Genomic DNA, 144,179 nt, shown 5'->3' with positions numbered 1-144,179 from the left:
TGTCTAGGGGCACCTGTGTGGCTTAGTTGGTTATGCATCTGACCCTTGATCTCAGCTCAGGTATTGATCTCAGGGTGAGTTCAAGCCCTGTGTTCAGTGTGGAGCCTAAATTAAAAGAGAGAGAGAGAGAGAGAGAGAGAGAGGTCTCAGTCCTTCCAATGGAGAGTTTAGAGCCTGGATGGTCCTTCAGAGGTTTTCCATAAGTGACCAAACTTCAAGGAGTAATAATGTGTGTTTTATTTTGGAGGGTATGTCTGGCTGTGGACTCCTGAAATCTTAATGATGTGATGAATCCCTGCAATTTGGGGGGGCTCCTTCCTACCTTATAGAGCATGTTTAAACCCCTCCAACATACATGACACTTCTTGAAATTGATTTTTAAAAAATTAATTTGTAGGACACTAGCTGTCTTTTTAAAAACGTTCCTAAAAGAATTCACTTGGCACTTCTACCTCCTTCTTGTGAACTAAGACTTAATTTTATCGCCATATCCAGAAGTCTGGGGAATGCACTTTTCATCCTGGGCAACCAAGTGTGTGGATCAAAATCGAGGTTTCTCTTACTGACCGCAAAAACATGGAGGGTGGTATAGAGGGACCACTGGCCGCGTCTGTCATAAATATTTTCTTTTTTTTTTTTTAAGATTTTATTTATTCTTTTGACAGAGAGAGAGAAATCACAAGCAGACAGAGAGGCAGGCAGAGACAGGGAAGCAGGCTCCCCACTGAGCAGAGAGCCCAATGTGGGGCTCGATCCCAGGACCCTGAGATTATGACCTGAGCTGAAGGCAGAGGCTTAACCCACTGAGCCACCCAGGCATCCCAATATTTTCTGTTTAAACATAGAATCAAGGTTAACCAAATGTGAGAGTTACTGCTACAGAACCAAATACAAATGCCATACGTTTTGACAGTCTAGTAGGGGGGGGGTAAGATAGGTCTGGGAGACCCACCAAGCAGCAATCCTCTGTAAGACAGAAATGATGGATGTGGAATCAGGTGTGAGTAGGGCCATAGGACTCTGTGTGGATGAGTAACCAGAGATGGAGTTATAGGTCAGACTTGTGACTGTCTCTATTACAGTTCAATGATGTCTCAAACACTTTGGCTCTCAAGGCAAAGGGGGTCATGATAACATACACTGGTGATGGCCTGTGATTTTTAACTCTCTAAGAGTCAGAATTAGTTTTCAAGACACATTAAATCACAGCCTTAGGCAGCTCTCTCCTTCCCTGACCCCCAGGAATCCTATTCCTCCAAGCACAGTGCTTATAAATACCCAGGCAACCAGTCTGTTCAAATTGCTTACAGCTAACAAACACAAAAGTCATGGACACAGGAAAGAATGAAAATTACCCTTGTGTATGTTACCTAGTATTTGCAGTCGGCAATTTGTCAAAGATTGAAAGACATGATCTGTTTAGGTGTAGCAAAAAGATGGTTCATTTGAGAGTATAGAATAATGAAATTCACCTTAAAATTATGTATTTATGTATTGAGAAGAAATACTGTGTATGGTGAAGTAATTTTACAATGCAATTGTTTTTTTTTTTAGGCAAACTGATAAAGCCACCATTTTTATAAATTCCACTTTTCCCAGCTCTTTTATTGAATGTTAACTTAGCTTAAAGGTATTTCATCTCCAGGATCAGTTACAAAGCATGCTTTTTCTCTCCCGAGAGCCACATTTGGTCAACTAAGACAACCAGTAGTTGAATAAATGTAGACATTAAATGTAGTAACTTAGTAACACTTTTCTGTTCTGCCACAAGATGGCAGCACATGCAAGGACGCTTACTTAGAGTAGTAGTGTGTTACTGTTTAATGTATTCTTTGGTTTGTGGGCCTGTAAAGGGTGTTTCAAAGGCTAACTTCCACCTTCCAGAATATAACCAATATACATTTTTGCTTATTTTATTGTTGCTCATGTTTTTGAGAGCATTTTTTTAACCCTATAATATCAGATCTAAATTTGTTGTTTTATAAATTAAGCTACCTGGTGAATATCCATTTACTTTTAGACCACTGGGAGAAAACATCCTCACTCACAAATCTTATTTTGCTTCTCTTGTGATTTACTGACTTGGGCGGAAGGAGGGAGGGAGCAATCATCTCAAATTACTCCTCCCCATGGAAAGTTGTTACCCAGATTCAACATGGCTGTCTCTCATTTCCATGGGGCTCTGCTCATTCCCTTCACTGAACCCTTCTGTGCACACCCTGTAAAAAATAGTGACACAATAACACCTCTGTTACCCCTGGTATTCTCTTCCCCCTTTATCTGGATTTATTGTTAAAATCTATATTTTATCATCAAGCAGTCTGCCACACATCTACTTGTTTATGTGTTCCTTCCTAAGAAGATGGAGGCTCCTCAACAGACAGGGTTTTGTCAGGTTTTTGGTTTTTTTCCTTTTTTGTATTCCCAGCCCCAGAAACAGTTCCTGTGCTTGCTGGGTGTTCAACAAACACATGCTCCATGTATTCCCATGGGGGCTGCGGTAACTAATTACAGCAGGATGATAGAATTATTTAAACAGACCAAGTACTGTAAATGAAAGAGTCCTAATCCAAGAATAGAGACCCATGTTCTCATTCCTGTTCTGTCCCACTGATGAGGGACTTTGTGCTGATAATCCACCTGTGTGGGTCTTGGGTTTCTGTAGAGTCAATATGGATAGTAACACCATTTTTACTCATATCTCAACATAGGTATGAAACTTCAAACCATGTGATGACTTCCAAATTTTTATATCAATCTAAGACTTCCTCCCTGTTGGCAGTTCTGTCCTCCTGACAATCCAAACGCTGTGGGTTTGTCTTTGCCTCCTTCCTTGTCTTTGTCTCCTCCCCTGACTTACACTTCATCAGCATTCACTGCCAGCTCTATGACCTAATGTCTCTGAGCACTTTTGTCTGTCCTCACTACTGTTAGGAGCGTCAAAGATGCTGTCATTCCTGGAGCAGATGAAAGCCATAACTTCCTGTCTGATCTCCTGGTTCTGCCCTTGTGCCATTAGTCTGGTTTAAATCCAACATCCACAATGACCTTGGTAAAATGTAAGTGTGATCATAGCATTCTTCTGCTCCCAAATATCACTGGCTTCCATCTCTACTCAAGAAAAGTTAAAACCCCAGGGGTGCCTGGCTGGCTCATTTGGAAGAGCATGCAACTCTTGATCTCAGGGTCGTGAGTCCCACATTGGGTGTAGAGCTCACTTAAATAATTAATTAATTTGAAAAGAAAAGAAAAGTTAAAGCCCTAAAATGGCCTCAATGCCCTGTAACTTACGCAGCTCTTACTTCTCTGATCTCATCTTATATTATCTCTGACACCACCCTGTGGTCCCCCACTATTTGCTTATCCTTTCCACACCAGCTCCTCTTCTCTCCCATCCGGCGATCCTTGCTGTTCCTGAAGCATACCAGTCAGACTTCTCTATGTAGCTCTCTGCACCTGCCTGAAGCACACTTTCACCAGATAGCTGCTTTGCCTTCAAAGCGGTGCTCAATTTTTACTTTTCACAGAGCCTTCTCTGATCACCTCCATTCAAATTTTGACCACCCTGAACCACTATCTCCATTGTCTGTTTCTGTTTTCTATAATTCGTGTTACTACAACATGGTATTTGGGTGTTGTTGTTTTTTTATTTTTATTTATTTATTTTGACAGAGATCACAAGTAGGCAGAGAGGCAGGCAGAGACAGAAGGGGAAGCAGGCTCCCCGCTGAGCAGAGAGTCGGACATGGGGTCCGATCCCAGGACCCTGAGACCATGACCTGAGCTGAAGACAGAGACTTTAACCCACTGAGCCATCCAGGTGCCCCTGGGTGTTATTTTTGCTTGTGGTCTTCCTTTCTCTACTAGAAGCTCCGTAAAAAGAAATATTCACTTCAAGCTCCATAAAAAGAAATCGTCACTTCTGCTTTCTTAAGAAAAAAGAAAAAGGGTTAACATTCTTCTCTTTCCCTCACCTGCCCAGAAAAATTGCAGGTCACACTCTAGATATTCCCATGGACATTTACACATAACATTTGATTATAATCATGCACGTGTATGTCTTCCTCACTGGAGGAAGCTGTTTTGAGGTATTCTACTTTGTTTCATTTCTGTTTCTATCCCCAGAAACATGCCTAGAAGATGAAAGCTATTCAATAACCATTTGAACTGAAAGGGAGATGTGAAAACACACACATTCATTTGGTCTATGGCTAGAATATAACAATGATATGGATAAATATGCCAGAATTTACACATATAAGATAGATTCTTTTTTTTTTTTTTAAATCTTCAAAGAAGTATCCTTTGGAAGCTGGAAATATTCTCACCATTTGACTCCCCGCCCTCGCCCCCCGAATTCTTCCTTTGTAATTGCCTTCAGTATCTGAGCCAGTTTCCTAAAGATACTATTCATAATGTCAAATCATCCTTTGAAGGTTTATTTGTTATAGGGGTGGTTCAGTTTGAAACTAAATTTAGTGAATAAAGTCGGTATTTTTTGGAGTACAAAATGAGTCAGGGTGATAATGTAAGATTTGTTTTGTCTCCCGTAACTAGTAAAGTGGATCTGATTGTAAATTTTAAAAAGATATGTCAATGATGATGACCATGTAATCACAGTTATTCAAAGAAGATAAGCAACAACAACAAAATCTATTTAGAAGTATAAAATCTATTATTACTTTTTTAAAAGTTAGGAGCAGTATTTCAGGAGCATCTTGAAACAATCTTATTTTCCAAAAGAGAAAGCAAGATGATAGCAGGCCCTGTCAGATATTCTGCAGGATCAAGGAAAGACAAACTGAAAACAATCCAGCCTTGAGAAACCAATCTTGTCAAAATCTTCATTGAAGACTAAAGTTGTGCCTTGATAGCATATCTAAGTCACTTCCTGCTGGTATATGTTGCCTGATGTTGTCACAGATGAGAAATTAGTTGCTCTCCTATAGTTTATATTTTTGAACTTATGTGACCAAGAGACCTGACATTACTTTGGATTTTGCTAGATCACTGTACTTGAAGAACTTCCTCTCTCAATGGATGAAAAGATTCTGTTAAGAGCAAAACCCTTTGCTAAGTGGAGAACAGTAAAATCTTACACACAGTGGTAATTATTATTTAAATACCTAATTATAGGAACCTGATTAAACTTTGAAATAATAATTAACAGGATGTGGAAGTGTATAATTAGACACCAAAATGAGCAGATGAGGAAATAAGCCCTGCAAGAATTTGGAGATGGGATTATGTGAGTGCTGAAGATACTGAGATTTTTAAGAAGATGGGCTTGAGTGATGTAACTGACAGTTTGAGAAGGGGCAAGTGACATGAAAAGCACAAGGTAAGGCTTGAAGTTAGAAGTGGGCAGTTTGGGGCAGAGAGTGGTTGGTGTAGGGATTCCTGGGAGGTATGGCTGAGTGAATGAGAGGGAGATGTTCAGATTTGCCAGCAGGATGGGGCCAGGAGGGGACACATGAATGCTATGTTGCCAGATAATGAAGGATGGCTGAGCATTTTTGAGGAAGAGAATCATCTAGAGTTAGATGTTTTAAAGACATTAATTGAGTGCAGGATGAGACACGGATTGGAGCAGAGAGCAGTTATTTTAAAAAAGTTCCAAAGAAGAGACTGTTGCTGAAATCATCAAATTACTTTGACCCAGCCCACAGAGCCTCTACAACTTACGACCCTGAATGCTTAGTCTTCCATCATTAGTCAGTCACACACAGAAGCTTCTTGGACCTCCACAGACAGTTTTAAAATATGTGTGGATTCTGACCATCCTGTGACTCTTGGATCTTTACTATAACTGATTCTGTCTATTGCTTACCTTGACTATTTAAAAAGGACTCATCTCTGCTTATTAATTTGTGAAAAAAGTCCATGGTGATATAGATCCAATGAAATTAATATGCTTATTTTTAATAAGGATATTTTCCAAGTCCTTAAACTTCCCATTCATTGACTTCCTGGTACAAAATGTATTCATTAAACCTAATTACTTGCATAACTTGAGATCCATGATTGAATTAATAATGATACTTTTTGGCAAGAAATAGAAACAAAAAGGATATGAGATATAGCAATGCTGATCAGAAAAACTGCTAGATAACCATTGAAATCATAGTGATTTTTCAGAGCCTCAGAATTATTCCCATGTGGTTTGAAAAAATCATGATAGCAGTCATAACCAGACCTAGCCAGATACAGTATTCTTTTAGTTTCTTCGTTAAAGGCAATTTAGATTTTCATATAGAATGACCCAGAGATTATTAAATCCTTTTATGGTTAGAGATCCTTTCAAATTCTTGAACATTGGTGTTATCTTCACAAGATCCTAAAAATCCCAGATAGTGAAAATTTTAAATTATGCAGTAGCTCTTTCAATATTGCTTCTCTACTCTTGCAAAGATTTTTGTTTGGTTGGTTGTTTGGATGGTTGGTTGGTTGGTTGGTTTTTATAATCTCCAGAATGTGAAGGAATGTGGCTAAGTTACCTAACATGGGTTGAACAGGTCTGGAGCCTGCCTGCCAAAAGGAGGATCTTGTGATGGAAAATCATTCTCAGAAGATAGTTAGGACTAAATTATTAGACAGTCTTTAGAAAACAAGGGATAATTATGATGTTAAAGCATCCTGACTTCCGTGTTTGCCTTATAAAACTCCTGGCTTGGGGCGCCTGGGTGGCTCAGTGGGTTAAGCCGCTGCCTTCGGCTCAGGTCATGATCTCAGGGTCCTGGGATCGAGTCCCATATCGGGCTCTCTGCTCAGCAGGAAGCCTGCTTCCCTCCCTCTCTCTCTTTGCCTGCCTCTCTGCTTACTTGTGATCTCTCTCTGTCAAATAAATAAAATAAATCTTTAAAAAAAAAAAAAAAAAAAAAAAAAAAAAAAACTCCTGGCTTGCCCTGTTTGGTTGTGGAATCAAACATACTCAAGGACAACCATACTGGGTTACATGACAAGTAAGATAACTTTACAGACCTTCGTTGTACATGAGGAAGGATTGACAGCCATGCTTCTGTGGATTGATGGATATGAAAATATGGGGAACAGGAGAAGATTGAAAGTACTATCATTAATAATTTGTATTGACAACTCTGATTTACCTCGTCTTTTGGACAATTAAACCTATTGAAACCTATTTTTCCAAAGTGCACAAAGCAATTTCCATGGTCAGACCAACAGGGTAGCTAAAATATACCACTTATATTATATGTTGCCATGTCAGGGTTAATTAAAGTGTCTACAGTTTCTTTTCCAAGCACTTAGTGGTCCAAAAGTAGACTCTTCTTTACACAAGGTTTTTTTTTTAATTTATTCTTTATTTTTTAAAAAATATTTATTTATGTGACAGAGATCACAAGTAGGCAGAGAGGCAGGCAGAGAGGGAGGTAGAAGCAGGTTCCCTGCTGAGCAGAGAGCCCGATATGGGGCTCGATCCTAGGACCCTGAGATCATGACCTGAGCTGAAGGCAGAGGCTTAACCCACTGAGCTACCCAGGTGCCCTTTAATTTTTTTTTATTAACATATAATGTATTATTAGCCCCAGGGCTACAGGTCTGTGAATCATCAGGCTTACACACTTCACAGCACTTACCATAGCACATACTATCCCCAGTGTCCATAACCCAACCACCCTTTCCCTACCCCACTACCCCGGGCAACCCTCAGTTTGTTTTCTGAGATTAAGAGTCTCTTATGGTTTGTCTCCCTCCCTGTCCCATCTTGTTTCATTTTTTCCTTCCCTACCCCCCAAACCCCCACTTTGCCTCTCAAATTCCTCATATCAGAGAGATCATATGGTAATTGTCTTTCTCTGACTGACTGACTTCACTCAGCATTATACTCTCTAGTTCCATCCACGACACAAGGTTTTATATTTTGGTCAAAAGAAACACTAACTGGAGGGAGTCAAGATGGCGGAGAAGTAGCAGGCTGAGACGATATCGGGTAGCAGGAGATCAGCTAGATAGCTTACCTAACCATTGTGAACACCTACAAATCCAACAGGAAATCGAAGAGAAGAAGAGTAACAATTCCAGAAACAGAAAATCGATCACTTTCTGAAAGGTAGGACCTGCGGAGAAGTGAATCCAAAGCGACAGGAAGACAGACTGCGGGGGGAGGGGCCGGCTCCCAGCAAGCGGCGGAGCAATGGAGCACAACATCAGGACTTGTAAAAGTCTGCTCCACGGAGGGACATCACTCCAGAGACTAAACCAGGGGGAAGCCCAGGCAGGGTCAGTGTAACCCCAGGTCCCGCGGGGTCACAGAAGGAGCGGGGATGTCTGAGTGCCACAGAGCTCACAGGTATTAGAGTGGGGAAGCCGGCTACAGCGACAAAGCTGAGGAGTGAGCTCTCAGCCCGGGGTTACCTTGTGCCGGTCGCAGGATGGGTGGGCTCGGAGCACGGCCGGAGGCCACGGAGACAGAAGCAACTGGGCGCTTTTCTCCAAATGCCAGCAATTGACTGCTTTCCTCCAGGGGCGACTGGAGGCCAGGGAGGCGGGGTGGTTGGGCGCTTTTCTCTGAGGGCACACTGAAGAGCGGGACCCCAAGTTCTCGGCTCCTCCGGGCTGGAGATTGGGAGGCCGCCATCTTCATTCTCGTCCTCCGGAACTGTACAGAAAGCACTCAGGGAACAAAAGCTCTCGAAAACGAACCCGAGTGGATTACTTAGCCCGGCCCCTGGCAAGGATGGTGCAATTCCGCCTGGGGCAAAGACACTTGGGAATCACTACAACAGGCCCCTCCCCCAGAAGATCAACAAGAAACCCAGCCAAGACCAACTTCACTCACCAAGAACAGTGGAATTCTAGAGGAGGAGAAAGCAAATCTTATCTGGACAAAATGACAAGGCGGAAAAACTCACCACAGAAAAAAGAACAAGAGGCAGTACTGAAGGCTGGGGACATAATCAATACGGGCATTGGTAATATGACAGATCTAGAATTCAGAATGATGATTCTCAAGGTTCTAGCCGGGCTCAAAAAAGGCATAGAAGATATTAGAGAAACCCTCTCCGGAGAGATAAAAGCCCTTTCTGGAGAAATAGAAGAACTAAAATCTAACCAAGTTGAAATTTAAAAAGCTATTAATGAGGTGCAATCAAAAATGAAAGCTCTTACTGCTAGGATAAATGAGGCAGAAGAAAGAATTAGTGACATAGAAGACCAAATGACAGAGAATAATGAAGCTGAGCAAAAGAAAGACAAATACTGGACCACGAGGAGAGAATTCGAGAGATAAGCGACACCATAAGATGACACAACATTAGAATAATTGGGATTGAGAGAATTCGAGAGATAAGCGACACCATAAGACGACACAACATTAGAATAATTGGGATTCCAGAAGAAGAAGAAAGAGAGAGGGTATATTGGAGAAGGTATAAGGGAGAGAATTATTGGAGAGAATTACCCTAATATGGCAAAGAGAACAAACACCAAAATCCAGGAGATGCTAAGAATCAATAAAAATAGGTCCACACCTCGTCACCTGATAGTAAAATTTACAAGTCTTAGCGACAAAGAGAAAATCCTGAAAGCAGCCCGGGAAAAGAAGTCTGTAACATACAAGGGTAAAAGCATTAGATTGGCAACGGACCTATCCACAGAGACCTGGCAGGCCAGAAAGAACTGGCATTATATATTCAGAGTACTAAACGAGAAAAACATGCAGCCAAGAATACTATATCCAGCTAGGCTATCATTGAAAATAGAAGGAGAGATAAAAAGCTTCCAGGACAAACAAAAGCTGAAAGAATTTGCAAACACCAAACCAGCTCTACAGGAAATATTGAAAGGGGTCCTCTAAGCAAAGAGAGACCCTAAAAGTAGTAGATCAGAAAGAAACAGAGACAATATACAGTAACAGTCACCTTACAGGCAATACAATGGCACTAAATTCCTATCTCTCAATAGTTACCCTGAATGTTAATGGGCTAAATGCCCCAACCAAAAGACACAGGGTATCAGAATGGATAAAAAAACAAAACCCATCAATATGCTGCCTACAAGAAACTCATTTTAGACCCGAAGACACCTCCAGATTTAAAGTGAGGGGGTGGAAAACAATGTACCATGCTAATGGACATCAGAAGAAAGCTGGGGTGGCAATCCTTCTATCAGATCAATTAGATTTTAAGCCAAAGACTATAATAAGAGATGAGGAAGGACACTATATCATACTCAAAGGGTCTGTCCAACAAGAAGACCTAACAGTCTTAAATATCTATGCCCCTAACATGGGAGAGCCAACTATATAAACCAATTAATAACAAAATCAAAGAAATACATCGACAGTAATACAATAATAGCAGGGGACTTTAACACTCCCCTCACTGAAATGGACAGATCATCTAAGCAAAAGATCAACAAGGAAATAAAGGCCTTAAATGACACACTGGACCAGATGGACATCACAGATATCTTCAGAACATTCCATCACAAAGCAACAGAATATACATTCTTCTCTAGTGCACATGGAACATTCTCCAGCATAGACCACATCCTGGGTCATAAATCAGGTCTCAACCGGTATCAAAAGATTGGGATCATTCCCTGCATACTTTCAGACCACAATGCTCTGAAGCTCGAACTCAATCACAAGAGGAAATTTGGAAAGAACGCAAATACATGGAGACTAAACAGCATCCTTCTAAAAAATGAATGGGTCAACCAGGAAATTAAAGAAGAATTGAAAAAATTCATGGAAACAAATGATAATGAAAACACAACGGTTCAAAATCTGTGGGACACAACAAAGGCAGTCCTGAGAGGAAAATATATAGCGGTACAAACCTTTCTCAAGAAACAAGAAAGGTTTCAAATACACAACCTAACCCTACACCTAAAGGAGCTGGAGAAAGAACAACAAAGAAAGCCTAAACCCATCAGGAGAAGAGAAATCGTAAAGATCAGAGCAGAAATCAATGAAATAGAAACTAAAAAAACAATAGAACAAATCAACGAAACTAGGAGCTGGTTCTTTGAAAGAATTAATAAGATTGACAAACCCCTGGCCAGACTTATCAAAAAGAAAAGAGAAAGGACGCAAATAAAATCATGAATGAAAGAGGAGAGATCACAACCAACACCAAAGAAATACAAACAATTATAAGAACATACTACGAGCAACTCTATGCCAACAAATTTGACAACCTGGAAGAAATGGATACATTTCTAGAGACATGTAAACTACCACAACTGAACCAGGAAGAAATAGAAAACCTGAACAGACCTATAACCAGTAAGGAGATTGAAACAGTCATCAAAAATCTCCAAACAAACAAAAGTCCAAGACCAGACGGCTTCCCAGGGGAATTCTACCAAACATTTAAAGAAGAATTAATACCTATTCTCCTGAAACTGTTCCAAAAAATAGAAGTGGGGAAAACTTCCAAACTCATTCTATGAGGCCAGCATCAGCTTGATCCCATAAACAGACAAGGATCCCACCAAAAAAGAGAGTTACAGACCCATATCCTTGATGAACACAGATTCGAAAATTCTCACCAACATACTGGCCAATAGGATCCAACAATACATTAAAAGGATTATTCACCACGACCAAGTGGGATTTATTCCAGGGCTGCAAGGTTGGTTCAACATCCGCAAATCCATCAATGTGATACAATACATTAGTAAAAGAAAGAGTAAGAACCATATGATACTCTCAATAGATGCCGAAAAAGCATTTGACAAAGTGCAGCATCCCTTCCTGATTAAAACTCTTCAAAGTGTAGGGATAGAAGGCACATACCTCAATATTATCAAAGCCATCTATGAAAAACCCACTGCAAATATCATTCTCAATGGAGAAAAACTGAAAGCTTTTCCGCTAAGGTCTGGAACACGGCAAGGATGTCCGTTATCACCACTGCTGTTCAATATAGTACTAGAAGTCCTAGCCTCAGCAATCAGACAACAAAAAGAAATTAAAGGCATCCAAATTGGCAAAGAAGAAGTCAAACTATCACTCTTTGCAGATGATATGATACTATATGTGGAAAACCCAAAAGGCTCCACTCCAAAACTGCTAGAACTTGTACAAGAATTCAGTAAAGTGTCAGGATATAAAATCAATGCACAGAAATCAGTCGCATTTCTTTACACTAACAACAAGACAGAAGAACGAGAAATTAAGGAGTCAGTCCCATTTACAGTTGCACCCAAAACCATAAGATACCTAGGAATAAACCTAACCAAAGAGGCAAAGAATCTATACTCAGAAAACTATAAAGCACTCATAAAAGAAATTGAGGAAGACACAACGAAATGGAAAAATATTCCATGCTCATGGATTGGAAGAACAAATATTGTGAAAATGTCTATTCTACCTAAAGCAATCTACACATTTAATGCAATCCCTATCAAAATCACATCCAGTTTTTTTAAAGAAATAGAACAAATAATCCTAAAATTTATATGGAACCAGAAAAGACCTCGAATAACCAAAGGAATATTGAAAAAGAAAGCCAAAGTTGGTGGCATCACAATTCCAGACTTCAAGCTCTATCACAAAGCTGTCATCATCAAGACAGTATGGTACTGGCACAAAAACAGACACATAGATCAATGGAACAGAATAGAGAGCCCAGAAATAGACCCTCAACTCTATGGTCAACTAATCTTTGACAAAGCAGGAAGGAATGTCCAATGGAAAAAAGACAGCCTCTTCAACAAATGGTGCTGGGAAAATTGGACAGCCACATGCAGAAAAATGAAAGTGGACCATTTCCTTACACCACACACGAAAATAGACTCAAAATGGATGAAGGACCTCAATGTGAGAAAGGAATCCATCAAAATCCTTGAGGAGAACGCAGGCAGCAACCTCTTTGACCTCAACCGCAGCAACTTCTTCCTAGGAACATCGCCAAAGGCAACAGAAGCAAGGGCAAAAATGAACTATTGGGATTTCATCAAGATCAAAAGCTTTTGCACAGCAAAGGAAACAGTGAACAAAACCAAAAGACAACTGACAGAATGGGAGAAGATTTTCGCAAACGACATATCAGATAAAGGGCTAGTATCCAAAATCTATAAAGAGCTTATCAAACTCAGCACCCAAAGAACAAATAATCCAATCAAGAAATGAGCAGAGGACATGACAGACATTTCTGCAAAGAAGACATCCAGATGGCCAACAGACACATGAAAAAATGCTCCACATCACTCGGCATCAGGGAAATACAAATCAAAACCACAATGAGATACCACCTCACACCAGTCAGAATGGCTAAAATTAACAAGTCAAGAAATGACAGATGCTGGCGAGGACGCGGAGAGAGGGGAACCCTCCTACACTGCTGGTGGGAATGCAAGCTGGTGCAACCACTGTGGAAAACAGTGTGGAGGTTCCTCAAAAAACTGAAAATAGAGCTACCCTATGACCCAGCAATTGCACTACTTGGTATATATCCTAAAGATACAAACGTGGTGCTCCGAAGGGGCACGTGCACCCGAATGTTTATAGCAGCAATGTCCACAATAGCCAAACTGTGGAAAGAACCTAGATGTCCATCAACAGATGAATGGATAAAGAAGAAGTGGTATATATATACAGTGGAATACAATGCAGCCATCAAAAGAAATGAAATCTTGCCATTTGCGATGACGTGGATGGAACTAGAGGGTATCATGCTTAGCGAAATAAGTCAATCGGAGAAAGACAACTATCATATGATCTCTTTGATATGAGGAAGTGGAGATGCAATGGGGGGGTTGGAGGGAGGTAGGAAAAGAAAAAATGAAAAGATGGGATTGGGAGGGAGACAAACCATAAAAGACTCAATCTCAAAAAACAGACTGAGGGTTGCTGAGGGGAGGGGGGACGGGAGAGGGTGGTAGGGATATGGACATTGGGGAGGGTATGTGCTATGATGAGTGCTGTGAAATGTGTAAATCTGGCGATTCACAGACCTGTACTCCTGGGGATAAAAATACATTATATGTTTATTAAAATAAAAAAAAAAGAAAAGAAAAGAAACACTAATTGCTATGTAATACCCCACAGGACGCATCTGCTACACTCCCTGAACTCACATGAGGCTGTACTGAATATCTCTGTGCACGTCTCTTCATAGACATCTGAGAGAATCTGGGGGGCCCATGGCATGCTCTCTCCCACCAATCCCAACAGCCTGACAGTTGCTGAGCATTTCTTTTTTTTTTTTTTTCTTTTTAAGATTTTATGTATTTATTCGACAGACAAAGATCACAAGTAGACAGAGAGACAGGCAGAGAGAGGAGGAAGCAGGCTCCCTGCAGAGCAGAGAGCCCGATGCAGGGCTCGATCCCAGGACCCTGGGATCATGACCTGAGCTGAAAGCAGAGGCTTTAACCCACTGAGCCACCCAGGTGCCCCTGCTGAGCATTTCTTGAGTCACAGGGTAAGCAGTAGCTTTTCTTAGGCAATGTGGTGAAAAGTAAGAGTGGAATTTATAGCTTTTTTCCAAATTATCTCTTCACTTCAGCCTCCAGCCATTGCTGCCGCCATGCCAGCCCTGCTTCATGTATTCCTCACACCAATTCTTGACAGTCCTGTCTTCCCAGGTGAACTCCATTCAGAGGAAGGGAATCAGAAACTGTTCAATAGAAACTGTTCTTTGAAAGTGGTGACTCTTTCCTTACCATAACTCAGGAGGCAACTCACAGCATCCTCATAGATTCCTTTCCCTTGTAGCTCTTGAGATGGATAAGAACCACTCTCACCATTCCTACCTGTTCTTTAGAGGCTAAGATCAACAGATAGTCATTTTTATTGTTGCTTAACGATTAACATGGTTTAAAATTTTTTTTTAAATTATCAATTGAGTGGAGTTCTTCCTTAAATTTCATGCAATTGAAATTTCATAATTTATTACTTAACAACCAGGTCAACTGAAAAACAAAATCACATACACACAATCAAGATACTTAGTGTTAAGGATATTTGTACTTAAACAGCATTATGTTCAATCTCCTATAGAGTTAGCCAAACAAAGACTCAGTGACTCTCACTGAGCCAGTGCGCTGAAACTTTGAGAGAAACATGCTCACACCTTTCAAAACATGCATACGTATACACCTGACCATGTGTGCATATATGTATACATGCTTATGTGTATATATACACACATATTTCTGTGTGTGTGTGTGTGTGTGTGTGTGTGTGTGTGTAGTTTGGAAAGTGTATTAATTGGCTAGGGCTGATGTAACATTACCATAAACTCGGTGGCTTAAAATCATAGCAGTTTATTCAGTCATAGTTCTGGTGGCTAGAGCCCCAAATCAAGGTGTTGGCAGGCCTCACTCTGTAGATGTTCTAGGGGAGAATCTGTTCCATGCCTTTTCCAGTTTCTGGGTAATGGTCACTGTTATGCCCATTTAATGGGTCCGTGATTAAAGGAGCGAGACTGATACAAAGCGAAGGTCAAGCAAAGCTTTATTTCGAGCCAAGCATCAAGAATCTAACAGAACGTTCAGGGCCGCACCTCTTGCAAGAGAGGGCGACCCTTCTCTGTTTCACAGTCTAGCTTTTAAGGGCAAAGGCCATGCGGTCGGGCCTGGCCATGCACAGGTGACTAATGAGATTGTAACACACAGGAAACTCCACAGTGATGCTAGGTGACCAATTGAATTATAATTTACCCTAGTAGACATTTGAATCAGCCTATTACACCTTGATTAGGATTGGCGCCAAAAGGGTTCCCAAAGGGCGGGGGCCCATACTCCTTGGTAGCTAGGGAGACAGTGTGCTACCCACTACTGATCAGATGTCTCCACCTGGCCTGACCCACCTTTGTATCTGGGCTTTGTTACCTGGAGCTGGTTTCCGGGACTTGTTTTTAAGTGAATCCTCTGGGGAAGGGGAGCAGGGTTAAACAATAAGGTTTTTGTTTAACCTCAATGAAAGCCTCTTGCTAAAATATAAAAATATAAAATAGGTCCTTACAGTCACATCACTCCAGTCTCTGACACCCATCATCACACTGACTTGTCCTCTGTATGTCTGACTTCTCTTCTCTATGTCTCTAATAAAGACACTCGTTATTGAATTTAGGGTCCACTCATATTATCCAGGATGATCTTCTCATTTCAAGGTCTTTAATTCAACTATTTTATAAAGACCTTTTCCCAAATAAGGTAATATTCTCAGGTTCCAGGGACTAGGGCATGGACATACCTTTTTTTGAAGCTACTATTCAAAATATGAAGAAGATATTTTACTTTTAGACTTGCTCTTCTTTTGCTTTTCTGCCATTAATCTTTTTCTTGTATATTTTTATCTTACGTTTATGTCACCATTGCCACAATAATACTATATTACTTCTTTCATCTCAGGCAATCAGCAATGGTGTACTAGAAAGAAAGCCATTTTAAACCCAGTTTGGCCTTGATATACCACCCCTGCCCCTTTCCACATGGTTCATTCTTTCTCCTTTTAAATACCAAGAAAGTTAAAGGAATTTCAAGTGAAATGAAGTAAAAAATATTGCGTGGTAAAATCATGGTTTTGGCACAGGCGGAAGGAAATCTGAATGAGGCTGGGCTCGGGCAAGCTGTCTACACAAAGGCAGCTAATATTTACCTCAGAGAAGACACTGTGATGTCCCGCTGCCCCTGTGGCATTTGTGTACATGAAGATAAATGTATTTCAGCCTGTGGATTTATAAACATCAGGCATTTTAATTGGACCAAATCATTCAAGAAATTCCTTCCAAGCCTTAGGCCTTATTCCATTTCCCAGTGCCAGCATATTTGATCTTTCTTTTCTTCTGAACATGTTATATATAACATTTTCATATGGGATAAAATGAAAGAATGTTAGCAAGAGGGGAAAGAGAGAGAGAGAGAGGAAAGCAACACTACGGAAGCCAAAATACTGAAACACAGTTTGTGTTGAGGACTTTATAAAAACTGTAAAATATGCTTCCGTCTCAACCATTACATTATAAATGGCACTCAGTATGGTGCTCTCTTTATTGGCTAACAGGGCCTAAAAATATATGATTCTGTTGCAGAAAATGGAAGCCTTTCTTTCTCCAGATGAATTTTTACTTAACCTCCGAATGGCAGAGTAACCTTTGTGAGCCGAATATTTTGCTTCTTATCATCACGTTCCTGTGGAGAACTCTGCCCCTCAGTGACAATGAGGGATAATTTGAGGATTGTCTCAGAACACTGTAACTTTGTTTGTCTCAAAAGTTACCCTTAGGGTGCCTGGGTGGCTCTGTTGCTTAAGCGCCTAACTCTTGAGTTCAGTTCAGGTTTTGATCTCAGGGTCATAAATACAAGCCCTGTGTTGGGCTCCATTGCTAGGTTGGAGCCTGCTTAAAAAAAAAAAAAAAGTTACTCTCAGACTTCGAAATGATCTTAGAGGTGAGGTGAAATGGCCTCAAGCGTAGGACGTGCCATTTTTCAACACTCCTTGGCCCCTGGCAGGTAATTAACCAAATTTACTCTTTCACAATTATCAAAGGAGGCATTTATGAAGCTGTGTGGGTGATAATAGTGATATTCAGTGCATCCATTTCGTAAAAGCTCTTAATCAGAATAATTGTGCAAACTTCTAGTGGATTGATAGAGATGGGAATACAGTACAATTCTAACTTCATGGCTTGCCATTTTAACAGCATGCTAGGTGGATAGCAGTATGACTGCCGTGTTCCTGGGCAAGGAGCCCTTTATTCTCAATAACTCAGAACATTTCCATTTCTTTCTCCAGGTTGGTTTTCACACTTAAACTCTCCTTTTAACGAATAAACCACTGGAAATCTTCTCATATTTTGCTTATCATTCTCTTGCCTTTACCTTTGCCCCTGCTTGTGATGATGAAGTTTTAGAATATAAGTGAGATTCGCTGGAATGAGGTCCGGAGCCGAAGACCAAGAAAGAATTCTTGAGACATCTTTGGTACAAAATGGTGGTTTATTAAAGCATGGGGACAGGACCCGTGGACAGAAAGAGCTGCTGCCTCGGGGTTGTGAGGGGTGGTTCATTATATACTTGCAAGATGGAAGGGGGTCAGGAATAGCAAAAGTCTCTAAGGAATTTTGGAAGCAAGGTTTCCAGGAATTTGAGGGGCTAGCTGTTGTTGGGAAAAGGTAATTTATTACTATCTAATAAAACCTTAGTCATGAGACCTTTCAGATATATATCAGTGGGCCATATGCTTGGGGATGATCGTCAACACGTATCTTGGAGGATTTAGAGATAAAGGAAGTTTGCAAAGGAATTTTTATATGTTAAAGCAGACCCACAGGATCCTGGTTGGGGTGGGGGATGCGGCAGTCAGGCTAGGATTGCCTTTTGCCCTTAGCAAAGTATTAAGGTGGAGGCAGTTGAGTTCCTAGAGGAATGTCACTCTGCCTATTTCAAAGGCTTGCCAGTGGGTAAGGAAATTTAATAACTTTTCTTCTGCCTCTGTTTCCCACATCATTGATGACTATTTGTTTCCCTATAGTTAACTAGATTTTGATTCATAGTATAAAGGAAAGTATGAGTTTTTTTTTTTTTAACAAAAATGTCAGTTTTATAGTTTTCACATATAAAAATTTCTTGTGAGAAATGGCATTGAATGGATGATACAAAATAGGCGATTTTTGTATATTTGCTAGTATTTGTAATTAGAAATGTTTGCAGTTATGTAGAAATAAGCTCTTAGCAGAAAGAAGGGCAGTTTACAGCTCAGAGAAATATCCATATCTAACCTAAATCAAAAGGCACTTAATGTCATTCATAAGATAAATTTGAAATATCTTTATTCACAGAAACAGGTTCAGATTTTTTAATTTAAAAACTATAAATGCCTAGCCAGTAATTAAATATAAATAGGAAGTTTCTCCTAAATCTTGAGCTAAATTTCTATTTGCCTTATAATAAATAGTTTGATGGAGTAAATTGAAAGGTGCCCTTGACATAGTGATAGTGCGGAGGGTTTGAAAACATAATTAAAGATAGAGATGTCCAATTGTTTTCATGACAGCTGTTTTAGTCTACATTACTCAACTCCCTAGGCTTTTTTTGATAAGTTATTTTTTCTGTTAATACTCTTAATTTTGCATGTTATTGTGGAAGAAGACAATCATTAGAAAGATGCCTTCTGAAATATCTATAGATCAGTTCAAAGTCCCAGTGACAGTCTTCCCTCTAATTTTGATGGGGTGAAGAGAAGGAATCACTTGAAATTCAGTTTAGTTGAAAATGTACAAATGGAGTGTGAAAAGAATGGTGTATTTTTTTCTTACCCTTACATGTTAAGATGAAAATTTATCTTTGGTATTTATGTGGTACCGCATAAAAATAGAGACTAGGGCTGCTTGGTTTTATTTGAGCCATGTTTCAATCATGCATATCTGAGTTCTTAATGAATTGGAATCGTATGTTCACAGTATATCTGGTCATCATACCACCTTGCATAGGAAATGTAAGAGCATGCTAAGATGATATATATAGGGTCCAAAGAGAAATTGACACAGTGTCCAAGCCCTAGCATGCTGCCTGGAATTCAACTGATAATGATCTTTACCAGTAAGAAGCTGAACATTTGAATAGAGCCATCTCTTTTCGTCAGCATCCAAGTGTCTCAACTGGGGCCTTATTGATATTTTGGGCCAGATGATTCTTTGTTGTCAGGGATTGTCCCGCACCTTATGGAGTGCTCAGCAACATGCCTGACCTTTACCATTAGACGCTAGTAGCACATCTACCCCTCAGCTGGTCCCCACGTCAGGGCAAAGTCTCCCTGCTTGAGAACCACTTTCTGTGAAGAGCAGAGTCCCAGTGCCCGGTACCCTGTCCCCAGCTCTGGGGTCCTGTCCTTCAAGTTCAGCCTTGGTTTGTTACACCATTAATGACAGAACTCCCCCAATATGTCAGGACATGGTCACTGTGTTTTTGGTAGTCATCCCAGAACTTACTGGAAGAAATTTTTTAATCACACATGTTGTTCCTAAATTGGAATGAAGTATCTGAAACAGAGGAATGCTACAAGATATAGTATTTAATTATACAGTGCTCAGTAAATTCCATGTGAATTTGAAAAAAATGACCACTTCTGCCAAACAGTTCATACTTAACAATTACCCATGTTTAACGCAGAGGGTCTCAAGATATCTGTTCAATTTCTACAAATTGAGGATTAGCAAAATGAAGTGAAATATGTACTTGAGGTAGAAAAATATTCTCCTTTTGCATTAATAATCCTGTTTCTTTAATTGATCTTTAATATACACTATATACATTTTAATATACACTATGTGAAAAGATTAAAAACACCTGTTGTTCTGTAACATACTTGCTTTCACAGACAAGTGATTATTTTTGTTTTATTAGCTTTGTTTTTGAAGTAATAAAACTTTTAAAAATTGCTATGACCAAATAGCTAACAGATTTAAGCAATAAAAACTATTAACTTATTGCTCTGAACCATAAAATGAAAACAAGTTTTTAAAACATGCCCATTAGTAGTTCAGTATATGTTGAATGCATGTGTTGGAGCAGATTATGTTTACAATCATTCTGTCTTCCTGCACATGCTAAAGCAACTTAAATGTGGGGAGGGAAATAGAATTGTGATGTGATGGAAACCACTTAAAAGCATGAAGTTGAACAAAAGTCAAAAAGGCTGCTTTAATGCTTCAGTGAGGCTTAGTTTTAATCAAAGTCGCCTTTTCACTCCCTTCCGCAAACCTCCCCTCTTCTTTTCCCTTCTTAGCTTTTGGTTTCAAGAACTCAGTAGACCCAGAAAACATGAGGAAGGAGCCTAGCAGCATAAATATAATTCCTGTAGAAACTAGCTATATCCTCTATTTCCCTGGAAAACCCACAAGCCCCTTCCTGTGGGCAGACTGGCAGTTTGGAAGGCCTTTGCTTTACTATAGCCTCCTTTGCCCAGCAAAACTCTGTCTTCGCATTACATAGTACATATTTGGTCAGGTACATATTTGGTCATAGTACATATTTGACAAGGTGATCACAAGGACAGTCAAAATATTCTCAGCTCTTTGTAAACAACTTGTAAACTAGGCCAGTGCAGTACCTGGATTCATTATTTGTGCTCAAACTTGACTCCAATTAAATTAAGTTATCATACATAAAACACAGCAAGTACTCAAATGCTCAAAGTAAACAGAAAGAGAAAAACAAAATCCTAAGGACATAAAATTAAGTCTGTAAAAGCCTAGTTCAAAAAAGGCAGTTATAAAATTAACTTGATTGTGGTAATCATTTCATATGTATACCTAATTCAAATCATCACATTGTACACTTCAGATATATACAGTTTTATCAATTATACCCCAATAAAACTGGAAAAATAAATCTTAAAAACCGAAATAAATTTTTCATATATACAAAAACAAAGGGCAAGAGATCCAAATAGACATTTCTTCAGAGAAGAGACACATATACTCAACATCATTACTCATCATGGAAATGCAGATCAAAACTCCAGTGAGACCCCAACTCACCCCTACTAGGATGGATATAATCGAAGAAATGAGTAACAGTTGTTAGTGAGAATGTGGAGGAATTGGAACCCTCATACACCGATGGGAATGCAAATTTGGAAAATATTTTGGAAAAAGTCTGGCATTTCCTTAGAATATTAAACACAGAGTTAAAGTGGGATCCTGCAGTTCTGAGAAGTTTGGTGAAGGAGGTGAGTATGAGGATTCATTTGCTCTTTTTTGCAGAAATAACTGCGCCAGGCCTCCACAAAGTTTTTGTTTTTACTTAACTGCCCACAGTCTAACTAACTAAAAATCTTCCCCGATTCCTAAAAATATTTTCGATAGCTCTATAAGATCTATTCAATATTTCTATTACAGTTTTATTTTTTCTGTCTTTGAGACTAAGAAACAAAAGGCACTTAATACAAAGTAGTAAATCTTTACAGATTTTCTTAAAAGGTACGTTATATAAAAAAACCACTGTTTGGCTCCCATTGTTATTGGAAGTAAATTGCTAAGTGCAGAGAAAAAAGTTTAGGCTAAGTAAGGGACTGTTAATGTACTCTTTACTTTATATCTTAAGACACAAAACTGTGAGCATGTTTACAGAGCTAAGAGATTAAGAATAACTGCTTCCGAATTCAAGCCAAGAGAGAAAAATAAAAAAGAAATTCTATGATTTAGCATCTATTTAAGAGCTGAACCAAATTCTCTTGCTGAGCTTGGGACTTGCAACATTTTTGGCATTTTATGTTAATTTTTCCTTTACGACATAGTCTCTATATAAATCAGTCTATTGAGGTTTGTTTTCATTATTAAAGATGACCTCTGTTTCCTTCTATTAAGGTAAGCTCTGCCAGTTTTGAAGAGGGATACCTGAGTGCTCTGACGAAATGACATACTGATGTCCTTCATGTATGTGTAGGATATTCCTAGATATGCAGGCCCAATATAAACCATTATATTGGTTTATATTGAAGGACTCCCTTCTTTAGCAAAGTAATTGACAAGCTGTATATACATCTTTTATCAGTTCCGTCTCCCTTCCTATCCAATTGGAATAAATATTAGCATAAAGACAGACCCGTAGGGAGACCTGGCTGGCTTAGTTGGAAAAGCATGTGACTCTGGATCTCAGGATTGTGAGTTTGAGCTCCACATTGGGTATAGAGATTGCTTAAATAAATAAATAAACTTAAAAAAAACAACACAAAAACAGACACATAAATCAATGGAAGAGAAAAGACAGTCCAGAAATAACCCCATACATATATAGGCCTTATCTTAAGTGAAATAAGTCAGACAGAGAAAGAGAAATATTGTAATCTCACTTAAATGTGGAATCAAAAATAAAAACAAAAATTGAACTCACAGATGGAGAGAACCTACTAATGGTTGCCAAAGGTGGGGTGTAGGTGGTAGGTAAAATGGGTGAATTGGGATTAAAGGTATAAACTTCCAGTTACAAAATAAATATGTCCTGGTCATGTAATGACTATAGGTAATAATACTGTATTGTGCATAAAAAGTTGCTGAGAAGATAAATCTTAAAAGTTCTCCTCACAAGAAAAAAACTTTATAACTAGATGTGATGGTGAATGTTAACTAGACTTACTCTGGTGATCACTTTGATACATATACACGCACTGAATCATTATGTAGTACAGCTGAAAGTAATGTAATGTTTTACCAGGATTATATCTCAAAAAAATTATTTCGGCGGCACCTAGGTGGTTAAGTCTTTGGCTCAGGTCATGATCCCAGGGTCCTGGGATTGAGCCCCGCATCAGGCTCTCTGCTCAGCAGGGAGCCTACTTCCCCCTCTCTCTACCTGCCTCTCTGCCTACTTGTGACCTCTGTCTATCAAATAAATAAATAAAATCTTTTAAAAAATTATTTTTTAAAAAAGAGAAATCCTGGGGTGCCGGGGTGGCTCAGTCAGTTGGGTGACCCAACTCTTGATCTGGGCTCACATCTTCATCTTAGGGTCATGGGATAGAGCCCCACATGGCCTCCAATTCTCTCAGCAGGGAGTTTACTTGTCCCTCTCCCACCTCTTCTGCTCCTCCCCCCCCAACTTGTAGTGGGCACTCTCCCATTCTAAATAAATAATTTTTTTTTAAAAAAGAGAAATCCCCTATTTTCAGCTTTTTAAAAATCACTTCCTGAGGAAAGCTTCCCCTTCATTTTTATGGTATTTTCTCTCTTTTAATTAACATAGAATGTATTATTTGCTTCAGGGGTACAGGTCTGTGAATCATCAGTCTCACACAATTCACAGCACTCACCATAGCACATACCCTCCCTGATGTCCATCATGCAGCCACCCTATCCCAACCCTACCCCCCAGCACCCCTCAGTTTGTTTCCTGAGATTAAGAATCTCTTAGAACCTTTTTAAAGCATTGTTTTTCTATTTCGGACAATACTGGGGATTTGCTCACATGGCATTGATATGCTAGTTAACCTCTTCATTTCTGTAGAATCTCCCTGAAAGTAATGTTGATGAGATGATAATATGAAGGAATAATGACATTAGCATCATGCATGACCATTCTTTTGCTTCCCTGCAACACAAAGAAAACTCCATTTGCACTTGTACTGAACACCCACTCAATGCAAGACTATATTGTTGGTGCTGCCATGGAATGCATGAAGGGCCAAGGCAGTGTCTGACTTCAAGAATCTGATTATCAAATTGTAAGGATAAAGCAAGAGCACTGTATAGATAAGATTATAAAACTATAATTAGAAGCACTTACGATATGCTATGGAATTTGAAGTAAGGACTGATCACATCAGAACAGAAGTTAAAGGAAAGATTTCTTGGAATAGATGACCTGTCAGCGAGGGACTGTAGCAGAAACTATTAGTTGTCTACCTAGATATCCACGGTCCCCCTTCCTTCTTAGTTCACAATCCTGACTTTAGTTGAGCCCATTGATGCATGAAAAGAAAGACCACATTTCCCAGCTTCTCTTAAAGCTGTTATGTGACCATACACTGGCCAGTGAGATGTCAGCAGAAATGTTATGTGTGATTTCTGTGAATGTTGCTTAAAGGTAGTTAACTTGTAGGAGGTGTTTCTTTTTTTCTTTTTTTTCTAATTCAATTAATTAACATATAGTGTATTAATAGCTTCAGAGGTAGAGTTTAGTGATTCATCAGTTGTATATAACACCCAGTGCTCATTATATCATGTACCCTCCTTAATGTCCATCACCCAGTTATCCCATTCCCCCCACACACCACCCTTCCAGCAACCTTCAGTTTGTTTCCTATAGTTAAGAGTCTCTTAACGGTTTGTCTCCTTTCTGATTTTGTCTTTATTTCTCCCTCCCTTCTCCTCTGATCCTCTGTTTTGTTTCTTATTCCACATATGAGTGAGATCATATGATAATTGTTTTTCTCTGACTGATTTATTTCACGTAGTGTAATACCCTCTAGTTCCATCCACATCATTGCAAATGGCAAGATTTCATTTTTTGATGGCTGAGTAATATTCCATTGTATATGTACACCACATCTTCTTTATCCATTCCTCTGTCAATGGATATCTGGGTTCTTCAGGAAGGAGTTTCTTTTTATCCTTCTTCCTTTTGTCTTCTGGCCCACAGCTCAGATATAATGGCTGAAGTTCCACAGACTTTTTTGGGTCACAAGGTATCCTGAGGGTAGCAACCTTGTGCTAACCTAGTAGGAAAGAACAATAGGAGTTGAGGTTTCTGATGAAAACAGAAGTTGGACTTCTTACCTCCAGATTTATTTCACATGAGAATAAAATAAGCTTCATGTAACCCCTACTATTAAAGTATATTCTGGTCCATACATATCCTAGTACTCAGGCTGTAAAGAGTTTCACTAAAGGGAAGCAGAGAGGAAACTTGTTTTAGCAAAGAAAATAGCACTCTATTGGGGGTTTGAATAATTTTACCTTTATTCTCATTTTGATAATTTCTTAAAGTCTGTGGTCTTATTTCTTGTGGTCCTCTTCCCTCCCAACAATACTTAGACATCAAGAGAGGCAGTTTTGCTCATTGATTAAGGTTGTGGATTCTTGAGTCAAACTGCATGGTTAAGATCCCAGCTTGGCCTCCCACGAGCTGTGTGACTTGGAGCAATTATTTAACCTTTGCCAGTGTTCTCATTTGTATAATATGAAAGGGAATAAAACCTAGTTTGTAGTGTTTTTGTAAAGATTAATTAATAAAGCGTGTATTAGGAAATGTCTGAGTGAAATGTGGCCATCACATTCCAGAATGACACATTGAGTGTTAGTTGGATTTCAAGCTCTAGACCCAACCTGGGAACACAGAGTTAATAAATCACATTCCTTACTCTGTGGAAGTTTACAGTCTAGTCATCTGTGAGAGAAAATGTGTTTGCATCTTAGTGATGCTTCTCTTTGTAGTTCTGTATCCTCTGAACTCTACCATACCACACAATTCTGAGTTACAGAACAGTGTTTATTCAGCAGATAAACTATGAAGTTCATTGCATGCTCCACCACCAACTAGAGATGTTCTGGCCTGATACATGTGAAGATCAACATGATAATTGATTATGTCATCTCCCTACAAAAAGGAGGGATAGACCATCTGTCAGTGTGTTCTGGTTAATGGTAACTCCATTTGGGGGAGACCTAAATGTGAGTAATGGCAGAGTATGACAATATTACAGACATCTAATATTACTAAAATTCCTACAAATGCAAAACTACAAAGCCATATTTACATGGCTTTTGCTGCCTGTCCATATGTTTATAGTGAGAGACACTTCCTCTTTCATGCACATGACTTTTCATCAACCCCTGCTTCTACTTGGAAATATTAGAGGAAGTTACCAAAGTACTATGAAGTGTGTCAGTTCTTTAGAAATGAAACATATTTGCTATAGAAATAATAATGTACATGTAGCCTAACAGAATTCATGATGTTCCTCACAAGAGCAACAATAGCCCTATAGACAGTAGCGTTGTATTCTAAGCTCTGCCAGGGGAAACTCATAACTCATTCTAACTTGGGATGACAGGAACCATGTCCCACTGCCATCACCTTTCCAACACTGTCTTTTCAATCACTGGGAATGATTACTGAGACCTGGATGAAAAATTCCAGCCATTTGGGGCTGGGTCAAGGACAATTGGAAGAGAGCAAGGAGAGCTCAGGTTCTTTGTTCTGCATCAGCTCCCAATTACATTATGTACAGGCCCTGACAGTGGCCCATGTGTTTCCAGTTCTACTGCCCTGACCTGTCCCTTCTTCCCACAGTTTATCTCCTCTCCCGGGTCACTGTCATGAAAAATTGATGTTATTCCCTAGTCTCTAGTCCTTTGCAGGAGTGCTTTTCAAACTTCTATTTACTGTGACCCACTGTCATAAAAGCATTTTACATCATAATTAAGTAAATGCATGTGTGTGTGTGTGTGTGTGTGTGTGTGTATACATACATACATACACATAACTGAAACTGGAGTCTCAGGGAAAAAACTCATCATACCATGTGATATGCACATTAATAATTTGTATTCCTTTCTAGTGTGTTGAAAAAAAATTAGCTCACTAAATTGATTTAATGACTCATTTAGAAGTCACATATCACTGTTTGGAGAAGCTTATTTGAAGGTTTTAAAAACATTTCAATAATAAAACTAAAAAAAAATTAGCTTAAAAGTAACATATGGGGAAATTCAAATCATGTAAAAAATGTCAATCTACTGGGCCCTTTGGTTTACTTTAGCTGTGTAGGTGTTGAAGCTCTTCTCTCTGCTTGGAAAATCCTCTTCTGTATTCTTCTCTATTTGAGAAATTCTCTCCCTCATGACCCTTGGGGAGGCAGGGCCTATCTCCTAGTATAAAATCTCTACCATCCAAACACCTTTCTCCAGTCCCCAGAAGTGGGGGATGAGTACAATCTTATAGGCCCTTAGTGGAGGGCAAGAATTCATCTCACAGCATGGCTTAGTTTTGGCTGCAGTCTCCGTGGTGCCACTGTATACATACTATCTGGTGCCAGATGGAACTGTGTGCCAGATGCTACACATCATGTGCAACTGGAAAGATAGCAGTGTCTGCCTCCACATGGCGTCTGGAGGTATGGTTTCAGCTGCCGCTGTGTCTAGCCTCCTCTGGTTCTTGCCCAGGCTTTGTCCAATTCTCCAGCCTTTCTGGCAATGTCTTTTCTGTTTAAATTTGCTTAGGGTTAGTTAGTTTCTCCTGTTTGCAATCAGTTGCAATCAATTTCTCTAAGATTTAATTAAACATCAGGGAATTTAGCTCTGCTTTATGCAAAAGATGATTATCTTGGCAGTTTCTTGCAAAATCTGCATTAAAAGTCCAGTGAAGAGAAGGAGGGGGAGCTCTGAGAGGTGAAAACTTGATTGGGAGAATAACAGTGTGGCTTGCTGGTGAGACAAGAAGTAAGGGGAGAACCCACCTTGGATATTTTCCACCTTCCTTTCTCAACTAGCCTTGTTATTTCACATCTTAACCATCAAAAACTCAGGGGAGGAGGTAAGTGGGGCTACCACCAGAAAACCCAGATTCTGTGTAAAGAAAAGGGAAGGCGGTCACAGGCAGTGAAATGGAAGGGAAGCTCCATCATTGGGGAATAAAAGCAAACTATCAAACTATTATGGTCCTTTCCTGGGATAGCTTTTCACATGGCAGAGGCCATTCCTGGGTGTACATGAGTATACTTCCCTGCTATCTAGGAAACTAAAATAGATACATCTACCACCCATGAGCAGTCCTCGCAATTTAAATATCTGAAACTTGCTTGCTTGTTTTCTTTTTCTCTTTCTCTCTTTCTTTCTCTCTATCCTTACCTCCCTCCCTCCCCCTTTCCTTCCTTCCCTTCCTTCCGTCAGTCCTTCCTTTCTTCCTTCCTGTCACTCTGTTACCAAACTGTGAAATCCAACTTAATTCTTCCCAGTCATGAAAGTCACTGGCTATACTGGCTAGATGGCCAGTATAAATTCTCTAGTTTGATTCACCAAGATGTATCTCAACCTCTCTACAGTGTTTAGTCAGTAGGATCCGAATGAGGAGTACCAAGTACAGAGATACCTGTTTGTTGGGGGCAAACACTCACTAAATTCCATTGCTGCTTTCCTTTTTAGAACATTATGTTTTGACATTTCAGCTGTCTTCGTTGCACAGGAGATTTCAGACAAAATATTTTGTGTATAAATCCAGTCAGTGCAGATATGTTGAAAATTTTAATTTACAACCCAAATGTCACCAGCCTACGAAGTCTGTACTGGACTAACTCAGTTTATAAATGTGATGATTGCTTGTGCCTGCTTCTAAGCCAAGTGAACAAAAATGTGTTCTTTTAGCAAATAAGCACTTGTGAAATAGCTAATGAAACAAACATGAAATACCAGTAAATTAACAGAAAGTAACAAACAAAAAAGAAAGATGGACCAAATAATTTCATTTAAACTTTGACTAATTTAGTTTAGGCAGTGAATATGTAGGTAAAATTAATATAAATGTTTTAGTATCAAAATATCAATTTTAATGGTCAAAACATTTGGAAAGGTGATATTTACCTCATGAGTTCTCATTACAAAATAGAAATAGTTCTTAGAAATTTTTTTCTTAGAACTCTTCTTCATCTGCATTGTGATAATGGGATATAGATTTAGGGCACAGATATTGTTCAAATGGATTATTGTGCAATAGGAATGTTGAATAGTATGACAAGATTTAAAAAGTATCACCTGCGGTTTCAGGCTTGAGTGTGAGTAAGGCTGAGTTGCCTGTACTTGCTGTAGTTCTAATGTGTGAAGGGAGGGGATCTTTAGGGCCATCATCTAGTTTGTTCAATAAAGTATTTATGTGTTGGAAAGAATAATTCTTCCTCAGAAACTAAATGCTAATGTTAGCTTCTAAAATCTGACAGATAAACCATCTTCACAAATATTTTCATAGTCAAGAATGTGGAAGAAAATACTTAAAGTGTTTAAATAGCAAATACTTTCAATTTTTGATCCAATTGATAAAAAAAATTTTGAAGGTTTTGACAATGTGAGGATTTTAAAATCTCATCCATTTTATCATAAATTTCTGAATGCTACTTTATTTAGGAATGATAAGCTCAGAATCAAAGTATATTTCGAGTAAAAAAAAAAAAAAAAAAAAAGAAGCAAGTTCTACTTGACAGAAGAGCCATAGGTTAATTTTACAAATTATGTCAGAAGAGTAATGACCTGTGTGGCTTTGGCCAACCAGCATCTCTGGATCTATTTTTCCTTATCTGTGAAACCCCAACGAGAATCTGTCAACCTAATGCTAGATAAGACTACACATTTGTAATGGAAAGAAAACAGGAATGAATCATATTTACTAGAAACTTACTGCACAATGTTCTTCTTTATCTAAATTATCTCATCTTGTGTCTGCAGTAGTCCTTGGTGAGACCAAGTAACTTCACATATCACAGGAAGCCCAAGTGAAATCCAAATAGTCTGATTCCTGAGCCTGGCCTGGGGCATCTCTATTCTTTGATATGAGAAATTTCAGAAAAGTGCATTTCAAATATTAACTTCTTTTGGAAGGAGGTATATGATTCTCCCAAGTTACCTGAGGATTTTATCATTTTATCCCCTCAATACACTGTTCATCTATCCATTTTATAAACCATCCTACTGGTTGCCACCATGCCCACCTCTCTTTTCTGAGAGAGGAGACTGTGATATTTCATGTTGTCCCCAGCATCTATCAATATCTGCTATTTGATACTGAATATATATCCATTACATAGATGAATGGCTTAATACTTCACATGTTTCTGTAGAAATAGAAGCCAGTAGGTTGAACATCAATATAAATAAAATGTGCTTACCATCACTCAGTACCAATAACATGGCTCTGTTTTGGTGAGGACAGTGCAGGCAGGAATTGGGTTGAGCATTGGTGTAAGCAGTATTGCTATCTGGTCCAACTTGACCACCCCAAACCATACAGGAATGAAATCTGGCATATTGCTTAGTAGTGGAGCAATATGTCTCTCTTCTTAAGAGCTGCCTGATCTATCAAGACATGGTTAACCTGATTATTCCTGTGTCCTCATCCTGATAGCTATGGACGTCTTTCTGACACAGATAAAAGATTTATTTCAAAATGTCTCCACTTGCTGAACAAAATGGCACATGAATGTCAAGTGTGCCTTATTAATTATTTGGAATTTATCCTGTCTTTGGAAGTGTGTCTTATTCCCTCAATAATAGTTAAGTGCGTATGAGTGAAGCATACAGTTTTTCTGCTCCAGCTGAAGTTGCTGGTGCTCCCAGAATTACCATTAGGGTGGGTAAAATAATAATGTTTAACTAAATTTTTTTTTGAGGAAACTAAATTATTTTGTAGTAACAATATATCCACAAATATAAATAATAAGAACAATCATATTCAGGTGAGAAGTTAAACAATACATAATAAACAATTATTTAATAGCGTGGTAATTGGGGCACCTGGGTGGCTCAGTGGATTAAGCCTCTGCCTTCTGCTCAGGTCATGATCTCAGGGTCCTGGGATTGAGCCCCGTGTCAGGCTCTCTGCTTGGCGGGGAGCCTGCTTCCCCCTTTCTCTCTGCCTGCCTCTCTGCCTACTTGTGATCTCTCTCTCTCTGTAAAATAAATAAATAAAATCTTTAAAAAAAATAGCATGGTAATTCATGTTGCTTAATAATATATTTGAAACTATATAAGAAAGTAAAAGAAAAAGGCAACATAATGACAAACCAAAGGCTTTCATTGATTTAAGACTCTCATATTTAAAAAATACATTTAAACAACACGAAAAAGCTAATGAATTTTTAAGTTCATTAAGAATATTTCTTTTTACTTTTTGAAGCCTTAGTTATATTGGGTTTTTTTAAAAGGGGTTCAATTTTTAAAAATTGACATACAAAATTATATTAGTTTCAGGTGTATAACATAATGATTCATTATTTGTATACATCATGGAGTAAATCTAGTTAACATTGTCACTGTACATAATTACAGAATTGTTTTCTTTTGTGATGAGACCTTTTAAGATCTAGTCTCCTAAATGGGAAGAAGACATGAATGGACATGTCTCCAAAGGAGACAGACAAATGGACAACAGACAGATGAAAAAATTCTCCACATCACTTGGCATCAGGGAAATACAAATCAAAACCACAACTACCTCACATCAGTGAGAATGGCTAAAATTAACAAGATAGTAAACAACAAATATTGGCAAGGATATGGAGAAAGGGGAACCCTCTTGCACTATTGGTGGGAATGCAAGCTGGTGCAGACACTCTGGAAAACAGTATGGAGATTCCTCAAGAAGTTAAAACTAGAGCTACCCTACAATCCAGCAACTGCACTACTAAGTCTTTACCCTAAAGATATGGATGCAGTGAAAAGAAGGGTTACCTGCACCCCAATACTCATAGCAGCACTGTCCATAATAGCTACACTGTGGAAAAAGCCAAGATGTCCACAGACAGATGAATGGATAAAGAAGATGTGGCGTACACACACTCACACACACACACAATGGAATATTACTCAGACATCAGAAAGGATGAATATTTACCATTTACAGTGATGTGGATGGAACTGGAGGGTATGACGCTGAGAGAAACAAGTCAATCAGAGAAAAACAATTATCATATGGGTTTCACTCATATGTGGAATATAAGAAACCGAAGATCACAGGGGAAGGGAGGGAAAACTGAATAGGAAGTCATCAGAGAGGGAGAAAAACTGAGAGATTCTTAACTATTGGAGACAAACTGAGGGCTGCTGGAAAGGAGGTGGGTGGGTGGGGGATGGGGTAACTGGGTGATGGGCATTAAGGAGGGCACATGATGTGATGAGCACTGGGTGTTATATGCAACTGATAAATTATTGAACACTATATCTGAAAATAATGATATACCATATGTTGGCTAATTGAATTTAAGTAAAAAAAAAATTCAAGGATAAAAAAAGATCTAACCTCTTAGCAACTTTCAAATATGCAATACAGTATATTAACTATGGTCACCATGCTGTACATTACATCCCCATGATTATCTTATAACTGATATTTTGTACCCTTTGACCCCTTTCACCCATTTTCCCCCACCTCCCACTCCCTGCCTCTGGCAACCACCAATCTCTTCTCTAAATCTATGAGCTTGTTTTCATTTTTGTTTTTTTTTTAGATTCTACATATTTTTTAGATTCTACATATACGTGAAATAATATGGTACTTGTCTTTGCCTGAATTATTTCATTTAGTGAAATGCCCTCAAGGTCTACCCATGTTGTTGCAAGTGGTAGGATTTCATTCTTTTCTAGGGGCTTAATAATATGTGTGTGTGTGTGTGTGTGTGTGTGTGTGTGTATTACGACTACTTCTTTAACTACTCATCTGCCAGTGGACACTTCAGTTGTCTCCATATCTCGGCTATTGCAATAATGCTGTCATAAACATTTTTGTTTTCATTTTCTTTGAATAAATAACCGGAAGTAGAATTGCTGGATATGATATTTCTATTTTTAATTATTTGAGGAGCCTCCATACTGGTTTCCATAATGGCTGCACTAATTCACATTCCCACCCACAGTGTACAAGTGTTCTCTTTTTTCTACGTCCTCCCCAGCATTTGTTATCTTCTTATCTTTTTGTTAATAGCTGTTTTAACAGGGGTGAGGTGATATTTTACTGTGTTTTTGATTTGTATTTCTGTAATGGCTACTGATGTTGAACATCTTTCATGTACCTACTGGTTAGCTATATATGTCTCATTTGGAAAAATGTCTAGTCAGATGCTCTGCACCACTGGTATGATTCTTTTGCATGGAATTCTAGAAAATGCAAACTAATCTATAGAAGGCACCATCAGTATTCACTAGGAGATGGGGGGGGCAGATGTGGTGGGGAGTGACTAGAAGAAGGGATTTCAAAGTAAGGATGCTTTGGATACTGATGGATGTATGTTCATTATCTTGATTGTGGTGGTAATTTCATGCATATATATATATGTGTGTGTGTGTGTATATATATATACACATATACACATCAAGACTAAGTTATACACTTTAAATATGTACCGTTTTAAAATTATTCTACACATTATACCTTACTAAGGTATTATTTAAAAAAAAAAGACATTCTCAAGAAACTCAATTGTTACCCAAAGAATACTTACATTTGATTAATGATAATATTTCTTCTTATTAGATACTACACAGAAAAGAATATATACATATGCATACATACGTATATGCATAAACTAATTCTGAGTTATTTGCTTTGCCATGAAATTAAAACAGAAGAACCCATATAATGCTGTGAATGCCTCCATAGTAGATGCTTCTGTGTATGTGTGCTGATGAGTCTCTATTTTTAGTCCAGTGAACAAGCATGCCTTTTTTTTCCCCCCAAAAAAGGCTGCACGGAAGCCAAACAGGTCCTCAGAGCACATCAGAAAACAATGTACAGACCTTATTAAAGGCAGAAGAGGAGCTGCTGAAATAAGTGGGAGAGTAAATGGTTGGGTTAGCTTTAGCCTGGTGCTTTGAGTACATCGTAATTCCTAAGCCATAGAATATAAGGAAGTAATCTGTATGTTCGAATCCTTTTATTCTGTCTTTTAAAACTTGCTGAACTCACCTTAGCACCCTCAAATATATTTTCAAATGAATTAATTAAGAGGCTTTAAGAAAAAAATCCTCATTAAGATGTTTCAACCTCTTCCTCATTCTAACTCCAGATTGAATCTTCAGGAGTCTGTAGGTTTATTCCACCCTTCTAATCCAGTAGGAAGAACTATACCAAGCATTGTAGTTGGAAAGAGAAACATCACACTATTCACAAAGCTTCAGTTTTGCTGAATGAGGTGGCTGCCTCCCCCTGCACCTTCTCCTGCTCCACCATCTACACTTGACCTTCCGGTGACCCTCCTGTTTTATATTCAAAGAACAGTTTGACACTTAAACTCTCTGTTTGCAGCTTCGTTGTCACCCTGCTCTTGTAGTTGGGTCTGCCTCCTCCCTGCCTCTGGTGGCAGCAAGGCTGGACTAACTGCCTTACACACATTCCAGCATTGGTCTGACAACCTCTGCAAGGTACAAGGTCTAGACTAAGGCTTTGGTAGCAATAGACACTGATGGTAAAGCAAGCAAACAAAAAAGCTAATACTAAAACATTAAAGAAGTGGTCAGGAGTTTAGCAGATTATCTTCTAGTGAATTAAATTTTGGTGAATTAGCCACTCATTGTATTGATTTGGGGCACATGGCTAATATAAGGATCAACCATTCATAAGAGTCAGTGGGGAATGGCCAGCTGCCTAAGTTGAAAGACCAACTGGCCAACCTGCCAATGTTAGAGGCTGCAGCACATCTAGTGGAGAAGCCCAAGGCTGGGTCCCAGAAGGGATATTTCTCTTGCATGGGGTCTGCATGTCCTTCAGGTTTCAGGCAACAATATTTACCAGTTTCTAGTAGGTATTTTCTGCCAAAGGGAGGCAAGCTGATGGGCTAGTGCTACTCTTGGGAGAAGGGGATGTTCAAATCTTGGGAGAAGGGAAAAGAAGCATCAGGCAGAAACTTCTGGGCTATTGGCTTGGTGCTTGAGCATCAGCCAAGTACCCTCTTCTTTATTTAATGTTTATGGAGAGTTGAGAACTACAGGCCTCACCTATCTGGGCTCCCTATTACATACAGACCTGGAGAACGTAGGCTTTGTTGGCTATGGTTTTTTATCTCTTTTATTTGTCATGCAGCTTCTCTAAATTCTGGCCTGCTATTGGAATAGCCACAATGACAGTGAGAGGGATAGAATCTGCTATAATGAAGAATATGTGATGATTAAATGCCTGGAGAGAATTAGAGTATGTCCATTTTGCCCCACAGAGATGAGAGACACAGTATGTGGTACTGCACTCAAGACGCCCGCCAGCTTACAGTTATCTCTGCATTTGTTATTGGCATGGGAGTGGGTACTACACAGAACTCTATAAAAGAGGAATACAAATTAGAATTCTTTAGTCTTATATCATGTGACCTTGGAAGCCAGGGGATAAAAAGACTTGAGTAGAGAACTCTGATGATGACTCACACCAGGGGGTTGAATTGGGCAACCTTAGCTAATATGGGTGTGAAGACCAATATGCAGGTCCACTGACCAGACCCAGGGTTCTTGGGCGTCAAGGGCAGGTACAGAAAACACTTCAGTCCATCTGGTCTACCAGATTAATATAGTATGTCCAGTGCAGGTCATCATTTCACCTGAGCATCACCACATGACCCTGAAGCCCAGATACTGCATAGTTAACATTGCTGGTGATCCACCAAGATTATGCTGGGGCTCGGGCAGAGTGCCAGAGAAATAAGCCTCCCCAGTGAGATGCCGGCTTAATTAATTAACATTTCCTCTAGAGCTTTGTCAAAGATGGTCCTGAGTTGCATGTGGGCACTCCTGCCCTGAGTTTTGATAAATTCTGTGGCCACATGACAGCAGTCAGGTCTAACTATGCTTTCCACCCTCCTGGGTAAATCATTGAGCACCAGGTAAATCATTTATCTGTAGGTTCTATCAGCATGTTACTGCTGGAAGTTGTATCCCTTGTACTCTGATCTTTAAAGAAGGGCATCAGTTAACCATGTTTGTACTAGTTCTCAGGTTGTTGGAACACGGTCACAGAATCTGATGTTGACTTTGTTGAAAACCCTTCTCTGAGAGAGAGTACCAGGCTCTCTCCCTTTGTTTTCACGTATCTTTCCCTGGCAAAAGAGTGCATTATCAAACTTGCAGTTTTATTCTTGAAATTTCCACATAGAGAAAAATCCATACGAGGGTTTTTGGAACCTTCTCTGGGTTCAAAAGCCAATTTTAAAGAGTGGGCAAGTTTTCCTGTTTGCATGCATCAGAAATTTCTTGTCTGTAACCTTTAGGTTTTCATCTGGTATTATGTTAGGCTGCCCACAGATATCATTAATTAAATGAGCCAAAATTTACATGTGCCTTCTGTAACAAATCAGAACACATATTGTTGTAATAATTTGCAGAAGCCTATCTCTTTGAAGTGTGCGGTCCAGATGTTGAGGCCATGTTGCTGTCTTATTTCTCACCTTTGAAAAGATCTGTTACTTTAGTTTAGCTTTTGTTTTAAATATGTTTTTGTAATTTACTGTCTAAAAAGACTGGAAATTTAGTGTTGCCCAAATCATACCACAGATTTGGATTCTGAATTATATAGTTCCATGTAAAATAAAAGAAAAAAATTATATCAATACAAGTGAACCACTTCAGGGTTGCCTGCGTGGCTCAGTTGATTAAGCGTCTGCTTTCAGCTCAGGTTATAACCCTGGGGTCCTGGGATCGAGCCCTGTGTCTGGCTCCCTGCTTAGCAGGGAGCCTACTTCTCCCTCTCCCTCTGCTGCTCCCTCTGCTTGTGCTCTGTCTCTCTGTCAAATAAATAAATAAAATCTTAAAGAAAACAAATGAAACACTTGAATAACTGTCAGAATACAGAACCAAATGCTTTACAATACTGAACATGAATTACCTTGTACATACTTGTGGGAACATTGTATGTAGTCCCTGGTATTGCCAGTTTAGTCAAAGTAGCCATTAGAGACTTCATTGCTCTTCCCAAATATTCTCATATAGTGAAGGTGGGCATTTGATATGGAGGGGAAAATGACAATAATCAGAAAAATTACACATATGTTTTCTCTATGACTCAGAAATCCTATTTCTAGAAAACTATCCCAAAGTTACACTGAAAATAAATATACAGCATGTGCATAGTCTCTTAATTGTAACACTATTTGTAATGGCAAAAGATTGAAAACAGCCCACCAGTGGAGAGCAAGTTGAGTAAGTTATGTTATTTACCGCATGATGGAGTATATATACAACCATGAAAGAAAAGGAGGAGGATCACTGCATAATGATAGAGTGTGGTTACCAGAGTGCATTAGGGGCACAAAACAAGATAGGTATCAGTGTATACAGTAAGGTACATTTCTTCATCAACAGTGATGATTCACAACAACTAGATAGCAGGTTTATCTTGATATAATACAACGTAAAATATATAGATTCTCCTGTGAAGTATTCTTGCCCAAAACTGTTTAACCTGAATCTCACCAAGTCTTTAGGTCTAATTACCAGTTTGCCTGAAATGTGGGTGGACAGAGGAACATTTTAAAGGAGGCATGGGGAAGCAATCAGATCAAAGCAGAAGGTGGGACACTCTGTAGTCTTAGGCCTATTTTCTTTAACCAGGAAATGTTTGGGGAAAAGATAAAGAGGTTGTGAGAAGGACTCTTCTAGATTAAAAGAGAACTTAGACTTTAGAGCTTGAATTGATTCTGGTTTTAGGTCAGCCAATTCCCCAACACATTTTGGAAGCAATTAAATGTGGACTAAGTATTAGATGGCATTAAAGAATTAGCACTGATCTTATCACATGTGACTGTGGTATAGTGATTAGGGAGTGAAATCTTTTTTCAGAAAAGCACTAGAGATATTCAGGGTGGTAATGATATGTTGTCTGAAATTAAAGTACTTCAGAAAAAAAGAGTTGAAACAAATTGGGCAGAAGGTTAACAATCATGAACTCCAGGTGATGACAGTACGGTAGGGGGATCATTATTGTATTATTTCTGTCTTTATGTGTGTTTGTAAATTTTATTTAATAAAAAGCTGAAAAATAAAACTGAAGCAATGCAACATGGGTTAAGGTGACTCCTTCAGTCTCCCTGCCCCTCCCCCTTTTGAAGACTGGGAACTGGCAAGAGCTGGAGTAGCTGCCTTGACCCCCTAAGTGGAAAGCACCAAGTGGAAGTTGGCAGAGTGATGTCAGCTCTGAACCACCTCTCCACCCAGGGAGAAATGATGATTATAATTAAACCCTGGAAAAAAAATTAATTTTAAACGTTGTAAATTTGCTTGATATGTCAAGAAGTAATATTTATACTTTGAACCTCAGAAGTTTTGCTCTCTCCTCCCATACCTTTGAGACTGAATCTTAGACCCTATGAGACTTGCAGAACTGGGGGCCCATTGAACAGCTCACTGTGATATTTGGAACACTGTTAATTCCTAATAAAATTTGCCAAAGAGTTTCTTTGATTTTATCTCACTAATGATCATATGACCTGCTTCCATGTAGGTGGCTTATAAAATAGAAATGAAGCTACCCTGAGGACTCAGAATCAGCATGTAAAACTTCATTTAAGTATCCTTCCCAAATAGTACACCAACACTGAGGAAGAGGAAGTTATCATAGATAGAAGTACCTGGATATAACAAAGCTGTTTCTAAAATTCATGGATGGGGGTACCTGGGTGGCTCAGTGGATTAAGGCCTCTGTCTTTGGCTCAGGTCATGACCCCAGGGTCCTGGGATTGAGCCCTGCTTCGGGCTCTCTGCGCAGCAGGGAACCTGTTTCCTCCTCTCTCTGCCTGCCTCTCTGCCTACTTGTGATCTCTGCCTGTCAAATAAATAAATAAAATCTTAAAAAAATAATAAAAAAATAAAATTCATGGATAAAATATGTATCTTCTTGGCGGGATCCTGATGGGCAAAAGTTTCTAGGCATGTTTTCTGGTCTGTGGCAAAAATAATATTTAAAGATTTAATTTGTTTGATAATGGTTTCCCAGACTATTATTACAGGATCACTTACACGGTGCTATAAAATTTTTTTATTCCAAGCAGTGTTTGATGTGTCTAAGACATGTAGTAATATTACTACTGTGCAACCCTCTAACCCACTTCTCATCTTTAATGTTGAGTTTGCTTCATGAGTTCTTGTGGGGAATAATCTTATAGGCAATGATGGCTCATTAATACAAACAAACCAGCTGCAGAAAGACTTAGGCTTCCCATCAAAAACCAAGTTATGATCAGAGACTAAAACAGTGATTAAAGCCTGAGCCAGACCCCATTCCTGGACAGAAGTGTTAAGTGGACAAGTCTCAACATTCACCCCTTCCCAGCCTCATCTCACCATCCATATCTCTCACACGGTCCACTCCATGCCCACCCCCATCCCAAGCACTGCTATAGTCTAGGGACTCAGTCCTGGCCCATGGCATACACCTGTTGTGGTATTTTGGTACCAACATAGCATCATTTGGGACTCTCTAAACCTCTGCCTTCTCCCCTAAAACTTCCTATAATCCAAAATATGACATCTGTAGAATTTCCTCAGAATACTCAGAATACAAATGGACACAAGTAATTTGTCTACAGAAATACACAAAGTCAAAATTCTTAAGTTACAGTGGTAAAATCCTATGGGCATAACATGACTCAGGGTCTACCATATGATACTTTTTGTTCAGTTTTAGTTCTGTCTACTCACTAAACAATTCATCTTCAATAGAACTTGGGGTGTAGAGGGGATTGGAAGCAGGTTAGAGGGGAAAGTCAAGTCAGAAATGGAGAAGGGGAGAGGAGAGCATATTCACCTTGAAAAAAAGGATGGTTTTTGTTTTGTTTTGCATTCATTTGCATTTAACCAAAATATTTATTGTCAAATAACATCAAAGAAAATAATTAAATTTCTATATTTCATAAAAGGAAACCTGAGAAATATTACATTGTCCCTGATCAAAAGTAATGTTAACAGAAATGTCTAGACTATTTGCATTTGTTTGTTTCTATTTTTTTTTTTTAAGATTTTACTTATTTATTTGAGAGAGAGAGAGAGTGAGAGTGACAGAGAGAGAGCATGAGAAGGGGAAGGGTCAGAGGGAGAAGGAGACTCCCTGCAAAGCAGGGATCCTGATATGGGACTCGATCCCAGGACTCCAGGATCCTGACCTGAGCTGAAGGCAGTCGCTTAACCAACTGAGCCACCCAGGTGCCCCTGTTTGTTTCTATTTTAAATGATAAATTTACTCACTTGCAATTATTCTTACTGTCTGACACCCATTTTATAATAATTAACAACTAAATAAATAATTATTTCTTTTTTACTTAGCTGTCTTTGGTTCTTTCAAAAGTGAATATCAAATTTATAGACCAAAAAAACCAGGAACAGACATATGAGCTGATGTAATAGTACCGATAATACTGCTAGCTGTCCCAAGATTTTTCTTGATTCCTTCTTTTGTGGTGAGATTTCAGGCAAGGAATTGGTCTTGGCTAATACAGATTTTGTAAATATAGGCTTGTAGCTCTCCTAATAAATCAAAGTATCTCACATTCATCGTGCCAAATATTTTCTTAACTCACATCTGTAGTTGCTAGAAATTTAGCTCCATGCCTTGGGATGATGTTAGCAGACCCATGGTAAGAAAAATAAGTGTAACACAATGAATTTTTCATGAAGCTAATTTTATTTTAAAAGACTGTGTTTTATTATGATAGTATTCCTTTCCTTGTTTTTAATGTTGAAATAAATCCTTCCCTTTATAAAACAATGGTGACAGTAGATGGTTATTGTTTTAATGTGTGCTACTGTTTTTAATTAAATAAAGTAAAAGATGGCAACCTGTGTTTCTTTAGTCATGTTTTTCCACTGGAGGAGGACAGAGTTTACTTGTGCTGGAAATCCAAAAGCCTAAGACCCACTGTTCCATAATCTATTATCTGCTAAAAATGCTATTTTCAGGAGGTAACTGAAACAGACTACAGCTAGGAGAGAAAAGGATCAAATTTCAAGTCAAAGATGCTTTTCAAGTTGAAAACTACTTGATGCTAACACTTTTTTAAAAAAACTGAGATGTTTTTGGATTGAAAAAAACAGAGCTGAGTAAAACATTTTCTTCATCTGCATAAATAGGATTAAAGAGCCTGTCTTTCTTCTGGGCTCTTCACTGTAATTTCAGAATAATCATTTTCAGATTAATAAACCAGAGTCTGCCTTGGAGTTATCAGGTTTTCTTTATTTATTTAAAATTTCCCTCCTGGGAAATGTGAGGCAATGCTAATCATTTCATTATGTGCAATTAACCATGTACTCACACTTCTTAAAAGCAGAGGCCTGGAATGATGGTTTCTGCAAGAAAAAAAGTGTGTAATTAAATGCTCCTCAGGTTCTTACCTTCAGTAAAATTTCATCATTGCATAAAATTTTATGGTTATTCTTCATGATTACTTGTTTCCACTCCATTTCCCCTCCCACCTTGGGAATCATTAGTTTGAAGTCTTGGTAATGGTTTAAACGACCAAATGGAAAAAAAAAAAAAGAAGTTATTTTTAAGGACAGAAAATAGTATCCTCCCCCCACTTTTTTTTGAGAGTGCGAGAGCAAGGAATGGGGTGGGCGGAAGGAGGGCTAGAGAGAATCCCAAGCGGACTCCATGCCCAGCATCAGTCCCACATTGGGCTCATCCCAAGAACCTGAGATCCTGACTTGAGCCAAAATCAAGAGTAGGATCCTTAACTGACTGAGTCACCCAGGCGCCCAATAGTATCTGAGTCACCCAGGCGCCCAATAGTATCTTATATTAAAAAAAAAAAGAAAAAAAAAAAGTGTGTGTGTGTGTGTGTGTGTGTGTGTGTGTGTGTGTGTGTGTGGTTATGGACTTAAGCTTCTACATCAATCAGTATTTCTGTAAGATTTTGTAAAAAGTGCTTCTAGGCATTTTAAGGATAACATTTCAATATAAATGTCAATTCCAACCTGTAAGTTTTTTAAAAGTACTTTTTGTAGAACAACAACACGGTTTTGTTTTATGATCGAAGAGTTCAAATATCCCTTGACCCGACCAATTCATAGACAGCTTTTCTGTTGTTTTCTCTCTCTCTTTCCGTCGGGATAGATATATATATATTTAATTCTTCCAATCGCCTCTCCAACCTCTAGTTAAGTTTAGTTGCCTTTATTGCTTAGTGAATGAACTCCCTCGCCCTAATTCCAGCAGCCTGGTTGCCCTCCACTCTTGCCACGACTTCTGGGCTCCCGACTTTCCCTCCAGGGACGGTCCTTTCTCCCGCAGAGGCCCCAGTCACTGCACACTTGACGGGGTGGCGGGACGCGCGCCCAGGGAGTAGGCGGCGAAGGCGCCGGAGCCGTTCCAGCGGCGGCGCTCGGAGCGGGGCTCGGCTGGAAGCCCGGAGGCGGGCGGTAAGCGGACAACACCTCCGCGGTGGCCCGGGAGAGAGATACACCAGCCGGAGAACAGTCGGAGGGGATCTGCGACCGGGGCAGGAGGCAGCCACCCCTGCCGGCGCGGCGATAGCCGGGAAGCAGCTCGCCGGAGACCGGTGCGTCGGTCGGGAGTCCCTGGGAGCCCGGCTGTGGGGCGCGGGGCGGAGCGGGGGCGGGACTCGGACCGGGATCTCTCTAGACCTGGGTCATCCCCGACCGAGGCGTGGCCCAGACACCTCCGCGCGGTTTCTGGCGGGTTAAGAGGGGAAGCCGCTGCATTTCTCAGCCGTCGCCACCCAGCCTTCTCCAGGCTCGAGTTCAGCCTTCAAGTTGCAGCCGCCGGAAAGTCTACCCTCAGAAGAAGAGCATTTGCCCTCTGGACAAAGTTCTGTGGGTGGTGGGACTTGTTGAGGGCCGCAGAGGCTCCGGGTACTGACCAAGCCTGCGGGGAGAGGGCTGGAGAGGGCCATAGGACCTCGCAGGGCGCGGGCCGCCGTCGGGGCTTTTGCCAGGCAGGGGCGCTGATCTGGGCTCCTAGATTCCGTGGACCCTCCAAGTGCCCACGTTGATTTCGCTCGCTCTCCCCTCATCCTCCAGGTGACCCAAGCCTTATCCCCGGCATCTGTTGGGGCGACCTCTACTGTGCACACTTCTGATTCTGTTTCTCAAGATTACCCTCTCCCTCCCGGAAAGGCTGGTGCGAACTGCAGGTGCCAGGCTGTAGCCCCCACGACCTGTGGTCTCTGCGGAGAGCTGCATTTGGAGAGAAGGGCTGGTATCCGAGCTGCCTTCTGTCCCGGTGGCCTCCATGCTCCTGTCATGTTTAACAGGACTAGCGGCTGGAATAGTCTTCCTGCATTTCTTGCAGAAACTCCTGTTCCCTTACTTCTGGGACGATTTCTGGTTCCTACTGAAGGTGGTACGCTGTGGAATTCGGATGGAGAAGTACGTCCTGAAAGGGGAGCTGTTCACAGTCCTGGATAAATTCCTGAGTCTTGCCAAGAAGCAGCCCCAGAAACCTTTCATCATCTATGAGGGGGACATCCACACCTATCAGGATGTAGACAAAAGGAGTAGCAGAGTGGCCCACGTCTTCCTGAACCATTCCACGCTGAAAAGGGGGGACACCGTGGCTCTTCTGATGAGCAATGAGCCTGACTTCGTCCATGTGTGGTTCGGCTTGGCCAAGCTGGGCTGCGTGGTGGCCTTCCTCAATTCCAACATTCGCTCCAACTGCCTACTGCACTGTATCCGCAGCTGTGAGCCCCAGGCCCTCGTGGTAGGCGCAGGTAAAGTAAGGGGTGAGGGCTCCCCCCTCCCCGCCCTTCTTTGATAGAACAGTTCACAAATAATGCTTTGCATGTGTGATGAAGTGTGGTAGTAAGGATACAAAACCGTTTTTACAGTTCTGTGACTGGCAGTTTAATTTCCCCTCTTCCGTTTCCATCACTCACTCTGTTGTAGATTAGTTAATACCAAGACAAGTTCAAAAACTTTTCTGAATTCTCTGCTTCTTACTGCTTTGGGAGAGGGGGCGGTGTTACTGTTATTGATGCCTTCAGTGAATGCTAGAACTTGATAATTTTTTAATTTTGTCCTATCTGACCAGATTATGTGACGAGTAGGATATTTATCTTGATTTCATGGTGGAATACCTACCTGCCTCTAAGAGTAGCACTCTCAAGGTTGACTACAGTTGAAGAACAAATATGTTTAACCTAAATTGCGTGAATTCTTATCTTCATATCTGCTCTTATTTTGCACAGCTTGCAAGCTAGGATTTGCCTAGCAAGGTTAGGTTCCCAACTCCCAGCCAGTGGGCGGGCTCTTGGCTGACTCTCTCTCTCACCCCAGCTGTGCCTGAGCACCTGTCGTCTTTTTTTTTTTTTTTCTTTCTTCAGTAAGTTCTTCTCCCTCCTCCCTTGGAGTTAGGCTTTGGATATGCATATTGACACAGAACTACAAAGTTTTGGTTGAATATCTAATTAGGAAAGAACCTAGGGAGATGGGTCCCACAACCAAGTGGACTTGAATTATGACCAGTGATACTTATTTGGTATAATCTAATGGATTTGTGCATATTTTTCTTGCATGAGGATAGGCAGGTGGAGGATAAGGAGGCTCAACAGCAAGGGCCTTAGTGAAAGTTCTTAAGTATTTTAGACTCATAGGTACACACACTGACACCTCAGAAAGAGTTTTTAGATTTATAGAGCATTAAGGAAAAATTATCTACATTTATACATTAGCAGTCTCTAAAGTGTAGACCTTTACGGGTAACCTTTATTATATAACTCTTGCATATCACACAATAATGGGTTAGGTGATATATAGTACAAAGGTTAGTTTTTCAAGATTTTTCATTTCTGCTCATTCGCCTTGTCCTTCCAGCTCAACTTGTTACCCGAGAAAGTAGCAAAATGTTTGCTCTCAAGCACTGATTTTATCTGGTTTAATCTAAAGGAGTGGAGAAGCTGAATAGTCTCTCTTGTCTATTTTTTGACCCCCCCCCATTCAATAGTCATATCCTCCAAGACTGAAATCCAATCCCTCATCTTGGAAAGAGGTTAACTAGTGTGATGAACTTCCTCTGAACTGTAACAATAAGTAGGATAAATGAGTCAAACAGGATTTTGACATCATGGGGAACAGGAGCAAGTGATAAATGTGAGCGCAGCAGAAAATAATATTGTTCATTTCTGGATATATTCTAACATTTTATTGCTCAATCTAATTTAGATAGCAATTTCTAGAGCAAATTCAAATTAGGTTGTGCTAAAAGTTGATGAAGCCACAAATTCCTTTTACAAGAGCAAACTAAGAGGACCAGGGTATCCCTAAAAAGATTTGGGTGGCCATGTTATTGAAGCCAACCTGAAAAACATATAGCCAGTCTCCTGAGGGATTCTGCTCAGAGTGAATAGGGCTGGTTACCTCTCAGCAAAGAACAAACTTTGCTCTTGACTGAGTGGTTGCCTAATTAGGACCAATTAATTTTGCAGTTCTACTTGTGTGAAAGTTTTGCTTGCCAACAACTAAATTGCATTGTCTCCTTGTTTATAACTTTCACACCAACGGTGAGTTTTTATGTGTAAAAATCAATTTGAGATGCTGGAGTTTGAAGCCAAAACCATTTAGTCAACCTGCTTAGTAATAGATAGGTAGAGAAATCAACCTTCAATCTTATTAGTAGATTTTTAGCATACTTTAGGATACTTTAGAATATATAAATTACATATGTTTTTCAAAGATGGGACAATTGTGTTTTATGTACTTCCTAGGTTGTTGTGTGTTTTGGGTTTTGGGGGTTTTTTGTTGTTGTTTTGTTTTGTTTTTTTGGTAAGATGTGGCTTATCAAGGGGACTTTTCTGTATTCGAAGCTCTTAGCCCAATATAGCGTATTCTTGGCATCTTGAGTCAAATTAGTGAAAAATATATACATACAGTTTTTAGAGCTTTAAATTTTAGATGTCTTAGGTTCTCATGGAATGTTTCTAATAGAGATGTGTCATTAAACCATTATATCCCCAGGGAAAATGTATTGAGAAAGAAATGAATCAGAGGGTTTAGATGGAGATAAGCCAGACAGATTTGGATTTCATATATGGTCTACCACTTCTTAGCTGTGTCATTGAGGAAAAGGTCATCAGGTGCCCTGGGTCTCATTTTACTTTGTTGTAAAATGGTGACAATACCAATCTACTTCACAATGTAATTTTGAGATTAAATGATGTAGCTCTTGTAAAATGACTAGCTGAGTGGCTTGTATGTACTAACTGGAGCTGTAGTGAATTGAAATAATTGCTGTTATTATTATTATAAAGTCATCTTGGGCTTTTAATAAGGAAACTTACTTGGATTTTGCTGATACAATCTAATTAGATAGCTATAAAAAAGGCTAGTAAGTAGTTTGGCGAAGGACCTCGAACACCTTACTTTGGTATGTTTTAACAACATTTTACTTTCCAGAAGTTGTATAGAACTTGCTTCAAACAGGTTTTATAGGCACGCCAGATAATTTTAAAAAATATATATATATTGTATTTACTTATTTATTTATTTAGAGAGAGGGACAGAGTGAGCAGAGGGAGGGGCAAAAGGAGACAATCTCAAGCAGACTCCCTGCTGAGTGTGGAGCCCAAAATCAGGCTCCATCTCAGGACCCTGAGATCATGAGCTGAGCTGAAATCAAGGGGATTTCAAGCTGAGCCACCCAGGAGCCCCCAAATAATGTCTTATAATTCTGTCTTCAGGAATAAGTCAAAGCAGGGGCGCCTGGGTGGCTCAGTCGGTTAAGCAGCTGCCTTCAACTCAGGTCATGGTCCCGGGGTCCTGGGATCGAGCCCCATCGGGCTCCCGCTCAGTGGGGAGCCTGCTCCTCCCTCTTTCTCTGACTGCCTCTCTGCCTACTTGTGTTCTTTCTGTCAAACAAATAAATAAAATCTTTTTTTAAAAAAAGGAATAAGTCAAAGCAAAATATATCAACTCATCTACCAAATTTTTACTGTCATTAACAAAAATATTAACAGTTGCCCTTTACTCAAGGCTGATTAGGTAAAGATACTCTCATTGATTCTGAGAGGCAGGTACAGAGCTGTATATTGGCAGCAGAGGGAGAGAAGTTCACTGAGGATGTCTAGTTTAACACAACTTAGTTTGCAGAGCAAAGATTCAAAAACTGATCTCTGATATAAGACTGTACTGTACTATATAATATAGCCCAATTGTTTCTGAGGCTGTCAGCCCCCTTTTCATATAACTATGAAAAAATATACATTCCAGTTATATAGAAATAGTAAAATAGAAGTTGGCAATATACAGACAAAGGTTTTTCACATACAGGTAACTAGAAAAAATTAAATGTTTTTACAGCTCTTATTCCTTTCTCTCACAGTCTGAAGGTTCAAAAGTACTTGCCAGGTTTCCTATCTGTATAACATGGTTTTGAAGATGTATCAAATGGCATTTCAGATTTCCCTGGAAAATTTCAGTGCTTACTCAAAATTAAATAGTGTTAGGTTAAACCTAATCCTTTCCTCCCAATATTTCAACTGTTATTATTACTATTAGTGGCTGTGGCCAAGATCATCATCTACCTCTATATGCTTTTCTCTTTATTTAGAATAAACAGGAAAATGTTTATCATGCTTGTGTATCACTTTAAAAAGTCTAAGCAATTATATTCTTTGATCTATTTAGCAATTATAATGTTAACAATAAATAATAATAATCTCTTCTATTTCTAAAGTACTTTATGAGTTACAAATTGTTTTTATATATATTGTCTTATGTGAGCCTCATCACAGCCATAACCTCGTTTTAAAGGGAGCAGAAGCATGGCTTAAAGCAGGCAAGCCATCTCCTAGAGCTCACACATGTAGAAGAAGCAATGTACAGATTGGAACTAGCATTTCTGATGTGAAAGCCTGCTGGGTACACCTTTGTCTTTGTCCTCCTGCTCGTGTTCTTTCCCCCATCGCCATTGTTTCCTTTCCTTTCCTTATCCCTTCCTTCCCCACCGCCTTTCCTACCCTGTCTCTAACCTTCCATCTATCCACCTACTTGCTTTCAGTATCTTTTCCACTAACCCGTCTTACCTCAGGTGTAGTATGGTTCTTCACAGTGACCCACTGATATGGTAAAGTTCTAGTGTGGACTCTGAGGAGGAGGCCTGGAACCGGGATGTAAGCTCTTTGAGTGGAAGAAGTTTGTCTTGTTCGCTACTAAATTCTCAAAGCTTAGCACAAAGGAGATGCTCAACAAATATATATTGCCAGGATGAATGAATGACCTCATGGTACATATGGACACTCAGTAACTTACTTACTTGCATACTTTTGCTAATACATTGTCCCACCGCTATCAATTTGGTAATTGATTTTGGTAGTAGATGTGTCAGTGGAATTTCTTTGTTGTGTTATTTTATATAAATGTTGCTAGTTGTTAGACTCATGACTCCCCGAAAGTAGGAAGTGCTTTAGATACACTAAGCATCCCCAAAGTTTCAGATTTAGTTGCATGTATGTATTTTGTACTCTTTGCTATCTTAATATACACAAATTATTCTAAGTGGATAACTAAAAAATATATATTAATATTACCCTGAAATCTTTTACTTTGTATTCAGTAGTATCAACATGTTTGCAAAGGTTTTGTGTTCCTGCTCACAAAAAAAGGCTCTAATAACTTACAGTAATGCAGGCAGATTTACCCTGTTAGTTTTCCTGAACCATTGCGTTCAGACTGTGAAGGGCAGATGTTCCAGTTAAGAATCAAGCCACTGTAATTCTCCAAATGACTTTCAGCCATAAAGACATCTGCTTTTTAAAAACCAAGAGGAAGGGTTAGAGGAAAAATAAAAACCCTTTAAGTTTTATAGAAAAGTATATGTATTCAGATAGATAAGAAACATGGCTCCTGTAAACTTTTATTATTTAATCTAGATATTGTGATAACCTCACATCTATCTATATTCATTTTTAGGACATTTTTATATTTTTACCTACATTTAGTAGAATGAATGGCTGTTTTGCATTTTTATTTTCCATTTTAGACTCAGCTCAGTCAAAGATGACCTCCATTCCAAAAGAAAAAGCTCATTTCAATAGGAAGGTTCCCTCACTGGAAAAGACAGTGTTCTAAGCACTGATACACTTGTGGTTTTTTTCTTGTCTGATCATGGGTTCACTGACTGGGGTTCTTATTTACAGTATCTGCTGAATATGTGTTCACTATAAGGGAAAGATGTTTGAATGCTGGCAGGAGCAAAAACTATTTAAAAGGAGATTGTGCCTGCTCAGAGAAGTGGCTGTGTGAAGTGGGAGAAATACACATCTTGGAGTCAGGCAAACATGGGCTTGAACCCTAACTCTGCCATTAACTGACATAGCAGATAATCAGTGGGTATCAGTGGGTCTTGTGTGAATTAAACGTAAAGAACAGAACAAAGTCCCTGGACCATAGTATATATTTAATAATTGGTCGCCATAATTATTTTAATTACGAGGCAGCAGAGACATATATGCAGAGTAAGAATGTCTACCTTTGCTTTTGGCAGAAGGCCTTTGGGAGGCAGATCCAGGCACATGGCATGTGACCCAGGCGGACTCGTTTTAAGCAGCTGTTCGGTCCTCCCCAGTAGCATTGCGGACATATCTTCTTCCCAACCCTCAGCAGCTAGGGCTGGAATGGTGTCAGACAAGTTAGGAGCCAGATGGTTAGCTCTTCTCTGGCCAAGAAAAGGAGGATTCTTCCATTTATAACCAAAAAGGAATGTGGAAAATAACTCTGATGGTGTATGAATCTTGTAGACATACTACCTTGGAATTGCCTTTTCCCAATTTATAGTTTACTTGCTGATTAGTCTGTGTCTGGAGAGCATTTCTGTGCATTTACTGGTTTTTACTACTTTGCCATTGAAAAAATGTATATGAATATGAAATGTATACGAAATACATCATGGCGGTGTGGTCCCATTTGGGTAATAATTATTCACTGGCAGTGGGAGATGTGCTAGAAATAAAATCAAATGAAGTGTTCTGCTTTTTACTTTCTTGCACAGTTTTACCAATAATAAATATGCTCTTTGTCCCTCAAAACAGCTGAGAGTGAAAACACACAAGCCCACTTGCAAACTTATGTGCATATATTCAGGGCAGCTAATAAAATCATTTCAGGGAAGAATATGTTATCACAATTGAAAGACTTGTGCTTCTGTGGACTTCCTAGGGTTATAATGATTATTAATAAAGTAATATTTGTCAGAATAGCTGGCACATTTTTCATGGTGAGGTGTGTTTCTAACCTGTTATGAATTGCCTTAGGACGTTGCTTACTTAAGCATCAGTTTTGTTAGAAACCAGAGCTTGCCCATGCTTTCTATGTCAAACTTGCTGAGCTTCTCTAAGTGGTAGGATGATATTTATCTAAGTGGTAGGATGATATTTATAAGCATGAAATGAGATCTACAGTTTCATTTTGGATTCTGTGTGATTATTGCTTTGGAATGTGGAAAGTTCAAGGTAACCATTTGTCCCTGAATTCCATGTAAGTTGTCTTCACGCCTAAAAGTTTCAGTGTTTGCCAATGTATTAAGAGCTACAAGCAATTCCTTTGAAAGCATTGTAAAATAAGATAACTTTAAAAGTTTTTAATGTAGGATGAAAAACATGATTCATACTAAATGGCATAGTAGAGAGATATGTTAGATTTTACTCATTGCGTTTTCAGTAATATGAATAAGAGATATGATGTAGAAACAAATTAATTGGTACAAAAAGTGCTGGAGGATCATAAGTAGAGTTCATAACTTACCTTTTTTTTTTTTTAAGAATTTATTTATTTATTTGAGAGAGAGAAAGTGGGGTATGGGCAGAGGGAGTGGGAGAGGGAGAAGCAGACACCCAGCACGGTGGGGAGCCAATCTGGGACTCCATCCCGGGCCCCCGAGATGATGACCTGAGCTAAAATCAGATGCTTACCTAATTGAGCCACTAAGGAAGCCCTCTAATTTACCTGTTTTGATGCTAATGCTTGCAGTGCTACCTATTGAAGTGCCTTGTGTATATGAGAAATAAAAAAGTGTTTCCTAAAAGGACCCTATTGTGATGAAAGCCTTCTACATTACAGCCTCGTCCTTTGCGGTAGACTTTGTTCAGGATCATAGAATATTCAGGTGTCTCATTTTCTTACAACAGTTTTCTGTCACGACCTGCTTCTCCAGGGGATCTCTTGGGCAGAGCTCAATTCCATAACCAGATCTCTATCCCGCACCCACTGCCTGTGGGCACCAGGTGCCCTGAGCAGAGGTGTGGATTAGAACACACAACATTCATCTGGGGTGCTCACAGTTTGACAAGTTTTGATGGTAGTACCCTTCCTTCACTGAAGAGTAAATCTTCCTGAAACCACAGCCAAGTGCCCTCTAGGTATTGAAAAATGTGCTATTTTGTGTCAGGACTTACTATTCAGAATTTACTTTCAAAATGACACTGAACCTTTTCGTTTTATTAAGGAAGATTGACAGTGATAAATAAATCTTCATTTTTTTTATCCTCTACAAGACTTTCCAAGTTTTTATTTCAGTTTTCAGTATCCTCGACCACATTACCTATGACTACTGAAGAAATAATTTAATGAAATTCTATAGAATTCTGAATGTCTCAGCTGAGTCAAGTCAATTAAATTTTAACCTATGAAGGAACTAAATTGTATTTCCTCTAATTCTTAGGAATCTGCTCACTTCCTTTTTCTTCTAAAACTCATCACTCATTGTAAAAATTGAGTGTTTCTTTATAGACTCTACAATTCCAAAAAAAGATTTGGAGCCACAATTAATCACATTATAACTTTCTCTGCACTTTTTTTTTTTTTGACTACTTAGACTTACATATCATTACAAACATTTTAAGTTTTTGCTATTAATTTACAGTTCCAGACAAGAAATTTGAAATGAAGATAATGAAATGAGTCAGTTCAGAGACTTGTACTTATACATTCAAATTGCCAGAAAGAGTCATTAAAACAAGATTAGGGGTGCCTGGTTGGCTCAATGGGTTAAGCATCGGACTCTAGATTTAGGCTCATGTCCTTGATCTTAGAGTTGTGAGGTTGGGCCCTGGTTTGGGCTCTGAGCTGGGTGCGGAGCCTGCTTAAGATTCTCTCTCTGCTTCTGCCTCTGCCCCCACCCCCAGCCACCCTGTCAAAAACAACAATAACACAAAAGAAAGCAGAAAGTCTTGATAATTTGTTTGTCCTGTTTTTTCATTTGTGGCTTATTCTTCCCCCACCATTCCCTGTGATTTTTCACTTCTTACCAAAGCAATCTATAGCTAGCAGCACGCTGTACATACTTAGTGGAACTCTGGACTCTTACAGTTTATTTTATGTGGATTTGTGACAGAAATAAAAATTAATTCAAAGAAATTCAAGTCCCAGTCTGCCTCCCTACCCCCTGCATATGAACTCCTTATCATTATCTGTGTTTCCTTGGTGGTTTTATTTGTGAAATACTTGGTCTAATTTGACGTGTTTCTCTTGTTGTTTCTTTGTGATCAGTCTGGATTATAGATTTTGAGGAACTAAGTCACGAGTCCTTCTCAAATGTGTTATATTATAGTAGAACTAAATAGTGGCTGACAAATGGCTTTTTGAGGTTGCCAGATACTGATTTCCATTTCCAGAAAAATGTTTAATGCAGGACACCAAGTTCAGCTTCAAAGCAGAATATATCTTGTAAGTATTCTTGAAGTTTGGATAAAAATTTAGAAAAAAATATAATTGCTTGGATGGAAAGGTTCATATTTACATGTACTTGGGCTTTTAACCAGGGTATATTTTACATTTAATAACATTATTTTTCATAATTGATTTCTTTTATGAGGTAATGTATAGATTTTAGGGATAATTAGCCACAGGTTATAATAACAGTTCTGTCCACCAACTTGTGACTTGATGTATTAATTTTCCAGGGCTGCTATAATAAACTCCTGCAAACTGGGTTGCATAAAACAGAAGAAATTTATACCCTCGCCATTCTGGGGGCTAGAAGTCCAAAATAAAAGTGTCTTTTGGGCCACACTCCCTCTAAAGGATTTAGGAAAAAGTTTTCCTTTGCCTCTTCCTAACTTTTGGCAGTTGCTGGTAATCTCTGGCATTCATTCCTTGCATTAACTCCAAAATCCAGGGGGGTATTACCACTTAGTATTTCTAAGGATGTTAAGGTGGATTTTAAGATAAGTAATGTAGTGCTCAGAAATCCCTTATAACTTAGACAAATAGGACATTTTATAGGAATACCACACTGAAACTGGAGCACCTTTGTAGAATACAAAAGTCAAACTTCCGTGTTAGAGATCCATATTAAAGTAGGGAAGTGTTAAATTTTAAAGGTATTTTGAGACTGTGAATAACTATGTATCTACTCTAGCAAAAACTATGAGGCCTCACTGGCTTACACAAAAGACTCTGGGAATGATGAGGCTCTGCTTCTTTTATATCCTGCAGAGTGCTGGATACCTTAATAAATATTTCCTCCTCAGGGACTCACGCCCACCTTCCGCTTCTCTTCTTCTCTACCAGCTCCTCCTGAGCAAATAAGGTTTTCTTCTACATTAATGGCCAAATGAAAAAGTTTGGGTTCAGTCTCCCAAATTAATGCAACATAGCCTCTCCTCTCCCGGTACTCTTTTGTTTTCTGTACAGTAGAGACTTCCTGGGAGATGTATCCTTTTTTCCCTTTCTGAAATCTGAATTGCAGCCCAGACCTTTAGTCTTGTGAGGTGAGATTCTCAAGTTCTTCAGGCCTGAAGACACCCGCATTTCAGGCTTTTCTACTTCTAGCTTTCTTTTTGCTTGCTGTTGTCTGTAGGCGACCCTTGGATCCCACACTGCTGCGGATGGAGGTTGTGCTGTCTTCAGTCTGCTCCCACCTTGCCAGGCCCTGGGGACCTTGTTGCCTGTTATAGAAGGCATTCATTTCATCATTTTGATTTCAAAGTCTTTCACCTTTGGATAACCTGATCTAGAGAAAAGGGCATCTCTAAATTTCCTCACTTAACTTTTGGCTCAGAAACAGTGTGTAAACCATAATGATCTAAGGACTCCAAAGGGGTCAGGAGAGTTTCCTGAATGTATTGTGTTATAGTAGAGTTAATCAGTGATACACTGATAGATGGCTTTGGGGAATAATGAGCTACCGAGATCTATTTCAATGAAAATGTTTACTGTGGTATCCTGAGTGTAGATTTAAAGCAGAATATAAAAATAGAGTTTCATTTAAAAATTAGAAAAAAAATCATAATCTGAACAATGGTGTCTCCAGAATTTTATCTGAATCAGCCTATTTGCATTTATTACATCAGGTGGTAACCAGATTTCCCTTTCAGTTGGTCCTGTTGAATCAGAATCATAAAATGGCTATGATATTAATTATCCCATTGAAGATGAAGTCAGCATGATAGTGACATTTATCCATGTTCCAGCAGAGAAAAGAAAACACAAGTTAATGATTTGAGATTTATGTTTTATTTCTCTCTTCCTTAACCTCTGGTTTTTAGATCTGCTTGAAACTGTAGAAGAAATCCTTCCAAGCCTCCCAGAAGGTATCACTGTTTGGGGGATGAGCGATTCTGTTCCACAGGGCATAACTTCACTCAAAGAAAAACTAAGCATGGCATCTGACAGGCCAGTACCCCGCAGCTACCATGTGGCTTCAAGTCTCAAGTCTCCTCATCTTTATATTTTTACATCCGGAACTACAGGTAGGATCCATTTCTTCTCGAGAATTAAAAAGAATACAACATATTTGCAAAGCAACAGGAGTTGCCGTCGTGGGTACTCACCAAAACTCTGAGAAAGCATGCATTCAAGAGGTCCCAAGGTTCTTAGATCTTAGAACTCTCAAACTTAGATGAATTTGCTCTCACCATGACTTAGCAAGTTACCATGTTCACTTGGCCATTGTCTCATTTAGAAAGATTTTCTGCAGGTGTCATCGAAGACCTTGAAATGAGTGAAGACCTTGATCTAGCCCAGTTGCTCTGAGTGTGAAATTTGGCCAGCTTATTGGCAAGATACCTGCTAGCTTTTCTATTCCTTAAGATTCCTGATACGTAAAATGAGGAGATTCATTTATGTAGTTTCGAATTATCTTCCTGGATCAAAAAATCCATCGGTCTACTTTAAAATAGCCTTCTGGGGGCACCTGGGTGGCTCAGTGGGTTAAAGCCTCTGCCTTCAGCTCGGGTCATGATCCCAGGGTCCTGGAATTGAGCCCGACAACAGGCTTTCTGCTCAGTGGGGAGCTTGCCCCCCCACCCCGCCTGCATCTCTGCTTACTTGTGATCTCAGTCTATCCAAAAAAAAAAAAAGTTAAAATAGCCTTCTGTGTTCTTATGTGCCATCTTAAATCCTAAACACAGTCCAGCTATAGCTGTAGTTTAAGCATGGGGAGCAGGCTCTCCTACTTTTCCTTAGGGAGATTGGAATGTGTGACAAACAGAAAGTCTTCAAAGCAGTGGGGAGTTAGGAAAAGATACAAAATAGAATCAAGTAACTAAACATCTCCCCCTCCCTTTTTGTAGGTAAAAAAATCATAACACCCAAAAATAAAAAGAATAATTAAACCGCCTTAGAATTCAAAAGAAATGTTAAACCTAATTGACTCTTAGGAAAAGGTGAATAGGCCAAATATTATGATAGCCAAATATTATGATAGGCCAAATAAGCTTTTGTCGTTAGTGTGAAGATGATCAGGTGTTTGAATTAGAGCAAGGAAAAATATTCTGTTAACTTATTTCCTAAGCACTGGTGGTATTGTAAGCAAACTACTATTGCATAAGTAAAGTTTTCTTTTCTCTTTTTCTTTTCTCTTTCTATGTGTGTGTGTCTGTCTCTTTTATTTACTCTTTAGAGGCTAACAATGATCTTTTAGACTGGAGAGTAGACTATAGTTTTGATGTCTAGAACAGCTTTGATAAATGAACTGGAAAGTGCTCATGTGTCTCAGGTTGTCAGCATACATTCAGTCTGACTTTGGACTTTGAAAGAGACAGTGAAATTTCAGAAATGCTTTGAAAACTTTCAACTGAAGGTACTTAACCAATTTATCTGTATGGCTGTTTTCTTGTAAAAAATAGAAAGTGATTGGTCTTCCAAACATTCTTTACCACTTCCCCATCCCAAGGCCCAAAGAGAATAGGGTGGGGTGGAGGGTGGTGGTGTCTGGGGACTCAGTTAGTTGACATTGAGCACTTGATTCTGTCTCAGGCCATGATCACAACGTCATGAGTTTGAGCCCCTCATCAGGCTCTGCACTGAGCATGGAGCCTGCTTAAGATTCTCTCTCCCTCGGGGCACCTGGGTGGCTCAGTGGGTTAAGGCCTCTGCTTTCGGCTCAGGTCATGATCCCAGGGTCCTGGGATCAAGCCCCCCATCGGGCTCTCTGCTCAGCAGGGAGCCTGTTTCCCCCTCTCTCTCTGCCTGCCTCTCTGCCTACTTGTGATCTCTGTCTGTCAAATAAATAAATAAAATCTTAAAAAAAAAAAAAAGATTCTCTCTCCCTCTACCCCTCCCCCCTTCTGCTAGCTTGCATATACTCTATCAAAAAAAAAAAAAAAAAAAAGACAATAAGCCAGAGCCACTAATAACAGCTTTCACTTTCCAAGATTGAAACCAGATTGTTCTATGCATTTATATAACAGGCCGAAAGCAAAAGCACTACTGATTTTTATTTTATTTTATATTTATGTTAAAGTTCTATAGCTCAGAGATAAATTCTAATACTTTTAGAAATTTTAGAGAAAAGTACACTTATAACTTCCTTCCCCATTTCTCCTTCTCCAAACCAACTACAGTCAACATTTTTAGATCTTTATTTTTAGAATCACTTCCATTTCTTTGCATAAAAGGCGTATCTTACTGGATACTTAGTAGATGCTTACTGAAGAGTATCTACTGATTTTCCATGATGAAAATGATGATTTGTCTTCTCTCACCAACCACTCTCTCTCTCCATTCATTTCTTTCTCTCTGGTGGAGACACATTCTTTCCCCAATGTCACACTAATAATGTGTTTTTGTGAATTTTGACTGGATTGGTATCAGTTATCATAACTTAGTAAACACTGTTATGCCTTCCATGTAAAATTCCCCCCAACCTGGGATTGACCATTATTTTTATTTGTTTCCTTGCTTCCTTAATTTTCTATACACTTCTTGCTGGTTCCTACTTTCCCCTTTGTCAAAAAGATAACTCACCTTTGATATTGGTAAGATAGTCTGTATGTTGTCAAGCCTTTGTTCTTGGCCACCTTTTGCCTGGAGCTTCTCTGTGATTTCATTCTCAAGCCCTCACTCTCTGGCTGTCCTGTCTTTTTTCACCATTGTCCTGGGAATTCCCTTCAGTTCTTTTCTTTTTCTTAATCCCCTAATTTCTAGATTCTAAATTAGTTTCCTCAGTTTACTTTTCATTTTTTTAAAAAGATTTTTATTGATTTATTTGACAGAGATCACAAGTAGGCAGAGAGGCAGGCAGAGAGAGGGGGAAGCAGGCTCCCCGCTGAGCAGAGAGCCCAATGTGGGGCTCAATCCCAGGACCCTGAGATCATGACCTGAGCAGAAGGCAGAGGCTTAACCCACTGAGCCACCCAGGTGCCCCAGTTTACTTCTTATTTTATCACTGCACTGATTTCAGTAGCTGCCTCCTAAAGAGTATTTAAGAGGGGAGCTCTTGGGTGGCTCAGTAGGTTGAGCATCGGATTGTTGGTTTTGGCTCAGGTCATGATCTCAGGGTCAGGAGATCAAACCCCATGGCAGGCTCCATGCTTAGAGGGGGTCTGCTGGAGATTCTCCCACTCTCCTTCTGCCCCTCCCCATGCTTGCATGCAGGCAGTCTCTCATGCTTGCTCTTTCTCTCTCTGTTTCTTTAAAATAAATAAATCTTTTTTAAAAAGAAGAGTATTTAGGAGGTAAAATCTGTAAATCCTCACATCTGGAAATACCTTTATCCTTGTTTGTGTAGCATTCTAAGTTAAACACAATTTTTATCCCTGGCTGTAAGGACATCCCACTGTCTTCTGACTTCCACACAGTGAGACATTGTTTTCTTTCTGATTTCTCACCCTTTACATGCTAGCTGGTTATTTTTCTCTTTCTTTGGGGGGAATTTTTTAACCTTCTGAGAGTCTTTAGTAGTCTCTAATCTGGTGATGACTTGTACTGGGATTAGTCTTATTTATCCATTTTATTGGGAAATTTGTAAGCCTTTTCAGTCTAGAAACTCATATCTTGCAATTCTAGATACTTGGAAATTGAAAAAAAGTTCTACATCCCCTTCTTTTTCCTTCTTTATTGTTGTTCTTTCTATACAGTCCCTCCTATTGTATTTGTTTGTTCATTCTTTTGTCTTTGAAACTCAAACTTTTTAAAGATTGGCCCTCCTGGACTGAGTTATTAATTTTCTAATCTTTTCTATCCCATTTTCCTTCCTTATTTTTCATCTACTTTCTGAGAGATTTATCTTTTAAACCTCTGTTTTCTGAAAATGCTTCATTGTGTAGCAGGCTATTTTTGTATTATTGATTACTTGTTATGTTGTATCTCTCAGAATATTAGTGATAATTTTTTTGAAAATATCTCTTCACCTTGTCTCCTTTTTTACCAACAACCTCTTATCTTTTGGTTTATTTTGGTCTCTATCCTTTATCTTAGAGGATTTCCTTAAATAACTGGTGACCTTTGGCTGTCAGTTCATATTTAAAGTGCAGACACTGAAACACACACAAAAACCCCCAAAACAGATCCTGGCTAGGAGCTGTGTGTGCATGAGTAGGATTTGTGGACTGATTGATTTCGTCATCCCGGACATTTTCTTGGAGGATTCATGACTGCCAGCGTCTTTCGGATTTGACTTGCGAATGGTTCAGATTCCTCAGACAAGAAGCTGAAAGGGTAAAACGAGTCAAATGTAGAAGGGAGCTGGAGGAATAAGCAGACTTTCTCTCATTCCCCTTGTTTGCTCAATATTTCTTCTTCCTCATGTTTCCTGAGGCTCATCTTTTCCAGAGAATAAATCTCATAACTTCCACCAGTATGGCAGAAGCAATCTGGGCTATAATTTGTTCTGTTTTCTGCATTTTAGAACAAATACCAAAAGCATTTATTGACATTCTTCCAAAATTATTTTGTGAATGAGCTTACACAGGGAAAGTGAACATAATAATATAAAGAGGAAAAAAAGTACAGGCCATCCAAAAAAAAAGGAGAGTGATACAAATGTCATCTTCTTATAGCTTAAAGTCCTAAGCAACCTGGGGTCCTCTTATGGAGAGCAAAACAGAGCCATGTACAGAATTGGTCATACAGTGGATGCCTTGATTTTTTAAAATAATGCTATCGAAGAGTGTAACAAAACCATGATGCAGCCTCATTAAAGATTTAATTGACTTTTTTTATGTAAAGAATCTCTAATACAGACTGGTGTGTTTTGCAACTTAAAACCTGGACCTGAATTGATTGTAATAGTAGTAAATATGATCATTTATATTAGTATGCCATTTAATGTCAGAAAAGTCATATGATTCTCATACAGCAAAGTCTTCTGATGTTGATAATGAATAAGGTGTTGGTGTATGTTAGGAAGTGATGTAGAAAGTGAGGCTTTGAAAAAGTGAGCAATAGAGGGAGAGAGTTCTCTCATGAGGCCTTTCAGCAGGCTCTAAGGAAGCCCTTGGGCTGATAGTGAACATTTCCTAGCCATTCTTACTAATGCTAAGCCCTGTTTACTCAAGATCACCAAAATATTACGTTCCCACATCTGAACAAACGTAGAGTGTGTCTGAGTAAGAAAAAGGTTGACATCAGTTTTGATGGCATTCCTGTCTCTTTGACCTAGAAGGTTTTCTTGATGAACAAGGGGTGAGCATTATATAGATACCCTTTTCTATAACCTTGACCTCATTGTTTCTTAAATAAAACTTCCATAAAGCTCCTCGTTTGTAGTTCCATATTTATCTTCCATTCTATAGGGTACCTGTTCATCAAATTTCTAAGCCTTTCTAGGGCTCTGTGCGGGGGAAATCAGCTTTCTTCAAGGCTCCTCTCAGGTGTCAGCTTCTTGGGTCTGTGTCAGTCATCACGGCTGTCCATCTGCTCTTCTGAAATTTTATTGATTTCATCTATAAATCCATTCTTTTTGCATTGAGGGTCTGTGTGTGTGTACTTTCTGCCAAATTCTATTTCTATTATTATTCACTGGTCTTAGTTAGGTACCCTCAAGAATATCTAGGAAAACTGTTTAAGCCTGGACAGAGCAGCCATGGGTTCAACTGTTCCTAGAAGGAGAGGGAGGAGGAAAACTAGGTCACTGCCTGCTGAGCTTTTCCTGGAAGCCAGGTGCTACCACCATCTCAATCTTTCTTTCCTTCATCTCTCCTTTTCCTTAACCTTACAGAATTTTTCATTTTTCCAAAACTATCCCAGAATTCCCCAAATTATTTATTCCTGCCTCTGGATTAGATTTCTCTTGACATCATCTCTTCCTCCTTCGCCCTCCTAATCCCCAACTCACTGGACACACCTCCCTCCTACCTTTATGCCTGGACCTCCTCCTGGACCTATGAGGAATTCCAATGCCAAGGATTCGTAGAAGGTTAGAAGAGCAGAGGACTTCAGAGCATTTCTCAAAGTGTGTTCTATGATAGGTCCCTTCACATGTTTAGAGAAGTGAAATGAACATTAAAAAGGGGTGGGATGCCTGGGTCGCTTAGTCAGTGGAGCATCTGACTTGATACCACAGCTTGAACTCAGCGTTGTGAGTTAAAGCCCTCACTGGGTGTAGAGTATACCTAAAAAAAAAGAAAATAAAAATGAAATAAAATAAAATAATATGTATGTATGTATATGTGTGTATATATATGTATATATATATAAAATTATGTATATATATATATATACACACACACACACACATATATATATATGGCTTTATGACCACATAAGTTTGAGAGACACCATTAACAAAAATACCAAAGTTTTTGTATTGCTGGACTCTGCAAGGCCTTTAAAATGTTAATGTGCTTTCTAACTCTTCAAAGGGGGATGCTAAAATGCACTTTTAACAAACTTTATTCTCCTTTTTCTTCTTTCAATTTAATCTCCATCAACCTTTGATCACTTTAATTTCTTGGACAATCTCATATCTGTTGTCTCTTTTATCAAAAAAATCTAGGGGATGGGGTACCTGAGTGGTTCAGTCAGTCAAGCAACCAACTCTTGATTTCAGCTCGGGCAGATCATGATCTCTGGGTCATGAGCTTGAGCTCTGTGTCTGGCGCCATGCTGGTGTGAAGCTTATTTAAGATTCTCTTTCTCCTTGTCCCTCTGCACCCCGCCCCCAAATCTAACTGAGTACTTTGGATGGTTTATAATAAATTAATGAGTTCATTATCACTTAAAGCTAACCAAATTAGGAAAGGAAACATCGTTAATTAGTTTACTAAAGTGATTTGAAGGAGTGACATAAACATACAGATGGAAAACAACTAGATAAAGTATCCTCTTTTTTTTTGGTCACACCCTAATTGAAAAATTATTTTAATGTTGGGTTTCCATGAGATCAGAAACAGCATGGGAAGTAGGGAATATAGTGACTGAAGAACCATGGGTGGGAACTTCTTAGAAGCAGAAAACACGGAAAAACTTGATTCTCTGGATAAAGAAGAGAAAGACATTAAATTATCAAGACCAAGGATGGAGAGAGGCTCACCCAAAATCTTTATACATGACTATGATGAGAAAATTTGGACAGATTCCCTGTGCATGTGGATGACTAGAAACTTCCATGTTGTGAGATGCCAACCTGTCAGGAAGAGCCAGAGAGACTTAAAAAAATTAATAAATTTTAGCTAGAATAAAGGCAAAATAATGCCAGCCTTTGCATATGAGATCAATTGTCTTCCAGTTTAGTAGAAATGTAACACAAAGCTGATCAGAAAACGTCAGGGCAAGTACAACAACAAGGTGGATTTGAGGTTCACCTGGATTAGTGTCTAGGAGACACTAAAACATGTGGTTCATAGTTCTAGGTACCACTGTGACCAAAAACCCTATGAGGGGCACCTGGGTGGCTCAGTGGGTTAAAGCCTCTGCCTTCGGCTCAGGTTGTGGTCCCAGGGTCCTGGAATTGAGTCCCACATCGGGTTCTCTGCTCGGCAGGGAGCCTGCTTCCTCCTCTCTCTGCCTGCCTCTCTGCCTACCTGTGATCTCTGTCTGTCAACTAGATAAATAAAATCTTAAAAAAAAAAAAAAAGAACTTCTTTAAAAAAAAAACCCTATGAAAATTTTGGCTGTTATCAGTGAATATGTTAAATCAGAGATAATGATATCCTACTACTAGTAAGATGGTGCCCCCCATTGACTAAGCCACGTGTAAGTGATTTTGATTACTACAAACTGCTGAATAGAGGATGAAACCGGAGAAGACCTACCAGAACAAAATTGGAGTTTAGTTTGTATGAACCAGGTAGAGCTCATTGTCTGAGTGAGATATATGTTGGGACATAGAAAGTCCAGTGTGAGTCAAATCTCAGTTGGAAGATCAAGCATCATTTCAAGCATCGTTCACAGTCCATTCATGCTGTCACAAATGGGAAGATATCTAAAAAAGAAAAAAAAAAACAAATGGAGGGTATCTTCCTTTTGAATGGCTGGAAAATATTCCACTGTGTATATGTATGCATCTTTTTTATCCATTGATGGACTTGTTCCCATATCTTGGCTATTGTGAATAATGCTGTGATAAACATGGGGGTGCAGATGTCTTGTTGAAATCTCATTTTCATTTCCTTTGGGTATATATACAGAAGTAGAATTGGATCATATGGTAAATTTATTTTTAATTTTTTGAAAACCTCCATATTGTTTTCTATAGTGGTTAGATCAATTTACATTCCTACCAGCAATGTATAAATATTCTGTTTTTATTGCATCCTTGCCAGCACCTGTTGTCGCTTGTCTTCTTGATGGTAGCCATTTTAATAAGTGTGAGGTGTTATCTGATTGTGGTTTCAATTTGCATTTCCCTGGTGATTAGTGATATTGAACATCATTTCATGTGTCTTGGCCATTTTGATGTGCAGTTCAGAGAAATGTCTATTTAATTCTCCTGCCCTGTTTTTTATTGGATTTTTTTCTGTTACTGTGTTGACTTACTTCTTTATAGGTTTTGAATGCTAACCTCTTATCTGATATATAGTTCGAAGAAATTTTCTCCCATTCTATAGGTTGTCTTTTTATTTGGCTGTTTCTTTTGCTTTGCAGAAGCTTTTGAGTTTGATGTAATCCCATTTGTTAAATTTTCTTTTATCACGTATTATTTTCATATTGTATTCAAAAATATTGCCAAGACCAGTATCAGTGACCTTCTTCCATATGTTTTCTTTTATGAGTTTAATTGTATTAGGTCTTATGTCTAGGTCTTTGATCCATGTCAAGTTAATTTTTTTGTGGTGTGAAATATAGGTCCAATTTCATGGTTCTATATATATTTCTTTAGCATTCCCAGTACCATTTGTTGAGGATATTTCCTGCAGTAGGTATTCTTGGCCCCTTTGTCAAATATTAGTTGACCATATATGACAGGGTTTAATTATGGGCTCTCCATTATGTTTTATTAGTAGATGTGTCTATTTTTGTGTGAGTATCATACTGTTTTTATTACTATGGCTTTGTAGTATAGTTTGAAATTCAGAAGCCTGATACCTCTGCCTTTGTTCTTTTTTTCTCAGGATTACTTTGACTCTTTGGGGTGTTTTGTGGTTCCACCAAATTTTGGGGATTGTTTCCTATATTTCAGTGAAGAATTTCTTTGGTATTTTGATGGTGATTGCATTGAATCTGTAGATAGCTTTGGGAGGTATGGTCATTCTAATAATACTGATTCTTCCAGTACATGAATGTGGAATGTCTTTCTGTTTATGTTTTCTTCATTTCTTTTAGCAAAGTTTTGTAGTTTTCATTGCATATATCTTTCATTTCCTTGAGTAAATTTATTCCTAAGGATTTTATTATTTTTGATACTATTGTGAATGGGATGATTTTCTTTCTTTTTTTTCTAATTGATCCATCATTAGTATAAAGGAATACAATTGATTTCTCTATATTGATTTTGTGTCTCAACACTTCACTGCAATTGTTAACTCCCATAGTCCTTTTTTATTTTTATTTTTATTTTATTTTTTTAAGTTTTTATTTATTTATTTGACAGAGAGAGATATATATATCAGGTAGGCAGAGCAGCAAGCAGAGAGAGAGAGGGAAGCAGGCTCCCCGCCAAGCATAGAGCCCGACGTGGGGCTCGATCCCAGGACCCTGAGATCATGACCTGAGCCAAAGGCAGTGGCTTAACCCACTGAACCACCCAGGCGCCCCTCCCATAGTCTTTTGATTAATTATTTGGGATTTTCTTTTAAATCATATTACCAGCAAATAAGGCCAATTTTACTTCTTTCTTTCCTATCTGAGATAGATTTTATTTCTTTGTCTTGCCTAATTGCTCTAGCTAGGACTTCCAAGTAATATGTTGAATAGGAGTGGTGAGAGTGGACGTCCTGGCCTTGTTCCTCATCTTAGAAGAAATGTTTCAGTTTCTCTCCATTGAATATAATGTTAACTGTGGGTCTGTTGTATATGATCTTTATTATGTTGAGGTATCAATACACAGTTTGTTAAAAATTTTTATCATAAGATGATATTGTATAGTCAGATGCTTTTTTTCTATGTCTGTTGAAATGATCATCCTGATTTATCTCTTTCCTTTATTGATGTGTGATGTATTACATTTATTGATTCACATATGTTGAACCATCCTTGCATCCCAGGGATAATCCCCCTTGGTCATGGTGTATTATGCTTTTAATATGTTCTAGAACTTGGTTTGCTAATGTGTCATTGAGAATTTTTGCATCTGTTTTCATTAGGGATATTGATTTATATATTTGTTCCTGTATTTTTATCTGGTTTTAGTATCAAAGTAATGCTGACTTTGTAGAATGAGTTTGAAAGTGTTTCTTCCTCATCAATATTTTGGAAGAGCTTGAGGAAGATTGGTGTCAATTCTTCAGTTGTTTGGTAGACTTCTCCAGTGAAGTATCTTATCTGGTCCCAGAGATTTCAGTTTTGGGAGTTGGTATTTTTTTGTTTTTTTTTTTTAATTCAGTCTTTTTACTCATTATTGGATTTTCTATTTCTTCCTGATTGAGTCTTGGTACATTGTGTGCTTCTAGCAACATATCCATTTCTTCTAGGTTATATAATTTGTTGCCATATAATTCTTCACTTTAGTTCTCATGATCGTTTTTTATTTTTTAGCATCAGTTATAATGTCTTCTCTTTCATTTCTGATTTTATTTATTCGAGCCTTCTCTCTTCAGTTAGTTTAGCTAAAAGTTTGCCAATTTTGTTTATCTTTTTAGAGAACCAGCTTTTAGTTTTGTTGATCCTTTCTCTTGTTTTTCTGGTCTGTATTTCATAATTTCTGCTCTGATCCTTATTATTTCCTTCTCCTGCTAACTTTGAGCTTAACTTTTTCTTCTTTTTCTATTTCCTTAAGGTGCAAAGTTGGGTTGTTTGAGATCTTTCTAACTTCTTAATGTAGGCATTTGTAGCTATAAACTTTCCTCTCAGAACTGCTGTTGCTGTATTACACAATATTTGGGATGTTGTGTTTTCAGTTTCTTTTGTTTTGACATAATTTTTAATTTCCCTTTTGATTTCTTCTTTGACCAAATGGCTGCTTAGAAGTATGTTATTTAGCTTCCACAATTTGTAGATCTTACTTTCCTCTTGTTGCTGATTTCTAGTATTATACCATTGTGTTCAGAGAAGACAGTTGATACGATTTCAGTCTTCCTAAATTTGCTAAGATCTGTTTTGTGACTTATGGCATGATCTACCCTGGAGATTTTTCCATGTGCATTTGAGAAGAATGTGTAATCTGCTGCTGTTGGATGGACTGTCCTGTACATGTGTATTAGGTCCATTTTTTCTAAAATGTTCAATTCCAGTGTTTTCCTTATTTATTTTCTTACTGAATGATCTACCCATTGTTGTTGGTGGGGTACTGAGGTTCCCTACAATAGCTTATCAGCTTTTTTACTAAGGTCAAGTGCGAAGTACCCTACAATTATTGTACTGTCATGTATTTCTTCCTTAAGATCTGTTATTAATTGCTTAATACATTTAACACCTGTTAAATACATTGTTAAATCACTTAATACATTTAACATCTGTGCTCAGGTGTTAAGAACATTATCTATTTATGATCACTGTATTTTCTTGAGGTACTGACCCCTTATCATTTTATAATGACCTTCTTTCTCTTACTTCTTTCTCTTCTTTCTCTTACTACCCATTTGGCTTGAAGTCTATTTTGGAGATAAATGGCTATGCCTGCCTTCTTTTCATTTCTATTTGCTTGGAATATCAAGTTCTATCCTTTCATTAGGAACTTATTAGTGTCTTCAGAGCTGAAATGATTCTCCTGTAGGCAGCATATAATTGGGCCTTTTTTATTTTAAATCCATGCAGCCACTCTGTGTTTTTTGACTGGTGAGTACAAACAATTTATGTTTAGGGTGATTATTGATAATGCAAGGATTTACTGGTGTCATTTATCTTTTACCTTTTGGTTATTTTGTGTCTCTATTGTTTCTTTTTCTTTCCTTTTATGTTTATGTCTACTTTTGTAAGTTGGTGGTTTTGCATGTTGATTTGCTCAGTCTTGCTCTTTTTTATGTATAACATCCCTGCTCTAGATTTTTGCTTTGTGGTTACCAAGCATTACATAAAACATGTCCTAGATAAAATAATTCTTTTTTTCTGCTGAAGCAATTAATCTTCATTCATCTGTAAATGTCCCATCTTTATACTCTTTTATATTTTTCATGTCACAGATTATCTCTATATATGCTGTGATTTTATTACCAAGTTATAGTAGATAGTAATTTTTAAAACAATTTTCCTTTATCCTCTATGTTATAGTTAAGAGTTTATTATACTGTTCTATAAAAGAGTTACAGTATTCCAATTCTGACTGCTTATCAACTTAATTAGAATTCTGTTTACTTTTGCCTTTTTGTTTCAGCTCAAAGAGCTCTTTTCAACATTTTATGTAAGTCAGGTCTCACGGTGGTGAACTCCCTCAACTTTTATTTGTTTGGGAAAGCCTTTATTTCTGCTTCATATCTGAAGTATAATTTTTCCAGGTGGATTATTCATGACTGTCAGTTTTTATCTTCCAATATTCTGAATATGTTATTCCATTCTCTCCTTCTCTGTAGAGTTTCTGCTGAGAAATTTGCTGGTAGTGTAATGGGGGTGCCATTGCAGGCTACTGTCTTATTTCACTTGGCTTCCTTTAAAAGCCTTTCATTATCATCGATTTTTGACAGTTTTAATATAATGTGTCTTAGGAAAAGTCTTTGTGCATTGAAATAGTAAGGTGTGCTATTAGCTTCATGGACTTGTATATCCACTTCCTTCCCCAGGTAAAGGATGTTCTTAGCTATTATTTCTTTAAATAGTCCCTCTGCCTTCTTCTCCCTCTCATCTCTTTCTGGGCTACCCATTATTCTTGTATGGGCTTTTCTCATAGAATCAGATAATTCTCATTGGTTTTTCTTCACTTGTTAAAAATCTTAGTTTTCTCTCATATACTTGAATCACTTCTGTATTTCTCTGTTCCATCTTACTCATTCTGTCTTTCATATAATCTGGTCTATTTCCACTGCTTGCCTAATACATTTTTTCATACCATTTCTTGAGTTCTTCAGTTTGAGAATTTGTTTGGTTCTTTTTCACAATTTCAGTCTCTTTGGTAAAGTACTCCTGCTCATTAATTGTAGCTCTGAGATCATCATATTATCTTTCTGAGTTTTCTTGTAGTTCATTGAATATCTTCATAATAACTATTTTAAATTCTGTTATCAGTTAGATTACAGTATTCCATGCCTTTGGTTTGTTTGGTTCATGGAAATATTGTCATTTTCTGTTATACTCTGTTACCATGATTTTTCATGATGTTTGATGAAAAGTGCCTCTGCCACCATATTTGAAGCAGGAAATACCTTTCTTATTTAGGCAAGGTTTTTTGTTTTTGTTTTTAAGATTTTATTTATTTATTTATTTATCAGAAAGAGAGGGAGAGAGAAAGAAAGTAAGAGTACAAGCAAGGGGAGCGGCAGGCAGAGGGAGAAGCAGGCTCCTCCCCAAGGATGGAGCCTGATGAGAGACTAGATCCCAGATCTGTGATCATGACCAAGGCCAAGATAGATGCTTAACCAACTGAACCAACCAGGCATCCCGATTTTGGGGGGTTATTTTTTAAAAGATTTTATTTTTAAGTAGTCTCTACACCCAGCCTGGGGCTCTTAGTCACAACCTGGAGATTCAGAGTCTCAGGCTCCACTAGCTAAGCCAGCCAGGTGCCCCCCAGGCAAGGTTTTGTTTATTTTGATATCAACAGTTCAACACGTTGGTAGTTAGGAGCCCTCCTTTTGTTTTCCAGAAGGTGGCGCTATAGCACCAATTCTTGATTTCTCTACTGATGCTCAAAACACACAAAAAAAGGCCAAGTGGTGGTTGAGGTGGGAGGGGTAAGTATGTACTTAGCACGTGTGGCTTTGGGCATGCCTCTGCCTTGGTAGGGGGAATCATCAAGTGCAAGTGGAGGGGGAGGTCCCAGAGGTCTATGGTTGGTTCTCTTGAGTCCTGGGGTAGATAGTAGGAGTCACTTTCCTTCACCTCTCTTTGTCTTCACTTCCCCTTCCCCTTCCCTCCCCTTAGTCACTGTGGTCTCTTCTCAGAGAGAGCAACTGGTCCTAGAAGCAGCTGCCCACAGGGCCAGGCAAATTCACCACTCACCAACTCACTGCCTTCACCCTTGACCTTTTCTGCCAGAAAGGTCATGGCTCTATCACCACCTCCCCTAATCTGCCACCTCCTCTGGGGTCCAGTTCACCCACATTCATATCCACGGGTGGATGGATCTCTGGGGTGTCCTTGTATGTTGTACAAAGGCACTTTTGGAAAGGAGGTAGTTATACAGGTCCCATTAGTTGTATATCAGAAGGGAGAGAAAAAAAGGAATGACTCATACAGCCTTGCAGCCAACATCACTGTGGGAGTATATTTTGCTGTAGGACTCTAAGACAAGCCGAAAATAACAAGGAAGTACTTCAATTTAGGAAATACATTGTGAAATTTGGGTCTCATTTTCTAGAATTGGGAAATAGAGTCCAGTCAGGTGCAGCAGTAAGTGTGCAGAGCCACTGACATTAGTAACCCACCCTTGGCAAATGGTAAGTGGGACTGTTCCAGTATGGGGGTAGAGAGAAAGGCCGCACTTAGGGCTGCTGGTCCTCACTTTTGATCCTGCCATTTGCTTATTCCTGTGCCTTCTCTGACATTGGTCTCTGCTTGCCTGTCTGGAACAATGGATGATACTCCTTGTCACCATTGCATGTTGTGAAGCAAAGTAACTTCATCAGTAAGGTAGATTTGGGATGGGGTCCTCTGCCTGAGGGCATCCCACAGATACTAGAACTCTTTGAACTGACAAAGAGAATGGAACTAAAATACCATGTAATCTAACAAATGAATTCAAGAGAAGATACTTACCATTATGAAAACAAGTTGTGTGTTGTGTGTACAAGGAGATATAGGTTGAAACATGAAATTGGTGATATTCAATCACAGATAAGGCACTTTCATATTATATCACATATTAACTGGATGAATTTATTGTGCTAACGTTATACTACAAAAGACTATAACAATATGGAAAATTAAAAACAATATGTAAAATGTTTTTTACACTAATTATAACAATATATTTTTATAAGACTCCCATGGTACAAAGAAGACTAGAAAGAAAAAAGCAGATGATTTATGTTTGGATCATGAATGTGTAGAACTATTTCAACATCATTTAATATGGAATTTGATATGAAACATGACAGAATTACTGATTATTGAGATAGAATCTTACTTAAAATTTTTCACTAGAAAATGTCTACTTTAAGTATAATTTAGATTAATGTCATGATTTGCCTCATTTTGGGTATACATTTTCAGATTTGGGGAATTTTTGTCATTTTTAAAGCAGATATGACTCTTCTTTGAAGCTTATGATATCTCAAACTATATAATTTTAATTTTAATCTTTTAGGTAGATCCAAGATTCTAGAAATAATTACAGCAGCAGCTCACATTTGCTTGGTCCCTACAAAGCACTTGTAATATGTAAACTTGCTTTCTATTACATATATCTCTTTTCTTTTCTTCCAGGTCTACCAAAAGCAGCTGTAATCAGTCAGCTGCAGTCTTTAAAGGGTTCTGCTGTCTTGTGGGGTTTTGGTTCTACAGCTAATGACATCATTTATATAACTCTTCCTCTGTATCATAGTTCAGGATCTCTTGTGGGAATTGGTGGATGTGTTGAGTTGGGTGAGTTTTCATTTTCTGTTTGATGAGTATTCAAAGTACTTATTAACTTGTGTTCATTAAATTTTGAAACTCTGTCAGAGAATTTAGAGTAACTGTGGGCTTATTATATAGTTACAACATAATTTTTATTAAAAGGACCCAATTTTGTGATTTACTCAGTCTGTTCCTGAAGTGAAGAGAGCAATGCCTTGGACATTTGGCTGTATGGTTGAAGCTGGCTGTTGACCAGTCTTCCTTCTCTATATGGTCACTCATCCTTTGATGATCTACTCCCCACCTCCTTAAATGGTGGAAGGAGGCTTCCAAGAGGGTGAATGTAGAAACTGTGTAGCTCTTAAGGCTTAACCTCAGAAATCACATTGATCATTTCACATGCATATTGTTGATAAGAGCAAGTAACAAACCAGTCTAGAGTCAAGATATGAGGGGTGAGGAAATAGATCCTACCCCTTGAAATAGAGAGGTGGCAAATCCACATTGCATAGCAGGAATTATTGAGGCTACCTTTGCAAACAAGGTACCCCAGGCACCCAGTAAGTCTGTTGGTAGCTCGTGACTCAGTAGATTCTATTCATAAACATGCTGAGATTATGTGTCTGGCCCCTAAATAATATATAATGGAGACCATTCACTACTACCTGTATATGTCTGAAATATAAAAAAGTAATTTTATGGAGTAGTATATGTAAAACATGACCAGTGTCCAAAATAAACAAAGGCAAGAGTCAAGAACATATTCATATGACTTACATTGTTGTGAAAATTAGGTTGTTACATTTAGGTTCTATAGTCATCGATGAGCTTGACTGGTGCTATTTTACCAATTCTTTCTTACCAACTCTCAACATCAAGAAATACTGAGGCAGCTTTAAGGTTTTGAAAATAAGTATACATATTCAAAAACAAAGTAAGTGAATAATCTTGGTCTCTGTGAAGAAGACTGACCATTATCTATAGTCATGCTCTAATACTTGCAACTCCCCTACTTATTTTGATCTTTTCTTTCATCCCCTGTATTTCAAAAAGAAAAAAAAATACATTTGCAGTCAAAATGTAGAATTATAACATGTATTTTTTTAAGTTTATTGGATTGTAAGATTAATGGTTTCAAATGAGCTTGATATAAATGGCCACTGATAGATTACAAAAGCCTTGAAACTGAATGTAAATGTTCTAGACGGGGCAACATCATTTGTGTTTTATGTCACTTCTGCCCTTGAATATTTTCCCCCTGTGCCTGTTCTTTGCCTTTTCTCATAGGAGCTACTTGTGTGTTGAAGAAGAAATTCTCAGCAAGTCAATTTTGGAATGACTGCAGAAAGTATAATGTGACTGTGTTTCTATATATTGGAGAACTTTGTCGCTATCTTTGCAAACAACCTAAGGTAAGAGGAATCATTTTCAGAAAGGAAAAATAATTTCAGAAAGAAAAAAGTATGGAGAGAAAAATAATTTGTGTGTGTGTGTACACAAAGGTGGAGACCTTCTTCCAGAACATAGTTTGACTGACTTACAGAGATGCAAGTCAGAGGAAATAAAAGGAGAGCTCTGCGTGATTATACTGAAGTGCTTTACATTATGACAGGATAGGAAAGACTTGCAATCCAGTCCATTTTATGTTGAGACTGATTAAAATTTCTGCAAATGTAGCACACATCTGATTTTGAAATTAAATGCCTACTCTGTACACAGAAAGTGGTTACTGCAAGGCTGAATTAGATCATCTTTCAAAATGCTGTTCTCTAAAAAACAAAACAAAACTAATGATATTGACTATACTTGTTTGTTATTTCTTTTCTTTTGAATAAGTGATTACATTAGTCTGTTTGGTTTTGATTTTAAGTTAAAAAGAAATTTTGCTTTCATGTGTTCTTGTCTCCCCACCTGAAACTGTCATTCCCACAAACAACTGATAAATTGGCCCTTTCTGAAAATAGACAAGCAGAGAGAGTTGCAAGAGCCTGAGGTTAGTCTTTATTCATTTGTTTGCGTTTTTGCCTTCAGAAATTCTTTTCCTGGTCTCGTTTGTGTTTTGAGATGCTTATGTTTTACCTGATTTCTTAAAACATTCTTGAGGCTACAAAGAAGTGACCTTCTGTCATCAAATCCACACCACCCCATGAATAATGGTGATTGGGTATGCCTCCCTGTGAGGGACAGGCAGCAGAAGCTGATGGCCTGTCCTTGGCCCTTGATAAACCCCCTTCGTCATTCCTCATGCATCACCTTTGCCATCATCATGCCAGCCTAAGGCATGGATGGTGGACTGGGATGTCTTCTCTGTCTAAAATATGGATATGTAATTCTTCCTTTACCCTCAGCACAGCTGAGACTAGGCTGGGAGCATTTAAATTAGACTTTGTTGAAGAGATGGGATTACACAGGGAAGGAAAACACAAGAAGAAAGTGAAACTGGATAGTTTTATTTACAAAATGCTTTTATTCACTTTAAGCTTGAATTTTACCATGTAGAGACCTCCTCTAGCTCCTGATCCACACTCCCTTTGTGCCCAGAAGCCATCCTTGTTCTTTTTTCAGTCAAGAGTGCTTCAAATAGCTATAGATTCCCTAGATCCATCGCTAAGACGGGGAGTCCCAGAGAAATGTTTTTGACTTTTTGGCCTTCATTTTCTTTAGGGAGACTTGGCCAATGTCAAAATTGTGGTCTTAAGAGTCCTAGTGGAATAATTAATTATAATGCCACAACCTGGTATGTTTTCTAGTTCTCATTGTGTTGTTTGGTGATGTGATGTCTGGATGAGGATAATTTGGGGAATTAATGTCCTCCAGGAAGATAGAAGCCTCCTTCAGTAAAGGACAAATTGGGCACCACATAATGAACTTCTTCACAGACTTTCTAGTATATGTGCTGCCGAAGCGAGCACTTTCACAGACTTTCTAAACTACACCCCTAACCATTCCTTTTTTTTCTCATCCTTCAATAGCAACATTAGCTTTTGCAGGGTTATTTGCTCAGTAAGTATGTACTGAACAGTGGAACACATGCATTTTTTTCTAATGTTTTACTCTGTTAAATGATGTTGCAATTAGTGTCTTTATGCAATGTTGCCAGTAGAAGGGCTCAGAAGTGAAGGCAGTCAAAGGACATGGGTATTTTGGTGATTTTTAGGGCATATTTCCAAATTACAGTTCAAAATGGTTAATGTGATTTAGAATCTCAGTGAGAGTATACTTATTGTGCATATGGTCTCTTTATCAGGACTGTGTGATATTAAAAATAGTGGTTTCCCAGTTATGCTTCATGGAGAACTAGAACCCCCTTCAGAGTTCCTCAAAAGTCACTGAAGGATAGTGAATAGGGAATATAGGGCAATCTTCACAGTCTTTCAAATATGTTGGATGAAACCCGGTTTGCTAGGGCTTCTTCTTTTTTTTTTTTTTCTTTTTAAAGATTTTTATTTACTTGAGAGAGTGAGAGTGAGAGAGAGAGAGAGCATGAGAAGGAAGAAGGTCAGAGGGAGAAGCAGACTCCCTGCTGGGCAGGCAACCCAGTGCAGAACTAGATACCAGGACTCCAGTATCATGACCTGAGCAGAAAGCAGATGCTTAACCAAATGAGCCACCCAAGCAGCCCTAGGGCTTCTTAATATTTTGTTTGAACAAGGAATGTCTTGGGTTTTTTTTCCCTTGTTTTTTTTTTCTTTTTTGGTAATGGGGGAACATTTAATTTTATTTATGACTTTATATATAGAAACAAATATATTTTTAAGTTCTTTGTTCGGATTACTAGCAAGGTTGAATAATTATAAAATTACCAGTAGTTCTCTTTAAAATGTCTTTTCTGAGTCTTTTATTCATTTATGCCTATAGCACATAATATTTTATCTGTTTGAGCCACCATTTCCTATAATAAAGATATTTATTAATAGTTTGTCATGTTCACTACAAATCTTTTTTCAAAGTGTTTTTGTTAGAATTTTTAAAAAAAAAAAGAACGTTTTCACCTCTCTGAATTGGGAATGAATTAATTTGGGGAAAATGCTATAGCCACAGAGAATTTGAGAGAACTGAGAATTGAAAGTAGAATACCTGATTTTTCTTTTAGTTAATGAAATATTTTCATTCTTAACTAAAGTTCTTTGAAGAAAAGATAGTGTTTTTGACATAATCTCTCAGCATTTGCCTGAAGACAAGTGGAGGAGGAGAGAGGGGAAGTAAAAAATAGCTCTGCTCGAAGGAAAAAGTGATCATTTTTTTTTTGAGCAGCAATTCGTTGTATTACTTAATCCCTTTTGTTGATTTCACACAGAACAAGAACAAGCAGTTCTTGGCATTAAAGATTAGGGAAAGAAGAAAGCCATTCTGGTAAGACATCTGACCCCTTCAAGGAGGTCTTGCTTTTTTTTCGGTCCAATATTTATTGCTTTCAGTGAACTCCTACAGGCAGGGGCCACATCTGCTCGGTGGCACATCAGGGGCTCCAGGCACAGCCGAGAGTGAGCGGGTAACCAGGTCCACACCTTCAGAGAATTAGAAGTGGATGTGTCCTACACCCTGGTTTGAGGCCCCATAGACATTTGTTTAATATAAATCCTTAACTAAAAAAAAAGCAAACCACATATTCTCTAAATACATCCAGATTTGTTCTCCATCCAAGGGTAAGTAATATATTCCAAAGGAGGTTTACCTGCAGGCAGAATTCATGGTCTGAGTGCTTAAAACAGAATTCCTGATTGCTTTTAGTTAATGACATCATATTTTAAGTCTTAACTGAGGTTCTTGGAAGAAAAGATAGCATTTGGAAACAATCTTTAAGCAATGACCTGAGGCAAATTGAGGAGGAAGGACGGAAATAAATAGAGCTTTGCCCAAAGCTGTATGTGGTTGTACATAGTTGAATAAAAACACCCTAGAGTTGGCCTTCCCTGGCTGGAAGCTTTTATCCACCCCTGACCCCCCAAACCAACCCTGTCTTTTTTCTCTTTTTCAAAAGTCCAGTTACAAAAGTTCCTTTGGCATAAACATTGGAACTGCCTCAAACTTCTGGCAGCAGCACTACCCTTTTTAAAAAAGCCATGGTACTGACTCTTCTTAGTCACGGAGGAATGGAGTAATTATTCTCTTCCCTGAAGAATAGGAAAGCAGCTCTCCCCACGTTCCAGTCTTTCAAGTCTTCTGCATTACTGAAGCAGCATCATACACTCTCTGATTGGGTCGGGTTCTTTGTTTTCTTAGCATTAGTGCTGCATTTCATATTGGTTGGTGAGGAATATGGTGGCATGCTATTCATCAGTGATCCTCTGTGGGATTCCTGCACACTTCATCTTCTTTAAATACACTCTGCCTGAAACTGCCAAGAGTTAGCAATATCTAGGGATAGAATCTTACCTGTCACTCATTTGGTCATTCGAGTAATATTGCAGGTTTTGGTATACAGGGGCACATAAGACAAGCCATCTTTTCTGATGGTACTCATGCTCTAGTTTGGGAAGGGAGAGCATACAGCAGCCAATACATGAAGGAAAGTGACAATGGCAAGTGTTTTGAAGAAACAAAGAGGGTGAGGAGGAGGAGATGGTGGGTGGTGAGGGTGTGGCATTACTAATTAGGTTGAGGGGTCAGGGAGGGCTTCTCTGAAATGGTGACCAATGAGCCAAGAAATTGGTATGGCAAGTGTGATCCAACCATGAAAAAGCGGGGAGATTACAGTCACAACAGAACAAAGTGAAAATGAAGAAGCCCACGGAGAACACAGACTGAATATTTAGAGAAGGAAAGGGTGGCTAGGCCACTCACAGACCAGATCTTATAGGGCTCAATATGTACCATGGAGGAGAAATGTGGATATCATTTCCAGTAGAGCATTTGGGAAAAGATGAAGGCAAACTGAAAAAAAGAAACTATACTGATTTGGAATCTATTTGAAGGAAGGATAACAAGACTTTCTAACTAACTAACAGGGTTAGATTTTCAAGACTAACTAACAGGGTTAGGCGGTGAAGTAATAGAATCAATGATGAGTCTCAGGTTTTTGGTTGAAATGGGTAAACTGTGAGCCCTTGTCAGGTAAGGTAAACTGAGATTTAAAGAATTAAAATTAAATTTCTTTTGGACTTGTTAAGTTTGGTATGTTCATTAGGCATTCAGGTAAAGAAATGGAATTGGTAGTTGGATGTAGGAATCTGGAGCCCAAAGCCTACAGAAGGCAGGATATAACTAACCAGGCAAAGATTTATGTATGTAATATTTGTTTTTCAAGTTAATATTATCATTTAGGCAATATAGTTTGTCTCAATGTAAAATACCCAGGTTTTGACATTCTGAAGGCATATCCTATACTTTCTAGTATATGTATTTTGATATATGTTTTTTAGTGAATATATCTTCTATAAATTACATCCTTTTTCTCTCTTCTATTTTCTTAAAAGTCAGAAAATTCACTAGGAACTAGAAAGTATCCTTAAGATTCTAGATACCTTCATGAAAGTGTGTTAAAGCTTTGACAAAATGGATTACAGTTGATTCCCATTCTGAAAAGGGAGATATTTTACAGGACCCGGATATCTGATAAATATTTATTAAATGATGGTCATTAAAAGCCATACTAATTTTTTTTACCAGCAATGTTTAGACAGTCATGCAGGGCACCCATAAGTGTTTGCTGGGCTTTCTTTAGGGTAACAAGTTGTTACCCTAAATGTTAAATGGTTAATGTTATGTTGTTAAATGACAATAATCAATTATCAGCACTGCGAGATTTTTTAAGACTTCAATTTGAAAAGCCATCTACTCTATTTTCTTCAAAGAAAGCCCATCATTTCTTCCAAACTTTTAAGAGTTTTCCTTGTCATATTTAGGGAAGTGGGGATGAGGAAGATGGAGATTTGTCAAAAAATACAATTCTAATAGAAGGGACTAAATTACACTAAATTGATGTAGAAGAATACATGCACCTTAATGGGTATATTAAAAACTTTCGTTTTTCTGTCATGTTTTCATTTTTTTAGTTTCTACCTAACTTCAAATGTTTTATCATCACATTTTCCTCATTCCACATCTTGTAAAAGATGTAGTTTATCAAAACATTGAGCTCTGGAAACTTTTCTCATCATACTTAATAACCTCTAAAGAATGACATTTTTAAATTAATATGAGCTTTAATTCTTATTAAGATGTTCTGCATTAGTTTTGCTATCATTTCTGACTCTGAAACACTCAAAACAATTGATTTTATCTCCAAGACCTAGACGTTTTGAGATATTTATAGTTTTTTTGTTATTTCTTGAAGCATTTTATTATATGATTGAGTAAATCATCTCTCTTTTAAAACTCAGTTTTCCTTAAGTAAATCAAAGATATGTTTAATATTCTCATAGTAGATATAAAAGCATTTAGAAAATTTGACAAGTTCCCAGAATCTTTTTTTCTGCTTAAAAACTACAAATATAGAGGGACGCCTGGGTGACTCAGTCATTAAGTGGTTGCATTCTGCTCAGGTCATGATCTCAGGGTCCTGGAATCGAGCCCCGACAGCAAGATCCCTGCTCAGCCGGAAGCCTGCTTCTCCCTCTCCCACTCCCCCTGCTTGTGTTCCCTCTCTCACTGTGTCTCTCTCTGTCAAATAAATAAATAAAATCTTAAAAAAAAAACCAAAAACTACAAATATGGAAACATAGTCCTTAGAAGGACTCAGAAATAGCTACGAGCTGCCTAAATGCTAGAAGAATTAGCAGGGAATTAATGAATATTTTGAAATGGTTTAGACTGTGTATATTATTAATGGTTTTTAACAAGTGCTAATTTTAATATTTAATGATCTGTATTTCATGGGTAGTAATGCCTACAAAATATACGTATCTTTTTCTATTTGCTTATACCATTCATGTTATAATTTCCATTAAGAGTACACATATCTCTTAGTTGCTGAATTACCCAACAGATAGGGGCACCTGGGTGACTCAGTCAGTTAAGCATCAGACTCTTGATTTTGGCTCAGGTCATGATCTCAGGGTCCTGGGATCAAGCCCTGCCTTGGCTCCAGAATCAGTGGGGAGTCTGCTTCAGATTCTCTCCCTCTCCCCTTCCCTCCACTCTTGCATGTGTGTGTGTGCTCTCTCTCTTCTCTCAAATAAATGAATCTTTAAAAAAAAATTCCAACAAATTTACTTTATGCAGAAAGAAAGTAATGCATTGACTATGGAATCAAAAGACACAGGTTCAGTTTCAGACTCTTGTTGTATGACTTTCTGCTGGTCACTTCTCTTTGAGCCATGGTTCCCATCGTTATATAAAATAGGTGGCAACACCCAGTTGTCCTCATTTGCCCCCTGCTTCTCATAATCCAGTTATGAGATATACATTAAAAAATCTAAACTGAGAAGCCCAATACAAATGGAAGGAACTATTTTTAAGCAGAATGTAGTAATGTTTTCTGCAAATGTCATTGTAAAATTAGAGTGATTTGTGCGAGTGTTGAAAATAATTGGTCTTTGCCTAATGAAAACCATACTTTAATTATAAAAGCCAGCTTAGGGGTGCCTGGGTGGCTCAGTCAGTAAAGTATCTGACTCTTGATTTGGGCTCAGGTCATGATCTCAGGGCCGTGAGATGGAGCCTGCCTTCAGCTCTGCACTGAGCTTGAAGCCTCCTTAGGATTCTCTTTCTCCTTTCCCTCTGTCCCACCTCACCACTTGCCCCCCACCTCATGTACAGGCTCTCTCTCTCTCTCTCTCAAATAAATAAATTTAAAAAGTAAAATAAAAGAGAAGACCATAAAATAAAGGTATCTTAAGAGTTACATAAGTGGATTTGATATTTTTAGACAAAAGCCTTACCCTAGTATTGATAATACGATTTTCTCTATCAATCCAATCATTTTTGGATGAATATTTATCCTCATTTAGTAAGCTTGTCTGGCTGTAGCACACACAGGTTGAAGTCTGTGGAATTTGGTTTATAAACACCTTCTTACTATTTTCTGGAGTGCACAACACATTTTATAAGTAATGATACTTGCTGAGACTCATCTCTGACCTGGAAAGCATCCAAGAGCTATAGTATATAAAAGATTGTTCTCTGTTCAAGCAGAATAAATCCTAAGATTAGCAGCACTACTGTCTTGTACAGAAAAAAATGATAGCAGAAAATCCAAGAACGAACTCCGTGGCAGGTTGGCCATATCCAACATGCCCATGGAAGGTGGGAACCAGTACACAGCTGCTCCTCTGTCTTGAAAGGAGCTGCTTGTATCTTGAGTGAGTTTTTTTTTTTCTGTCTGTAGAATGTTTACCTTCAACCCTGTTGATGCAGGGCCAAGGAAGTCAGCAGCTTGGAGTCTTATTTTCAATATATCCACACTCTTGCTTGCTTCCTAGTTTATTTTTTTAATTTAATTTTTATTTTATCACATAAGGAATTCTATAGTTTAAAAAAAACAGTAGTACTCTCAAAATAAAGGTAACCCCTTGCTATCAATACCTGATCTCTAGAAGTAAACACACTTCATTATTTTAACATATTTTTGGTTGTTATCTAGTCGCATATTTCTCAATAAAATACGTATGTTACTAATTTCTTGATTTTTAGTTTTAATTGTCATCTACCTGGCTTTCTACTCACATATTCTTATAGATTGTTTCTTCTCCCTCTTTGGCACCAATGTAATTATCCCGATAATCAGGTTTTTTTAAGTTATTATAAAGAAATTATAATATGTACATTTTATTCACAGCTGAGGCACATCATGTAATTAAAAGATCATTACCATTTTATTTTTTCAACTTTTCATTTCTAATAGTTGCTTCTTAGAAAATTTGGCTTTCTAAACACCCAATGAATTAGGATCTAAATGAGTTAGTATTGAAATACTCTCAAACTTTCCATCGCAGCTGAAATTTCTCATTATGATTTAACAGCACTTGGAGTATTTTTAAGTAATTCTGTTTATTTTTTTCTTTAAAAAAAATGATTTTATTTATATATTTGAGAGAGAGAGAGTGAAAGTTAGAGCATGAGAGGGGAGAAGTTCAGAGGGAGAAGCAAACTCCCCATGGAGCTGGGAGCCCTAAGCGGGACTTGGTCCCGGGACTCTGGGATCATGACCTAAGCCAAAGGCAGTTGCTTAACCAACTGAGCCACCAGGCACCCTTGTTTATTTTTTTCTTGAAGACCATCCCCCTGGATAGCTTTAAGAATCAGCCATTGTCCCACCAAATGTGAACAGTATTCTGATTTCTGTCACTACAGATTAGTTTTGCTCTGAGATCAGAGCAGAAGAGTTTAATGATCTCACCATTTAGTATTCATACTTTTCTGTAACACTACTGTCTTCAGTAGATTCCTCAACCCCAGACTGGTGACTGTCTGGATGGACTTCTCCAGAAAGTTAGTCTCTGGTATCTGTGTAACACATAGCGAGGGCAGACACCTAGATGCATTGTATATGTTGGAATATCTAAGGGCGCAGGGGCTTCTTAGACATTTTCTTTCTTTCTTTCTTTCTTTCTTTCTTTCTTTCTTTCTTTCTTTCTTTTTTCTTTTCAGCGTTACAGTATTCATTGTTTTTGCACCACACGCAGTACTTAGACATTTTCAGCCAAGCCTTCTGCCTTCCTCATTCTTTTTACTGCTTCTGTAACACCTCAGAGCATGTTTTGTGTTCCCACCTGCAGGCCTTTATGCCAGCCTTTCCCACTGAGTTAATAGATAAAAATCTTTCCTTTAAGACTGAGAAGGAACTGAGATAAAGAATGTGCTCAGTTATGTATTTTTAATTATAAGTGTCAGGGATATTGATTTTTATTGTTGTTGATGTATTATTATTTCTTGTTAATTTTATAATTATTTTTGGCAAGGATGGGAGTCGCTCAGGGGGAATCATGGATTTATCATAACTATACTTATAGTATATTCTTACTCTAATTCATACTATACTCTTACTCAATTTTTTGGTAAATATAATTGACATTTAACATTATATAAGTCTTAGGTGTATAACAGAATGAGTTGATATTTGTGAATATTGCAAAATGATCACCAAAATTAATCTCATTAATGTCCAATATCACACATAGTTAGAAATTTCTCTTTCTTGTGGAGAAACTTTTAAGATTTACTCTTAGCAACTTTCAAATATTCAGCCCAGTATTTTTGACTGTACTCACCTTGCTGTATGTAACATTCCCATGACTGACTTATTTTATATCTGGAAGTTTGTACCTTTTGATGTCCTTTATCCATTTCACCCTCACCCCACTCCTTGAGTCTGTTGTCTATATCAGTGAGCTTTAGATTGGGGATTATTTTGAGTTTTGTTTTTGCTTTTGTTTTTAGATTTCACATATACATGAAATCACATGGTCTTGGTCTTTGTCTGATTTATTTCATTAAGCATAATACCCTCAAGGTCCATCTGTGCTGTTGCAAATGGCAATATTTCCCTTCTCTTGGCTTAGTAATATCCCACTGTGTGTGTGTGTGTGTGTGTGTTTGTGTGTGTGTACTACAATTTCTTTGTCCATTCATATGTTAGTGGGCACTTGGGTTGTTTCTGTGTCCTGGGTACTAAATTATGCTGCAGTGAACATTGGCGGGGGGGTGTGTGTGCAAATATCTTTTCCACTTATGTTTCACATAAGTGCCCAGACATGGAATTGCTGGATCACATGGGAGTTTTATTTTTAATTTTTGGAGGACCCTCTCTCCTGTTTTCCATAGTAGCTCTACCAATACACATTCCCACCCACAGAGCACAAGGGTTCCCTTTCCTCTGTCCTTGCCAACACTTGTTATTTTTTGTCTTCTTTTTAAATAGCCATTCTAACAGGTATGAGTTTCTCATTTTTGATCAGTGTATAATTCATGTTAACATAGTGCCTGCTGAGTGTAGAATAAAATATAGTTCTAGTTCTCTTTCAATTCTTAAGTATCAGTCAGAAGAAAAAATGTGAGACTATTGCATATTTAAAAATAATATTTATAATTGCCAGGTCATAGGGCCTGGTGATGGGTAGTAAGGAAGGCATGTATTGCATGAAGCATTGGGTATTATACATAATGAATCTTGGAGCACTACATTAAAAACTAATGTACTGTATGGTGACTAACATAACACAATAAAAAAAAATATTTATAAGCAGTTGCCATAATATTTGCAAGTCAAATATTACAGGGATTAGATGATATCAGTGTATCATTTACCCTATGTTAGGCCCTGGGTTTACCTATATACTGCAGTATACAGATGAGAAAGGTATTCTCATTTTTACAGCTGAACAAATGGAGAATCACAATGGTATTCAACCTTTTAGTTCAAAGTTATATGGACAATAACTAGTAGAGCTAAGAGTACAAACTCAAGTATATTTTATAATTTTTTTAAAGTAATGCTTTTTTTCCTGAAATATGCTTTCTTCCTTACCTGATCTCTACCAAAATAAGGCTTTCGTAATCTGGAAGGTAAAGATCTTTTACCAGATATGGGGTAATAAAAGCTATGTTACTCTAGGCCAGTGTTAGTTTCATTAGCTATTGTACGTGGTTCAGCAACAGAGTTAAACGTGATTTTTTTTAAACTTCCTTTCCATTATTGCATATGTGCAACTTCTGGATATTTGCAGATAAAGTCATAGTAATGAAAGAAAGAATGGAGAACTGGAAATAATAAATTACAAGTAAAATCTTTTCTTCTAACAGAGAGAAGGAGAAAAAGATCATCAAGTGCGCTTGGCAGTTGGAAATGGTGTACGGAGTGATGTATGGAGGGAATTTTTAGACAGATTTGGAAATATTAAGATGTGTGAACTTTATGGAGCTACTGAAGGAAACATTAGTTTCATGAATTACACTGGGAAAATAGGATCGGTTGGGAGAACAAATTTCTTTCACAAAGTAAGTACAGTATTTTCCTTACATAAATATATTGAGGTCAGTTTACCTCTCTTCTAGATGTCCTGTTTATAAATTACAGTAAATACAATCACCTTTCCTTTTTCTTTTCTTTTTTTTTTTCTTTTTTAAGTTGAGAATGTCTATAAAGTCATGGCTTCTAGGTGAACCATAGGTTATAAAAACCTCAACTGTCTCCCAGATTTTCCTCTATAATGTGAGGATAATGATACCCAAGTGGTTTTTGTTCTATTTTCAAAGTTAATAAGAAAATATATAAAAAACAAGCAAAGTTTCTGATACATGTCAATTTGACTCTTTCCATTTTTCCTGAGTCTTTTCAATCCAGTGTTTCTGCTTACACTTCATTTTTATATCATTCAAAAATTATGTATAGGTTTCTGAAGCTCCTGGGCGGCTCAGTGGGTTAAGCCTCTGCCTTCAGCTCAGGTCATGATCTCAGGGTCCTGGGATCAAGCCCTGCATCGGGCTCTCTGCTCAGCAGGGAGCCTGCTTCCCCTCTCTCTCTGCCTGCCTCTCTGCCTGCTTGTGATCCCTCTCTCTGTCAAATAAATAAATAAAATCTTTAAAAAAATTATGTATAGGTTTCTGATAAACCAAGATACCACTAAAATCTTAAAAGCCACCCAAAAAATCACTTACCTAGGAGTAAAAGACTTCCAGCTGATTTCTCAGTAGCAACCATGGAAGCCAAAAGAACAATGTCTTGAACCGCTTTGGAGAAAGTAATTGTCAAAATAAAGCTTACACTGAACAATATTTTTTAAAGAATAAAAGTGAAATTAAAGAAAATAGTTTCTAAATTTATATAGCACAATGTTTATAAACTCAAGTGGAAATAAGCAACTCCAGAATCATAGTAGGATATTGTATTATAGCTCTTTCAGTATTTGTTAGAACAAACAAAAGAAAACCTTCAATGTTATAGAATATGCAGTAACAAGTTACTTGAACTAACAGACATTTGTAGGATACTGCATCTAAAAACTGCAGAATATCATTTCTTTTCAAGCACTTATGAAACATTCACAAAGATTACTGGGCCACTTAGGGAATTTCAGCAAACTTCAGAGGATTAAATATGGATTATGTTCTCTGACAGCAGTTTAATTAAGGTAGAAATAAATTTTTTAAATGACAGGTAGGTCATCTATATATTGGGTTATAGGATATCTGTAAGTTTCTGTGAGTGGACAAAAAAATCATTATTGAAATTGAAAAATACTTTGAGATGGGGCGCCTGGGTGGTACAGTCAGTTGATTCTTGATTTTGGCTTCAGTCATGATCTCAGGTTGTGGGATGGATCCCATGCTTAGGCTCCACGCTTAGCAGAAAGTCTACTGGTGCTTGTCCCTCTCTCTCCCCTTCTGTTCCTCCCACTGCTCGGGCTCTTGTCTGTGCTATCTCTCTGTCTCAAGTGAATAAATAAAAATAAATCTGAAAAAAAATAATGGGAGCTGAATCAAAATTAAAATGTTATATTTCAAAACTTTGGACCTACATAAGAGTGGTTGAAAATTTGCGAGCTAAATATCCATTTCTGGGGGTTAATTAAAAAGCAACTGAAATAAACTCAAAGAAAATAAAAATAAGGAACTAATCAAGAACAAAAATTAAAAAGACATGAAATAAACATTTAGTGAGAAGTATCAGAAGAGAGACATATAATTTTTAAAAAGTAAAGAAATAGGTTCAAAGCTGGTATAAATTTATCTTGTGTTTGGAACCTAGAGAAGGCACAAACTACTTTTATGATATACTCTTTGGGATTTTGAGGGTCTTATCGACCTCTCAGAAATGCAGCTGCATTCTGAAAAGTAATTTTGGGAAAGTAAGTGCTGATATTTATTGAGTTTTTCAGTCCTTACAGTTAAATTTCTCAACTCGTTGCACTGGTTCCATTAAGAATTTCATATTCGTATTAAAGCTCCTTAGTGAATCTGAGTCATTCCCAAGTAGTCATCCAACAGGAGTACAGTGAAGAAGATTTGTATTTTACATTACTGACTTGACCTCATTATAATTTTATAACATCTTAAATTCCCTGTCAGACTGCAATACTGTCAATAAAGCAAGAAGTCATTGTCCCCAATTTATTTGGAAAACAACTGATTTTCAACTTTTTTTTTTTTTCAGTTTGGAAATGAAAAAAATTGTACCTGGTATCAAATGAATTCAGTTCTATCTTTTCTCATTATTATTATATTATGCATATATTATTGTTTTGTTACATACCAAGTCACCAGAAAAATTTGGACCAATAACTTTCATAATCATGTGGAGAGATCTGATAAGTCCATCTCTCAAAAACTTAAACCTAATGGAAGCTTCCACTTACCGTTTCACAGACAAATCAGCATCTAAACAGAGATAGGCTGTTAATAAAAAAGGAAAAAGATGAGGCATCAACACAAAGTTCCTGCGTCCCAAATGTCCTTCGTGTGTGCTGTACTTACCATTTAAATGTATGCAGCCGAAGGGAATGGTGCCATATAAGCCCCCAGAGCAAACACTAAAAAATTTGGTGACTGCATTTGAGAGACAAATCCAAGTCACAGTTACAGACTGGCTTCTCCTTTTCTACACCCAGGGATGATATAATTGGGAGAGAACAAACATGAAATCCCTAGAAGAAATAAAACTTGAAAAAAGAAAAGAAAAGAAAAGAAGTCTTAATAAAAGGTAGCTGACAAAAAAATACAAATACACAGCAAAATGATAAGCCCTATAAAATGACCAGGGAATATTTAGTAAAACAATTTCCCATAGATTCAAAAATTGCAATAATATTCTCTTTAAAAATAAAATCTCAGGGGCACCTGGGTGGCTCAGTCATTAAGCATCTGCCTTGGGCTCAGGTCTTGATCCTAGGGTCCTAGGATGGAGCCCAAAGCCCCTCTTTAGGCTTCTTGCTCAGCGGGAGCCTGCTTCTCCCTCTCCCTCTGCTGCTCCCCCTGCTTGTGTTCCCTCTCTGTCTGTCAATTAAATAAATAAAATGTTTAAAAATAAATAAAATAAAAGCTCAGTGGGACACCTGGGTGGCTCAGTCCCTTAAGCCTCTGCCTCCAGCTCAGGTCATACTCTCAGGGTCCTGGGATCGAGTCCCACATCAGGCTCCCTGCTCAGGGAGTACCTGCTTCTCCCTCTGCCTGCTGCTCCCTCTGCTTGTGCTCTCTCTCTCTCTTTCCCTGACAAATAAATAAATAAAATCTTTTAAAAAGAAATAAGAGCTCGAAAGATACGAAAGTACAAGGGAAATATAAATTAACAAAAGGAGTTGAAAAGTAGACACACTCAGTTCAAAGGAGAAAAATAAAAGGGTCTAAGAATGAAAGTATTGCAGAGATGAACACCACATTACAGGCTCTAAACATTGTTAGGGAGCAAGATGGTTGGGATTAAGGAGTCACACAAACACAATAAAAAGAATAAGCAAATAAGAATATAAAATAAATGAGAAAGATTGATTTTGAAAACATATACAATCATCTGACATCCACTAATTGGTGTTTCTGCAAGAAAAAAAAGATCAAAAAGAAAAAAAATGATTTGAAACCTAATAGAGGAAAACTTCCTAAAAGACTTCAGTCTTTAGCAAAAGAGCACACTATGTTCTAGGGGGAAAAAAAAAGTACAGAATGACCATCAGAAAAATATATACTGGTAAAATTACTGAACATAAAGAACCATAAGGAGAAAACAAAGGTTGTACAAAGTGTAGGGTGAAGATGGGAATCATCTCAGGCATCTCTTAAAACAAGAACTAAACACTCAAAGCCAGGAAAAATAAAAAAGTAAGGAAGGTATTCACCTAAGAATTTTACTTCTGACTGAGTTGTTCTTTGAGTAAAAAGGCAACAAAGATGTTCTCCAAATTTTAAGAATTCAGAGAATACAATACCCCTATATGTATAAAAACATCATACATCTTTATAAAATTGACTCAGTGGAAATATCCAGTCAACCCGAAGAGAAAGCAGATTTTAGAAATGAAGAAATCACCTTCAGTTAAAAGGTTTGATTGAATCCATTTAAATACAGAAGATTGAAAAGCTCCAAATTATGTTTATAGATGGGATGGCAGTATCAATCCTGAAAATATAAAAACACAGCACTAACTATGATGGGAATTGGGTGGGAGGAGAGGAGGAAATACAGGTACTAATTTTCTCATCTTCCATAGTAAGTACATAAATAAAAATATTTAATAAAGAGATACCTTCAGATTTCTGTAAACTTATTTATTATCTTAAAAGTAGGCAATTTTTATGGACCAGGAAATTTAACCAGCAGTGCAGTTAGGCATTAATCTCCACGAGGCCACCGTCGCTTCTCACAGCACTTGCCAGTTTTGAAGTCCCAACAACCCACTCGGGGTTCAATGATTCGCTGAGGACTTAAAATTTACCAAAAGCTGTTACGCTTGTACTTATTATTATTACATCTAAAGGATACGGATTAAAATCAGATGGAGGGAGAAGCAGTAGGGCAGAATCAGAAGGGCACCAAATGGAAGGCTTTTAGGGGTCCTTTCATGTGGAGTCAGGATGGCATTACTCTCCTAGAACTGATGGGTGACCATGTACACGGAGTATTGCCAGCTAGGGAAGCTCACCAGCCTTGGTGTCCGCAGTCTTCTTTGCAGCTCCATCATTTACATCTATTTGGTTGCTTGTGAGGCTGACCTCTTTCCCGAATCCCTCAGAAGGTCAAGCTGGGAGACCCAAAGTCCCCACCCCACATCATGTTATTCGTGTGGCTCAGAGACACTCAATCTGAATCATACTGTCACTATGTGGATGCCAAAAGCCCTTAGACTAACACATAGAGTCCTGTTGGCCATGACATTGCAAGGCATAGAGAGAATCTCCCAGAAGCTGAGAGTGAAAGCCAGACCCCTGGTTAAACTGGGGTTAAGGTTAAATTCTTGATGCCGCAGGGACTGATTTCTCTCTTGCTAAAGAAACACATAATTTAACTTCAGTTCCATTTTCTTTGGTTAAATTCAAGGGAATTAGATTGATTGCATTACTTAAAATGGTGTGGTATCATTTTTTATAGATTATTTTATTACTTAGTTTCCTACCTTTCTCCCTATCAATTTAAACACACTTGTAATGATGCTTGTCAAATGCATTCCTTTATATAGTCTATTAAAAGTTTTTTTTTTTTTTAAAGATTTCATTTATTTATTTGACAGAGAGAGACACAGTGATAGAGGGAACACAAGCAGGGGGAGTGGGAGAGGGAGAAACAGGCCTCCTCCCGCGGAGCAGGGAGCCCGACTTGGGGCTCGATCCCAGGACCCCAGGATCATGACCCAAGCTGAAGGCAGATGCCCAACGACTGAGCTACCCAGGCACCCCATTAATTTTATTCGTCTTTTCCCACTTATTTGCTCTATATTTATTCACTTTGTTCCTCCTCCTCTTTGTCTTTCTCTCTTCTATGTGTTCTTCGTTATTATTTTTTCTGTAATTTTAGATGACTGTTTCCTAGTTCACCTTAATAAGATAGCTTGTTTAATTGATTGGCAAAACTCCAGTTTTCTTATATATAAAAGGAAGGGGTGGGGTTGAACCAATCTGCAATTTTTCCTCCCAGAATCACCTCTTAGTGGATAGGTGGACACGACAGGAGCAGAGTAGCTGGAAATATTTGGGGACAAGGAGAGATATCCAACTAGCTTGTTTCCCAACTTGATGAGCATGTTCTAACAAATTTGCTATCTCACAGCACAGAAGTACTAAGTGTTAGTTTAGGGATGTAAAGGTGAAAGGCCTGGGGAAAAGTTCAAAGTCAAATAGGCATCTGATCCCTTTTTTAAGGGATTGTAAATTAAAAACAGACAACGAAATTCTTGTCTTCGTGTAGTTGAAACTTTGGTTTTATTAAAACTTTCAGGGGATTTTAAAAATTTTTATTTATTTATTTATTTGAGAAAGAGCATGAACAGAGGGACAGAGGGAGAGGAGAGAGAGAATCCCAAGCATGTGGGGCTGGATCTCAAGACCCTGAGATATCATGACCTGAGCTGACACCAAAATTCAGATGCTTAACCAGTTTAGCCACCCAGGTGCCCCCGAAGGGATATTTTTGAATGATTGCAAAAAGAATAAAGCAGGAAGTGTTCCTTTTAGCTAGAGTTAGTAGAGCACCGGGATGTTTGATACTGCTCATTTAAGAATAAAATTAATGTTTTGCTAAGGTAATATGCAACATAAAATGAAATGTAAGTAAATGCCTTCATGTAAGTGCTCTTTACTAATGCCTTCAGTTTTGATTTTCAAATATGTATTTAATTTTTATCAGGAAAGTTTACTTTTTTTTGTAAATCTGCATTCTAATTCTTTATTTCAGTTGCCTGAACATAAACTCTGCCACCAGTAGTTGTCACTGCACAAATAAATATTTCGTTATTGTTTTTGTTGTTTGTTGAATTTTGTTTTTGCAGCTTCTTTTCAGTTTTGACTTGCTAAAGTATGATTTTCAGAAAGATGAACCCATTAGAAATGAACAGGGGTGGTGTATTCATGTGAAGAAAGGTAAGATTCTTGCGTTTGACCATGTCTTTTCAGGCAAAAGTTTCTGAATTTCTATTCAATTACTACTGAATTTAGAGAAGAAAGAATAGCTGTTATGGATATGTGATGAGATTTATTTGGAATTTCAATGCAGGTAGAATAGTTTCATTATTAGGTATTAGGGATCCCAATTGGGTCACTCAGATGGTCAGTTACTAAAATTTAAAATGGATTATTACTGGGATCCTTTTTTTCCTGATCTACTCTTCTAGTTGTAACAGTAGTGCTAATGTCCTCTATCACCAAGATAAAATGTAAAAAAGAATGCCTTAGTTATCACTCTAGGTATAGTGGAAAGTCAGGCAGGCTTACATTTATATCTGGGCTCTCACCCTTAGAAAATGTATAACTTTGGGCAGGCCACTCGAGCTGAGATTCATTTTCTTCATATGTAGAGTTGACAATATTTATTTTGTGAGGTTCTTGTTGACCATTAAATGAGGTGATGTATGCAGAGTCCTACAGAGAGCCTGGCATGTGGTTTGCTACCTACCTGCTGCTTTTCTCCATCTCACTCCCCTCCTCCACCAAGGTATAGTTTCTGATAATTTTTGGTTAGACAATTAACTTGCTGCTGCATATGATCAGTCTAGAGATTTCAGTGTAGATATGTGCACTTGGAATTGTTTAGAGATTCAGGCTGGATAAATCAGGCCAAAATTACTTTTTACTTTTTTTAGAATATGCTTAGGCTACATTTCAAAGATGAATTCATTTAAATCTTAACTTTAAATGTGGAGATAAAGGTTGCAAACCTGGCTTGTTTGCGTGTTTTGGTAGCTGGAATCTTGGAAAGAATATAAGCCTTGTATATTAAAAAACAAATTGCCCTGTCCTCTAAATTTCAAACCTAAGAGCATTTATCAGATATCTTCCCCTAATTCAGGTCTGTAAGCTGTGTCCAAGAGAAAAGCCAATTCTAAAAAGATTGTAAAGAACTTTGTTTATTCACACCTTTCTAGTGTATTTTATTTTGTTTTTTTAATTTAAGATTTTATTTTTTTTAAGGAATCTATGCACCCAACATGGTGCTCAAACCCACAACCCTAAGATCAAGAGTTTCATGCTCTAGTGACTAAGCCAGCCATGCACTCCTAGTGTGTTTTATTTATTGGATTTAGGACAGTATCAACATTGGAACTTGAGTCTCAGAACTGCTTGTACAAACTCAGGGTTTCTTAAAAAAGCAGGTTAAAAAAAAAAAAAAAAGCAGGTTGTCCCTGGGCACCTGCGTGACTCAGTCGCTGACTGGATTTTGGCTTAGGTCATGATCTCAGGATCCTGGGATTGAGCCCTGTGTGGGCTCTTCACTTAGTGGGAGTCTGCTTGAGGATTCGTGCTCACCCTCTCCCTCTACTCCTCCCCTGACTTGTGCTTGCACTCTTTCTCTCTCTCTCTAAAATAAATAAATCTGTAAATCTTAAAATAAATAAATAAATAAATAAAAGCGGATCATCCCCAAACATTTGCTTTAGTGTTCTGTGATTCTCATTATAAATTACTCAATATTTTCTCCATTAATGATACTGTGTCTTGCATACATTTCCCTGGAATAGATAGATGACAAAAACTATGATCTTTTTAAGCATTTGCAATAATTTGTCAGGGAAGAAACTGTCAACCTGTGTCTTGAAGAAGAAAAACAAAGAATATAAATTTTAAGGGGAACATGAGAGGCTTGGAGATTTCTGCAATAGAGAGAATGTAACTGAAGGAATATGTGTTGGAGGACAGCTTTTGGAGTCAGATGAACTTGGTTTATAAAAACCCATCTCAGGGGCACCCGGGTGCCTCAGTCAGTTAAGCATCTGAGTCTTGATCTCAGCGTGGAGCCTGAGGCTTTAAAACAACAACAAAGCCCATCTCCCACATTTGGTAACTGTATGACATTGGGCAAATTACTATATCTTTCTTGGTTTCTTTACTGTAAAATGAAGATGATATGAGGGCCTGTGTTATAGGTTTGTGATGAGAATCAGATAAATACAGTGCTCAGAATAGTGACTGGTCTCCAGAAAGCGCTCAGGAAGTGTAACAATGGTGACGACGGTGATGATGAAGGTGTCCATGATGACAGTGACAATGAGGGGCCTCTGCAGTAGCCAACCAGACTTGGCTTGGCCAATGGCATATGTGCCTGTGGAAGCCAGGATGTCCAGCAGGAGTGGGAACAATGAACATTGAATCATGTTAAAATGACATAATTGATTTACCGTGTTCTGGAATTAACCCCATCTGATTAGTCACGTGGACATTGCCTCTGTTTACAGGGGGGCAAATCGAGTCAACAATGGCCTTGGGATGTTATGGGACAGTGATTGCTGCTCCCCTTTGTCTTCCACCCTTCTCGTAGAAGTAGATTTCTATCTTGCAGCTTGCTGGGCAAAATCCTGATTAATTTGAGTAAATCTGATTGAAAATTTGTTTCAGTTAATGTGTCTACATATAAAGAATACTAATAACTTTCATGCCTCATCTCTTGCCCACTGAGGATTTCCACATAACATCCTATAAGAATAAAACGTTTTCTTAAGCTTCTATTACCTTCTAGATCTGAGATAGTATTGAACAGAGAGCTTGTTGCAAAATCAAGGACTTGAATTTGAGTTCTAGGTCCATTCCTTTAAACAGTGTTGGACTTCAGTAACTTACTTGACCTTTCTGAGCCATGGCTCCTTCCTTGTGAAATAAGGATTTTAATTATCATTTTTAAAGGATTTCTGTGAAAAATAAATAGGATGACAGTTGCAAGGGACTCATGGGGCTTGCTGCATGGTAAAAGCCTGATAAATATTGCTACTATCATAATCTTACTAAAATTATTATTATGGTTACTTATATAGTTTCATTATTATCAGTGTTAAAATCTCTGGAACTTGAAATAAAGGTAGCCTTTGGTCTATCCCCCCAGGATAGGATGTAAAATAAATTTAATGTGCCTTTGCCTGCATTCCCTTTCCTTTTTGCTAGTTTTTCCAAAGTGGTTTGTGTTGGTGGCAGTCTGTGAAAGGGTGTGTTGGATGCAGGATGTAGGCACCCAGGGTAAATATCAAATATAATAAAAATCAAGTTCAGGGGAACACTGGTTGTGTTGGCCAGATATAATCTAAGTATGTGCATGATATGTGTAATAATAATTTTAATCAAGTCACCAAAAAGTGCCTTTCTCTCCCAGGAGAACCTGGGCTGCTCATTTGTCGAGTGAATAAGAAGAATCCCTTCTTTGGTTATGCCGGGAGTAAGAAACACACAGAGAAGAAACTGCTTTGTGATGTTTTTAAGAAGGGAGATGTTTACTTTAATACAGGAGACTTAATGGTGCAAGATCAGGACAATTTCTTTTATTTTTGGGACCGTATTGGCGACACTTTCAGGTGCGAAATAGCATGGGTCATACTGCTTCTTCTGTGATTGTGCACCATGTCCAAGCAAGGCTCTGTGGAAAGATTGTAGACCACATGGTCTGTACCTTTGGGGCAGGCAGAACGCTTTCATCTCTGTAATGTCTCCCCATTTAAAAATTCAGTGGCCATCTGTTTCTAGATTGAAACCTAATTTAAGTGTTGATGTCAATTTTTATCATTTTTAAATGAATCACTTTGGTCCAAATCAGTGAGCTCCTTTTTTTTAAGAATACAAAATAAGTAGACAGATGTGATGTTTAAATGGCAGAGTTGAAACAAAAACCAGTTCGGTCAAGTCTGGTCTACTTTTGACTGAATGATAAAAACAATGAAACAGCAAAATTTTCCTTTCTTACATTTTCCTTCTTAATTCCTTAAGATTTTAGGCTTATTCAGTGATTTTGCTTTACTACTCAATGACTATGGAATAATGAGGGACATACAAGAGACATTAAAAAAAATGTTCGAATGGATAAATGAATCATACTTCCTTACCTCCTTATGCCAACTTATGGGCTCACTTTGTATAAAATTATTCTAATTGAATATACTCAATCCATAATTCATTTGCATTAAAGAATCCAAAGGGGTTAACCCCTAGAAATTAAAGGTCAGTACCCTGAGAGACAACTGGAACTTTCATTTTTTCTGACTCTATCATTAGAGATAGGCAATGTTTTATACTTAATTGTAATTACAATTCAAAATAAAGAGGAATTATCATTCCTTTGTTTTTATGACATACTGTAGAAAAACATCTTACAGTAATCGATTTATGCCAATGAAACACAGGTAAAGTAATTTTAATTAAAATAATGATTCTGCTTTCGTTGACTTCTCAGTGAAGTGCTTCCTTGGAAATGCCTTTTGTTTCAAAAACTGCCGTTGTGTTTGGTTACTTGGAACTTGCTCAGAACCAAACACAAGGTACTGAAGCTAAAACTGGGTACCTACTTCTTCAGACAGAGGTACATTCACTGGAACTTGGTTTTCATTTAGGTGGAAAGGAGAAAATGTTGCCACCACAGAGGTTGCTGATGTTATTGGAATGTTGGATTTCATACAGGAGACAAACGTCTATGGGGTGACAGTGCCAGGTACGAGTATATTTCAGGTTTGGAAGAATTCTCAAAATAAATGTGTCGCTTTTCTTTACTTTTGTAACAATCTTACTAATTCGACATTTCATTTTTTGATATATTAAATATCTTAGTCTTGTCTTGGAAAGTAATGCCCTAGACCAGGCTAACAAATGCCATGGTCACATCCAGTACCAACTTAATTTTAATGGATGTGTGTATTTTTAAGTAAAGCTTGAAAATTCTGGTCCATGACTCACTGCTTGAAAATAATTCCAACTTTTCAATAGTCTGTTATTGTTCCCTTTATGACTAGAGTTTATGCATGCCTAACACATGCTAGTTTAAATGTTTAGTAACACTGACTTGTGGTTACATTGAATCTTTTTTTTAAAAAGATTTTATTTATTTGAGAGAGAGAGAGCATGTGCGAGTAGGGGGAGGACAGAAGGAGAGGCTATCTAGAAATAGACTTGCTGCTGAGCAGGGAGCCCAGGATCATGACCTGAGGTAAAGGCGGCTGCTGAACCAGCTGAGCCACTAAGCAGCCCTAGTTAAGTAGAACCTTTTTATTTTTATTTTTTTAAAGATTTTATTTTTATTTATTTGACAGAGATCACAAGTAGGCAGAGAGACAGGCTGGGGGTGGGGGGAAAGGGGGGGCGGGGAAGCAGGCTCCCCGCTGAGCAGAGAGCCTGATGTGGTACTCGATCCCAGGACCCCGGCATCATGACCTGAGCCGAAGGCAGACGTTTAACCCACTGAGCCACCCAGTGCCCCTTAAGTTGAACCTTTATAAAAAATAATTTAAAAACCTGTTTGGCTTCATTTATCTTTGTAAATGTGCATATGAGGATTGTCTCATGATGGTGAAAATGACAAAGAAAAGTTACCAAACTGAAATGATAGGATAGCTGTTCTCCTTTGCTGTTTTGTTTTGTTTTGATAAGTGTAAAAAATGTCCAACTAATGTTTATAGGTGCCCAGGACAATGGGATGGGAGTGTTTAAATGAGAAGCAGAGGAAGGGCATGTTTACTCTAATAGACCTTGGGTGTTGTCTATTCTGTTTCCCTGGAAAAACCCATAGGTGGCATGATAAGCACTAAGTGATCTGTGGAATTAAATACCAGTCTGGTTTTTAAATTTAAAAACAATGTTGCCTTTTAATTTTTTAATTAATTTATTTATTTATTTTAATAAACATATAATTTATTTTTATCCCCAAGGGTACAGGTCTGTGAATCACCAGGTTTACACATTTCACAGCACTCATCATAGCACATACCCTCCCCAATGTCCATATCCCCACCACCCTCTCCCGCCCCCCTCCCCCCAGCAACCCTCAGTCTGTTTTTTGAGATTGAGTCTTTTATGGTTTGTCTCCCTCCCAAACCCATCTTCTTTCATTTTTTCTTTTCATACCCCCCCAACCCCCCCACATTGCATCTCCACTTCCTCATATCAGGGAGATCATATGATAGTTGTCTTTCTCCGATTGACTTATTTCACTAAGCATAATACCCTCTAGTTCCATCCATGTTGTTGCGAATGGCAAGATTTCATTTCTTTTGATGGCTGCATAGTATTCCATTGTGTCTATATACCACATCTTCTTTATCCATTCATCTGTTGATGGACATCTAGGTTCTTTCCATAGTTTGGCTATTGTGGACATTGCTGCTATAAACATTTGGGTGCACGTGCCCCTTCGGAGCACCACGTTTGTATCCTTAGGATATATACCCAGAAGTGCAATCACTGGGTCATAGGATAGCTCTATTTTCAGCTTTTTGAGGAACCTCCACACTGTTTTCCAGAGTGGTTGCACCAGCTTGCATTCCCACCAACAGTGTAGGAGGGTTCCCCTCTCTCCGCATCCTCACCAGCATCTGTCATTTCTTGACTTGTTAATTTTAGCCATTCTGACTGGTATGAGGTGGTATCTCATTGTGGTTTTGATTTGTATTTCCCTGATGCCGAGTGATGTGGAGCATTTTTTCATGTGTCTGTTGGCCATCTGGATGTCTTCTTTGCAGAAATGTCTGTTCATGTCCTCTGCCCATTTCTTGATTGGATTACTTGTTCTTTGGGTGTTGAGTTTGCTAAGCTCTTTATAGATTTTGGATACTAGCCCTTTATCTGATATGTCGTTTGCAAATATCTTCTCCCATTCTGTCAGTTGTCTTTTGGTTTTGTTAACTGTTTCCTTTGCTGTGCAAAAGCTTTTGATCTTGATGAAATCCCAATAGTTCATTTTTGCCCTTGCTTCTATTGCCTTTGGCGATGTTCCTAGGAAGAAGTTGCTGCCTGCGTTCTCCTCAAAGATTTTGATGGATTCCTTTCTCACATTGAGGTCCTTCATCCATCTTGAGTCTATTTTCATGTGTGGTGTAAGGAAATAGTCCAATTTCATTTTTCTGCATGTGGCTGTCCAATTTTCCCAGCACCATTTGTTGAAGAGGCTGTCTTTTTTCCATTGGACATTCCTTCCTGCTTTGTCGAAGATTAGTTGACCATAGAGTTGAGGGTCTATTTCTGGGCTCTCTGTTCTGTTCCATTGATCTATGTGTCTGTTTTTGTGCCAGTACCATACTGTCTTGAAGATGACAGCTTTGTAATAGAGCTTGAAGTCTGGAATTGTGATGCCACCAACTTTGGCTTTCTTTTTCAATATTCCCTTGGCTATTAGAGGACTTTTCTGGTTCCATATAAATTTTAGGATTATTTTTTCTATTTCATTGAAAAAATGGATGGTATTTTGATAGGGATTTCATTAAATGCGTAGATTGCTTCAGGTAGAATAGACATTTTCACAATATTTGTTCTTCCAATCCATGAGCGTGGAACATTTTTCCATTTCTTTGTGTCTTCCTCAATTTCTTTTATGAGTGCTTTATAGTTTTCTGAGTATAGATTCTTTGCCTCTTTGGTTAGGTTTATTCCTAGGTATCTTATGGTTTTGGGTGCAGTTGTAAATGGGACTGACTCCTCCATTTCTCTTTCTTCTGTCTTGTTGTTGTTAGTGTAAAGAAATACAACCGATTTTTGTGCATTGACTTTATATCCTAACACTTTACTGAATTCCTGTACAAGGTCTAGCAGTTTTGGAGTGGAGCCTTTTGGGTTTTCCACATATAGTATCATATCATCTGTGAAGAGTGAGAGTTTGACTTCTTCTTTGCCAATTTGGATGCCTTTAATTTCTTTTTGTTGTCTGATTGCTGAGCCTAGGACTTCTAGTACTATGTTGAATAGCAGTGGTGATAATGGACATCACTGTCGTGTTCCAGACCTTAGCAGAAAAGCTTTCAGTTTTTCTCCATTAAGAATGATATTTGCAGTGGGTTTTTCATAATGGCTTTGATGATATTGAGGTATGTGCCCTCTATCCCTACACTTTGAAGAGTTTTAATCAGGAAGGGATGCTGCACTTTGTCAAATGCTTTTTCAGCATCTATTGAGAATATCATATGGTTCTTATTCTTTCTTTTATTAATATATTGTATCACATTGATGGATTTGCGGATGTTGAACCAACCTTGCAGCCCTGGAATAAATCCCACTTGGTCGTGGTGAATAATCCTTTTTTTTTTCCTTTTTTTTTTTTAATTTTTTAAATTATTTATTTGACAGAGATCACAGGTAGGCAGAGGGGCAGGCAGAGAGAGAGAAAGGGAAGCAGGCTCCCCTCCGAGCAGAGAGTCCGATGTGGGGCTTGATCCCAGGACCCTGGGATCAGGACCTGAGCCGAAGGCAGAGGCTTTAACCCACTGAGCCACCCAGGCGCCCTGAATAATCCTTTTAATGTACTGTTGGATCCTATTGGCCAGTATTTTGGTGAGAATTTTCGCATCTGTGTTCATCAAGGATATTGGTCTGTAATTCTCTTTTTTGATGGGATCCTTGTCTGGTGTTGGGATCAAGGTGGTGCTGGCCTCATAAAATGAGTTTGGAAGTTTTCCTTCCATTTCTATTTTTTGGAACAGTTTCAGGAGAATAGGAATTAATTCTTCTTTAAATGTTTGGTAGAATTCGCCTGGGAAGCCGTCTGGTCCTGGACTTTTGTTTGTTTGGAGATTTTTGGTGACTGTTTCAATGTCCTTACTGGTTATGGGTCTGTTCAGGCTTTCTATTTCTTCCTGGTTCAGTTGTGGTAGTTTATATGTCTCTAGAAATGTATCCATTTCTTCCAAATTGTCGAATTTGTTGGCATAGAGTTGCTCATAGTATGTTCTTATAATTGTTTGTATTTCTTTGGTGTTGGTTGTAATCTCTCCTCTTTCATTCATGATTTTATTTATTTGCATCCTTTCTCTTTTCTTTTTGATAAGTCTGGCCAGGGGTTTGTCAATCTTATTAATTCTTTCAAAGAACCAGCTCCTAGTTTTGTTGATTTGTTCTATTGTTTTTTTAGTTTCTATTTCATTGATTTCTGCTCTGATCTTTATGATTTCTCTTCTCTTGCTGGGTTTAGGCTTTCTTTGTTGTTCTTTCTCCAGCTCCTTTAGGTGTAGGGTTAGGTTGTGTATTTGAGACCTTTCTTGTTTCTTGAGAAAGGCTTGTACTGCTATATATTTTCCTCTCAGGACCGCCTTTGTTGTGTCCCACAGATTTTGAACCATTGTGTTTTCATTATCATTTGTTTCCATGAATTTTTTCAATTCTTCCTTAATTTCCTGGTTGACCCATTCTTTCTTTAGAACGATGCTGTTTAATCTCCATGTATTTGTGTTCTTTCCAAATTTCCTCTTGTGTTTGAGTTCTAGCTTCAGAGCATTGTGGTCTGAAAATATGCAGGGAATGATCTCAATCTTTTGATACCAGTTGAGACCCGATTTATGACCCAGGATGTGATCTATTCTGGAGAATGTTCCATGTGCACTAGAGAAGAATGTATATTCTGTTGCTTTGGGATGGAATGTTCTGAAGATATCTGTGACGTCCATCTGGTCCAGTGTGTCATTTGAGGCCTTTATTTCCTTGTTGATCTTTTGCTTAGATGATCTGTCCATTTCAGTGAGGGGAGTGTTAAAGTCCCCTGCTATTATTGTATTACTGTCGATGTATTTCTTTGATTTTGTTATTAATTGGTTTATATAGTTGGCTGCTCCCATGCTGGGGGCATAGATATTTAAGATTGTTAGGTCTTCTTGTTGGACAGACCCTTTGAGTATGATATAGTGTCCTTCCTCATGTCTTATTATAGTCTTTAGCTTAAGATCTAATTGATCTGATATAAGGATTGCCACCCCAGCTTTCTTCTGATGTCCATTAGCATGGTACATTGTTTTCCACCCCCTCACTTTAAATCTGGAGGTGTCTTCGGGTCTAAAATGAGTTTCTTGTAGGCAGCATATTGATGGGGGGTTTTGTTTTTTTATCCATTCTGATACCCTGTGTCTTTTGGTTGGGGCATTTAGCCCATTAACATTCAGGGTAGCTATTGAGAGATATGAATTTAGTGCCATTGTATTGCCTGTAAGGTGACTGTTACTGTATATTGTCTCTGTTTCTTTCTGATCTACTACTTTTAGGGTCTCTCTTTGCTTAGAGGACCCCTTTCAATATTTCCTATAGAGCTGGTTTGGTGTTTGCAGATTCTTTCAGCTTTTGTTTGTCCTGGAAGCTCTTTATCTCTCCTTCTATTTTCAATGATAGCCTAGCCGGATATAGTATTCTTGGCTGCATGTTTTTCTCGTTTAGTGCTCTGAATATATCATGCCAGTTCTTCCTGGCCTGCCAGGTCTCTGTGGATAGGTCTTCTGCCAATCTAATGTTTTTACCATTGTATGTTACAGACTTCTTTTTCCGGGCTGCTTTCAGGATTTTCTCTTTGTCGCTAAGACTTGTAAATTTTCCTATCAGGTGACGAGGTGTGGACCTATTTTTATTGATTTTGAGGGGCGTTCTTAGCATCTCCTGGATTTTGATGTTTGTTCCCTTTGCCATATTAGGGAAATTCTCTCCAATAATTGTCTCCAATATACCTTCTGCTCCCCTCTCTCTTTCTTCTTCTTCTGGAATCCCAATTATTCTAATGTTGTGTCATCTCATGGTATTGCTTATCTCTCGAATTCTCTCCTCGTGGTCCAGTATTTGTTTGTCTCTCTTTTGCTCAGCTTCTTTATTCTCTGTCATTTGGTCTTCTATGTCACTAATTCTTTCTTCTGCCTCATTTATCCTAGCAGTGAGAGCTTCCATTTTTTATTGCACCTCATTAATAGCTTTTTTGATTTCAACTTCGTTAGATTTTAGTTCTTTTATTTCTCCAGAATGGCCTTTTTTCTCTCTGGAGACGGTTTCTCTAATATCTTCTATGCCTTTTTCGAGCCTGGCTAGAACCTTGAGAATCGTCATTCTCAACTCTAGATCTGTCATATTACCAATGTCCGTATTGATTAGGTCCCCAGCCTTCGGTACTGCCTCTTGTTCTTTTTTTTGTGGTGAGTTTTTGCACCTTGTCATTTTGTCCAGATAAGATTTGCTTTCTCATCCTCTGTAATTCCGCTGTTCTTGTTGAGTGAAGTTGGTCTTGGCTGGGTTTCTTGTTGATCTTCTGGGGGAGGGGCCTGTTGTAGTGATTCTCAAGTGTCTTTGCCCCAGGCGGAATTGCACAGCCCTTACCAGGCGCTGGGCTAAGCAATCCGCTCAGGTTTGCTTTCAAGAGCTTTTGTTCCCTGAGCACTTTCCGTAGAGTTCCGGAGGACGGGAATGAGGATGGCGGCTTCCCAGTCTCCGGCCCAGAGGAGCTGAGAGCTCGGGGTCCCGCTCCTCAGTGTGCCCTCAGAGAAAAGCGCCCAACCGCCCCCACCTCCCTGGCCTCTGGTTGCACCTGGAGGAAAGTGCTCAATTGCTCACACTTGGAGAAAAGCGCCTGGTCGCTTCTGTCTCCGTGGCACCCAGCCTGCGACCCGCTCAAGGTAACCCTGAGCTGAGAGCTCACTCTTCAGCTTTGTCGCTGTAGCCGGCTTCCCCGCTCTAATACCTGTGAGCTCTGCGACACTCAGACACCCCCAGTCCTTCTGTGACCCTGCTGGACGTGGGGTTACGCTTACCCCACGTGGGCTTCCCCACAGTTTAGCCTCTTGAGCGATGTCCCTCCATGGAGCAGACTTTTAAAAGTCCCGATTTTGTGCTCCATTGCTCCACCACTTGCTGGGAGCTGGCCCCTCCCCCTGCGGTATGTCTTCCCGTAGCTTTGGATTCACTTCTCCGAAGGTCCTACCTTTCAGAAAGTGATCAATTTTCTGTTTCTAGAATTGTTGCTCTTCTTCTCTTCGATTTCCCGTTGGATTTGTAGGTGTTCGCAATGGTTAGATAAGCTGTCTAGCTGATCTCCTGCTCCCCGATGTCATCTCAGCCTGCTACTTCTCCGCCATCATGACTCCTCCTCTCTTTTTGGTCACCTTTTAATTTTTGTATTGACTCTTAACATGTATATTTGTCTGGAATATATTCACCGTTAAATAAGTGTTTCCTCCCAAAATTTTATATTAATGGTGGTAGAATGCAAACTGGGGGTTATTTATGGTGTTTTCTATTCCATCTATTTCATTTGTGTAGTGTCGACAGTCAAGAATAGACTCTATCCTTTCCTGTTCCTGACTTATTTCTGGGACGTCGATCATATGCTCGGGGAGGGATCCACTCACTTATACTATTGTTGCATTGTTACTGCTGTGATAGGATTAATGTCTCCATTTGCAATAATTAGTATGTGATTAAGAGAATCATTTTAAAAATCACCTAGAGCTTGTAAAATTAATGCTATTTCAAACTTTTTTTTCAGATTATGAAGGAAAAGCAGGAATGGCTTCTATTACTTTAAAACCAAATAAGACTCTGGACTTGGAGAAGGTTTATGAACAAGTTGTAACATTCTTACCAGCTTATGCCTGCCCACGATTTTTAAGAATTCAGGTAATATTACTTAACTAAAGATTCAACTTAACTACAAGACCAGGAATCCAGGAGATGGTTTATTTACAAAATAATATTTTATCTTTTAGATAATACGTGCATTTGATTTATATTAGAAAACCTCAAGAATAATGAAAAGCATTGGGATGCTAATTTATGCCATATTTGAAGCCTAATTATAGAAGGGAACTTGATGAAATGCTAGGGTGTCTTTGTCTTTGTCCTAATTATAGAATTGCTTTCTTCCTCTTCACTCAAGACCTCAGCAATGGTGCAAGCCCAAACTCCATTGTACACAAGACTTGTGAAGACACTTGGTGCTCTGTGCCTAGAACTGTGTTCCACCAGGCTGACATCAAGGTGTCTGAGGATGTGTGCAGAACTGAAAGGCAATTGGCTTTAAGCAATTCTGCTTTTAATTTTTACCCTCGTTCTGTCCAGCCTTCCTCTGGAACTCTATACTTTTAGGGAATTCTCAGTTTATTTGTTTTGAGAGGTGGGCACTCTCTTGTTAGGTCGCTAGAATATAATACAGTAAAAAGAAGAGTTTGCTCAGCCACTGGATGAATTTGCTCACTCATTTATTCAGCCATTCGTGTTTCTAATACTGTGTCCCCAAAGCTAGTACTTATTTCTTAATATCCAATCACAAAACTTTTCTGGATACATTCATCATATTACTCTTAGATCCCTAGCGGAACAATCGATAGCATCATATTCATCTTCCAAGCATTTGCTGAACAATCTTCATGGCCCTGTCATGGCTTGGTCATAGGGATGTATCATCTGAACTGTCATAAATATATATTTCATTTACATAATTTTAAAAATATTCATTTACATAATTTTAAGAGCTTTCGTACACATTGTCTCAGATTATTTTCATAGCAGTCCTCTGAAATACCAAAGGTAAGCAGAAGTATGAAGCAGAATTAATACATTTTCGATTGAAATTTTTATTGAGATTGTTGTAGTCATGCTATTGGAAGAAATAACACAGAGAAAGATCCTTAATGTAGCGATTACTCAATTTCCTCCAGCGGTGGTATTTTTCAAAACTGTTATAACTTAGACATTAATGTTGATACAATCTATCCATCTTGTTAAATTTTGTGCTTTACCTATGTGTGTGTGTGTGTGTATTAAGATCTATACACTCTTATCACCTGTATTGCTTTTTCACCAATGACTACAGCCAAGATATGAACAATTCTGACACCACAGGATGTCTCATGTTTCCCTTTTATAATCACATTCAGTTCTCTCTTGAATTTCCTCATACTACCTTAGAAATAATGTATTTTAATGGGGTAGACAGTTGGTAGTTGAAATAATATCTTAAACAGTTTCCCCTAGGGCAACTTAAAATTCACTTTCATTAAGAAGAAGAAATATTTTGGCATAGAACTATTCTAGAAATCCAAGTCAGTCTTACACAAACTTAGAAAATGCTTTAGCATCATTTAACACCTAAAGAAATAGAAATGTGACTGTTATATTTATTATAGTATTTGCTATTGTTAGTACTTAGTTGGTAGTAACAATATTTATTTAACAAATTATAATAAATTATCTGATATAAGCAGTACAAAACTTTAAGTCACTTCTGACAAAGTAAATAAGACAACTCTCTTATCAAAATCAAAATCTTACCAAAATCCATTTAGCAAAAATTTAAAAAATGATTATTTTTGCTACTAAATTTATAAAAAAGATTTTTTTAAAGATTTATTTATTCTGGGGGTGGGCAGAGAAAGGGCAAAGGGAGAGAGAGAATCCTCAGGAAGACTCCCCCTGGGCCCAGAGCCCTATGTGGGGCTCCCTCCAAGGACACTGAGATCATGACCTTAGCCAAAATCAAGAGTCAGACGCTTGGAGCACTGGGAGTTATACGTAAACAATGAATTTTGGAACACTACATAAAAAACTAATGATGTACTATATGGTGACTAATAAAACATTAAGAAAAAAAGAGAGACTTAACTGCCTGAGCCACCTAGGCACCCTAAATTTACCAAAAAAAAAAAAAAAAAAAAAAAAAAATTAATGTGATATTACTCAGTATGGGTGGGATGAAATTAAATTGATCCTTTCATTCTGCTTGTGGAAACACAAACTGTTATAACCTCACTAGAAAACAATTTGGTAAATATATAATTAGGCTCTCAGAATTTACATATATTTTGACTTAATAATTTCATTTCCAGAAATGTATCCTTAGAAAGTAATCAAGCTGAACAAATGTTATATATAAAGATGCTCTACAAAATGTTATTTATAGCAGTTAAAAATTTTTATATTCTTTATTAGTTAAAATAAGAATAATGTTAATTAAAATAATCAGATGAGATCTTATTAAACCATTACCTAATGGTTTTTATTACTTAAAGAAAAATTACCTTACCTGGAGAAATACACCTAGCATATTATAGAGCTGGGGGTTTTTGTTTGTTTATTTAGATTTTATTTATTTACATATTATAGAGAGAGGTGGGGAGAGAGCACGAAAGTGGAGTAGGAAGAAGGGCAGAGGGAGAGAAGCATCCCAAGCAGACTCTGTGCTGATTGTAGAGCTGATGGGGCCCAGTGCCAGGACCCTGAGCCAAAATCAAAGAGTTTGAAGCTCAACCAACTGAGCCACCCAGGTGCCGCTAGAGCTGTGTGTGTGTGTGTGTGTGTGTGTGTTTAAGACAGAATATCAATTGTATACATACAGGGAGTTTTTAATTTTCTAAAAATGAGAAAAAGAGTATGTTTTTCCACACAGTCAGATCTAGTTCTGTGATAACAGTGTTAGGAAGAGGGTGGGATAGAAAGGATGAGATCAGGGAAGGAGGTGCAGAGGAACTTGAGTCTTGCATTAGTCCAGAAGGATGAATAAAAATGGCCAGGTGACTCATAGAACCTTATAAGGACCTCTGTGTGTCATCTGACTTAAAGCAGGTTACTTCTCCATGCCTGCAGCTGTCACAGAGAGATACACTTTATCTCTTAAATCCCTTAAAGCAGATAGCTTCTTAAACTTTCTAGATTCATGGCATCTCTAGAGTCTCAGTATTTCCTGGCATTTGGGATTCACCAAATACCTAAATTTTCTTTTCTTCAGTATTTAGGTCAAAAGAAATTCATTAAGTTTTTAGGTCTAACAAATTAATTGCTCTTTGAAAAAATAGTGTATATAAATTGAAAGGGAAAAAATACTCTTATTTTTAGGCAACCACAACTACCAGAGAGATGTAAATCGGGCATTGTACAACTCCTCAAACCTTGGAATTAGATTGGACTGCACAGGGAGAGCCTAATTCCTTGTCCCACATTGATTTGGAGTTGTACTTGCCTTTTATCACAGCAACCACTGAAAATCCTATTTCACAAAGATATGGCATCGTTGAAAAGAATGTGTCACAAACTAATATTGGAAGTATGAACTACCTTGAGCTAGTAGTTAGCAAGCAGTGACCAACAGATATCACTGGGTTTACCTGGAAAATTAAAAATACACCTTAGAGACACTGGAATTTCACAGAAGTACCACAAAGCACCTCAGTGCACAGTTTGAAAACCCAGGATTCAGATCATCTTTTACTCTTTCTGGTTTATAGTATTCGGACTTATGGAATGGAATGTTCTCTTTCATAGGTTTTATCTTCTTGGTGTCTAATAGCATTTCCTGTACGTGATGTTGTGTTGACAGTGAATTAAAGAGATAAGCCTATGTATTTTAGATGCTTCTATAGTTGGTTGTAATTAGTTTTTGACAATTTTCATAATTCTTCTATATTAAATAAAGTTCAGAGGTAAATCGAGCTAAAAATTCCACTGTTCTAGAGGGCATTTTTTAAAATTTCTGATGTTAAATTATTAGTAGTAAATAGAGAGATGGTCACTGAACATAAAAGTGTTATAATTAAATATTACAGTCTGTCTTATTATTGAATATTCTGTTTATAGATTTTAGATAATATTAAATGATTCCACTAATCCTGACAATTGCTTTGTAGGAGAAGATGGAAACAACAGGGACATTCAAACTACAGAAGTTTCAATTGATGGAAGAAGGATTTAGTCCGTTGAAAATTTCTGACCCACTTTATTTCATGGATAACTTGAAAAAATCTTATGTTCCACTGACCAAAGAACTTTATAATCAAATAGTTTTAGGGAAGGTCAAACTTTAAGATTTTTTACACATGGGATTTTCATATGTTTTCTTAGGAGAAGTGAGAGGAAAGTGATTCTTTAACATGATACAGGAGGAGGGAATGGATATTAACTAACATATGCTGTGTTTTCTTAATATGCAACAACTTTTTTCTAAGTAGGAACTTTCATTTGTTTTAGACCATAACAAACTTTAGTTGATTGTTTGTTTTAGCTATCTGGGGGTTCACTACATAACTAAATATTTGCTTCAGTCATAAGGATTCTAAATAATCAGTAGTTAACAATTTAGAAACTTACTTCAAATGTACTTTTTACTATTTAAAGTTTCTAGTTTTGAGTAAATGGTTAAATTTTGATCAAATGTTTTATTCTTATGCACCCTGTCCTATAACTCAATAAAATCATCTTCATTAATATGTGTTTTGAGGTTCTGTTCTGATGTTTTATCTGTAAACTTCCAGTCCAAGGAAGCTGACTGACCTCAAACATACATTCCTGTCTCCCTTATTGAACTCACATTCTGATGATAGAAGAAATAAAGAAGTGTTTTACAGCAAAGCCAGAAAACCAGTAAGCCCAAAACATTTAGGAATTTTTGGAAGATACATAAACAAGATCAAATTAATGGTAAAATCCAACAGAGCTGTAGAAACCACTGGTGATACAGAGAAAGAATGGACTACAATAGAACATAGGTATTGACACTAAGATCAGAGGCAGAAGAGACTCTGAGTGTGAGCAGGTTTGTGGTTATTAACAGAAAGGCATTGCAAGGACAATATTAAAACACACAGTTGGACTTCTTCCAGTCTGGAAGCAACAACCTCCAAGGTTTGCTTCAAGTTGGAAGCACGTAAATGACTCTCTTGGTAAAGTGAGCTCGCTTCCACAGGAGGAGGTTGTGGAGCTCGGCTTAAATGGAGTGGAGCCCAACAGGAAGCTCCTTTGCCAATAAACCCAGCTCTCTGTACAAGGAGAAGGAAAGTTAGCTTTGCCTCCTATTAAAAAGCTTATTTGGGGGAAAGCCTGGGTGTCTCAGTGGTTAAGTGTCTGCCTTTGGCTTAGGTCATGATGCCAGGGTCCTGGGATGGAGCTCTGCATCTGTTTCCTTCCACAGTGGGGAGTCTGCTTCTCTCTCTCCCCCTGTTCATTCTCTCTCTCTCTGTCTTTCTGTCTCTCTCTCTCCATCTCACTTGCTCATTCTCTCTCTCAAATAAATAAATAAAACCTTAAAAAAAAAAAAAAGCTTATTTTGGTTGGAAGAGAAGTTGCAGATACAGTGGTTCCTTTTTGTACTTACTAGGAAAACAAGAGTTACAAAATTAAAATATGTTTTAAATGTATAGGTTAAGCATAGTAGCATAGAAATAAAATGTAAAGCTTTAAGATTGAAAAAATGACAAGATATAATCAACTTTGCAGAAATAAAAAATTTTAAAAGAGAAAAAAGTTCTTAAGTCAGAATGAATTAAGTAAGTCTAAGTGTATCCATTCTCCTGTTAAATATGTGAGAATGGATGAATGGTCTTTATTAAAAACTATTAAGTGAATGAATAAATTGGCACTTGGTTTTTGTATTGGTGATTTGGATTCTTTACCTTTCCCGTTAAAAATCTGTTCTGCCTTTATCTACATAGTTTTGATTTATGGGTGCTCTTTACTGCAATAAATCTGAATGGACATTTTACTACTAACTCATAACTTTTTAAAATTGTTAGAGATGAGAAAATGATGGTGAATTTAGCATACATATCTTACTCCCTTACCTGTAACTTTCCTGTCAAATTCATTATAGTAAAAGACAAAATACCATGAAAACAATAATCCACTAAAAGATGGGGGAATGGAGGGAACAAGAGAGCCTGTCTTTAGTGGATAAAACATTGTCAGAAATTACTGGAAAATAGGAAACACATGAGACGAGGTTTTCAAAGAAACCATAGATGGATGGGGGAAAAAAGCCTCACACTTATACCACTGAAAAATGCTTCAAAGGCAAAAGAAACTCCAACCACATTGAAAACACATCTAAAGACCAGGATGGGTCCTCTGTGTAATTAATTAGGGTAATTAATTGTAGAAAATTGAGATAATGAGTTTCTCTGCCTTTCCCTTGATTAATAGAAAATTTCCATCAGTGCACAAGATAACTCATGACATAAAAGAAATAGAAAATAAGATCCCATGACATTCAAAACTTCTTTAAGACAAAAGACACTAAGGATTAAAGTTTTTAAAGAGCTAGAAACTAAGAGAAAATGTCTAGAAACCTGGGGAAGGAAGTTGCCCACATTTATTATATATTAAGAACATTTGCACAAAAAAGGGGGGGAGGCAAAAGGAAGAGAAGATGAATTCTCTTCCAAAGGAAAAAGAATATGAAAAAAATGGAACCCCTACCAAGATCCAAGTTTACTAGGATAAAAGCAGGGGGCAAGGAGGTTTTCTGATTTTAATTTCTAAGAAATGAAATCCTCAAGAAAATGTAGATAAGAGAGGTTCTAGAATCTGTCTAGATTAGAAAGTCTCTGGTCTTAGAGTCATAGAGACTTATGAGAAGTCATGAGGCTAATTCAGAAACAGAATGGTTCCCATGACTCTTGACTTTAGCAGGAAATTAGTGAGAAGGACATTTGGCTTCTAGAGGGCTAGGTGTTAGAATAGGGGCATCTCAGTGGCTAACTGCATGGATCTTTGACTGGGAACCAAATAAAACTGACTTTTCCAGAGAGAACTGCATGGCGGGGTAACTCAATGCCCCCCTCCTCTCCAGTATCCACAGCACATTCCCAAGGATGTAGACCCAAATTTGAGGGAAATGATAGAAGAGAAGCCAAAATAGCTTGAAATTAAGTGCTTCCATCTTGCCCTTCAAAATGGCAATTAGATTAATTCTGGTTCAAACTGAAATTCAGTTCCTTCTAATTCTTGACATGGAAGAAAAATTGCAGTAAAGGATCTCTACAAATAATCACAGAATTGTCATTGATTGTGTTTCTTAGGGTCTTCTAGTAGGATTCATGATGCGGTTCTCTTAGAATTGGCAGATATTTTACTTCTTTCTACCTGTTTATGAATTGGGGTCAGAATAGAAAGAGCAGCCAAGGGATTACTTTGCTTCCATAGGCATGATGGATGGGAACAAGGGACCCATACCGGTAATGGGTGGGTCAAAGACAGGCTTATGCTAACATCCAGCGGCCAGATTTGGGAATGGAATTAGCTAAGTCATTGGCTGTCTTTTGTTTTGTTTTGTTTTTGGCTGTCTTTTTTTACAATGACTTGTCTTAGTGCTATTTCTTGAATGTACTATTATCTGTAAGTGAACCTCTGGGCCAAAAAAATGCCATTTTCCACAGGCATATGTTTTATAAATTGTCAATGACATAATGGAAAAGTAAAGCAAATTCTCCATATATTAAGAGCTGCAGTATTGAGACTAGATATTATATTTTCATGCAAATGAGCTACAAATATTGAAGATAGTATGTGAAAGCTTATGCCACAAAAGCAGTAACATAGGGAACAGATTTCTGTCAGAGTAAGTTTAGCAAACAAAAAGGCAATTCTTTCTTGATGTTGCCAAGAAAACCAATAAGGGAAAAATAGGAACTAATTAGTTTATATCAAAGATAACAGTCAAATCTACTCCTGTGAATCCTGCACTTATCAAATATTTTGGGGATTGTTAGGCAAGCCAAACCATTATGTTTAAAAAGGAAGTCTATGAGTGGTCAGTTGGTCTTGATCCTCATCAAAATACCTGATTTTGCTATTTAATTACCTTCACACACTATTTAAACCAAGAAGAGAACATTATATGAAGCTACTATGATCTGTGTGATATGAAAAGACATTTATATCAAATGGGGTTTTATAGTAAGAGGAATTAATTTTTTCTGGGAAATGGGGGAAGTTCTGTACGTAAGCAAAACAAAGCATTAATTCAGATCTCTCATATGTTTTTCTTAGACTTTAGTCATTCACACGTGACTAAAAAAAGACTGTGAGCAATAACCCATAGATAACCCCGGTCTTATCATAGGAAAAAGCATCACACAAATGCCAGTTGAGAATACTCTGCAAAACAGCTGACTAATGCTCCTCAAAACTATCAAGGTCAGTAAAAACCTGGAGGTGTGTATGCTTGCATCTTTGTTTGGAATATAAAATGTTGGGCAATTTTAAGAAAATTACTGATTCTGTGTAGGAGAGAGATCAGACTAACATATTCTATAAACTGTATAGAAGAATAGTGAGTAATAATCTCTCTTATTAATATGTAGTGATTTTTATTTCTTAAAAATTTTTCTGATCAAACAGTGTCTTATGTCTAGTGGCCCACACTGCAGATGAATTAAGTTTAACATGTAGCAAAATACTCTTTCAGTATATGATTCCTGGAAATTAAATTCACTGCCGCCTTGACATTGTCCTGTCCAGTGTCTAGCCATTATGTCTCCCTATTTAAACTCATGGGTAGAGTGAAACTGGAGTCAGGATTTACTGTGTTCTGTCCTCCCGAAGCCTTGATGTTTAACTAGCTGGGTCACCTTTGTTTGGCGACTCACCTCTCTAAGCCTTGTTTTGCTCACCTGTAAAATAGAAGTTATTAATCTGCCTTCCAAAAATGTTGTGAAGATGAAATGAACAACAAATGTGAAGGCCCTGGGTACACTCAATTTAAAAAAATGCTTGTTGCATCTATCTATTAAATATGCACAATTGTGTTTAGCCTTCATTTTGCAAAAATAGAGATGGCCACTTCCTATCTACAGGATGAGATTGTGCAATATCATTTTTATTGAATGAATGAATGGTCACATTAATTTAGAAAAAATGGTATTTAAGTTTAGAGCCATATGCTAATTCAAATAATAAATGAATTTATGCCAATGGAAATGATAGAAGATAAATTCATTTTCCCATGGAAACAAGATTTCAGTAGAGGGTTACATTCCTGAAAAGGTGGATTCCCAAGCCTTACTAATTCACATATGACAACAATTACCATAATTAACAACTAATATTCCTTCATATTATTCATCACAAAGCTATCTAAGTGTCAATTAACCAGCAAGTTAATATAGGAATGAATAGCATACAGGGTATTCACTTACCTTTATTTAGCAGAACCCAGCAAGAGAGAACTTGCTTGGGCACCTGGGTGGCTCAGTGGGTTAAGCCGCTGCCTTCGGCTCAGGTCATGATATCAGGGTCCTGGGATCGAGTCCCGCATCGGGCTCTCTGCTCAGCAGGGAGCCTGCTTCCCTCTCTCTCTGCCTGCCTCTCTGTCTACTTGTAATCTCTGTCTGTCAAATAAATAAATAAAATCTTTAAAAAAAAAAAAAGAGAGAGAGAACTTGCTTGATTGGGAAGGCTTGCAGGAGGAGCATGGGAAGAAAAAAGCTGGACACAGAAGATTAGAAAAAAGCTACTTTAAGCTCCATGCTGTGGAATAGGTCACTAGCGAGATGCATTGGTGGGGGTCTCTAATAGAAAAAAAAAAAAATGAAGGCCAATATGTTTAATATTCTTAACTTATCTGAAATGATGATGATAGTGATGGTGGTGATGATGATGATGATGATGATTTTCTTCTTCTATCATTCGTAAGGTTTGTGTAATTGACCTCGGCTTATGGGGTAGAACTGGTTGGTCTTGGTATTCCCTTTAACAGTGGCTTGTGAAGAATGGCGATCAGCCTCATATTCTCACTAATGAGGCACCAGGGCAAAGTTTTCTGGTGGTTCCTGGGAAAGTCCTTCCCTACTTTTACCAGAGAACAATGGAAAGCCAGACTCTCCAGCCAGATGTGAATGAGGTATCAGGTTGCCCTAATGTCGACAGCAGCTGTATTACAATTGCATGGAGATTGAGCTAAGGTGGAAAAAGCTAACATATACAGAAATGTGGAGCTGGGCATTGCAGAGAAATGGAGAAAATCCCAAATTGAACCACTCAAGCAATTTGTTCTTCATCTGAACTTTTAGTTATGAGAGGCAATGAAATCCCTTTAGTTTGAGTGGGGTTCCTGTTACCATCATTAAAAGTATCCTGATGTGGGAAAAAAAAAAAAATTTCCTGATGTGTTATGTATGAGGAAACACATCAGGGACTTTCAGGAAAGCTGCTAACTCAGATTGAAAGGTAAGTCAAGTACAAAGTCTGGCATTATTAACAATAAGAGTAAGCCATAACCAGAAGGGGGAAAGCATAATAAAATTACAAGTGGCTATTATTTTGAAGAAATAATTTATAAGAACAAATTTTGTCATGCTTACCTTATGTAAAAGATACTTTATAATTTTTTTATTGGGAGAGAGCAAGCTAGCACGTGAGCATGAGTTGGGGGAGGGGCCGAGGGAGAGGGGGAAGAGAGAGAATCTTAGGCTCCGTGTGGGGTGTGGAGCCCAACTCAGGGATCGATCTCATGACCCTGAGATCATGATCTGAGCTGAAATCAAGAGGGGACCCTAACTGAATGAGCCACCCAGACATCTCTGTAAAAGACACTTTAAAAGATGGATTAAATAAGCTTTCCAATGCCAAAATAGATTGCATGACTAAGGCTATCTCTGTATTGGTTTGAGGCTCTCTCTGCTACTCGGTAGCTGGCAGCCTATTTCCAGAGTGCCAGCATCATCTAGGGTCAGCCTGTGTCCGCGGGGACACACACTCAGGTTGCCTGTTTCATATCATCCTCTATGGAATCATAGCATTTCATTCTCCATAGAACTAAGTGGATTGTTTTCTTTTTTTTTTTTTAATTTTTTTTCAGTGTTCCAAAATTCATTGTTTATGTACCACACCAAGTGCTCTGTGCAATATGTGCCCTCCATAATACCTACTACCAGACTCACCCAAACCCCCAACCCCCGCCCTTCCAAAACCCTCAGTTTGTTTCTCAGAGTCCACAGTCTCCAGGAGATTATAATGCACTTATGGGCTGGTGCTGCCTGGATTCTTTCCTTGTTATAGTGTAGAATAAAATTTGCATCATGCTTTGAAAAATACAGTTGTCTAGCAAAACACAAGAATTACTTCAGTAACAATACAAAAATATAAATTTAAGTGAAACAGAAAGCCAACTGCCTTTCATATATAGCAGCATCTGAGATTTAGGATTGAAAGTGTTCAGTAAGAAGGGGAGAAGATGACGAGGACAAATTCTCTGTATTTTTTTTTCACTTTTTCCTGAAGTAAAAATAAATAAATAAAAACCTTTATTTATTTATTTATTATAAATAAATTAAAACCTTTATTTATTTATTTATTTTTAAAGTGATCTCTACACCCAACAAGGGACCTGAACCTACAACCCTGAGATCAAGAGTTGCTGGGTCTGCTGACTGAGCCAGCAAGGTGCCCTTTGTAAAGGTAAAAATCTTGCAACTACCGTGTGACCTGAAGAGAAGTCATAACAACGTGAGTAAATTCTTTTCTGCCCAGCACATTTCATTCCTCGCTATATTTTAAAAATCTAAAATTTAACTTATATCAGGAAAAACTACAGTAACTAAAATGACACAAAGATTAAAAAGCTGGTTAATTAATTAGCACTTTTCTCCCTCTCCCCCGTGTAGGTAAGTTCCTATTCTACCCTGGATTTAACTCTTTGGTCCTCTTCCTTCTTAAGCAGAGCGATTTTCATGTCAAAACTCCTTTAATTTCAAGACTAATTTAAGCGCTTCCCCTCCAAATATTCACTCTGACATTCGTCCTTTTTCTTTTCTTTCTAAGTTTGAGACTAAGACTCTGCACGTGTATCCATCTCCTCACCCTCCCAGGAGCCAGCCTTTCCCCCATTTTCCCTTCCCTCCTCACTGCCTCCTACCTAGCCAGGGCAAGAGGCAGGCTTTACTCTAAATTGGCCTGCTATTACAGCGTACCACAGAACAAACAAGTCAATACTTAGATTCTGGGCTTCAGAAATGTAAGCTAAGTGTCAGTCAGAGCCACTGTTCCCTGTCTCTGGAGACAGTATTCAGGTTTGCCAGACTAGAAGGGTGGGGGGTGGGGGGGTGAAGCTGGAGGGGAAAGCACAAGGTTAGGTAGTGGTGTGATTTTTCCCAGGAAATGGGCTTTGTGCCCTATCTGATGTCTGAGGCCAAATACCAGGAAAGAGAAGAACAGTAGAAATCCTAATTAAAGCAATGGTTGATGGTGTGTTTGAGTTTGGGGGGTATTCTGAACCCCAGTTTGAATAAAGTCCTGGGAGTCAGCACCACCTCAAGGGCCCCTTTCTCCAACATGGCGTGATGTGGGTAGGGATTGTCTTTGACGTGTCTAGGCAAAAGTGGTCTGAGATAGCCTGAGAGAATCCTTGTGCCAGCATGGTATGCGAGCCCGGCCAAGTATTTTTCCAAGTCTTTCAGAGGGTCATTGTAGTAATGAAAGAATTGGAACAAAAAGCTTCAAAGTTAAGGAGGAGGCTCACCGGCCACTCATGTGCCACTGGCCTGACCTGCCAACCAGATGAGAAATGGGATGGAAGACAGGTCAGTTGAAGCCAGCCTCAACTGAACAAATGGGTTGAGGCCTGGTTTCTTCTGGTGCCCCTGGGCCTGCGGCCTGATACACTCATTGGTCACCACTTGTGTTTTCTGCTTTTTTCCACGTTTACTTCATTGAAGAAGAAGAATTGATTACTTCTTTGTCATAAAACTTGTAACCCAGGGGCGCCTGGGTGGCTCAGTGGGTTAAGCCCTTGCCTTCGGCTCAGGTCATGATCTCAGGGTCCTGGGATCGAGCCCCGCATCGGGCTCTCTGCTCGGTGGGGAACCTGCTTCCCCCCTTCCCTCTCTGCCTCCCTCTCTGCCTACTTGTGATCTCTCTGTCAAATAAATAAAATCTTAAAAAAGTAGTAATAATAAAATAAAATATTTGAAGCTTTAAAAAAAAAAAAACAAAAAAACTTGTAACCCAAATAGCATTTGCCTGCTTATGTCACTTCAGGATTTTAAAAATGTGTGTCTATCCCAAATACAATAATGAAACAGGGCTTTGAGTCCGTGGAAAAGATTGAGACAATTTAGGGCATCATGGACAGAATTAATTGTTTACAAGATTTTTATTTTTTTTGCTACTCTTGCTGCAGCTTAAAATTGCAATATATCAAATGTTTAGCTAAACATGATGACAGAATGTAAATTCTGTCAATGATTATACTGCAGTTCATTCTGAGAGCTGTTCATGAGAAATAGGAGGAAAATTAAAAGAAAAACAGTTTTCACATGTTGCAGATGATGAGGTTTATTATTTTTTTCCTTTTGTAACTGGTTTGTTTCACTTAGCATAATGTCTTCAGAGTTCATCCATCTTATAGTGTCAGAATTTCCTTCTTTTTTTTTAATTTGATTTAACTCCAGTATAGTTAACAAAGTGTTAAATTAGTTTCAGGTGTGCAATATAGCACGCTTCGATAATTCCGTATATTACTCCATGCTCATCAAGGTGTGCTCTTAATCCCCTTCAGCAGATGGTGATGTTGAACTGAACATTTTGAAAAGCAGATGGTTTAAAACTTTCATATGCACGATGCCACTGATGATTTAAAAAAACAAAAACAGTTTTAAATACATTTTTGCTAATAAAACTGCAGGAACAGATAAAATAATTCAGAAGAAAGTTTGTTGTACCAAGACTTTATTGAGTTTAAACTTTAGGCCTTTCCCTGTAACTGTCCTGTGATTTTTTTTTTAAATCCAGGTTTTCGGAAACTAAAATTTTTAAAAATGAGGACATAGTAACGGTACAAAGTGGAGATTGTCTGCTACGTAGGTGCTTCAAAAACAACCCTTTTTGAATGAATGAATATTATCTCCCCTTTTCTAAATATTATACTACTGTTAATTCATCTTGCTCATTATCTTGAAAACCCATATTGAACATGGAAGCAACTAAAACACTTTATTTTTGACAATATTTCGGTGAAATCATGTCTTTCTTACTGCATTCCTTGGTTTTCTATACTTGAGCACAAGAATTTTTGATTGATTACATCATGTGCTTTTAAGATTAAACTAATTTGTTCTTTTTCTATTTTTTTTCAGTTGGTCTCAAAATACAGACTCTGTTAACCATGTTTCCACAATATATAAGTTTTAGAGAACTAGAAGCAACATTATTAATTTTTGTGTATAAATATCTAAGTTTAGAAGTTTTCTATGATTCATGGAGTGGCTATTAGAGTCCTACCAACTTCCTTACTAGTAGTAAGTTCAAAATGCTTAACTGGAATCCACAGTTACTATTAATTTTATTTGACTGATGTTGAAAATAATGATAGTCAACCAAGAGCTAGAGTATATTGGAGAAATGATAATAAAAAGCATGCTCTCGTAGACAGAATAGTGTCTCCCACACACACACACCCCCTAGGATCCATGTACTAACTCCCAGAATCTGTGAATGTGTTTCCTTAAATACTAAAGGGACTTGACAGAAATCAGGTTAAAGATACTGAGGTGGGATGGCAGCACCTGAGTGGCTCACTTGGTTAAACGCCTGCCTTTGGCTCGGGTTGTGATCCCAGGATCCTGGGATTGAGCCCCACATCGGGCTCCGTGCTCAGTAGAGAGCCTGCTTCTCCCTTTCCCTCTGCTGCTCCCCCTTTTTGTGCTTTCTCTCTCTCTGTAAGATAAATGAATAAAATCTGGGGGGAAGAACAAAGATATTGAGAAGGGACTAACATCTGAGGTTATTCAAGTGGGCCCAGTGTAATCACAGAGGACTTACAAAGAGAAAGAGGAAAGCAGGAGCCTTGGAAGGAAGGCTGGAGATATGAAGATGAAAAACAGAGAGATTTGAAGAAGCTAGGCTCCTGGCTTTGGGGATGGAGGCAGGTACCACCGGCCAAAGGATCCAAGTGGCCTCTTGAAGCTAACATAGGCAAAACAAAAACAAAAACAACCAACAAAACAACAGATTCTGTCTCCCGGAGCCTCCAGAAGAAATGCAGCCTTGCTGACATGCTGATTTTAGAACTCCTGACCTCCAGAGCTGTAAGATAATAAGTTTGTGTTGTTTTAAAGCTGCAAAGTCTGTGGTAACTTTTCTCAACAGCTAAAATGAATAGAGTTCCAGGACAAAAGAAGATTGAGGTAAAGACATAGACTATGTCTATGTGGGCCTATCTCCTCCTGACTGAAATCCTCCCAGAACTGGCCTTTATATCATAGGATTGTGAGACACCTCGTTCAGCAGGAGGGCATCAACCTGAAACCCTTAGAGCAGGAAGTTCTTAATCTGGAGCATATAAATTCCTCAGGAGGTACTGCACTGTCCCCCCACACCCCAAACAAATTGAATGTATTTACTTGGGGAAAATATCCATAGCTTTTCTTAGTTTCTGCAAGTAATTTCAGTACCTAAAAAACTTTAAGAAGCACTACATTGGTTTACTTGTCTAATTTTATTAAATAATCTGCAAACTTGCCCACTGTCATCTGGATTGCAATCATATGAAGATATGAAAGAAATTGGTTAGTGACTTCAGATGAGCAATTTTCAGCCTGATCAGGCGCCAATGTTGAGCACACTCTACAAATATGGGGTGTGTTCATATAAGCTGGTCCTCTGGCTCCTGTAGGCTTTGTGTCGGTAACCTGTGGACTTTTGGATTTGTGAGCAGGCCTTTCACTTTGGGAGCCACTTAACTTAAAATGTTTTCAGTTAATTCTTACATGAGTCCCTGAGGGTCAAAAAGAGTCTCTTGAGGCTTCAGACTAATCAGGAGTGATCTGAGATTTCGGTGCAGGCCTGAATTTTCTCTGAATCTGGGCAGTGGTATGATAGGGGAAGAATGAGTCAGGGTTTCTTAAGTACCACACAAAGAAGAGGGTATTGAGTAGGTGCACCCTGTAGGTTGACAGTCAGCAGTGGTTATCAGGCGTGGTTTGGGACCAGCAGCTTTCACATCACTTGGGAACTTGTTAGAAATACGGTCCACCCAGATCCATTCCATTCTCCCTGTCAGTGCCACACTTACTGAAGCTCTGGGGACGGGACCCAGCAACCTGTGTTTTAATGAGCCTTCTAGGCATTTTAAATGCCAAAAGTGGAAAATCCTATCCTGAATTATAAAATCCCTTACCTGCCTATAGAGTGGCTTATATTGATTTTGTATTCGAGAAGCAATATTCAAATTAAAAGTTCGTTTTCCAGGATGGAGAGGGGAAAGAGGAAAGGCAAAGCAAGTTGACAGAAAAAGGAGATACTAGTTTGATTTTTTCACCCCTTTTCTCTTTTTGAAAGATATGCTAACACAATCCTTTACTTACCACTTGTGGTCACAAATAACTATTTCTTTTTAGGTAGCTAGCTCTTAACTTACTTAAAAAGCACTGGGATTCAGTGAGAAAGCTTCAAGGGGTTTATGAGCCTCTTAGGCATTTTTCCTGTGATTAGATCTTTATCATCAGGTCAGTAGTTCAGCCTTAGCTAATCTCCTGCAGTTTGAACAGCAAAGCTTATAAAATCAAGCTTATCAAGGGCAAATTAGATTAAAACAAAATACAATGGCTGGGAGTAGCTTTGGGCAAACACTAATGGACCCAGCAATCTAATTTAAAAATTTCTTACCCTTCCTAACTTAACCTATTCACTTAACTTCTGCATGACCTTTCTTAGTTTTAATGTTCAACCAGGTGTGCCTACATCTAGGCTCACCCCATGACAAATGTTAAATAGGAAATGGTGCTGTGACAACAGATATAAACCAGGCAAACAGGGATGTATGAGTTCTAACTAAATCCCAGAGGCCAATATAAATAGACAATGACCAGGTGCAATGAATTGTGGTGAATGCTTCAAAAACTCTTCTCGGCTCTTACTTTCCATCATATTTTTAGGCCTGTCCTCCCCTTTGACTTCTGCTATCTCAAATACTCACCCCGTCCTGACCACTGGCATTTTCTTTGGCTGATGGACTGGATGTCCTTGAAGCCTAAGGGCAGCCCTGCTGCTGAGAACATCATCTTTATGGAACGTCAGCAATTCCCTTCCATCCTGTAATTGTCCTTCAGGCTCAGTCTTGAGTGCAAGATTTTTAATTAAAATATTCTTGTTGGATTTGTTCACAATATCATTTATCTTACTGAGACTCCTTATTATGTGGATGACTATTACAAATTGTCTTATTTCTCTTAATTACATCCTTTGTATCAAAAATCAACTTCAACTGCGTTTTCAGAGCAGAGCTTAATCAGTGCATCTTGCATAGTCTCAGGCCTGATCATGCATCATCTACACAGCGAAGCCTCTCCAGACACAGTCACATCTATATCTTCATTAAGCAACTTTTGCCTACCCTCCGTTGTTCAAAATGTCCTTCTGTTTTATGACCAACCACTTAACGTTCCACTACTTCCCATCAAGACTTCTCCTTCTCACACAGTATTTTCTCCACCCGTTCATCCCCTGAGTCTTTCTGATCTCTTAGTTTACTCCTGCTGGAGAAAGAAAAAGAAGAGAACCCTCCCCTCAACTTTGCATCCCTTTAATAGATACATTCCATGTCACTCTAGCCAAGGTTCTCGCACCCTTGTTATTTCTGCTTCCCTACTTCCTTTGCATCTTAACTCACTGAAATCCTATTTATTTAAAGATTGTTTATTTATTTTAGAGAGAAAAAACACACACACAATTGAGCATGAGTAGGGGAGGGGCAGAGGGAAAGGAAGAGATACTCAAAGCAGACCCCCTGCTGAGTGGAGGGCAGATGGGAGAGTGTGGGTGGTGATACAGGACTGGATCTCAGACCTTGAGATCTTGACCTGACCCCAAAGCAAGAGTCAGATGCTTAACTGACTGAGCCACCCCAGGCACCACCTGAAATCTTATTTTTGACGCCATAATGATGTCAAAATTGCTGTCTACACGTTCTTAGTAATCAACATATTGTTAAACCCTATGGCTTTATGCCATTGTTTTGCCATTTGTTAAGATGTATGGGGTTCATTTGACATCTTTGGGTGCTTATTTCTTTTTAAAACTCTTGAATCTCTTGACTTCTAGGATGTTTTCTCTGGGTTCTCAAAGTCCTTTGCCCCTCTTTTTAATCTAATTTCTTAAATTTGATGCATCTTAGGATTTCAACCTACTATATTTCTGATCACAGTAAACTGCACCTTTATCCATTCTCCTGATGAGTCAGGTCAGAAACTTTTGTCTGGTTAGAGGCAAAATTTACTCCTTTGCTTGTCCCATGGTAAGATTTTATTTTATTTTATGTACTTATTTTTAAGATTTTGTTTTTTTATTTGACAAAGAGATCACAAGTATGCAGGCCGGGGTGAGGGGAGCAGGCTCCCTGATGAGCAGAGAGCCCTATGCAGGGCTTGATCCCAGGTCCCTGAGATCATGACCTGAGCTGAAGGCAGAGGCTTAACCCACTGAGCCACCCAGGCGCCCCCCATGGTGAGATTTTAATATACATCTCTTAAATACATCGCTGTGCTGATTACCTTTCCCCACACCCTTCCCAACCTTGGTAATTCATACTCACTATTCAATAGTCATCAGAGACTTTGTCCTTACCAAGAAATCTTCCCTAGTCCCATAAGCAGTCTCTGAACAGAACTGCATTAAACAAAACTTGAAGTATTAAAGTAACTCTCTCTCTCTCTGGCCAAATGACTGCACATTTCCTGTTCACAGTTAAGAAAAGCAACTGAATTGAGTTTTTTAAGACTAACTTGCATTTAAGTTCTGGTAGCTGTCTCTTAGAGCCTGTTAACTGGCCTTACCATCTGGCATTGTTTTCGTTATCAAGCATAAGCAAGCATAAAGCTATGAAAGTGAGATGGGAGAAATATTCACATGAGCCCCCGATTCAGTGTTATTTGCATACAAGATAAACTACCAGTTCTTCTAGAGCACCTCCAGAGAACCATAGTTCCTAGAAAAAATGGAATATGTCTTCTGCACATATTCCCTTTTATTTCTGTCCTTCCTTTTAGTTCCTGGTGCCCCTGTCTCTTGAGTGCCTAACAGATTTAAATATTTGAAGATTACTTGCCCCATATCTCTAATATTATATCTATTATTACTTTGTTTTTCCCTAGAATTAACTAGGCTGAAGAAAGCTAAAGTTACATATGCTTACATAAAACTTAGACCCATCTGAACCTTTATGGAATTTGGTATGAGGGCAATGCATACAATAAATCTGTTAAACCCTTGGCTTGTAAATATGAAATATAATATTAATGATTAAACTCAGAGATTTCCTGACCTTTAATGAGATTTTATGCTGTTTATATTAAAACCCTTATTTTTCATAAGTTTAAGAAACGTAGAGGAGCATCTGAGTGGCTCAGTCAGTTAAGTGTCTGCCTTCAGATTAGGTTATGATCCCGGGGTCCTGGGATGGAGTCCAGCATCAGGCTCCCTGCTCAGTGGGGAGTCTGCTTCTCCTTCTTCTCCCCCACTTGTACTTTCTCACTCATTCTCTCTCTCTCTCTCTCTAATAAATAAATAACATTTAAAAAAAGAAATGAAGAGATGATTTCAACTAGGTTAGAAAGCTGAAATGATAGGCCCTCTACATGTAAAGAAATCATAATAAGAGTGGAATTATCTTTACTGGTAGGGGCAAACTAGGTAATTAAGACCACTTTTTCCATTGAAAAGTAGAAAACCTGCATCAAATATGTTGCAAAAAAAAGTTCACTTGTGGGCGCCTGGGTGGCTCAGTGGATTGAGCCTCTGCCTTAGGCTCAGGTCATGATCTCAGGGTCCTGGGATCAAGCCCCGCAACGGCTCTCTGCTCATCGGGGAGCCTGCTTCCCCTGCTCTCTCTGCCTGCCTCTCTGCCTACTTGTGATCTCTCTCTGTCAAATAAATAAATAAATAAAATCTTAAAAAAAAAAAAAAATTCACTTGACGTTATCAGGATCCTAACAAGGTAGAAAACATTAGGGGGTAAAAAGACAGAAATGCAGATAATTGAGTCTTGATGGAAAATCGGAGAAATGCCAAATGCCTCCAGGGTTGCTGTGGCCCAAGGGTCTTCGGTTAACCTAGTGGTGGTGGCAAGGAAACTCATCCCCACTACTGAAAGAATCTGGGGGATAGGGAACTAAAGCACTCCAGAAGACACCAGTGGTGGGAACTCTTCTAAACCTATGGTGCTTTAGATTAAAGCTCAAAGGTGGCCTTGTAGGGAGTTAGGGTCAGGGTCCACTGGGAATCAATCTCCTGCAGACTCTCCTGCGGAGAAGGCCCAACAGCTTGAGGGCATCTGAGAGGTTCTGAAACAGCCTGATCCTAGCACTCGGACTATTATTTACATGCAGTGTAACTGGTATTTGAATTTGTAACTAAAATCCACAGTATGTGAGTTAAAACCTTTTTATGTAATTTGCTTCTTTGTTCCTTTTTCTACTTTTGTGAATTCTGTAACCATGTTCTCATTTATTTGCCTCTAACTTAAATTTTATCTTGATCTAAATTTGATCTCCAATCTTTGAATTGAAGTCTTTAATCAGTTTGGGGAAATTCTTAGTTGTTACCACTTCCAATATCCCTTTTGCCTCATTCTTTGTTTCTCTTTTTTCCTTCTAGGACTTAAGTTAAATGTATATTAGGCCTTCTAGAAAAATACAACTCAATGAAACTGATAAAAAAAAGAAAAGGAGGTTGTAAATCTGAATATTCTTCTATTAAGAAAATAAAATCTGTAATTAAAGATTTATTATACAGCTAAAATAATTAAGATATTATCATGATATCACAAAGGTAGAGAAATAAAACTAGGGCCAGAACTGGGAACCAGAAAATGTAACAGTGTGCATATGGACATTTGACTGGTGGAAAAGTAGCCCTGGAGAGTGGTGGAGAAATGACGATGATTTCCAAATACCATGTTGTGAAAATTGGATATTCACATGGAAAAGTAATGAAACTTCTTTCAACATCCTGCCACAAACAAAAATCAATTACAAATCAATTGCAAATTTAAGCATGAAAGTAAAAACTATGATGTTTTTAGAAGAAGAGAGAATATGAACTTGTGATGTGTAAAAATTTAAACAGAACCAGACACTAACTGTAAGGAAGACTGATGTCTCTTATTCAATGAAATTAAGATCTGTGTTTCTCTAAATACATCATTAGGAAGATAAAAATTTAAGCCATAATATGAGAAAACATTTGTTTTCTCATTTGAGAAACATAAACACACAGAGCACTCAGTTTTTATTGAAAATAATATATCATATTATGTAAATGTCTAGAGTAACACAAATCTATAACCCTATTTTAGAAAATGTATTTTTACATTTCATTGTCTATATGCATGAATATTTTTATATTGTAATCATGGTGTACATGCAATTTTGGATTATTTTATTGTAACATAAGTGTTTTGATTTTCTACATTTCTTATTTTTAAAATATAGATATAAAGTATCATATGTAATAAAAGTTGGAACTAATATATATCAATATTTTAAAGAGAAGGAAGTTTTACTGGCACAAATATGGCATAAGTGCATGACACATGGAAAATACCCAATAAATTAGTCTCTATTACTTAATATGTTTTATGGTTTCCCATTATAAAAATTGAACAGATTAAAATGAATCAAATATTAGAAAAGCTTTCATATTTAAGACTTTGTGGTAGCCTTTAGTGATATTAAAATTTCTGAGTTAAAGACTTAATGTTTAAATTAAATTTAGCTCATCTTATTTAGAAAGTAGAGAATTCCATAGTAATAAAATAACAAACATTAAAAAAAGAAATTATAATATATAAAAAAATTTTTAACTGTGAGACAGACATTTCAGTTATTTAAAATTCCAGAAAAACATGAACATAAAATCCATTCTATTCAAGCTGTAATTTGTTTCTTGCTTAGAACTCATCATGAAATACTACCCCAGTTAAACTTAATGAATGTTTTTAAATATCAGTTATTAGATATAATGTAATATGTTCAGGAGAACTAGATTGTATTCCATATTCTGCCACTTAAAAGTTTTGTGATGTTGGATACATTTAACTTCTCTGTGTCTAGGTATCCTTTATCATATGAAGACACTTTACATGACAAAAGTTTACACTTATAATTTATATTACATTTTATATATTTGTATGCATGATTTCTGCTCGTGTACATCACATATACGGGAATATGTAAATACATAAATGATAAGGCATTCCTCTACTTCATGATGTTCTTTCAAATTTTGTATTTATTGCTTTATCATCCCCATAAACTTTATCCTAGCAATAACAGTCTACACAGAGGAAAAAATGTTTTCACTACAAAAGAGGTGATTTTATTTTTTAAGTTTTTATTTATTTTTTATTTTATTTATTTATTTAAATAATGTCTCCACCCAACATAGGGTCCAAACTCACAACCCATGAGTCAAAAGTCACATGCCCTTCTGACTAAACCAGCCAGGTGTCCCATGATTGATTTTAATAATAGTTACCAATAACCAACTAGTCAGCTTGTATTAGCTTTGGTAACTGTGTTAGGTCCTGCTTTCTGAATGCAAGAATATATGAGCAACCGTACCTTACTATTTTAAAATACCTCTTGGGCACCTGCGTGGCTCAGTTGGTTGGGCGACTGCCTTTGTCTCAGGTCGTGATCCCGGAGTCCCAGGATTGAGTCCCACATCGGGCTCCCTGCTCAGTGGGGAGTCTCTTTCTCCCTCTGACCCTCTCCCCTCTCAGGCTCTCTCTCACTCACTCTCTCTCTGAAATAAATAAATAAAATCTTAAAAAAAAAAATACCTCTTAGTAGGGGTGCCTGGGTGGCTCAGTGGGTTAAAGCCTCTGCATTCAGCTCAGGTCATGATCTCAGGGTCCTAGGATCGAGCTGCACGGCGGGCTCTCTGCTCAGCGGGGAGCCTGCTTCCCCCCACCCCCCCAACCCCCCGCTCTCTGTACCTGCCTCTCTGCTTACTTGTTGTCTCTGTCTGTCAAATAAGTAAATTAAAAAAGAAAATACCTCTGTAATTAAAACCTTGATGAGTACCAACATTAACACAGATATGAATCACCAGATGATATAGATAAGATTCACACTATGATACTATAATGTTCAGGACCCAGGATTCTGCCTTTCTAATGACTCCCAGATGATACCCATGCTGCTAGTGCTCCGGTCATCCTTGGACACGAAGGGTGAGCTTCCTCGGCTGAATTCTGTTTAAAAGTTCCCCAGGCTTTTTTTTTTTTTTTTTTTTCCCCTCAATTACTTATTCCCTTTGGTGTTTGGCATTCTGTAGTTCTTCCCAGGTTATTATCTCAGGGTCTTAACCTGCTGGAAGTATCCTCTGCATATTAAAAAACACCCACCTCCCCCCAGTAAAATACCCCCATACACTCTCATTTCAAATTTATTTTCAACCAACTGTGCTGTCAGTTACTGAAAACATCTGTATTATGAAAGTTTTCCATTCTTATTAAAAATATCCTTTTTCTTTTTATAGATCAGCTTCAGAAGGGTAGGACTCATTTGGGACCAAACAGACCAGATGCCAGGAGCACAGATATTAGACTCCAGTCTAAATGAGCTCAGGGGCTGCAGACGACACAGGCAGGAAGAAAGTGAGGTGGAAATAGAAGAGAAATGCATTTGCTAAAGGAGTCCTGGAGTTTAAATTTAGTCACCCCACAAGGGAATTTAATTTTATACATCCAGAAGCTGACAGACAAGCCTGGGGTAAGAGTAAACTGCATCCTAACATGGTGTCTACCCATCTTTGTACATGCTGCAGATGGTTTTATTTTCACATATTAATTTGGCAGAGTATTGAGTGTGGAAGCTCCTTGTGTATGTCTTTTCCAGGTATCACCCTAAATCTAACTTTGGGTGAAATAAATGCCCAACAGCCTCCCAATCCCACTCTTTGGTAGGATTCACAGAAGCCAGGATAAACTAGCAATTTTCTTAAGTTCTTCACTATTTGTACTGGATTTTTATTGCTTCCTGCCTTAGCAATGATTACCTGTTTCTGTTACACTAACGAATGAGGCATGTGTGTATGTCTGTGTGTTGAAAGGTGTTTACTTGTCTTTTTCGTTGATAATTCTCCATTTCAAGAGTAGCTGCATCCAAACTTGACATAGATACAGAAGAATACAACACAAAGGTCCAAGACGTTGAGCTTTTTTTTTAAAATTAAATTCAGGGGCGCCTGGGTGGCTCAGTGGGTTAAAGCCGCTGCCTTCGGCTCGGGTCATGATCCCAGGGTCCTGGGATCAAGCCCCGCATCGGGCTCTCTGCTCAGTAGGGAGCCTGCTTCCTCCCTTCTCTCTCTGCCTGCCTCTCTGCCTACTTGTGATCTGTCTGTCAAATAAATAAATAAAATCTAAAAAAAAAAAATTCAATTCAATTTAATTAACATATAGTGTGTTACTAGTTTCAGAAGTAGAGTTCAGTGATTGATCAGTTGCATATAACACTGAGTGCTCATTGCATCATGTGTCCTCCTTAATGCCCATCAGCCAGCCATCCCATCCTCCTACCAACCTCTCCTCCAGCAACTCTCAGTCTTTCTCCTATTGCTAAGGGGCCTTATGGTTTGTTTCCCTCTCTGTTTTCATCTTATTTTATTTTTCCTTCCCTTCCCCTATGTTCATCTGTTTTGTTTCTTAAATTCCACATATGAGTTAAATCATGATATTTGTCTTTCTGTGACTGACTTATTTCACTTAGCATAATATCCTCTAGTTCCATCCACATCGTTGCAAATGGCAAGATCTCATCCTTTCTGATGGCTAAGTAATATTCCATTTTATACACACACACACACACACACACACATGAAATATATATATATGTTATATTTTATATATATATATAAAATCAATCATGTCTTCTTTATCCATTCATCTGTCCATGGACATCTGGGCCCTTTCTATAGTTTGGCTATCGTGGACATTGCTCCTGTAAACATTGGGGTACAGGTTCCCTTTGAATCACTGTTTGTATCCTTCGGGTGAGTACCTAGTAGTATGGTTGCTCGATCATAGGGTAGCTCTATTTTTACTTTCTGAGGAATCTCCGTACTGTTTTCCAGAGTGGCTGTACCAGCTTGCATTCCCACCAACAGTGTAGGAGGGATCCCCTTCAGAGATGTTGAGCTTAATACCATTATAACAGCACTCTAACCAGTCTGCAGGGTTAACTTTGCTTCAAGTTAACACAGTCTTTACTTGCTGACCTAAGTCCCTTGATCTTCGGCAGACATGCCACTGGCCTTGAGGAGTGAAGGACCAAGACTCCCAGGCCACAGAGGCTTCAGCAATTCTGAAGCTGCCTCAGCTTTTTGATTAGCCTAGCATTTTTTTTTTTAGCAAAATGTTTCTCTTTTTTTCAGGTCATTAAAATAATTGTACTTACCTCCCTTTTTGAATATGTAGACATCGCCCTCCTGAAAGAACAGAGCGTTCCAATACATCATCAAACAAGAACTGGACCTGCTTGCACAACCCCTGGGGCACTGAGATAACATTTGTAGCTGGCACCATTGAGTCTGGTCGTAATCAAGAGATGTTGCAGACCAACCCCCTTCACTGATTAACCCCCCTAAACCTTTTTCAAAACCCCTGGACCAGGGACAAACCTCAGAGTTGGCTCTTGGACAAGAGTCTGCCTTCTCCCCAGGTGGCTGGACTCCTAAATAAAGCTCAAATTCCTTTCCAATCAAAACCTTTTCTTGAGCATTTGCCTTTCAAGTCATAGGCAGCCAAACTTGGGGTTTGGTAATACTATGAGTGAGATTTGGGGGTTATCTTTCTTGGAGTAGGGATAGATGTGTTCTCTTTTTGGGAGAGTGAACCAATTGAATGAACTTTTTTTAAAAGATTGTATTTATCTGAGAGAGAGAGAGAGAGCACAAGTGTGGGAGTGTGCAGAGGGAGAGGGAGAAGAAGGCTTCCCGCAGGAAGCCTGACTCAGGGGTTGATCCCAGGACCCCAGGATCATGACCCGAGCCAAAGGCAGATGCTTAACCGACTGAGCCACCCAGGTGCCCCTGAACCAATATTTGATAACTAAAATGGTGGTCTTTGGTAGTTACTATGCTGTTTGCCAAGTGTTTCCTGTTCCTTTACCTACAGGCTACCATGGAAGATCTATCAGTTCCTGTTGAAGTTATAGGCGGCCATGGGATCTGCTGTGGACAATTACGTGTGATCAGAAATGGTGCATGTCAATTTTGAGAGGAAATTATAATGATCACAGAAGCTTCTACCTCTTGAGGATTATTGGTCAGAGCCCTCTCTGACCCACAGTGAACATCAATGTAAGCAAGAAAAAATTTGATTGGGTTAAGCCATCATTACTAGAGATAATTTCTTACTACAGCATAATCTAGCACTTATCCTGTCTAATGTAAACTTTAGCTTGCTCAGTCTGTCCTATTCTTTTCTGATTCTTTCTTTTTCTTTCTTTCCTCTCTCCCCAACCTCCCTAAAGCCTTACTGCTTTTTTCAGTCTGTATTCCTTAAACTGTGGCAGTCTTTTTCAGAGTCTGTGAAGAGTTAACACATAAGTACCTACCAGTGTCTATTCTTGAAGGGTCAACTCTGGTAAATGCCATATAACTCAAATAGAATTCATACTGACAATATAAATTATCTCTGTATCATCTGGAAATGACTCACATTAGCTAATCACTGGCCTTCCAAGTACTGGCCATATGTTTTTGTTGTAAATACTATTAGCTGATGGGCTGTAGCCATTATCTAAATTAGCAGATATTTAAGCCTGGATGAGCAGAATGAAAATCCTTGACAGTTGGCAGCATGTGTAGACTCTGTTGTCTGTAGCAGTAGGGAAGGTGAACGTCAAGAAGCTCGGTGGCTTGTCTTTCTTTGATCTGTGTGGAATATATATTTGTCCTCAGAATCTCTTTAGTGAGCCACATATATTATTCACAATAAAAACAACTGGAAAATAATTTTAATTTTCCACCAGAGTTACCAAATACTAGTTTGATTTTCAAGTTTGTAAAGCAATACATCTAACCACAATATAGGCAATGATATTTGGGGTGCCTGTATTATAAAATGTGTTTAGTTTTGAGACTATATATACAGAAAAAGAACCATACAGATGAGTAAATAAAATATTATCACAAATAGCAAAAAACTAAAGGTATAAGTTGAAATCTAAATGCCTAAGAAAAATATGAAAAACGTGTAGCCTTACAAATAATCAGTGAAAGGATAAGTAAAGCCACAGATACATATTATTAAATCCTGTCACACTGGAAAAAAAGAAGTCAGAAAGAATTGGGAAAAAGGTATATAAAATTGAACCTCTTGTATTCATAATAGAATGTAAAATAGATATGAACTAATTTGGCAATATTTAATAAACCTGAGTGTGATCGTACCCTTTGACCTATGAACTGCACTTCTGATTGTATACCCTAAGGAATCGATCACACATGTTCATGGGGAGCATATAAAAAAATGTTCACTGCAATATTTCTTAAAGGTAGCACAAAACTGGAAGTCTTTAATAATTCATCTGTGGTGCGTGAATGAATGGATTGTATTATACTCAACCAATGAAAGACTATGGAACTTGGAATGAACTGGATCTATAGACTAGATGAGGAAATATACTGGACACACAATAATACATGAAAAAATAAATCAGAGATGGATTCCATTCATGTAACTTAAAAAATTCCAAATTATCATGTATTTTTATGTAAACAGATGTCCAAATACTTGATCAGGAAAGACATACCCCAACTCAAGAAGAAGTTTTCTCTCAGATGGAGAGAGGCATAGCAGGAGAGATTATAGAAGGGATTTCTGGAAAAAAAAGAAAAAAATTTAAGATTTTTATTTATTTGAGAAAGAGACAAAGCATGAGTGGGGGAAGGGCAGAAGGAGAAGCAGACTCCCTGGTAGGGGGGATTTGCTGGGATCATGACCTGAGCTAAAGGCAGACTCTTAACTGACTGAGCCACCCAGGCACCCCATGTAAAAGGGATATCAAATATACCTATAGCATTTTATTACTCTAAAGAAGTTTTAACATAAGGAACAGTGAAAACAAACAAACAAACAAAAAAAACAGTAAAAGTCACTAAAAATGAAAAAAAAATTCAAAATAAAAAAAGGAAAAATTATAGATAACACTGGTTAAAATTTTATTACATTTTGTATTTTTTACATAGCTAAGAATATTTTAATCTAATTAGATTCATATTCCTCAAACATTTTTAGATTTTTACATTTTATATACATTTTGTATTGTACTTTGTAGACTTTGTATCACTTTTATTTTTTTATTATTATTTTTAAAAGATTTTATTTATTTATTTGACAGAGATCACAAGTAGGCAGAGAGGCAGGGAAGCAGGCTCCCCGCTGAGTGGAGAGCCCGATGTGAGGCTTGATCCCAGCACCCTGGGATCATGACCTGAGCTGAAGGCAGAGGCTTTAACCCACTGAGCCACCCAGGCACCCCAACTTTGCATCACTTTTAAGGAACTGTAGTCTATTCTATTGAATGTAGGTGCGGTGGTTAACTCACTGATACATTTAGATTATTTTGGTTCAAAAGGAATAACTGTCTTAGATATGTTTGTATATAAAATTTTAAAATAGCAATTATAATAATAGTTATTTATTAAATGGTTACTGTGTAACGAGTACTTGAGTAAGTGCTTTGAATACAATATCCCATTTAATCTTTACCAAATCCCCTTGAGAAAGAATTATCCAAACTTTAAAATGGGTAACTTTTAAATTCCATAAGGCCCCCAGCTTCTGAGGGTCCGAGTGAGCATTCAAACTTGAATCTCCCTATGAGTCCATGATGTTTGTATATGCTGTGTATCAGGGGCTATATTCCCACTACACTCTGCTTATGGCATTATATTGAGGCTGGCTTCTTTGGAAAGCTTGATGTGGCTGTTAGTTCATCAACAAAAAATCAATTCCTTCTGTTTCTGAGGACCTAGGCGAGACTGTTTTGGTCTCCCTTAAAGTTGACTGTCTGATGGGTTTTCACCATTGGATATAAGGGTCACTTTTGCATTAAAAGTTGAAGTAAATGCATCTTCCCCTTGCTCTTGCTTCTCTTAGGTCTGCCAGATGCAGAAGATAAAGACCGAGGTGATGGCAGTGCCTTAGAAGGGAGGAGCTTGGTCCCTGAATCACTATATTGAAGAAAGTCACTCAACTAGGGCTATCACATGAGTGAGAAATAAACCTCTATTGTCTCTAAACCAATTTACATGCTGGAATCTCTCAGTTCTAGCATCTCAACCTATACAGACTTATACAATAGAATTCAGAGATCAAAGACAATGAATACTTTCAAGGTTCTTTTTTTTTTTTTCCAAGGTTCTTGATAGATGATGGCAACTTGGTTTTTTAAAAATTTATATTAATTTGCTTGCTCACCAGAAATGTATGAGGGACTGTCTTATTTCATCTGCGAACACATAATATTTTTAAAAACATTTTATTATTTGATGTGGTATTATTTTTTGAATACATCTTTCCAATATTCTGTAGTATAGTAATACCTGTGTGTTCCAGCAGTGGTGGGATAATTTAAGACTTTAAATTGAGGAGCATGTTGGTCGTGCTAGTTTGGTCAAGGGAGAATGAGATTCATGGGGAAGGAAATAAGCCTCAGGACAAGTGACCTGACCCTAGGAGCATAGTGATACGAAGAACTATGAAAATTGTTTTGGTGAAACTCTGAGTGTATGGGGAAGAAAAATAAAAATGAACTGGTTAAAAGTACTATAAAGAATGAAGACCTGGGAAAGGATATAAATACAGAGCTTTCTGGAAGAGTCTCCATAACAGGCATATAGAAATGGGCTACTTGATTAAAACAGCCTGACCTGAGCAAGTAGCAGAGATAGATAGGTTTAAGGTTTCAAAGGGCAGGGGCACCTGGGTGGCTCAGTCAGTCAAATGTCATGATCCCAGGGCCAAGCCCCATTTTAGGCTCCCTAAGCAGGGAGCCTCCTTCTCTCTCTGCCTCTCCCCCTGCTCCTGCTGTCTCTTGCTATCTCCCTCTCAAATAAATAAAATCTTAAAAAAAAAAATTTAAGATGATGATGAGTATCTAGCTTGCTTACTGCTTTGCTTACTGCCAACCCAAACTTGGTGTTTCTTTGATGGATCAGTTAAAAGTCCATTCATTCAGCAAATACCTCAACTGCCTACAGTTTCTCCAGCACACTATTCCCACATGACTCTAAAAGGCCCACACGTAGAGTGATTGTCTATGTATGAGATGATAAAGTCCACGACAGAACCAAGAGTCCTGCCAAAGAGGAGAAAGTGGGGAAATTCCATAAATTAGGAAAACTGCCTTTGAAGCAGAAACCTCTTTCCATTTGACTTCGATCTTGGCACACTCAGCCTTGGGAATTCTTCTATAGGAATTATTTTTTTCATTTCATTACAGTGGCAGCTAGTTTTTCAGGTCACAAACCTGGTTCCAATCCACACACTGCCACTTAATGGCTGTTTGATCTTGGATAAGTTTTATGAACTCTCTGTGCCTCACTTTCATCAATAAATGGGGATAATCACAATACTTACCTCGATGACTATGTGATTAAGTGAATACTATGTACAAAATATTGTAGTAGACTAAGTCATGGCTCCAGTATCTGGTCCTAATCCCTACAACCTGCAAATGTCACCTTGCATGGTAAAAAGGGTCTTTGCCAGTGTGATTAAGTCAAGGCCCTTGACTTAAGTCAAGGGAGATTATCCAGATGTACCCTAAATGCAATTATATGTATCCATGTAAGAAGGTGGCAGAGGGAAATCTGACCACATGCAGACATAGAAGAAGGTGATATGTTGATGTAGGCAGGGATTAAAGTGATGTGACCAAAAGCCAAGAAATGCCAACAGCCACCAAAACCTGTACAAAGCAAGGAGCAGCCTCTTCTCTATAGTCTCCAGAGGCAGCCCAGGCCTGTTGACATCAGTGATATTGAGCTCGGGTTCCTGGCCTCTTGAATTGTGAGCAAATAAACTTGTGCTGTTTGAAGTAAGCTCTTTTGTGATAATTTTGTTACAGCAGCCACAGGAAACAAAAACAAATAGACCTGTGCTTACAACATACCAAGCATTATAAAGATGTTTGCTATTAGTATTCCAAGACAATAACCACAACTTTTACTATTAACTCTCTATTTTCAAGGAATTTGCATTTGCTTGGGTACTGAATGGGTTTCCAGATAGAAGCTTATTCGGAAGAGGTGAGTGAAAAGAACATGCCATGTGATAGGCCCTCTTCCACCAGCAGACATTTTAATCAGATACAACAAGGGTGAGAGACCTGGGTAGCCTTAGAGGGAAGCAGTAGCCATATTCCCGAGCCTTCCCTTCTGCTCATTAAGATGTTCTAATTAGGCAGGCAGTAAAATCCTGACCTCCTATGGGATCCCTGCTCTGTAACTACAAGTTATAGGATTCCAAGCAGCCACTTCACCTCTCTGGTCCTTAGTTTGCTTTGTAAGCTAAGAAGTCTGGAGGAGAGCAGATGGTGAAGACAGGTTATTTCATTGGATTATTGTATGAATCAAATTAAATAAGTATATGGAAAGTGCTTAGTCTTGGACCTAGTGAGCAGTAAAAACTCAAAAAATGGTATCCAAAAAAAATAAGACCAAGGCCCTAATTCACTCAGAAACATAGAGGTTGAAGTAGATAATGGATTTAGATAGGGCTAAGGGAAAATACAAAAAAAAATGTGTGTGCAAAAAATCCCATCAGTTTTTTTTGTTTGAGCCCCAAATATTCTTTTCCTTACTCTCTAAGCCATAAAAGCCCCGTAGCACAATTTTGGGGAGTAGCCTATTAGGATTGGAGAGGTTATTCCTGAAAAGAAAAGTAATAGGAGATAGTCCAATTTTTTAATAAACTAAATTGGGGAAAAACCCTGCCAGTGAAAGTAAATGCTGGCATTAAAGAAATAATAATCATGGAAATCCTATTTTTGCCAGGTTTTAGCTCCAGAAAGGAGGTTATGAGAAATCACTTAACTTCATCACAGCTAGATTTTAAATTTTAATGGAAGTGATAGAATCAACAATATAAAGTGGCCACAGAGGCCCTACAGGAAAGCCAGACACGCATTACCTGGGTAGAAAAAGCCTGAAGCCTCCTTGTCAGCCTCTTCTGCAGCATTCCTGTGTTGAAAATCATCCCAAGATTGCGAGCTGCATGATGAAGTGTAAACTGAGGCAGTAGGCTTACTTCTGCTGCCCTCATGAAGCAAGGCCATAGAGGAAAGGCTGCATTTGGCAAATCTTGTATCCCTCTTCCTTAGTACCACAATACCCACTTGCAAGTCCAGGGATGGGTATGTGACTGACCCCCTTTTGACCAATGGCATGCCGGAAGTTTGCGCAGGGATTCTGGAAAATTTTTTCTTTTCTTCAATAATTGCAAAGGAAGCAGAGAAAAGATCTCTCCCTTGTGCTGCCCTTGCTTTGGGCCACTGAATACAGTTGTGCAATGCTTGGAACTGGGTGGTCCCCCATCATGGGACCATGAAAGGAAGAGTAAGAGAATCAGAGAGATACCAACCTTCAATGATGACATCACTGAGCTGCAGCCACCACATTCTTCTGGACTTCCAGTTACTTTTGACTTGTAAACAGTTTGTCAGACATCCTGTTTCTTGAAAGTAAACGTAAGTAGTTCACCCTTTTCTGCAGCAAATATATTCCAAGACCTCCATTGGTGTTTGAAACCATGGACACTATGGAACTCGATATGTACTATGTTTTCTTCCTATACCTAATACTTTGATAAAGTTTAACTTCTAAGTTAGACACAGTATTAACACAGAGATTAGCAATAATTAATAATAAAATAGAACAATCAGGGGCACCTGGGTGGCTCAGTCAGTCAAGCTCCGACTCTTGGTTTCAGCTCAGGTCATGATCTCAGCTCCTCGCTCAATGTAGAGTCTGCTCAAGTTTCTCTCTCCATCTCTCTCTGCCCCTCCCTGTGCGTGTTCTCTCTCTCTCTGAAATGAAAAAATAAATCTTTTTTTTTTAAAGAATAATTATAACAATATAATAGAAGTTACAGAAATGTGGCCTCTTTCTCTCACAATATCATACTGGACTGCACTCACCCTTCTTCTTGTGATGGCATGAGATGATAAAATGCCTACCTGAGGAGCTGAAGTGAGGTGAATGACCCAGCTATCGTGACATAGCATTAGGGTACAACTGACCTGCTAAGGATACATCAGAAGGAGAGCTATCTGCTTCTGGAAGGTGCTTGACTGCGGGTTAACCTAAACGGCAGAAAGCAAAACCAGTGATAAGAGACAAGAACTGTATTTGTAATTGACACAATCTATACAATAAATTCAGACTCTCAATCCTTTAGGTTTGGGACCTTGAAGCACGCAAAGATGTAACTTCCCTGGAACATCAAAAACATACAAATATGTAACACCCTGGAGAGGGTGGGAAATAACTTCAAATTACTCAACCAGAGAATAGAAAGAATAAGGAGAGAGTAAATCAATTACATTGAGTCATTTGTTGATTTGTTCATGTGTTTATTGAGTTTGTATTATTTGGCAGGCACTGTGCTCCTGGGAACAATTTGATGAAAGAGATGGACAGGGTTTCTGCCTTCGTGAGGTATGTACACTCCATAAATAAGCTTATGTAATGGCAAGGGCCAAGGAGAAAATCAAGACAATAACGTGGTTAAGAGTGAAGGGGCTGGATTGAGGGAATCTACTCGAGGTAGATTTGAAGAATGAGAAGTAGCCCAGCAGGGGGAAATCTTGGACAAATCCTACAGGCAGAATAAGTACCAGGCTTTGAAGCTGGAAAGTTCTGAGGAAGTTCGTTGTAGCTGGAGCAGTGGGAGTTCAGGACAGGAAGTCAGGAGATGAGAGCAGAGAGGTAGAACAGAAGTCAGACTTCATAAGGCCTAGCAGACCAAGCTAAGGAAATGGATTTCCTTCTGTTTTAAATGTAGTTGGAAGCTAATGAGGAGTTGTAAGCAGAGAAGTGAGATGTTCTCATTTACTTTGTCAATAGTTCACTCTGCCATGTGGAGCATGGCCTGAGGGGCAAGAGCTGAATCACTGGCAGAAACCTCTGGCAGCCATCCAGGAGAAAGCTGACGTGCTTCAACTGGGATGGTGGCAACCTGAACAAAACTGGATGGTAGAAGCCACTGGCTTCTGCTGGCAAAATGAATGTGGTGGTGCCGGCGGGGATCAGTCCAGAATGACTCGCAGGTTTCCAGCTTGACCACTGGGAGGTGACTCCACTTTCTAAGATGAGGGAAGACTCTGAGGAAAGATATATATAGGATGGAAACTAAGAATTCTGTGTTATCATCGCGTATTTGAACTTTTCTTTCTTTGTTTCTTCCTTCCTCTCTTCCTTTCTTTCTTTCTTTCATGTGCAAGTGGGGAGAAGCAGAGAGAGAGGGAGAGAGAATCAAGCAGGCTCCATGTCCAGCACAGAGCCCAATGCAGGGCTTAATCTCATGACCCCACAATTGACCTGAGCTGAAATCAAGAGTCACATCCTCAACCAAAGGAGTCACCCAGGCACTCCAATCGTGATCATGGTGTGTGTGAGAAGTTCTGGAGACATCACGTGGAAGGGCCAAGAAAGCAATTTGACATATAAGTCTGAACATCAGGGAGGAATCAGCACTGGAGATAAAAATTTGATTGTTGTAACATATAGATAGCGATTAGGTACAAGATGAGATCGATCAGGGAAAGCATGCAGAGAGGAAAAAAAAAGTGACTCAAGACTGATGTCTGGTGTGCGCTGACATTTAGAGGTCAGGTAGTGCGAGAACAACAAGATTTTTTTAGAAGCCTCATGAAGGCCATCAGTGAGAAGGAAAACCAGTAATGACAGTTACCACCTAAAAAGATTTTACAAAGCAGAGAATGATGAGAGACATGTTGCATATGCTTGAAAAGTCCCATAAGTTCAGAGTGCAGACTTGGTCTTTGGTGGTAGGCATAGTCATGAGACTGGCAAGAAGAAGCTCATTGATGACCTTGACAAGAGCAGTTTGAGTGGACAGAGGAAGGTAGAAGCCATAGTGGGGTGCGTTAGGGAATAAATGGAAAGACAAGTAGAGTCACCTTTTCCAAGAAGTTTTTCAATTGACACGAGAGAAATAGGACCCTATTTTTAGAAGAAAAGGAGCAAAAGAGTTAATTTCTTATCTCCTCACTTAACTCATATCCGGTGAGAAAGATCTAGGAGCGAGGAAGGCATTTGTTCATGTAGAACAGGATTGGGGGTAATTGCAGAACAGAAGTCTCTGAGAGATGGAGGATCCAGGGCCCAAGGGTAGCCTCTGTTAGGAGCAGGTCGCTTCCTTCAACTTGTCAGGAGGGAAGATGTGGGGGCTAAATGCTAGCCTGACCTGAGAGGCTCTACAAACTTTTTTTTTGTCAAAGAATCACAAGTCACAGTACTCTGTCTGCTGCAGGTGGGCAGCAACAGGCGAGGAGCAACAAGGTGATTGAGGATTCCAAAGGAGCCATAACTGAACTACAGAAAACCAAAGCCATGCAGATTGTGATATCAGCCATGTGGCTGGACTGTCTGAGGTTGTCTGACTTGAAGATCTTAAGATAAATTTTGGAGACAATGGAAACGCTCACAAGTTTATAATTTCACTTTTTCCTTTCCACTCCAGGAGCCTCTTCTTGGAAAAATGAACCAGATGCCACATTGGACAGGAACTTCCTGAGATACAGGGAAGTTCTGAAATACAAAATAGAATGGATTGTAAACACCTTTCTGTCTTCGAAAGATGGTCATGATGAAAGGAATGTGTTAAATAGATGTGTAACTCCCCAAGTATGTCCTTTGAAAAGAGAATAAGAAAAGACAGAGTTAGGAATACCAGACCAAGCCAAAACTATGACTGACTTTAATATAATAACTTATATCTAAATTATACCAAGAAATAAAGATAATAGATATTTAGGAGTCGTATGCAAAATTATGTATCATGCAAAACAAAACAGACTCCCTTATGTCCTTATTCCAGTTATTAACCTGCCTCTATGTTTACCCTAAGTCTTTGCCTTTCATTCTCCATAGAACAAGAATCTCTGTTCCCGAAAGAAGCACAGTCCCCCTTCTGTGCTCTGGATTCTGTCCTTTTCAAGGACTTTGCTCCTTCAATTATCTTCTCTCCTCCAGCATTATACATCTCTTGCTTTTTTCTGCTTGATTCTCACCAGTGTATAATGATAATCTAATATCTCTAGTGTTTCTTATCCTTAAGGAAATTCTCCTAAACTGTCTCTCTTTTTTTTAATGCTTTTTAAAAAAAGATTTTATTCATTTATTTGTCAGAGAGAGAAAGAGAGAGAGAGAGAGAGAAAGCAGAAGGAGGGGGAGTAGCAGGCAGAGAGAGAAGCAGACTCCCCCTGAGCAGGGAGTAAATGTGGGACTGGATCCCAGGATTCCAGGATCATGACCTGAGCCCAAGGCAGAAGCTTAACCAACTGAGCCACCCAGGTGTCCTGTCCCTCTTAATCTAAAGAATTGATCAACTCATTTCTCACTACCAGTTGTGTCTTTGAATGCAGTAAAACCAGGCTCTTAAACCCCATCTTCCCCTGTAACTGCCCTTGTCAAAGTCACTGATGTCCCTACTCTCTACGTGCATTCTCATTCTGCTTGATCTCTCCGCAGTATTAGACATAGTCGGCTCTTCTCTCCAGCTGTTTATGCCTCCAGGCATTGCCAAATACATCCCTGGCTGAGAACCACCACTCCAAAGCAATCAGCCATCCCCTCTTGCCTGGATGACTCTGACAGCCAACCAAGCAGGTCTCCTTATCTCTGCTTTTATTTTCCTTGTCTCTGCTTTTGACCCTCTACATTCAATTTCCCACATAGTACTAAGATGAGGCTTTATTCATCTATAAATCATTCATGTCATTTCCCTGATTAAAACATTTTACTCAAGGGGTGCCTGGGTGGCTCAGATGGTTGGGCATCTGTCTTTGACTCAGGTCGTGATCACCAAGTCCTGGGATTGGGCCCCATGTCAGGCTCCCAGCTCAGTGAGGAGTCTGCTTCTCCCTCTCCCTCTGCCTCTGCCCCTGCCTGTGCTCTCTCTCTCCATATCTGTCTCTGCATCTCTCTCAAATCAATAAATAAAATCTTTTAAAAAAATGTTTATACTCAAAATAAACCCAAATTCTTTATGTGCTTATAAGCCATTGATCACATATGTTGTCTCGTGTAATTCACTATATTCCAACCACAACCTTCCTCAATCATAGTAGGCTGGTTAGACTTTCAGAGCCCGGGCACGTGTTCCTCCCTCTGGAGCACTTTTTCCTACCACTCGGATCACAGCTTAAATGCTGCTTTCCAAGAAAGTAGATTGCAGACTATTTATTTATTTAAAGTATCCTGCATCCTACCACTTCCAACTATGGTCTATGACATTTTCTTCGTATGACTTTTTGCTTCCCAGGGTTATTTAGATCTTTTATTTGTTTATGTGTTTATGATCTACCTACCTCAGTGGACAGACTGTCAGCTCCATAACAGCAAGGAGCTCTGTAGGAATATTTATCATCTTTCTTGTTCACCACAGAATTCTAAGTGTGTAGTATTCATTGATTGAATAGATGGGAAATTCAAGCAATTGAATTTTATATTAATATGAGTTTGAATAACATTATGGGAGCTAGTCACAGCTGGATGCGCCGGCAATCAGCTCTTAAGATTTTTGGTGATGTTATAATAAAATAACAACAAATCTGAGCAATAAGTTTCTGCTAGAGTGTCTCTGGTCGATGATCTTAAGGTCTCCTCTGGTTCTTAAATTTATCTGTTATGTCTTCATATCATTTTGCTGTACCACGTCACATATATGTATGGAATATTATTTTGACACCTTTCCTTTCCTTTGCAGAAAATTGTCAGAACTCCCCATGGAGGAAGGTGTAAAAGCTGTGTGAGACTTGCATTTCTTTGCTTATCACAAAGTTTTCAGAAAATGCAAGTGGAGTCAGATAATCTTGTTTAGAGCCTTCTAAGAAATCCAGTAATCCTCTAATCATAGCTGTTGCAGGATTAATGTACAATGTAGACAAAGCAGTCACCTAAATAATACCCTTGCTGAGCATACCTTGGATTTTTCAGTACAGCTAGCTTAAAGATATATTCACTGTTAACAGCCCTTCACCCTGTTTGTGGAGAGCCTACTATGTTCTAGGGGTGTTTTAGGGGTGGTGATACAGTAGGAAACAAAGGAAACAAGTTTTTGCTGTCACTATATATACAAATGGGGATAAGTGTTAAGAAAGACAAAAAACATGAAGCAGGAAATGGGTATAGCTTGTGGTCATGGTAACTGATCTATTTATTATATGTAAGAAAATGAGGGCGGACCTCTTTGATTTGAGGTTCATATTTGAACATAGACCTACATTAAATGAGACAGCAGGAACTCATATAGACTCGTTTAAAACTCAGATAGTGTGACTATCTGGAAACAGAATAGTTCTCAGGCAGAAAAAATAGTAGGTGCAAAAGATGAGGAATGACAAGAGGTCAGTGGGCCTGGAGCAGAGGGTTGAGTGGCTGGAATTAGGATCAGAGAAATAATTAATATAAGACTTTGGATTGTACTTTTTATTTTAGGGTAAAAATTTACATATGGTAAAATGCATAGGTGGCTTCTAATTAAATAAACGCAAATGAAATGCTGAATATTTCCAGCAACGCAGAAAATTCTGTGATTCTTTCTAATCCTTGCAATCCTCCCATAGGCTACCATTGCTCTGATTTATATCACAGAGATTAGTTTTAACTCTTTTTGAAGTTTGTTTGAATGGAATCACACAATATATATTCTTTTATATATATATTATATATATTTATATATATATTATTCTTTTAATATATATTCATGTTTGTTTGTTTGTTTGTTTGTTTTCAGATTCATCTATGTTGTTCTGTGTATGAGATATTCACTGCTTTTTATTTCTTGTAGTATTCCACTGTGTGAATATATCACCAGTGGTTTATGAAACCTTAATAGAATTTGGGTTAGTTCCCATTTAGGGATATCATAAATGGAGCTTTCACGAATATTTGCGTATAAGTCTTTGTGGACATAGGTTTTCATGTCTCTTGCATAAAAACTGTAGGTTGAGATTTTGTGGGTAAAGAACAGATTCATGTTTAACTACGTAAAAAGTTGCCATGTCAATTTTTCTTAAACGGTTGTGCCATTTTACACACCCACTACAATGTTTAAAAATTCTAGTTCCATATTGTTGTTATTATCTTTTTAATTGTAACTATTTTAGTGGATTTGAAATAGAATTTTTTTTTAAGATTTTATTTATTTACTTGACAGACAGAGATCACAAGCAGGCAGAGAAGCAGGCAGAGAGAGAGGGGGAAGCAGGCTCCCCACCGAGCAGAAAGCCCGATGCGGGGCTCGATCCCAGGACCCTGAGATCATGACCTGAGCCGAAGGCAGAGGCTTAAACCACTGAGCCACCTAGGCGCCCCAGAAATAGAATTTTTATGTTGATTTAATTTGTGATTTTCTGACAACTAGTGACGTTAAACACTTTCTCATGTTCTTGTCGGACATTTGTTCATCTTTTTCTGTGAAGTACTTGTTCAAGTCTTTTCTCCCATTTTAACTGGGTTGTCTTTTTATCACGGAGTAGAAGGAGTCCTTTTTATATTCTGGGTATCTTCCTGCTGGTATAGTGTCTCTTCTGTAGTGGATCCTTTTGAGTGAACATTACCATACAATATGAAAATTGTTGCACTTGGTGCTCCTTTCGGTATGAACATTTTCATATCACTATCCCAGATCTCCTTGTTCTTAATCTTCTAGTCGTTCTTTTTCCAGGTTCCTGACTATCTTGCTAAGCCATTTGCCTTTGTCCATCATTCTGTGTAATTTTTAGGCCCAGCTCAGGTAACCTCTATTTCCATGAAAAGTAGATAACTAAATCACTGTCCAAACTTTGCCCCCCCCCGGGGGGGGGGATTTCTCCTCATTCCTGTCTTCCCTGGCTTATACCAAGACATTAAGCCAATGCATTTGTGAACCAAGCTCAAATCTTTTAGCTTCTGCCAATTAGTGATAATGGATCTCCTTCCCATGAAGGAAAGGTGCTGTTAAGACAGTGGTGGGTAACATGGGTGTCTAGGCAAGCTGACGCATTTAATCATTTCATCTGTCCAGTCTTGCTTGTTCTTGATCCCGTATGTATCACTTCCAACTTTCTGTTGAAAGTACAATACAGATTTCTTCTGGGCCTTTTTAACCCTAAGTCTTGGTGGATCTGAAAGAAATCAGCTCAGGGTCAGCTCTTCCATCTGATGGTTACTTGATGTCCCATCGGAACAGTAGAAATCGCTGTTGGAGATAACACAACAGTGTTCCAAAACTGATGCTGTCTGGATTGTGGTTCTTACCTTAGGGCTTTCCATCAACCTGATGGCATCTTCTTTACTTTCGGTATTTCCAATCCTATGGGATCTATCAGGTTATACAGCTTGGGAGGCAGGGCTGTCCACACTGCTACCTGAATGTACTGCAAAACCTTTACTACTGGGCCCCCATCAAAGCTGGCAGCATTTCATGTCACACAGAATGAGTCATGTTATTCTCCGTTGTGGCATATGCTGTCTCTGTGATCTGAAGAGGCCTTTTAGGCACTGTTCTTCCTTCTTCATAGTGGGAAGTGCAAGTGCAGGAAGCAGCAATGTGTCTTGTACATTGAAGGGGATGTTTGCCATTTGGCATGTGCTAGGGCATTGGACCCTAAAATTTTGCTGTCTTTGGCCCTTAAAACTTAGAGTTTCTCTGCCTCCTGGAGTTCCTGGGTTTTACCAAGGCCTTCCACAAATAGTTACTTTTTGTTCATCCTGTCCAATGAGCATGATGTTATCAATATATAGTGGACAAATGTGATATTCTGCAGGATGTCCGGCCAGTTTATGTCTCTCCAGAGTATGACAGAGGGAATAACATGAGAATGTTAATGTATGGCCCATGCAGGAGCTACCTTAGATGCACAGTTTGGTCTATCCCTCCAAAGCTTTACCAGGGTGTTAAAATCTGTCATTGGTAGAGTGTTTCTTAACTGGTAAACTTTTGCTCCGCATCTTTGGTCATGCACCCCCATAAGCCAGTGACACACATAATCTCTCAGCTCTTCCTCTGGATTCTACTATTCCTTGGGATATAGTCCCTTTCCTTTCTTAACAAGGCTGAGTACATCTGTGGTCTGGTTTTGGTGTTACTTAAGTCTATGTTAGGGGCCTAGGTACCAGGAGAAGTGTGGGGGGGGGAATCCTAGGGGAGTTCATGTCTTACTGAGAAAAAGCCTCTGCATTGTCCTAAAAAAAAATGGAGGAATATGTCATTAAGGAATCTGAGGACTCATGATTTGGGGCATCATCAACTCCATCTCTTGTGTCAGGGTCCCATTTCCAACCAGGGCTCTGGCCTTGGCATAGGAAATATGCGCTGTTTAAGACTTTAACCTTCTTTGGAACTCTGCTACTCTTTTAATGTTTTTTTTTTTTTTTTTTTTTTTTTTTTTTTAAATTTGACAGAGCGAGATCACA

The 144,179-nt window shown here is 38.4% G+C and overlaps 1 protein-coding gene across 2 annotated transcripts; it reads left to right on the top strand.

The window, feature by feature from the left end:
* Nucleotides 1-42,480: 42,480 nt before the first annotated feature.
* SLC27A6 (solute carrier family 27 member 6) lies at nt 42,481-107,961 on the top strand. 2 transcript variants are annotated; one of them, XM_080804148.1, is made up of 11 exons: nt 42,481-42,640; nt 43,122-43,813; nt 54,581-54,784; nt 70,368-70,526; nt 71,787-71,911; nt 83,181-83,375; nt 89,849-89,939; nt 93,154-93,352; nt 94,382-94,479; nt 102,253-102,383; nt 106,385-107,961. In XM_080804148.1, the coding sequence occupies exons 2-11, from the start codon at nt 43,333-43,335 to the stop codon at nt 106,559-106,561; spliced, it is 1,860 nt and encodes a 619-aa protein (XP_080660274.1). In that variant the 5' UTR covers nt 42,481-42,640; nt 43,122-43,332; the 3' UTR covers nt 106,562-107,961. The 2 variants fall into 2 exon arrangements, with proteins under 2 accessions (XP_080660274.1, XP_080660273.1); XM_080804147.1 differs by lacking the exon at nt 42,481-42,640 and having other exon boundaries at nt 42,784-43,813.
* Nucleotides 107,962-144,179: the final 36,218 nt, after the last annotated feature.

The sequence above is a fragment of the Martes martes genome (genome assembly GCF_963455335.1).
Source record: "Martes martes genome assembly, chromosome: 5".
NCBI lineage: Eukaryota > Metazoa > Chordata > Mammalia > Carnivora > Mustelidae > Martes > Martes martes.
Note: the sequence above shows the minus strand (reverse complement) of the source record. Positions and strands in the feature narration are given on the sequence as shown.

Coding starts and splice junctions, on each gene's coding strand:
- SLC27A6 (XM_080804148.1), top strand. CDS start 43,333: ATGCTCCTGTCATGTTTAACAGGACTAGCGGCTGGAATAGTCTTCCTG. Junction 54,785..70,367: donor TTTTACATCCGGAACTACAG/GTAGGATCCATT, acceptor CTTTTCTTCCAG/GTCTACCAAAAGCAGCTGTA. Junction 89,940..93,153: donor GTGTATTCATGTGAAGAAAG/GTAAGATTCTTG, acceptor TTTCTCTCCCAG/GAGAACCTGGGCTGCTCATT.